The sequence below is a fragment of the Mustelus asterias genome, chromosome 10 (genome assembly GCF_964213995.1).
Source record: "Mustelus asterias chromosome 10, sMusAst1.hap1.1, whole genome shotgun sequence".
In the NCBI taxonomy this organism is placed as follows: Eukaryota; Metazoa; Chordata; class Chondrichthyes; order Carcharhiniformes; family Triakidae; genus Mustelus; species Mustelus asterias.
The window spans coordinates 5160535-5286381 of record NC_135810.1 but is presented as its reverse complement, the minus strand read 5'-3'; the positions used below and the strand labels follow the sequence as shown (position 1 = coordinate 5286381).

The 125847-nt window shown below is 44.9% G+C and overlaps 2 protein-coding genes across 2 annotated transcripts in view; both read left to right on the top strand.

The window, feature by feature from the left end:
- The first annotated feature begins 9556 nt into the window (after positions 1-9556).
- Positions 9557-76010, top strand: kpnb3 (karyopherin (importin) beta 3). Its single transcript, XM_078221510.1, has 26 exons — positions 9557-9714; positions 24510-24590; positions 27764-27956; positions 29349-29451; positions 34796-34892; positions 36694-36798; positions 37906-38028; positions 39256-39376; positions 43362-43449; positions 45457-45563; positions 48160-48284; positions 48994-49083; positions 49382-49555; positions 51934-52152; positions 52239-52322; positions 55957-56089; positions 58298-58419; positions 60892-60988; positions 62353-62525; positions 63603-63714; positions 63914-63969; positions 64148-64270; positions 64369-64588; positions 67353-67581; positions 72348-72489; positions 74420-76010. Exons 1-26 carry the CDS (start codon positions 9637-9639, stop codon positions 74504-74506), a joined length of 3282 nt encoding a protein of 1093 aa, XP_078077636.1. The 5' UTR covers positions 9557-9636; the 3' UTR covers positions 74507-76010.
- An 11027-nt stretch (positions 76011-87037) lies between these two features.
- Positions 87038-125847, top strand: part of LOC144499508 (FERM, ARHGEF and pleckstrin domain-containing protein 1-like) — a 308252-nt gene continuing 269442 nt past the window's right edge. The window contains exons 1-2 of the mRNA XM_078221540.1: positions 87038-87365; positions 120131-120334. Coding sequence (XP_078077666.1) covers positions 120152-120334 — 183 coding nt within the window. The 5' untranslated portion in view covers positions 87038-87365; positions 120131-120151. The remainder of the gene's footprint in view (positions 87366-120130; positions 120335-125847) is intronic.

Below are 125847 nucleotides of genomic sequence, written 5' to 3'. Positions count from 1 at the left end.
AGGCAGCACCTGCAGAGAAAAACCCAGTTAATGTTTCACGTCAGTAACTCCTAGACAGTCTGAAAAGGTTATGTTTGAAGCAAATACACGGAAAGGGACGGGGAGAACAAAAGGGAAGGTCAGTGATGGGTTGCTGGATAGATATGAATGAATGATGAAAGAGATGATGGTACAAGGTAAAACGAAAAGTTAACGGGACAAGTAAACAAAAAAAAGGGTCCAAAGGAGGTGTAAATGGCAACAGCAGTATCCTTACTGGTGTTAGAATGTAACCAATGATAATAGTGGATCTGTTGTAGTGTGACCAATGGTAACAAGTTGTAAGGGTCAGCTGACCCAGTAAACTATGTAACCAGTGACAAAATTATGTGATGATCAGCTGACCAGCGGACTCAGTATTAATAAGAACCTGTTGGGAATTGCTGGAGAGCTTGGAATGGCCCAGGGTGAGGCCTCACGTTTTGGAGTAATGAAGTTTCTTTATTAAACCTTTTTCTTTGATTTATCTGTTGGGGTAAATTTTGTTTCATTTCATTGCCTATAACCGAAGAATACCTTCTGCTGGATGAACAACCGGTGCGTCCTACCTGAAATAATGGGGGCAGAGGTTATGATCTGTAATTGTTGAGCCCAATGTTGAGTCCGGAAGATTGCAAAGTGCCGCATCGAAGATTGAAACGCAGTTCCTGGAGCTTCATTGCAACAGTGCAGGAGGCAAAGTGCAGAGAGATCAGAGTGGGAGTCGGATGGAGAATGTTGACCTGCTAAATCCGTAAATTAGTCAACTGGACAGAGTCCAATGTTATCGACCAAGACACAGAGGAAACATTCAAGCCAGAGACAAGATGCAAAGTTCTATCGGCTCACTCATCCGAGGATTGGTTGGGGAAAGCAGTAAAAGGGTGACTGTAACAGAATTATTAATTGTCACCAATTAGCACAATACATTGAAGGAGGTTGAGGCAGTGGATCAGGATATTGCAAGCTAAAAGTGGTGAAAGGATGACGTGAAACTGAGCCCAGTCAGAACCCCTCCTGGCATATATATCATAATCACCACTTAAACTTAAGTTTTAAAAAAAAATTATTAGTGTCATAAGTAGGCTTACATTAACACTGCAATGAAGTTACTGTGAAAATCCCCTAGTTGCCGCACTCCGGTGCCTGTTCGGGTACATTGAGGGAGAATTAAGCATGGCCAATCCACCTAACCAGCACGTCTTTCAGACTGTGGGAGGAAACTGGAGCACCCGGAGGAAACCCACGCAGACACGGGGAGAACATGCAGACTCCACACAGACAGTGACCCAAGCCAGGAATCGAACCCAGGTCCCTGGGTGCTGTGAGGCAGCAGTGCTAACCACTGTGCCAGCCCCCCCCCCCCCCCCCCCCCCCCCCGGGTAATGAGGGGACAATAGGAAATTCAGTCAAGATTCAGTTAGACATTGGGGTGTCAACATCTTTCCCTTGGGAATGATGTGCTGGAAACTGGGTGCTTTTCCTTGTTTATAGTTATCGGGCGGCACGGTGGCACAGTGGTTCGCACCGCTGCCTCACAGCGCCAGGGACCCCGGTTGGATTGGCAGCTTGGGTCACTGTCAGTGCGGAGTCTGCATGTTCTCCCCGTGTCTGCGTGAGTTTCCTCCGGATGCTCCGGTTTCCTCCCACAGTCTGAAAGATGTGCTGGTTAGGGTGCATTGCCCACGCTAAATTTCCCCTCAGTGTACCCGAACAGTGACCGGAATGTGGCAACTCGGGGATTTTCGCAGTAACTTCATTGCAGTGTTAATGTAAACCTACTTGTGACACTAATAAATAAACTTTTTTGCCATTTGAGTCAGCTACAAAGTCATTCAGTCATTTTGCACCAAACTTGAAATGTGACACAGCTAAAATCTGTGCTGTGCAACAGAATTTGAGAGAATCGTCCATCATTCACTGAGCAACCTCTGGTGTGTCTCCAGGTTCCAGGTCCCTTTCTTCATAGAATCATAAAATCCTACAGTGGAAAAGGAGGCCAATTAATCCATGGAGTCTGCATCGGCCACAATCCCACCCAGGCCCTACACCATAACCCCATGCATTTACCCCAGCTAGACCCCCTGACAGTAAGGGGAAATTTAGCATGGCCAATCAACCTAACCCGCACATCACTCATATGTTTGCCCCATCTCTCAGCATGAGACCAATTTCCATACATAACAAACACCACCCCACCTACAGAAAACGCTGGAAATTCTCCTCAGTCTGACAGTATCTGTGGAGAGAGAACAGAGCTAACGTTTCGAGTCTGGATGACCCTTGGTCAGAGCTAAAGAGAGGGAGGAGTATACAATATGTTACACTATGAACTGGGTCATTTCAACGTTCCCTGGGTGCAAGAACTGCTTTCACTATACTATCAAGGGGGGGGGGGGGCGATGGTCTAGCGATTAGACTAGACTATTAATCCAGAAACTCAGCTAATGTTCTGGGGACTGGGGTTCGAATCCCGCCACGGCAGATGGCGGAATTTGAATTCAATAAAAAGTATCTGAAATTAAGAATCTACTGATGACCATGAAACCATTGTCGAATGTCAGAATAACCCATTTTGGTTCACCAATGTCCTTTAGGGAAGGAAATACGTCCTTACCCGGTCTGGCCTACATGTGACTCCAGAGCCACCGCAATGTGGTTGACTCTCAACTGCCCTCGGGCAACTAGGGATGGGCAACAAATGCTGGCCAGCCAGAGACGACCATGTGCCATGAATGAATGAAACAAAAATCAATGCAAATGTTCAGCATAAACACAGCTGTAGCTGTCGACATTTAAATACATGTTGTAACAGGTTACGACATTCTGACTGCAGGCAACATTGAAGCAAATGGAGCGATTTTCTACTTCAACACTCTCCACATAATCCGAGTGAAAAAGTACAAAATGGAGAATGTCCCCTTATGTTTGTCAGCTTGGCATGCATGAAAATAATTCAAACCAAAACGAGTGAGTGCACTTTCCTCAAGGGTTGGTCAGTCAGAACGTGAGGGTACAATGGATGAACTTGTGTTTTCAGTGTAGAGCTACTTGCAGTGGGAAAACAAATGTGTAAACTCCAGTGTATGGTTTATTCAGAGAGAAGGTAAGGTAAAGAAAGGAAAGCTCTTGTCATTCGCTGATTGTACAGGTTTTAAGGGACACAGATTTAAGAATTTGATCAAGAGATGCAGCGGGACTATGGGGAAGATTTTTTTCAACAGGTTTATTTGGTAGCAAAAGCCACACAAGCTTTCGGAGCTCCAAGCCCCTTCAACACTTGAAGGGGCTTGGAGCTCCGAAAGCTTGTGTGGCTTTTGCTACCTAATAAACCTGTTGGACTTTAACCTGGTGTTGTTTAAACTTCTTACTGTGTTTACCCCAGTCCAACGCCGGCATCTCCACATGAAGATTTTTTTCACATGGCGAATGGTAATGACTTCATAGAATAGAATTATAGAATCCCTACAGAGCAGAAGTAGGTCATTCGGCCCATCGAGCCTGCACCGACAACAATTCCACCCAGGCCCAATCCTCATAACCCTGCATATTTACCTTGCCAATCCCCCTGACATTAAGGGTCAATTTAGCATGGCAAATCCACCTAACCTGCACATTTTTGGAATGGATTTGAAACACACTGGCCAGAATCCTCACCCATGGCTGGGATTCTCCAGTCCCGCTGCTGTAAGCGGAGATTTTGCTGAGCGCCAAATTCTCTGTTCTCAGTGGCAATGGTGGCGGGCAACGCAAGACCGCAGAATTCTGGCCAAGAATCGTGGAAGCAGAGACGATTAATAATTTCAAAAGGTAATTGGACAGGCATTTGAGGGAATTAAAATTTGCAGGGTTATGGGGATAGAACGAGGAAAATGGGAGAGTAGATCACTTGACAAAAACATAGGGCGGGATTTTCCGTCCCGTCCACCACGGGAATCGTAGCGGGCGGGACACGGACCATGCAAAGGTCCATTGACCTTGGGCGAGATTTTCTTGGGGTGAGCGCAGCCAGAAAATCCTGCCCATAGACTGAACCGTCTCCTTCTGCACTCCCTTGGATCTATCTCTCCAAACCTTGCATACTATAATTGCACTTTTTGCAATTCCTCATACATCCTGGTGAATGTGTATCCTCAAAGTGAAGGGTACAAGAGCTGAACAATTTTTGCATTGTTTTGCATGCTTATTGAGTTTGTGTCTTTATATGCCCTGTTTGTGAACACAACTCCCACTCACCTGATGAAGGAGCAGCGCTCCGAAAGCTAGTGGCTTGTGCTGCCAAATAAACCTGTTGGACTTTAACCTGGTGTTGTGAGACTTCTTACTGTGCCCACCCCAGTCCAACGCCAGCATCTCCACACCATGGAGAGTTCCATAAACTGACCCTCTGAAAGAAAAACCTTCTCCTCATCTCCATCCTAAATGGGAAAGCCCTTATTTTTAAACCATGTCCCCCGGTTCTAATCTTTCCAACAAGAGGAAACATTCTTTCAGCATAGAACCATAGAAGTTACGGTGCAGAAAGAGACCATTCAGCCCATCGTGACTGCGCCAGCCAAGAGGAAAAAGAAACTAGCTGCTCATTTCAATTCCCTTTTCCAGCACCTGATCCGTAGCCTCGCAGGTTCCAGCACATCAGATGCAGACCCAGGCACATTCTAAATGAGTTGAGTGTTTCAGCTTCAACCACCAACTTAGATAATGAATTCCAGACACCCACCACCCTGGGTGAAAAGGTTTTTCCTCATGTCCCCTCTAACAATCACCTTAAATCTGTGCCCCCTGGTAAGTGACCCCTCAACAGGTGGAACAGTCTTTCCTGTCTAGCTCCCCATAATTCTGCACACCTCAATTTGAAAGTTCCAATTTCGATCCTCTCTTTATGTACTGGATTCTGTAAACATTCATGGGGAAAAATGATAGAGTGATAACAGGCTGTTGTGAAACAATGCTTTGATTAAGTGGGAGCCAAGATATAGTGGACACAATCCAGGGCACTCCTTTGACCTTTGCACCAATAATTTACTAACCTAATCCTGAACCGGGATTATCTATATATTGTTAAACATCTGCAGTGTCTTTGAACAATAACTCATTAACATACAATAATTCCTGGCTGATCATTTCCTTCAGATGGAGAATACTGCAATGCAGAAGGCTGCTAATGTGTTGCTCAGCATCACAGAGAGTGGAATTTACACGGGACTGATCCTCAAACAAAATGTCAGAGCCAAGGACTAGTCAACTTCAGAATTCCACAATCCTCAAAAAGACAATCCTCTTGCTAACAGATGAGGAAAGGAGCAGACTTTTTAAATGAGCATTGCCTTCTTTAGTTCAAGCCAAACAGGCGTGTGTGTCTGTGTGTGTGTGCATGTACAAGCAGACGTATGCACGCATGTACATATGTACATATTAGCCCAATCCATCACGCAAACCAGCCTCCCAACCATTGACTCTGTCTACATTTCCCGCTGCCTCAGCAAAGCAGCCAGCATAATTAAGGACCCCACGCACCCCGGACATTCTCTCTTCCACCTTCTTCCGTCAGGAAAAAGATACAAAAGTCTGAGGTCACGTACCAACCGACTCAAGAACAGCTTCTTCCCTGCTGCTGTCAGACTTTTGAATGGACCTACCTCATATTAAGTTCATCTTTCTCTACACCCTAGCTATGACTGAAACACTACATTCTGCATTCTCTCCTTTCCTTCTCTTGAACGGTATGCTTTGTCTGTATAGCACGCAAGAAACGATACTTTTCAGTGTATCCCAATACATGTGACAATAATAAATCAAATCAAATCAAATCAAATCTGTGTGCACATGCTAACATGTATGAGTGTGTGTGTACATGGTTGTGTGGCAGGTGCCTGCATATGTGCATGTACACATATTGGCATGTATGTGTATGTTTGTTATCAAGTGTGTAAACACACAAAAGGGTCAGCCCTTAGCCTCCTCTGTTCAAAGGAAAATAACCCTTGCCTATCCAATCTCTTTTCATAGACTTCAATTTTCAAGTCCTGGCAACATTCTTGTAAATTTCCTCTGCTGTCTCTCCAGAACAATTATGTCCTTTCTATAATATGGTGACCTGAATTGTACACAAAACTCCAGCTGTGGCCGAACCAGCATTTTATACAGTTCCATCATTACATCCCTGCTTTTGTATTCAATATCTTGCCCAATAAAGGAAAACATTCCATGTGCTTTTCGGTGAGTGGGTGGTTAGGCCAGGGGTGGAGGGCAGATAGTTGGGTGGTTCGGTTGTGGGTGCATCCAGGTCAAGTCCGGGAGGTCATTGGATTGGGGGTATGAAGTGGGGGGGGGGGGGGGGGTGTGTGTGTGCTCAGGTATGTGGGGTTGGGGGTGAGGTGTCACGAGGGGGTCGGGGGCTGGTGAGTTGGACCAGTTGCAGGGAGTTGGGATTGGTGGAGTGGCATGCGGGTGGGGGAAACTCCATGAGGTTTGAGGGTATGGTGGAGTCCCTGGGGAGGGAGGTTGTGGTCAGTCAGGGTCTTTACAATAGTTACCCAGAAGTTAGAAGAAATTTTTCTGGCTAACTATCGGTATCACCCTGTCAGAACCATCCAAAGTTTGTGATTTAAAAAACATTTTCAGATGGTTACCAAGGGTGATTGCCCCAGAAAAATTGGGGATTTGGGTTGTGGGTGCATCCGGGTCAAGTCAGGTTATGAGTTTTATAGCACAGAAAGAGGCTCTTCAGCCCAACATGTCTGCACCAGCCTTCAAATGCCTAGATATTCCAACCCGATTTTCCAGCACTTGGTCTGTAGCCTTGTATACTGTGACGTTTCAAGTGCTCATCTAATTGCTTCTTAAATGTTGTGAGGGTTCTCACATCTACTACCCTTTCAGGCACTGAGTTCCATATTCCCACCACCCTCTGGGTGAAGAAGTTTTTCTTCAAATGCTCTCTACATCTCCTGCCCCATACCTTCAATCTCTGCCCCCTGGTTATAGTTTGTGTCTTTATATGCCCCTGTTTGTGAACAGAACTCCCACTTACCTGACAAAGGAGCAGCGCTCCGAAAGGTTGTGTGGCTTTTGCTACCAAATAAACCTGTTTGACTTTAACCTGGTGTTGTGAGACTTCTTACCCTGGTTGTTGACCCCTTTACCAACGGGAAAACGTTCTTCCTATTTATATCCTTCATAATTTTGTTTTCCTCAATCAGGTTCCTCCCTCACCCTTTTCTTTGTCAGAGCTTTGACTAAGGGTCATCTGGACTCGAAACATCAGCTCTTTTTTCTCCTTACAGATGCTGCCAAACCTGCTGAGATTTTCCAGCATTTCTCCCCCTCAGCCTTCTCTGCTCTAAGGAAAACAATGCCAGCCTATCCAGCCTCTCTTCAAAGTTGAAACTCTCCATCCCAGGCAACATCCTAGTGAATCTCCTCTGCACCTTCTCCAGTGCAATCACATCCTTCCTACAGTGTGGTGACCAGAAAAGCACACAGTACTCTAGCTGTTGCCTGACGAACATTTCCTACAGCTCCATCATAACTTCTCTGCTCTTATATTCTATGCACTTCTGGGAATTGACATGTAAATGGTTACCTGTAACATTCCGAGAGGGATTCCCCAGTGCATTTCTGGGGTACATCCCCGTTTCCCCACGCCCCCCCCCCCCCAGCCCACCCAGCCAAATCAACCACTGGAGAGCTCACTGGGGAGCTCAGGAGTTATGTCCCAATATTTGAGAGCAAGCATCAAAACGGGGGATAATTTTACAAATACGATGAAAGTTTAAATGTGCAGATTGTGGTCAAATGCACAAAGAATATATCAGTTTAAAAGTTGTTAATTTTTAGTAAGGAAGTTAGGTAATAGTTTATCAGATTGAGATATGCGAGTTTCGTTGATATATAAAGCCACCACGGTGATAAACATTTTCTTTATTCAATGATGTTTGGACATACCATAGAGTCACTACAGTGCAGAAAGAGGCCATTTGGCCCATCGAGTCTGCACCGCCTCGCCGAAAGGGCATTCCACCCATTTCCTCCCCATTTCTCTGTTCCCTTAACCCCATGCATTTACCATGGCTAATCAACACATCTTGGGACACTAAGGGTCAATTTAGCATGGCCAAGCCACCTAACCCACGCGTTTTTTGGACTATTGGAGGAAACCAGAGCACCTGGAGGAAACCCATGCAGACATGGGGAGAACGTGCAAACTCCAGGCAGTCACCCGAGGCCAGGATTGAACCGGGGTCCCTGGAGCTGTGAGGCAGCAGGGCTGACCACTGTGCCATCATTTCAATTCAACATCTAGATTATCTAGATTACAGGAACCCATGAGGTAAAATTAATAAGTGGATAAAGAGAAACTGTTCCCAATAGTGGAAGAGTCAACAACCAGAGGACATTTATTTATGGTGAATGGCAAAAGAAGCAAAGACAACACGATGAAAATCTTTTTCACACAGCGGATGGTTTAAAGTTTATTAGTGTTACAAGTAGACTTACATTAACACTGCAATGAAGTTCCTGAGGGAGGATTTAGCATGGTCAATGCACCTAACCAGCACGTCTTTCAGATTGTGAGAGGAAACCAGAACCCATGGAAACCCATGCAGACACGGGGAGAACGTGCAGACCCCGCACAGACAGTGACCCAAGCCCGGAATCGAACCTGGCTCCCTGGTGCTGTGAGGCAGCAGTGCTAACCACTGGGCCACCCCACAACGTAGCAGAATAATTTTGCAGCTTTTGTTCAAAAATGAATTGCTTTTGATTAAAACCTAGAATTGTGATTCTCAGAAGATTGTAAAACAACTTTTGACTGTATATTTAAACTTGGTTTCAATTTACATTCCACAGCCTGAGGGTAAAGTATTTGGATGTGACTGGCCAAGCATGATGTAGAGATGCCGGCGTTGGACTGGGGTAAACACAGTAAGAATTTTAACCTGGTGTTGTTAAAACTCTTACTGGCCAGGCAGGCAGTCAGCAGCATTAGCTGTGAAGACAAGTTGCCTGCCTGCAGGTGGCAGGCGTGCCATTCATTCACAAGCTGCAATGCCCATTTCCCGCCTTCTGCTGGGCTGCGATGACATCATCGCGCTTCCCCGCGGGCTGTCTGGTTTTTGCTGAATGGCCGGGAGCGTCACGTCTGGCGCGCTGCCGCTCCAGCCAATGGGAGGAGGAGGGTTGGCCCCGCCCACCTCGGTGGAGGCGGGGGGGGGGGGGGGGGGTGTGGTACTCAACAGTGCACATGCTCCACTCTTTTGTTGCGCCGGGCTGCGCTTTACGTCATCGCGCCACCGCATGGGCATGGGGCTGGCATGCGTGATGACGTTGTGCCGTCCCCGCGGTGAGGCCGCCTTGGCGCTCTGCGTCATGGCACCGCCTCCTGGAAGTGTGGCCGGTACGTAATGGCGCTGAGGCTGCGTCGTCCTGGGGCTTGAGCACCGCGTGGAGGACGCCGCTCTCCGCCGCCGGGCACGCATGGTACGTCGGGGCTGGGGGCCACGCCCCTCGGCGGAGAGGCCCCGCCCCCCTCCGCAGGTGTCAAAGGTCAGCTGAGCCGGCCTCCCTCCTCCCCCATCCCTCCTCTCTCTCTCTCTCTCTCACACACTCGGCGCCATGGCGGAGCAGCAGCAATTCTATCTCCTGCTCAGCAACCTCCTGAGCCCTGACAATGCCGTCAGGAAGCAGGCCGAGGTAACTGCAGAGGGAGAGCGGGTTATTTGTGGTTACAAATTCATGGTATAGTTTTACCCTGGTGGTGAGGAGGGGTGGTGGGGAGGGGGCAGGGGCTTCAGTGGAGCCAGGCTTGGAGGGGAGAGTGTGGCCTAGTTAGTCCCCTGGGCGCTGAGGCAGCAGCTCCTTCCTCCCCAGTCCTGGCTTGGGGGCAGAGGCCCACGTGTAGCCTGGCCTTGGCCATCAGATCCTCAGGCCATGTGTCTTCCCTCATCTGAACAACTCCCCCCTCTCCAGCTGCCCCTCTGAAAACTCCAGCTCTGAGCAGAAGCTGAGATTCTTCTCCCTTGGCAGCAGAGAGGATTAGGAGGAGGTTGGACAGAGGACTGACTCCACAATCAGGAGGCAACTCAATCAGGGGATTAGAAAGAGAAAGCGCTGGGGGAAAAAAAACTCAGCAGCTCTGGCAGCATCAGTGGAGAGAGATAAAATAGAAGCAAAATACTTACTGCAGAAACCAGGGATCTGGATCTAAATCTAAAATATAAACAGAAAGCACTGGAAAAACTCAGCAGGTCTGGCAGCATCTGTGGAGAGAGGAATCGAGAGTTGGTGTTTCGAGCCCAACGTGACTTCTTCAGAGTTTGACTCAAAATGTTAACCCTTGTTTCTCTCTCTCCACAGTTTTTCCTTGTGCTTTCTGTTTACATTTTAGATCTAGATCCCCGGCTTCTGCAGTATTTTGCTTTTATTTTGGTAAATAAGGAGAACCTGTTTACATTGAATCACTGGTTTGGTCTCAACCAGAGTATTGTACCCAATTCTGGGCACCGCATTTTAGGAGGGCTGTGAATTGGGGAAGGTATGGAAGGAATAGATTCAGGAGACTCCAGTACAAGAGACTTAAGTTGATGTGGATGAATTGGTGAAGGTGGGGCTTTTTGCCTTGGGGAAGAGAAAGTTGGGAGCATATTTGACAGGCATTCAAAATCATGAGGGGTCTGGACAGAATAAATAGGGAGTAACTGTTCCCATTGGCATGCGGTTCACCAACCAGAGGACACAGATTTAAGGTGATTGACAAAAGAACCTAAGGTATCATGAAGGAAAACCGTTTTGTGCCACAATTGGTTCGGATCTGAGAGGGTGAGGGCAGCAGATTCGATCGTGGCTTTGAAAAGAGTATTGGCTAAACATGAAAAGAAAATAATTTGCAGGGAAACGGATGAAAAGTGGGGAGTGGGACTAGCTAAACTGCTTTGACAAATATCAGTCATGGGCACAATGTGCTAAATGGTCTCCTGTGTTATGACCATTCTAGTGACAGGCGAGACAGTGACCAGACAACATGCGTTTAAAATAAATAAAGAACAAGAGGGAGATGAGCAGATTTTTTTCACTTGTGACTTCTGATTTAGAATGCATTGTCTGAGGGGGCTGTGGCCATAGGTTCAATAATAACTTTCAAATGGGAATTAGATATCAACGTGAAAAGGAAAATAAATTGCAGCACTGTGTGGGGGAAAGGGAAGAGGAGTGGGACTAATTGGATAGTTCATTGAAAGAACTGACATGAGCATGATGTATCAAATGGTCTCTGTTTGCTATAAGGTTCTTTCTGTATGGAAACCTTGTCTGGGAGAGTAGATCATCCATAACTTGACGACTGCAGGATTTAACATGGACTCTTTTTAAATTGCAGACCTGATTGTCAAAAGCGTGACCCTGTAAAAATGTTTTTTTTTGGTTTAATCATTTTTATTGGTGAAGGGATTGAACTAAACATCAAAATACAGGGCCTCACCTAATGCTGCCTTCTTGCACTTCAAGTTTGATCAGAGATGAACATTTCTGTCCATAAAAATGTTTTCCTTCCCATTCATATACCTGTAGATTTGTAATTTTCTTAACTTGTTTTTAGCAATCTATCAGTCAAAGCTGCAGGAGAATCCTTGTTTGTTTATATAAATTGGTTAGTGAGGTTTTTGTGGCGATCTGTAATTTGGCCATTGAATGGATTTGTTTAATTGTAACCACAATGTATGTACTCTTGTATTGCCTTTCATATTGGCAAAGTTATAACTTGTGAATGGAGTGCGATTGGCTTCAGTGCGCCAGGTGTAAGTTAAAGAGCTGTCATTTTGCAGGTTAGCGGTGAGATAGAGGGGAAGGGAAATACTCATTCCTGATCAGTGTGTCTGAGATGGTTAGTGAGGACAGGACTGAGGTGGGATTAGGTATGATGCTCTCTCTGGACACCTGACAAGGTGTGCAGATTAGAAATAGTGACATGATTAAGGTAACGGAAGGAAGGGTGAAAACTGTGGGGACCATACCTCAGTGAGTTACAGATGGCTTTGGGAAGTAATGAGAGAAAAATGCTTTGGTTCTAAATAGGGCAGCAGATTTGAATCATTAGTCTTATTTTCTAAATCTGCTCCATTTGACAAGTCAGTCAGAACATGAAGCAGTGTCTCCATGATGTATCATCTGAGTTGTTCAGGGGGGGACACAGTGGTTGGCACTACTGCCTCACGGTGCCAAGGACCCGGGTTCGATTCGCAGCTTGGGTCACTGCGTAGAGTTTGCATGCTCTCCCCGTGCCTGCGTGGGTTTCCTCCGGGTGCTCCAGTTTCTTCTCACAATCCAAAGATGTGTGGGTTAAGTTGATTGGCCATGGTAAATTGTCACTTAGTGTCACGGGGACTAGTAGGGTAAATATGTGGGATTATGGGGATAAGGCCTAGGGTGGGATTGTGGTCAGTGCAGACTCGATGGGCCGAATGGCCTCCTTCTACACTGTAGGGATTCTATGATCATTTGGGTTAGTGCTGATCTAGTATTCAGGAATAAGGCTGGGATCTACAAAGTAGACTTTGTTTTGCCAGCCATGGCTCACTTGGCAACACTGTTGTCTCTGAGTCAAAAGATTGCTGGTTCAAGTCCCACTCCTAGACACTTGAACGTAAAAATCGAGTCTTATATTTGCAGTGGAGTGCTACACTGTCAGAGGTGCCACCTTTCAGGTTGGATGTTTAAACTGAAGGCCCATCTGCTGGGCGATAAATGAAGAAGATAACAACAATATTTAGAAGAAGAGCACGGGGAGCTCTCCTTACTGTCCTGGTCAATGTTTTTTCCTTGACCAACATCACAAAAACAGGTTATCTGATTAGTATCACATTGCTGCTTGTGGCAGCTTGCTGTGCACACAGGGCATGATGGGTCATATGGCCTGTCTCTGCTATAAGATTCTTTCTGTATGGAAACCTTGTCTGGGAGAGTAGATCATCTCTAATTTGACGACTACAGGATTTAACATGGACCCTTTTTAAATTGCGGACCTGATTGTCAACAGTGTGATCTTGTGAAAATGTTTTTATTTGGTTTAATCATTTTTATTGGGATAGTGAAAGGATTGAAAAATAACAGGGCCTCACCTAATGCTGCCTTCTTCCACTTCAGGTTTTATCAGAGATGAAAATTTCTGTCCATAAAAATGTTATCCTTCCCATTCATATACCTGTAGATTTGTAATTTCCTTAACTTGTTTTTAGCAACCTATTGGTCAGAGCTGCAGGAGAATCCTTGTTTGTTTATATAAGTTGGTTAGTGAGGTTTTTGTGGTGATCCGTAGTCACATTTCCAATATGATAACAGGGCATATTACTTGAGCTGCTCTGAAATTTCCTCCCTGAATCTCTCCCCCTCTTTCTCCTTAAGACTTACCTCTTCGACCAGATTTTTGCAGATCTGCTCCAATATTGCCGTATGTAACTCAAATGTGGCTTCGTAACACTCTATGCTGTCGGACATTTCATTATGATAAAGATGCTATCACTCATCGGCTGTAAGGTAGTTTGGGGAAGCTTGGGGTTACGAGAGGCACTATAAAAATTCAAACCTTTATTTTCTTGAAGACAATTTAAGAATATGAGACATGAAACTTACTTGCTGAGCTAAGTTTTAAGCTGCATAGTGATTTTCAAATTTATTTTATACCTGCTCTTCAGGTGTTGTGAAATTGGTAGTGGTTCCCCACTTGGAATTGTATTTATATTTTGGGTGTGCGTAATGCAATCATAGCAAGTCTGTTTTAAAAAGAAAAAACTACCTGGGGAGTGATGTTTGGCACTTAGCAAAGAGAGTTTACACTTAATGTGCTGTGGGATCTGTGTTTTATATAACTCATTATTCCCTTGAGGATTATTATAGACGGCACTTCCGGGATTTGATTATGAATTAAGCAACTTGGAATATAAATTTGTTGCCTTTAATTTGTCTCTCAAAACTTTTACCATAAAATTTTCAGCAAGCTGATAATTTGGGCTGTAGTATTTATTAAGGCCGTGGGAATGTCATTGTCCTTGATATATTGAGTTCCTGACTTGTGCGAATAGGCTATTACACTGGGAGCCGGAATACCAACTCTTGACCAATTGTGCTTTTCCTTGCTGCCATAAGCTTCAGTGAAATTAGATTGGTGACTGCCGCAGGTCCTGTGATTTTGTTCGCGGTGGTGTGTTTGGTATTGTTCTGCGGCTCAGGAAGGTGTGGCAATCAGCTATTTCCTGGAATTACTTTCACAGAGTGAGTGCATGTGTCAAGTTGGTGTGTGGGATGGTATAAAAGGATGGATAAACTGAAACTCAGCAGATCTGGCAGCGTCTGTGGAGAGAGAAACGGAGTTAACGTTTCAAGTCTGATATCACCACCACACGCACCACCCCCCCGCCCGCCCTCCCTTTCCAGGGCCACCTGACACTTGTTCTTCAGTTTTTTTTCACTGAGCACTGTCCTTTGTTCCCCTATTAACATATTCTGCTATCTCTCCTTCTCTGCACCTTCTTTAGTCCTTAATGCTACCAGTAACGCTCCCTTTGGTTTGTGTCCATGTCATCTTTGTCAGTCTGTCCTTCGTTGTGACCTGTTTTATTTCTATCCCAACTATTCTGCTCAACCTTCTCCACCTCCAACTATCTAATCCATTGCATTTCTTCAGCTGCGAAGTAAAGTCATATTGGATGTGAAAAATTAACTCCGTTTCTCTTACCACAGATGCTGCCAGACATGCTGAGTTTTTCCAGCATTTTCTGTTTTATTTCAGATTTCCAGCATCAGCGGTATTTTGCTTTTGTTTATACCAGAGTTGAAAGGTGGGTTTTAACTTGCTGATCTGGCCAGTTCCCCTTTCTTTGACCGGGACATTGGCAGGATTTAACTGAAGCTGAGAAATAGTTTTTCAGGCGACTTGAGTAGCATTAGGATTTATTTCAATACATACAGTCAGTATAACTTCTGTGTGATGTTACAATTGTACTGTGTACGGTAGATTATTACAAGTTAACAGCCATCTTTCAGTGCGTAACGCTCTCACTTCTGAGTCGCATGTACTCCAGAAAGCTGACTGTGTTGCCCGTACAGGGCTGAGGGAGCAGCGAGTTTCAGGTGGACATTAAACCAAGGCCCCCACAGGTGGATGTAAAGGGTTCCTTGGTTCTATGTCGCAGAAGAGCAGGGAAGTTCTCCTCAGTATCCTAGACAATGAGCATCACAATAAAAAGATTGTTTGCTCATTTATCACATTGCTTTTGTTTTTGGGAGCTTGCTGTGTACAAATTGATTGCCATACTTCCAACATCACAACAGTGACTGCACTTCAAAGATACTTCATTGGCTGTAACATGCATTGCGATGTCCTGAAGTTGTGGGAGGTGCTATAGAAAAGAAAGAACTTCAACTTATTTAAAGAGACCTTCAGGTTGGCTGAATGTACTGCCTGATGTGCTATGCAGGCCATAAAGTTGCCAGATTTGTCATCTGGCCTCTGTCAGTTTAGTGGTCTCAGCAAATCAGCAGCAGTGTCTTGGTGAAAGATGAGAAGTGGAGGCTCCAGGAGTGGGAAAATTGACCAACTGTGATGTGTGACAACATCAACAAGTGGTATTTATATAGCACCTTTAACTTCATAAAATTTCCCAAAATGTTTCACAGAAATGTTATCAAATAATTTGACATTGACCCACGTAAGGAGATATATGGGGAGATGATCCAAAAGCTTGGTTAGAGGTAGATTTTAAGACATATCTTGAAGGAGAGAGAGAGGTAGAAGATGGTGAGGTTTAGGGAGGGAATTTCAGATGAGGGGCTGGGCTACTGATGGCCACCAATAGTGGTGGAATGAAAACTGGGAATGCTGAAGAGGCCAAAATTGGAGGAGCGCAGAGATCTCAATGTTGTAGAGCTGGAGAGGATTACAGAGATATGGAGGGATTTCAAAATCAGGGTGGAAGCATTAAAATCAAGGTGTTGCTTAACCAGAAGTAATGCAGATCAGTGAGCACAAGATGGTAAGTGAATTGGACTTAATGCAAGTTAGGATATGGCCGGCAGTTTCTTTGTGACTTCAGGTTTATGGAGGGTAGAATGTAGGAGACCAGCCAGGAGTAGAAGTCAGGAGGCACAGGTGAGGGTTATAGCAACAGGTAAGTGGAGGTAGGACAGATTCAGGTGGTCTTGCGGATGTGGAAATTGTCAGTCTTTATGGTGTCGTGGAAGTTGTGTACAGTTTTGTTCTTTCTCAGACACTTGCCAGTGAGAGGGATGGCTTGGTGGCTAGAGAACGGAGTTTGTGGCAGGGACCAAAGATAGATAATGGCTTCCGTCTTCCTGCTATTTAGTTGGAGGTGGGCATGGTTTTGGGAGGTGACAACACATTCAAGGTCTTTGGAGAGGAAAGGAAGATTGGACAGTAGTTTCCAAAGACAGTGGTTGCTTTTTATTTTTTAAGAGGGTTGAAGAGTACCTAAAGAGGGAAAGCCATTAAAAATGGTTAAAAAACGTGGAAGGCAGGAAGGAAAGTTGGATGGCCAACAGTTTAATGAGTATTAGGTTGAGGGAGCAGGAGGGGTGGTCTTATCAACATCACGACCTTGGGGGATGAGGAGAGATGTGAGAGGCTCTAGAGAGAGATGCAAGTTAATGATGGGAGAACTATCAAGGAAGTGGGCTAGGAGTGGGGGGAGGAGAGGGGAAATTGGAGAGGCAGCCATTCTTATGGCCCCACGTTTAGTGACAGTTACACTTCATACTGGTTGGTGAATAGAATTGAACTTTACTACAATGCCGTCATGCTGTTGAATAGAAAGCAAGGAAGAACTTGAATTTATACCATGCCAATAATGACCTTGGGGCATCCTGAAGCATTTGACAGCCTTAGGACTATAGTTACTGTTGTAGGAAATGTAGTAGATATTCTACACACAGCATGGTCCCACAAACAGCAATATGATAATGACCAGATAATCTGACATTAAAGGTCAGTTGACAGGTGTGGCCAGGACAATGCGGATAATTCCCCAGCTCTTCGTTGAAATGGTGCCATGGGATCCGGTTACATCCAACAGAGCAGGTTTAATCTGAAAGGTACGTTCCCTGAGTGCGCTGCCCGCCCAATGTCACGGCGTGCCGCCTGCCCAGGATTTTGGTATTGAGGCTAATGGAATAGGACTGGAATCCACAACCTTCCGACTCAGATCCTAGCGCTAGCAGAGCCAGGGCCATGGCTGATTTGGAATTGTTGAGGTTTACTATCTTAAGTTTGTGGAGATATTGCTGGTGAACCATCTTCAGGAGGGGAGAAAATTGAAGATGATTTGTTAGTTCATGAAAAGCTAGGTTTTAATGGACAACACCAGAGTGAAGCACCAACTCGTTTTACTGCTATTATTGAATTCTGCACCAACCCTTTTAACTGCTATTACTGAATTCCACCCCCCCATCAACATTCTTGGAGTTGCCATTGACTAGAAATTGGACCGGCCATTAACATGCTTTATCTGTTTGCCCTCTGAGTTGGATGTGAAAGATCTGTCACTAAGAGCAGGTCAGGGGTTGAACGCTGTAAGGTGAGTGGCTCACTCCCTAACTCCCCTTAGAATTTCTATCATCTACAAGGCATTTGACAGGATTGAGATACTCCATTGCTTGGATGAGTGCAGCTGCAACAGCACTCAACACTTGACACCGACCAGGCCAAAGCATTTCCACGTCACCAACCAGCTTAAACAGCCACACTCTCTGTTGCACAGGGGTGCAGCATCTATCATCTACAGGAGACACCACAGAACTCATTCAACTGAGCCTTACCATCTCGAGGTCAAGGGCAGCAGGTACATGAGAGCATCGTTGTCTGCGAGTTCCCCTCCAGTTCACATACCTTCCTGATGGGAACTATATCGCCATTCCTTCACAATCGCTGGAATAGAATCCTGTAACTTCCTTCCTAAAAACACTGCAGGTATATCTGTATGGACTGCAGCGGTTTAAGAAGGCAGATCATCATTATCTTCTCAAGGGCAATTAGGGATTGGCAGTCAATGCTGGCCTTGCCCATAACACCTGCATCCTAAAAGCGAATCTTCAAACAAAGGTTCTAAGTAATAAAATACCCATATCATAATAATTGCACATATATAGTACGAATGATATCAGGACGTTGCAGAACAATTAGATCTTTGAATGATATCAGGACGTTGCAGAACAATTAGATCTTAGGCGGCACGGTAGCACAGTGGTTAGCACTGCTGCTTCACAGCTCCAGGGTCCCGGGTTCGATTCCCGGCTCGGGTCACTGTCTGTGTGGAGTTTGCACATTCTCCTCGTGTCTGCGTGGGTTTCCTCCGGGTGCTCCGGTTTCCTCCCACAGTCCAAAGATGTGCAGGTTAGGTTGATTGGCCAGGTTAAAAATTGCCCCTTAGAGTCCTGAGATGCGTAGGTTAGCGGGATTAGCGGGTAAATATGTGGGGGTAGGGCCTGGGTGGGATTGTGGTCGGTGCAGACTCGATGGGCCGAATGGCCTCCTTCTGCACTGTAGGGTTTCTATGATTCTATCTTTGAAATAAAGGTTGTTCCGAGACTAACATATTTTGCATCAAATGTGTTCAACAGTCATGAAATGAATGACTGGTTAACGTGCTAGTTAATATGAGCCGAGGGACAAATATTTTACATAGGCCGTTGAGAAATGCCTGCTCCTTTTATCATGGGGCTGTGGTATATTTAATGCTCACTGTAAGCAGCAAATTGGGCATCAGTTTAATTTTGCATCTAAAGTATGTCACCTCCAACAATGCTGCTCTAGAGCATTGGCTGACATTATAGTGTAGGCTTCAAACCATACAGAATACTGTGCTTCATTCCAAGCAGGCTTTTGTATTACATACGAGAGCTCTTTGTGATTCAGTTTGTTCATTCATTCTTAAAAATGCCTGAGTTTCTATTCTTAAGCCCGGTGAGGAATGCCATTATGGATTCAATAAGCTTCATGTGTCTAGTCAGGACTGGGCTGCTGCTGGGTGATGAATGGCCATCAAAGCCTGGCGTTTTTATCAGCTGCAACACTTTTAATAATCAGCACATTCATTCTTAAAAGACAATTGATTAAGATCCTAAAATAGATAAGTTAATGCTTGCTGAATTTTGTAATCCTGGCGGGAGATATTTTTTGTGTGCCTGTTCAGAAATCTTTTATTCAGAGTTATAGTGTGGTGTTAACAGCAGTCATCGCTGGATTGTGCAGCAACTGTGAAAGGAGTTACAAGGCCATTAGTATTCTATGTTAGGTTAGACTAGTCATTGTTAATGGATGCCGCTCTAACTTGAGTGTATTAACCCATTTGAAAAAGGATTTATTTTCCCCTTCTGTCCTGGTATGTTATGTCCTAACTTGTAGTTATTAGCCTGACTCCTCATTTTCTCCTGAGCTTGCTTAGCTCTGCTTTCTGCTTGTGTGTGAAAGAAATTTGGCATGGGTGCAGTTAAAGCTGGGGCTTTGTCATTGTACATCACCACACACTTGCATGCGCAGCCATCAAAAAACCATTTTGTTTCCAGTCAGTACCATTTTCCTCCTCCAACGCCTGTCAATTTGTACACCCTCCATTTGAGGGAGTGTAATGAGACAGCACTTGGTAGCGCAACTGTGTCTTCTCTTCTCTCCCTAGTTGACCCCGCCACCCCCACTACCGCCGCCACCACCTCTAGTAACGCAAGTCAGCTATCCTCTAACGCTGCATAAACCATGGGTCTAAACTGTTGGACCGCTAACGTTTTTCACCCTGTTCTTGACTGGCATTTGTTGAGACATTACAACAAAGGTCATTGCACAGAAGCGATTAGGAGTGGGAATCCACTTGGTTTATTTGATTAATTGACACTTTGTTAATCGAATCTTCGAATAGCAAGGTTTATGTCTGATAATTTGAGTCTTACAGCTTCTACACACACAGGCATTGCTGAAATTTAACCAGTTGCCAATGTTTAATGTAAGATCTTGGGCAATGAGCTTTTGCAAAGTGGCACAAGTCGGGTTAACTATTCCTCCAGGATCTTACACATCAGTCTGACAAATCCCATTGTCGTGTGCTTAGGTACTCTGAATTGTGAAGAACATTTGGGGCATTCTAAACAGCACAAGGTTAACCAGCATTGATGCCTTGCGTACATTTGTCTAAAGGGAGATGACACTTTTGAGAATGATTTCTTCCTTTAAGCAAGTGAGTCTGCTCGAGTCCCTCGATAAAATTGAGGCACTGCGTGCTGTGGTGTAACTCAGTCCCACACTGAACAATGGCATTTCCTCAGTGAACCATTGGGAAACCTAGTGTGACAACATTTCAGACGTGTCAATGTGTCATATCTTCTTTATTTTTTCTTGTCTTGTCTCAGTGCAGATTCCCAATTCCCTTTCCCTGTTCTCTGCTCTGAAGAATGTCTAGATTTGCACTGTCATTTCAGGAACAGGAAGAAGCCATTCTGTTCCTCAAGTCTGTTCTGCCATTCAATTGGATCATGGTTGATCTGTATCTAAGCTCCAACTACCCTCCTTGGTTCTGTAACTCTTAATCTCCAATAAAAATCAATCGGTCACAGTTTTTGAAATTGCAGTTGACCCCTAGACTTGGACAGCTTTTTTGGGGGAGAGCGTTCCAGATTTCCACTCCCCTTTGTGTGAGGAAGTGCTCCCTGACGTCACCCTGAATGGCCTGGCTCCAATTTTAATGTCATGTCCACTTGTTCTGGACTCCCCCATCACAGGAACTAGGAAATGATTAACTCCTTTAATCATCTTGAGCAACTTAATTTGATCACCCCTGAATAAACAAAGAGCAAAGAAAATTACAGCACAGGAACAGGCCCTTCGTCCCTCCAAGCCTGCACAGACCGAGTTGCCTGACTGAACTAAAACCTTCCACTTAAACTTAACTCTTCCACACTCGGCCAGTGTATCCTTTCCAGAGTGCGATGCCCCAAACTGAACACACTCCTTTAAAAGGGCTCTACGCAGCTGTAACACAACTTTTACCCCTTAGTGTTCCAGCCCTCTTGACACAAAGGCCAACATTGCATTGACCTTCCACTGGGGTTAGTGTGTATATTAATAGGGCTGGTTGTGACCTGCCTGTGTTCGGGGGACAGTAGGTTGATCTGAATAGGATTGCCTTTCTGTTTGGTAACCCGAGCTTCGCACAGTTGAGGTAAACAAGCTCGAGTGACTGTCAGACGTGAATCAAACGTGACGTGATTGGATGCCAAACTGGTCAGGAATAACACATTAGTCCCCCAATGGCTTGTAGTTTCCCAGCTTGTGACTAAACTGTCAGTGCCAGAAGTCTCTCATCCCCACACCCACCCCTCTCCTAATTGTTCACTATATAAAAGTTTGAAACTGTCCTTGTGCTGTTTGAACTTTGGTTGTTTTTTATGAATCAGTGTTTTGATGCAGGTTGCAAATCACCTAAACCTTTTCTGTAAATCAGATCAGATGTAATTATCAGAAAGGAAAAGACATTGCTGAAATATTATGTACCTCATTCTTTGGTGCAGATGTTGACCACGGGAAATGGACGAGACGTTAAGTATTTTTGGCTGCTTTTGCTATAGGGTTACTCAAAGTTTCAGTTTTGATTATTTAAATTCATCGAGACACTCAGTTCTTCCATCGGGAAAAAGACACGAAAGTCTGAGATCACGTACCAGCCGACTCATAAACAGCTTCTTCCCTGCTGCCATCAGATTTTTGAATGGACTGACCTCGCATTAAGTTGATCTTTCTCTACACCCTAGCTATGGCTGTAACACTCCATTCTGCGCACTCTCCCTTCCTTCTCTATGTACGGTATGCTTTGTACAGTGCGCAAGAAACAATACTTTTCACTGTATACTAATACATATGGCAATATATCAAATCAAAATCAAAAGTGATGCATAACCAATGCTGTGGAAAAAAATATGAACCCTGGCATTGCTCCAGTCTGTCCTTGGGCCTATGCTGTGCCGGTTAAAGCAAAGACATTCACCAGTGTTGCTCTGACGTAGGTGCTAATGAAATAGATGACAGATCAGGCTTTACCCCTCTCACTGTGGGATGCCATCAACTCCTACTCGCGTGTTGATATGGTTGCCAAATGGACATCCCACCACTCACTGCAGAGTATCTCGTGCTGCTGTCTTAACACACCATGCCGCCCCTCTTCTCCAAACTCCTAACATTGGTTGTGTTGAAATATAATTCTCAAGATCATTTCACCGAGCTGTTCGGTCTTATTCTGTCACCTACCTAGACAACACTGGGATGGATATACCTACACCACATGGACTACAGCGCTTCAAGAAGGTGGCTCACCACCACCTTCTCCAGGGCAATTAGGGATGAGAAACAAATGCTGCCCTTGCCCATGATACTCACATCCTATGAATACATTTTTAAAAACTTGTGTTTATAAGGAGCCTGTGGATTGATTGGTCGTTCCTTTCCAGGCTTTGTTCGTCTTAACCTTGATATTTGAGGTCATTAGTGCCCATTTGATTTTTTATAACTGCAAAAAATTGCATATGACTTAACCAAGTTGGCTCATTCTCAGCTATATTTTTCTACCTTCCCTATGGGAAGTGACCTTAGACTTGCTCTTCAATCTAATATTGGGAATTGCATTTGTGATGAGCTGTTACCCTGCATTGCCACCATCTTGGGCCTCTGTTTTGACATACAAATGTAAGTCAGCACTATCACTTGGCTTGAACAGATGAAGCGGTTTTTTTTAATGAATGTGTTGATGGGTTTTCCATTTTACCACAAAATGTAATAAATCCCATAATCTAGTGGAGTACAGAGTGGTCGTTATTCTACATATACAGGAAAGACAAGCAAATACTCAGACAAATAATTCAAATTATCAATTGTTATAATTGTTGTGGTTGGTGTCTTCTTTCGTACGGATAATGAAAGAACACCAGAAAATGTGGGGGCCTCAGGATAACTGGATAGAGCCATCACCACATGGCCCCATGGTGCACATGAAATCAAGAGTATAATCACAAAGGAACAGAATTAATAATGAACTGCAGGATAATATAACCATCCACATAACTTGCCAGCAACATCCAGGATCCATCCATTGAAGCCTTTGCATCTCCATCATATTGTCATGTCCAGCCATCTCCAGCCCTTCTCAACAAACACTAAGGACAAGACTATGTAAGGCCAGTGGTCAGAGTCTTCTTGAAGACCAGATACGATGTGCTCCATCGAACACGAAATGCCCAACCCTCAGATCGAGATTGTGGCCGCCAGTTCTCAAATTTGGCTGGCAATTCATCCCAAGCTCTCCTCGGGAAATCGGGCGCATGGATACTCCTTCTCCGGCTCCACCTCCCCGAATCAACCAGGATGTTCGACATACCATGCAGCAGGATTTCCAAGGACTGAAGGTGCGCTCCCATGGAGGAATTTGCCCTCTCGACTGACGGGATTCTCTTTAGGATATCTCGCAGTTCATCAATGTGAGTGCCAGCAGTCTGTGCCGGGGAGCTGAGACTATCGTTCACAACTTCATTCATAATGGCGGCCGTCATCTCAATGCCTGCGGTAGACCCGCTTGCCAGTGAAACGGCCACCGTGAACTGGGCCCCACCAAGGTCATCTCCAACCACCTCAATCAAGCGAGGATTTTCTTAATTCCGTTCCCCGTCGCCAAAATTTAGCCAGGATCTCCCAGGAAACGTAGCACAGATTATACAGATCAGGATCATATAATTATCGATTGTGCATCAGGATATTAAAAATGAGTAACTGGAGCTCGCGTAAACACAGCCATTATAGCGCCAACATCATATGACCCCCGAAGAGGACATTTTAAACTTCCCTCAGCCGTGAATACACTGCGGTGTGTACTGCAAAGACAGTTAACCATTTCACAAATGCTTCCTTGTCTCTTTGTACAATATCGTGTTTTGTCTCTATTGAAGTGGAATTGGGGAGGAATTTGTGGAAGGCGAGGGAGAAAAGATGAGGAGCGGTGAATTCTACTTTGCGGTAGTTTTATTCAGTTTTTCTCTTGGCATAATCTTTGCAGAGGAGGTGAGAACTTGTCCTGTGTTAGGAGTGGTGTAAATGAATTGCCTGTAATGTATGTCTATTGTGTTAAGCAACTTTGTGCCATCGTCCATTTTGCTTCTATACCTGTATAAAGAAACCTGTTTCACTGGGATAACTTTCAGCTAAAGTCTGCTTAAACTATCATGTAATGCATCTTGATCTGAGGTATTAGATCCTCTTGGCGAATTTAGTAAGTTGTGATAAACTCAAAACTGAAGCCTCATGCACCACATGCACTTTTCAAAGTTAAGTAGAATTTGAAACGATTAGTTGGTTTTAAAAAGCGTTTCTTAATTGTGACTTTATAAGCCTTTTAAAAAAAATCTAACTGTGTATGAAGAGAGATGTCCATATGGTTTAATGTCTTCCTATTTTTCAGGAAGCCTACGAGAATATCCCTGGCCAATCGAAGGTTACGTTTCTCCTGCAAGCGCTCAGGAATACAGCAGCTGCAGAAGAGGTAATTATCAAAATCTTTGCATTCTCTTTGGTCCAGCATTGAAAAGCTCATGGGGAATGAGTAGCATTAAAGATTAGAGCCAATTTAGTGAAGGATGAGTGGTCAAAACTCGTTTCAGGATTTTCATCTCCAGGCTGCACGAAGGGATTGGATAGGGATTCTGAACGATATCTGAATATGAGCAGAGGTCTCATTCTGTTCCACACAAAAAATGATTATCAGTCCTGAGATGTGTGGGTTAGGTTGATTGGCCATGCTAAATTGCCCCTTTGTGTCAGGGAGATTAGTAGGGTAAATACACGGGGACAGGGCCTGGGTGGAATTGTTGTTGGTGCAGGCTCGATGGGCTGAATGGCCTCCTTCTGCTTCTTTTCCAATTTAGAGACTGCTTTTTAAAGCCTGATTGTGTTATAGTAACGGAATATAGGATAAGTTGCACTTGTATAATCGACATCATAAAACATCCCTGAAGTTAACACTGAGTCTTGTATGGTGATATTAAAGCAGGTGACATAAAGCTTGGTAAAAGAAAGATGTTTAAAGGAGCATCATAAATGAGGAGAGAGCGGAATAATTAAAGAGGTTTAGAGAGGGAATTCCAGGACCTTAGCAACTTGAAGGCTTTCATTCTTTAACATTTGACTATTTCTCTATAGAGTCATAATGGTGAGCAGTTGATTCCTCTACAAATCGTAGTTATCCATATTTAATGGGGGCAGTCGTGTGGCTGAAGGCAAGTCATTGCTCAAGTTGAGATGGCTGCTTTGGAGAGGTGGGAATGCAGCCAACGTGAGGGTTTTCCTGTGATTGAAACAGATTTGTCTTTTGGAGGCTACTGCAGTGTAATATTGAGGAAAAGGTAAGGAGTCAGGCATTAGAGTGGAGTATACCAATTTGTACTTTTGGCCAAGGCAGTTTTGATATTGAGAACAGAAACCAAACTGGAGTGATTTGAACTTTGCAAGTGGGCATGGAATTGAGAGACAGTGACTAATTCTGCAGGTGGAGGGAAGCTGTTATAGGCAAAGGAATCAACGAGGTCCTTGCAGTTCATTATCTTCGGTATTCTTTTGGCAGATTGTGGGATATGATGAGCTTACCTTTGCCTGCATTACAATTCATCATCTGTGAACTGCTGTGGGACATCCTGAAGACCTGAAAGATATTTTTAAAAAGCGCGGTCTTTTTTCTTTTTAGCATAATTCCTGATGCTTTCCTGCCACGTTGCTCTCAGAGCCCTGCCCTTCCGCACTGAATTCCTGACTTCATTGTTTTGCACGGCACATGTGTTTCAGAATGAGAATTGTGAGTGGATTCCGTGGAAAAGAGATGGGAAAGGCATTTGTCCCATCAGAGCAGAAAGTCATCCATGAAGATGACTGTTGTAGGAGAGATGGTGGCATGGTGAGACCACATCCGCGAGTATTGCGTCCAGTTTTGGTCTCATTATTTTGAGGAAGGATGTGGTTGCATTGAATCATAGAATCCCTACAGTACAGAAGGAGGCCATTTGGCCCATCGAGTTTGTACCGACCACAATCCCGTCCAGGCCCTATTTCCGTAACCCCACGCATTTACCCTAGCTAATCCCCCTGGCACTAGGGTCAATTTTAGCATGGCCAATCCACCTAACCCGCACATCTTTGGACTGTGGGAGGAAACCGGAGCACCCGGAGGAAACCCACGCAGACACGGGGAGAATGTGCAAACTCCACACAGACAGTGACCCGAGGCCAGTATTGAACCTGGGACGCTGGCGCTGTGAGGCAGCAGTGCTAACCACTGTGCCACCGTGCCGCCTTTTTTTCTTGCCCAGCTATGTCCTGTACACAAAATTGGTAGCAGTTCAGAGGAGGTTCACCAGATTGATTCCAGAGATGGAAGGGTTGAGTATGAGGAGAGATTAAACAGCTTGGCTTGTACTCGATGGCGTTTGGAAGGATGATAGAGGATCTGATTGAGATGTGTAAAATTTTAAAAGGGATTGATAAAGTAAATGTATACCAAATGTTTCCTCTTATGGGACGACCTAGAACAAGAGGTCACAGGTATAGGTTGAGAGGCAGTAGATTTAAAACTGAGATGAGGAGGAACTACTTCTCGCAGAGGGTGGTGAATTTGTGGAACTCGCTGCCCCATCGCGCGGTGGAGTCTGAATCGTTAAATGGTTTCAAGAGGGAGGTGGACATATTCCTAATAAAAAAAGGGAAAGGGGGATATGGGGAACAGATGGGGAGGTGGATTTGAGACCAGGGAGACATCATCCTCCATTACGACGTAACTGCATGATCTGATTGAATGGCGGAGCAGGCTCAAAGGGTTGAATTTGCTGCCTCCTGCTCCTAATTCCAATGTTCCTATGGTGGTATTCTCACTGAGCTAATAGTCCACAGGGACAGTGGTTGAAATCCTACCATGGCAGCTGGTGGAAAATTCAATTACTTGAAATTAAAAGCTAACCATGGCACTATCGTATGATTCAGTTGTTTTAAAAAATGTATTCTTTCACAGGATGTGGGCGTGCTGGCTTGGCCAGCATTTATTGTCCATCCCTAATTGCCCTGGAGAAGGTGGTGATGCACTGCCTTCTTGAATGCTGCATGTCGTGTAGATACGTCCATTGTGCTTATAGGAAGGGAGTTCCAGGATTTCAACCTTGTGGCAGTGAATGAGAGGCAATATAGTTCCAAGTCAGGATGGTGTGGGACTTGGAGGGGAACTTGCAGCAGATTGGATTCCCATGCATTGTTGCTCTTGTCCTTCTAGGTGGTAAAGGCAATCGGGGAGGCTAACAAATGCTGACCTTGCCAATGATCTCCACACCCCATGCAGGAATGAAAAGGTCACAAAATGACACGCAACCAGACAACTTCTCTTCCGTAAAATGAATTCCTCTAGTTCAGTTTTTCATGTATGGTACACTGAGATTGTTAAAGCATAATTCTGAATGCAGTGCCTCCATGTAACATGACTGTATCCAGTTCCCTGTATATCGGCTTTCAAGGGCTGTGGGGAACTGACAGTGGACTAAGTGGATAACTCTTCAAAAGAGCAGGCAAGGTGGGTCTTTCCATGCTGTGTGAATCTACGATCAACTGAAACTTTAAAAAAAATCCGTATGATCTTTCAACTTAAGAGGGGAGGTATATAATTGCGTTCCTCTTTATTTGCAGGTCAGACAGATGGCTGCTGTTTTAATGCGGCGAATGCTGTCTGCTTCTTTTGACGAGGTGTTCCCAAACCTAACCCCCGAGGTACAAAATGCGGTTAAAGATGAACTGCTTCTGGGTATCCAGATGGAGGGGTCATCAAACATCAGGAAGAAGACCTGTGACATTGCAGCAGAGCTCTCTAGAAATCTGATTGGTTAGTTACTTGTGATATCCTTTATTTTATATTTGGAGTTTGTGTTTCTTAGCAATGAATTTTCACAGCTATAGCCTTTCACAGAAACTTTTATTCATCAGAGAATCATAGAATCCTACAGTGCAGAAGGAGGCCATTCGGCCCATCGAGTCTGCACCAACAGCAATCCCATCCCAGGCCCTATCCCCACAAATTTACCCAGCTGATCCCTCAGTGGAAATAACCCTAATAACCGCTAATATTCAGTGGAAATTCCGGTATATAACTGGAGTGCATTTGATGCGTCTCTATTCCTTCTGTTTTCCCTCATGCCCCCTGCGTGCAGGCTGGAAAGTTAGATTGGGATCTGTGAATAGTATTATCATTTCTAAGGTGCCAAAGCTGCTTGTCTTTGGGCTGTTTGACCTAATGCATTGTTGCCAAACCATCTCTATAAGTGCAACGCTATGAAAAGCAGTGTCACTAAAAATGAAGTGGTGTCGATGTTTGGAGACTTGATTCTTTAAGACTTGGTTACCTGTAAAGACTCGCATTCCAATCATTATTTTGTAAATTGAGTTTGTGTCTTTATATGCCCTGTTTGTGAACAGAACTCCCACTCACCTGACGAAGGGGCAGCGCTCCAAAAGCTAGTGGCTTTTGCTACCAAATAAACCTGTTGGACTTTAACCTGGTGTTGTGAGACTTCTTACTGTATTAAAAATGAATCCAGACATGCACGTGTTGTTTTAGTGGCAGCTGTGGCTCAGTTGGTGGCACACATGCCTCTGAATCACAAGGTTCCGGGTTCAATCCCATTCCTGAGCTTGAGTGCAGAAATCAAAGCTGACGTTCCAGTGCAGTACTGAGTGAGTGCCGCATTGTAGAAGGTGTCTGTCAGGTGGGATATTAAACCGAGGACCCATCTGCCTGTTCAGGTGGATATCAAAGATCTCCCGGCACTATTTTGAAGAAGAGCAGGAGAGTTATCCCTGGTGTCCCGGCCAATATTTATCCTTCAGTCAACATCACAAAAGCACAGGTGATCTGGTCACTATCATGTTGCTGTTTGCAGAGTGCAAATGCTGCGTTTCCTCCATTACAACGTAACTACTTCAAAAAGTACTTCATTAACGAAGATATTTAATGATCATGAAAAGTGCTATATTATTGCAAGTGGTTTTTTCTTTATGCTACCTTATTTAACAATTGTTATCTGTGGTAACATAATTACCACATAAGGCTAACTGTAAATGGACATTTCATAATCAAAAATATGGACACACCAGTGGGCTGTGAAGGTTCAAATGGAAAGGGGCTCATGGGTGTCTAACCAAAGCGAGTGATTGGCTTAATTAAGAACGTTTCTGATGTATTGATCCAGGCTGAAGGTGTTGCTTATTTATATTTTAGATGACGATGGCAACAACCAGTGGCCGGAAATTTTGAAGTTTCTCTTTGAATCCGTCAGCTCCCAGAATGTGGCATTGCGTGAAGCTGCTCTGCACATTTTCTGGTAAGTTTCGTGTATTCCATTCCCCCCCCAACGCACACACACACACACCCCAACCCCCCGCCCCGTGTTAAATTACACGTAGCTGACAGGGTGCGGCTGAAGCAGAACGGGATGGGGAAATATCCCAGAATTGACCCCAGTGAGTGAGTGACTCGCAGTTGCAAAATCTCCAGGTCTGAATGTTTTCTCATATTTCCATGCCATGGCAAAATATCTAACTTAGTTCAGCGGCAGTACTTTCGAATTGTAAAGACATGTAACACTGAGGCCATGCAGCCAGCCTGGGCCAGCTATTCAAAATGAAAAGAGCTTTAGAAATTGTTCCATTCCAATGGCCCTACAGTTTTTCCCCTTCAGCTGTTTATCCAGTTCCCTTTTGAAAGTTGTTATTTAATGATTACTATTTAAAGGGCGACATGATGGCACAGTGGTTAGCACTGCTGCCTCACAGCTCCAGGGACGCGGGTTCGACTCCTTGGGTGGACTGTCTGTGTGGAGTTTTGCACGTTCTCCCTGTGTCTGCGTGGGTTTCCTCCGGGTGCTCCAGTTTCCTCCCCCAGTCCAAAGATATGCGGGTTAGGTTGATTGGCTATGCAAAATTGCCCCTTAGTGTCAGGGAAATTAGCAGGGTAAATACTTGGAGTTACGGGGATTGAGCCTGGGTGGTATTAGCTCGATGGGCTGAATGGCCTCTTTCTGGACTGTAGGGATTCTGAATGTGCTTCCCACTGCCCTTTCAAGTTCCAGGATATAACTATGCAGAAAAAGAAATCCTCCTCGTCTCCCCTCTGGTTCATTTGCCAATGATCTTTAATAACGTCCACTGGTTAGTGACCCACCTACTGTTGGAATTAAGTAGCTCATATTCACCTCTCTCAAAACTCTTCATGACTGTTAAGGGCTTCTGTTAAATCTCCCCTTAACATCCTGTGCCATAAGGAGAACACCCCAGCTTCTCCAAGTGACTGATGTCCCAGTCTGCTCTCCAGTGTAGTCCTGGTCGGGGGGAAACAAGTGCTGCATTGTCTTGATTGAGACATGGGCGGTACGGTGGCACATTGGTTAGCACTGCTGCCTCTCAGCGCCAGGAACCCAGGTTCAATTCTGTGTAGAGACTGTGGAATTTGCACATTCTCCCCGTGGGTTTCCTCCGGGTGCTCCTATTTCCTCCCACAGTCCAAAGATGTGTAGGTTAGGCGGATTAGCCATGGGAAATGTGTGAGGTTACGGGGAAGGGTGGGGGAGAGGGACTGGGTAAGATACTCTGTCAGAGAGTTGGTGCAGACTTGATGGGCGAAATGGCCTCTTCTGCACTGTAGGAATTCTATGGTTCTGAGACATTGACCACACGTCTGCCTGGTCTCTTGGTGGATGTTAAAGATCCAGTGGCGTAATTCAAAGAGGAGCAGGCGAGACCTCCCTGGTGTTCCAACCAAGATTGCTAAAACCGATTATCTGTCAGTAATCTGCTATCCGTGTGACTTGCTGTGCACAACTTGGCTACTTCCCTGCATTCCAACAGTAATTACTCGGCAAAAGTATGTGGCTGGGGAAGCACTTTGTGATGACTTGTGAACGTGAAAGGTTCTATGTAAATGAAAGTTAATTCTTTAATGATTGCACTACTAGGGTTCCTAGATCAGGAGCCGCTGGCTGACCCTTCTCTCTCTGATAATGGCTGGGAAAGACCAATTGATGCAAATAATATCATGGAGCTTTCCTGCTGCATCCCAAGGTTCAGAATGTTGAGTAGGAGGTGCAATTGCAGCAGCCTGTAGCCTGTCTCATGTTGTGGGAGGCTGCTATTTATGTGGAAAAACTGCTGCCTGGTTTTAAAAAAAAAGAGAAGTTATTTGACTATTTTTGCTCTTGACTTTCACAAGTGCTGCTGTATTAGTTGTGGAAATCTGGAACATTTTCCCCAATAAATCAAAACTCTGATTGATGAATGAATGGTTGGTGACCTGAATGATGCCTGAGCTGCTGAATATTTCCAGCATTCAAAAAAAAATGTTAGATTTCCAGCATTTTGCCTCTTATTGGTAAAGGGATATGGATCCAAGGTGGGTGAACGGAGTTAAGATACAGAGCAGCCCAGACCTGATTGAATGAGTGCTGGGGACTGGCTTGAAGGGCTGAATGGCCTCCTCCTGTTTTTATATTCCACCCAATGTGTTTCACATGAGTTATCTAGCAGAACAAGTGCTTGATTAAAGTCCCCTTGCATAACTCTTGAATAAAGCTGACACTTGCTGAATTTTTTTTTCTTTATTCTTTCATGGGATATGGGCGTCGCTGGCAAAGTCAGCGTTTTTATGCCCATCCTAATTGTCCTCGAACCGAGTGGCTAGCAAGGCCATTTCAGAGGGTAGTTAAGAGTCAACCAAAAATATTGTGGACCTAGTGTCACAATGTGGGCCAGACCAGGTAAGGATGGCAGATTTCATACAATGAGTAGGCATCAGTGAATCAGATGGGCTTTTATAGCAGGTGATAGTTTCCTCCTTGCCATTACTAAGACTAACTTTCAATTCCAGATTTTTCATCAGCTTACCGGGCGGCACGGTAGCACAGTGGTTAGCACTGCTGCTTCACAGCTCCAGGGACCTGGGTTCGATTCCCGGCTTGGGTCACTGTGTGGAGTTTGCACATTCTCCTCGTGTCTGCGTGAGTTTCCTCCGGGTGCTCCGGTTTCCTCCCACAGTCCAAAGATGTGCGGGTTAGGTTGATTGGCCATGCTAAAAATTGCCCCTTAGTGTCCTGGGATGCGTAGATTAGAGGGATTAGTGGGTAAAGTATGTAGGGATATGGGGGTAGGGCCTGGGTGGGATTGTGGTTGGTGCAGACTCGATGGGCCGAATGGCCTCTTTCTGTACTGTAGGGTTTCTACGATTTCTATGATTTCTTACTATAAATTCAACCAGTTGCTGTGGTGATATTTGAACCTGTGAACCGTTAGCCTGGGCCTCTGGATTATAAGACCACTGACATTCCCACTATGCCGCCATCTCCTTCTGACCCTCCAATCGTGGCTTTTGATGCACACACACAAAGTCTGAAATACTGCTAGCACCAATGTTTCCTGAGGCTGAAGAACACCATTGCTGGCTTATGCTGGTTCTAAAAAGAGGGGCTGAATGGCCTGTCCTACTCCTGTAATAAAAACCAGAAATGCTGCAGGTCAGGCAGTATCTGTGGAGAGGAAGAGGTTTCAGGTTGCTGACTTAACATTGGAACTATTCCTGTTGCAGTGCACCTTGGCCACATCTCACTGTTTATTTGGCTAAAGTGGTGTCCCATTTACATAGCTTTGGTTTTGGCAATTGCAGTACAGTTTCAGAGAGTTCTTGCAAATGCTTGTTTGACAGCATTCTGCTTTGCATATGTTAAAGAAATAAGGAACCTGAATGCAGGTCACACTTGAAATCTGAACCGATTTTGAAACCTTACGACTGAGGCTTTCCAAGCCAACCTGTGAATATTCGTTTAGAAGCTTACAGGGCAGGAGGAGGCCATTCAGCCCCTTGAACATGTTCTGTTGTTCACTTAGCTGATCACTCGTCTGTATCATAGCTCCATCTACGCACCCTGGTTTTGTAACCCTTGTCTACCAAAAATCTTTATCAGTCTCCCTTTTGAAATGTCCAGTAAATCCCCAGTCTCGGCAACGTTTTGGGCAACAGGGTTCCAGATTTCTACTCCACTTTGTCTGACACAATGCTTCTCGATATTTCCCCAAATGATTTGGCTCTAACTGTAAGGTTGTAACCCAGCACCGCCCCCCCCTCCACCCCCCCGTCACCAGGCCAAAGTGCTTTATCTCCATTTAGCCCATTAAATCCTCCGTTATCATCTTAAGCCCTCAATTTGATGACTCTTGGGGAGTGAGCTGATCCTATCATTCTGAAGAATTTTTTTTTCTACTTTGGGCTTTAGAGGTCTGTCATTGTGAAATGAAGAGCCTGTAAAGTAAAAACGTGTTAATTAGTATTGGGAGTCCTGGGATTAGGAATTGCTATATTCCAGTAGAACATTAGTAGAAAGCTGATATTAACCCATCTCCCTTTTAACACGGTTTAGACAATGTATTGCCCCATGTTTCCACCTTTTATTCCCACCCGCTTTCGAACTAAATAGCACAGATGTCATTTTATAATTTGCCTTGTTAAATGGCATTTGCTTTGTTGCACTGAAACCTAATTTTAATACAAAAGGGATTCCATTTTGACAATTTCAGATATCTGCTTGAATTGAGTTAAGGAACTGAACTCCATAATTATTGTTAAAAATCACTGGTTCAGGGCATTCTAAAAAGTTTGTTTATTAGTCACAAGTAAGGCTTACATTAACACTGCAATGAAGTTACTGTGAAATTCCTCTAGTTGCCACACTTCGGGGCCTGTTCAGGTCAATGCACCTAACCAGCACGTTTTTCAGAATGAGAGAGGAAACCTGGAGGAAACCCACGCAGACACAGGGAGAATGTGCAAACTCCACACAGACAGTGACCCAAGCTGGGAATCGAACCCGGGTCCCTGGCGCTGTGAAGCAGCAGTGCTAACCACTGTGCTACCGTGCCGCCCCCACTTTCAGTTTAGGATATGTACAGTAATCTGTGGTGACAGTTTGAGATTCTGGTTTTAATCTATCTGACTTGTACTGTTCCCAGCATTAACCTACAGATGTGTGATCTTGACTAGTCTCGTACTGCGCACTGCTCCTTCTAAAGCAGACTCCAATATCTGGAACAAATTGAAGATCAGGTGGATTAGCGAGCCTGTTCTGTCTTGTACCAAAAATAGTATTGACATCTTGAAACTACGGGATAGCTCCAAGCTTGCAGGGGTTCTGCAGTTTTCTCTGATGTGATTTCTAATTGGTTGTCATTAGGCCTTTATTCCCTGTGGAGACTTCAGCGTGTTGCGCACATTGGTACATTTGCAATCAAAGCCTTTATGCACACATACATGAAAGATAAATGTGATTGCATCTCTGGCTTTACTTCCCCACCTCTTTCCAGTATTGAATTTGTTCGGCAGCTTCTGTGGAGAGAGAAACCGTTAATATTTCAGGTGGTTGACCTTGCATCAGAACTGGATAAAGTTAGAGACTTATCAGTTTTCAAGCGAATACAGAGATGGGATAAGCTGGGATGAAGTGGATAGAACAAAATGGTCGGATGATTACAAGTCACGGACCAAGGTGGTAATGGGACCAGTATGGTTTGAATTTTTGGAAGGTTAACCACAGCGTATAATGAAGTTCATTGTGCTCTAACTGCTTACAGATCACTTTCAGTTGTCCATATTGAACTGAGTTGACTTTATTACCCACCAATGTTTAGGAATTTCCCAGGAATTTTTGGAAACCAGCAACAACATTACCTTGACGTCATCAAGCGAATGTTGCTTCAGTGCATGCAAGACCAGGAAAACTCAACGGTAAGGATGGTCATTGTGGGTTTGCACTATTTTCTGCTGGTGGACCTGCTTTATAATGGGAATGCATTGGGATTCTTTGGACTGCTGTTTGGATTTCTGGTTAGAAGACTAAGAAGCTGATTAACTAGTGACAGTGTGGGTGTTGATCCCATAAAATGAATAGTATCAATTAAACAGAAGACATTTTTATTGTTGCAAGCGATCTCACTACTCTTTATTTGAAATTAATATGAAAGCAGGATGGATAGTGGAACCGTTTATATTTCTGCTGTTTTTAAGTGCCTATCAAAGTGTATATTTTCTTCCCACTTTAAAAAAAAATAGCTACCATTGATTGACAGTCCAGGTTTTATGTTGCTTCTAAAAGACATTTAATATTCAAGAAGGTTCACATAAAAGGTTAATACAACAGATAAGAGCTTGTGGTGTTGGGAGTTGTGTATTAGCCTGGATAGAGAATTGGCTAAGTAACAGGAAATAGAGTAGGGATAAATGGGTCATTTTTAGGTTAGCAAACTAGAACCAGTGCTGTAGGGTTCAGTACTGGGCCTCTATTGTTTATAATCTATATGAATGACTATATGATAAAAGGACAGAATGTATTGTAGCCAAATTTGCTGACAATACAATGATAAGGGGAATGAAGTAGGAAAGTCTTACTACAGCTGTACAGGGCGTTGGTGACAATACATCATGAGTACTGTGGTCTCCTTACTTGGGGAGGGCTATATTCGCATTGGAAGCAGTTCGGTGAAGGTTTATTGGGCTGATTCTTAGGAGAAAAGGTTGAGCAGGTCAGGCTTGTACTCACTGGAGTTTAGAAGAATGAGAGGTGATCTCATTGAAACATACAAGATTCTGAGGGACTTGACAGGGTGGATTTGAGAGGATGTTCCCACTTGCGGGGGAGTCTACATCTAGGGGGCCACAGTTTTGGAATAAAGTGGAAGGCGGTCTCACATTTAAGACAGTAATGGTGAGAAATCTCTGCTGAGTGTCATTAATTTTTTGGAATTCTCTATCTCAGAGCAGTGGCTGTATCATAGAATATGTTCAAGGCTGAATTAGCCAAATTTTTGATCTGAGGTAGTTGAAGCTTACAGGGGTGGAGGAGGGGGGGATGGAAAGAAAGTGGAGTTGAAGTCATAATAAGTTCAGCCATGTTCTTGTTGAATAGTGGAGTGGGCTTTTCAAATGGCCTTTCTCACTCCTAATAGGGCAGCACGATGGCACAGTGGTTAGCACTGCTGCCTCACAGGACCAGGGACCTGGGTTCGATTCCCGCTCCCCGTCTGTGCGGAGTCTGCACGTTCTCCCCGTGTCTGCATGGGTTTCCTCCCACAGTCTGTAAGACGTGCTGGTTAGGTACATTGGCCAATGCACCTAACCATTGGCCGTGCTAAATTCTTCCTCGGTGTACCCGAACAGGCGCCGGAGTGTGGTAACTAGGGAATTTTCACAATAACTTCATTGCAGTGTTAATGTAAGCCTACTTGTGACACTAAAAAAACGAAGGTTTTTAAAGTTTATGTATAAGTTCACTCATCAGAAATTTGAGTGCTTTTTCAGGTTGAATTTATTTTTAATTAGGATCCTTCAATCCGTTATCATCAGTAAATTCAAAACAAGTAGAAAGTTTGATTGCTGGAAATCCACATGGGAGTAGATTATAAGCAATAGTTTTAAATTCAGGGGAAAATCACATCCGAAAGTTGACATTGAGCAATTTTAATAAAATGGGATGAAAACTTTATGCACGTATACTTAAAAGTTTAAAGATGATATTTGCTGCTTTTGATAGATTCGAATGCTTGCAGCCAGGGCTGCAGCAGCGTTTGTGCTGGCTAATGAGAATAATGCTCCACTTCAAAAGCACTTTGCTGACATGCTGCCTGGAATCCTGCAGGTATGGAATTTCTTTTACTGTTTGTGAGACAGCCTGAAACATTTAAGTTGTGCGTTTCTATTTACGTCCATTGTGGAGTTTACAAACTTAGAATCTAATCTTATACTTAATAAATAGCCAAAGTGTTTGTGGGCGGGCCCTGCGTGCTGTACAACTGGCGCAAGTGATTGTTCAGGGTTTTGTAGGACAGACCTGGAGGAAACATTCTGTGGGAGAATCCAAAAAATGCAAACCATAAATATGCAATAGTTGCTAATAAATTTAGGAGAAACCTCTTTGCCCAGAGAGAGTGGTGTGAGTGTGGAACTCGCTTGGTTGAAATGAATAACGGAGAGCATTTGAGGGGAAGCTAGATAAATACATGAGGGAGAAAGGAACAGATGGAAATGTGGATGGGTTAGATGAAGAGGGATGCGAGGTGGCTTGTGTGGAGAATAAATCCTGACATAGACCTGTTTCACTGAATGGCTGTAAAATTATGTATAATTGGTGCAGTGAAGTTATTTAAAATAGTTTATTGCTTGTGAGTTTTTAATAGAAGTGGAGGTTTTTGAGCAATACTGTGTAAATGATTATTTAACATTGTGGTCAGCAGCATAAGTTACAGACAAAACCTCATGTTTACATTAAATGCTTTTAAAATTGATCTATCACTTCTTCCAACGAGGGCCACCAGACAAAATTTGACACTGGGCCATGTAAGGAAATGCTAGGATAGTTGACCAAAAGTTTGGTCAAAGAGACAGGGTCTAAGAACATCTTCAAAGGGGAGAGAGACAGATGGGTTTAAGGAGGATTTTCAGGGCTTGGAGCCTAAGTAACTGAAGGCATGGCTGTCAGTAATGAAAATCAGGGACACGCAAGAGACCAGAATTGGGGAAACAGAGATCTCGGGGTCTACAATGAAACCATTTAAGTGTCTTTGTGAGGTACTGATATCCAGAACAGCCACAAAATAACTGAGGAATTCCTCTAAATGTTGGATTGTTTTTGGCTTTGAGTTTTTGATTCTTGAGCTTTTCGTGTGCCACAATGTCTTTCAAAATGTTTTAAGTCTTCAGTGGACCTTAAAATTTTTGGCACTATTCTTTTATTCCTCTGATTTAGGCAGTCAATGACTCCTGTTATCAAAATGATGATTCAGTGCTGAAATCATTGGTGGAGCTTGCAGACACAGCACCAAAATATTTACGTCCTCATCTCGAGCCCACCTTAACGTTAAGCCTCAAGGTAAGCGTTGCACAGATTTCTGTTTATTCTCCTATTTAAATATCTATACAAGTTAACTGTACAAATAAAGTTTGGATTTTAAAGTCAGATTTAGGGCTAAAGTTCAGCTAGGCATTGTTCATTTGACTAAGCTTAATAAATACTTAATTTATAAATATTTTCATAGAATCATATAGGACAGAAGGAGGCGATTCAACTCATTTGCCGGAATTTTATCGCCTCGTTCGCCCGAGGCTCATAAGATCTTGCCCGAGGCCAACGGAGAATGCTGTTCTGCAAGTCGTGCCCACCCCGATTCCGGGGCAGGCGTGGCGGTAAAATTCCGGGAGAGCTATCCAATTAATTATATTCTCCTACTCTTCCTCAGTAGCCCAGCCAGTATGTCCTTGCGAGTATCTGCTCTAATTTGAGGCAAACTTTCAGCTTTCCCTTTGTAGAATTGTACCTCCCTGAGTTGAAACAAACCAAATTCCTACGGGTGTTATTTTTCAGAAATAAACATTCAAACCGTGCCAATTTGTGTGTGTATAGTTTAGAATAATACACAATGTAGATTATTTTGTGTTTTATTTGTTCACGGGATGTGGGTGTCACTGGCTAGGCCAGCATTTATTGCCCTTGCCTAATTCCCTTGAGGAGGTGGTGGTGAGCTACTGGTTTTGACCCAGCAACAGTGAAGGAACAGCGATGTATTTCCAAATCCGGATGATGAGCAAGTTGAAGGGCATTTCCAGGTGGTGCTGCCCTCATGCACCTGCTGTTGTTGCCCTTCCAGGTGGTACTGATCATAGGTTTGGAAGGTGCTGTTGAAGAATATGTAAGGGCTTTGCTGTATTTATATCTTGAAATCAGTGCAAGAGGTTCCATTCCCGACATTATTCCAAACTTAAATGCTAAATACGACAGGTGCTGGGAATCCGAAATAAAAACGGAACAAGAACAGTAAAGCTCAGGAACAGGCCCTTCGGCCCACCAAGTCTGTGTCGGTAGAGATGCCTCTCTAATCTAATTGCCTCTGAAAGAGTGGTCATTGCTCAGTAGAGCCAGGGGAGTAAGGAAAGGGCTGTGAGATTGTCAGTGTTTATGGCAGGTTAACTTTATCTGTGTGTGTTACGTGGTTTCTTATTCAATTTTAGTCAGGTGGTTGAATGGTTTTACTTCTCCTTGCTTTATCACTTTGAAAAAGATGTTGAGTTGATGTTAATTTGTCCCTCTTTTAATATGCAGCTCTGTGCAGACACCGGACTGGAAAACATGCAACGTCAACTAGCGCTGGAAGTTATTGTGACTTTGTCTGAGACTGCCTCTGCCATGCTGAGAAAACACAGCAATATTGTATCACAAGCTAGTAAGTAACTGTTAGCAGTGTCACTTGGAATTTCATAACTCCTCTCCATTTAGGTTTCATGTACATACCAGATCCTATACCTAGAGGTTACAATATGGAAACTAACCTTTAGGCTCATCTGATCCATTTATGCTCCACACAAGAAAAAGATCTTTATCATGTTTGTCTACCCTGTTCCCATTTGCTTCACCCGCCTATCCAGGCTGATTATGAATGTTGACGTTGTTTCTGCTTCAACCCCTAATCCTGAAATTGAATTCCGCAGCCTCTCAACGTTTGCCTTCTGCTAAATCTGTTGTGTATAATTTTGTATCTATAGCCCCTTATTCTTAACTCTGTAACACCTTGAAACATTCTGCTTCTCTCTCTCTGATCTCTTCCTCTCCTTTGTGTTCCAAGGGGTCATAGTTTGAGGATAAGGGATAACCCTTTAGAACTGAGGTGAGGAGAACTTTCTTCACCCAGAGGGTGGTGAATATGTGGAATTCACTACCACAGAATGTAGTTGAGGCCAAAAACATTGTCTGATTTTGAGAAAAAGATGGATATAGCTCTTGGGGTTAAAGGGATCAAAGGATATGGGAGGAAGGAGGATCAGAATATTGAATTCAATGATCAGCCATGATCAAAATGAATGGCAGAGCAGGCTCAAAGGGCCAAATGGCCTACTCCTGCTTCTAGTTTCTAATTCTGGCCACTTGTGTTTTCCTGAATTCCTTTGCTGAAACTCCGGAATACCTTTCCTAAAGCTCTGCCTCTGTCTGTAAGGCGCACCCTGAAACCTATTACTGTGAGCAAACTTTGGGTTACCTGCTCATGAAATGCATGTGCTGCATAAATAGAAGTTGTTGTGTTTGTTGGTTCACGTCTCTTTCTCTGTGTAGGGTTTGGCGGTAATATCTTTCGCCAGTACAACCACTGAGTGTTCACGTTGCCCTGTGGCAGGAAGATAAAGTGCAGGTTTGTTAGTGGAGGCTCAGGAAGTTGCCCCAATTACTGCAGGGTGGTGTGAAACAGATGGGTGCCCCATCCCAGTTGCAGTGCAGTTTTAACTATGATGGTGGAAGTCTCTATCGGTTGTGCAGCATAGGGTTGTGAAAAGGAGCGAAGCACCAGAATGTCTAGATTTTATGATGAAAGCTTGCACACAAGCATCAAGTAAGGAAAAATTACTTCAAAAATAGGCTTCAGGCATCTCTGAATATGGGCACCGCAGTGTTGGTCAGTGAGTTGCAGGTGGGGCTGGTTTTGGGTTTTAAATTTGAATCTCTCTCTTTGCGACCAAAGCAACAGCAGATGGTCTCTCGAGCTCAGCCGGCTATTTCTCCAGCAGAGTGCCGTCCGTGGAGGATAGCACTCATTCACACTCTCTCTCTCTCTCTCACACACACACACACACACACACACACACACACACACACACACACTTTCTGCTGTGTCAAATCAATCCCAGTCACTTATTGCAGTGCTGGGGTATGAGTGAGGGGTGCTTTGCCTAAGCTTCCTCACTCTGACCTGGACTTGTTTTGTCACCTTTTAAAAGAATTCTGTTTGTATTTTCACTGGTCAAAAAACTGTCTTTTTGTGCGCAGCCAGTACGAGAACTCCGTTCGCTTAGTGCTTAAAGATTTGCAATATTAATGTTTGTACGCTGTTGACTGGTCAAAGTAGGCAAATTCATTATCTAATGAGTAAGCTATCAATATATACTTAAAGAAATCTGATTGGACTTGAAATAAATCATTGGTACTGTGTCCGGGGTGAGTTGTGGTGTAAGTAAAATGATACACTCATTCTTTTAATGCACAGGTGCTGGCGATAATACTAAACTTGTGCTTTATTTATGAATTTTAACTGCCCATTGGGTGAAGTTTCTCAAGTTTGTACTCCAAATGCTTCACCTGAAAGTTAATGGACTGCATCAAGTACAGCATGAACGAACAAACTTAATTTTTAGCTGGTTTTGTTGATGTCATATACATGGATTTTAGTAAGGCGTTTGATAAGGTCCCCCATGGTCGGCTTATGATGAAAGTGAGGAGGTGTGGGATAGAGGGAAAGTTGGCAGATTGGATAGGTAACTGGCTATCTGATCGAAGACAGAGGGTGGTGGTCGATGGAAAATTTTCGGACTGGAGGCAGGTTGCTAGCGGAGTGCCACAGGGATCAGTGCTTGGTCCTCTGCTCTTTGTGATTTTTATTAATGACTTAGAGGAGGGGGCTGAAGGGTGGATCAGTAAATTTGCTGATGACACCAAGATTGGTGGAGTAGTGGATGAGGTGGAGGGCTGTTGTAGGCTGCAAAGAGACATAGATAGGATGCAAAGCTGGGCTGAAAAATGGCAAATGGAGTTTAACCCTGATAAATGTGAGGTGATTCATTTTGGTAGGACAAATTTAAATGTGGATTACAGGGTCAAAGGTAGGGTTCTGAAGACTCTGGAGGAACCGAGAGATCTTGGGGTCCATATCCACAGATCTCTAAAGGTTGCCACTCAAGTGGATAGAGCTGTGAAGAAGGCCTATAGTGTGTTAGCTTTTGTTAACAGGGGGTTTGAGTTTAAGAGCCGTGGGGTTATGCTGCAACTGTACAGGACCTTGGTGAGACTACATTTGGAATATTGTGTGCAGTTCTGGTCACCTCACTATAAGAAGGATGTGGAAGCGCTGGAAAGAGTGCAAAGGAGATTTACCAGGATGCTGCCTGGTTTGGAGGGTAGGTCTTATGAGGAAAGGTTGAGGGAGCTGGGGCTGTTCTCTCTGGAGCGGAGGAGGTTGAGGGGAGACTTAATAGAAGTTTATAAAATGATGAAGGGGATAGATAGAGTGAACGTTCAAAGACTATTTCCTCGGGTGGATGGAGCTATTACAAGGGGGCATAACTATAGGGTTCGTGGTGGGAGATACAGGAAGGATATCAGAGGTAGGTTCTTTACGCAGAGAGTGGTTGGGGTGTGGAATGGACTGCCTGCAGTGATAGTGGAGTCAGACACTTTAGGAACATTTAAGCGGTTATTGGATAGGCACATGGAGCACACCAGGATGATAGGGAGTGGGATAGCTTGATCTTGGTTTCAGATAAAGCTCGGCACAACATCGTGGGCCGAAGGGCCTGTTCTGTGCTGTACTGTTCTATGTTCTGTTTTAACAACGTATTTCTATACTTGCTGTTTTTAATACCAGATGAAACTCTTCTCCTAGTTGTTGCAGAAATTAAAAAAATAAAAAATTATGTAGTACTTTTCGTGACCACCAGGCATTTCAAAGCACTTTATAACTAATGAAGTACTTTTTGAAGTAAAGTTTATTTATTAGTAACAAGTAAGGCTTCCATTGATATTGCAATGAAGTTACTGTGAAATTCTCCGAGATGCTACACTCCAAAGCCTGTTCGGGTCAATGCACCTAACCAGCATGTCTTTCAGACTGCGGGAGGAAACCAGAGCACCTGTGTAGTCACACAAAGTGTAGTCACTGTTGTAATTCTAGAAACATGGCAACCAATTTGAGACCAGCAAACTCTCACAAACAGCAGTGTGATAATGACCAATCTTTTTTTTTGTGATGTTGATTGAGGGATAAATATTGGCCAGGATAGTGGTGATAATTCCCCTGCTCCTTTTTGAAATAGAATCTATTGGGATCTTTTGCACGCTCCCAGGCAGGCAGATGGAGCCTCGGTTTAACATCTCATCTGAAAAAGAGCCCCTCCAACAGTGCAGCACTCCCTCAATATTGCACTTGATTTCTGTGCTCGGGGACCCTGGAGTGGGACTTGAACCCCGAATCCAGCGATTGAAAGGTGCGAGTGCTACCCACTAAGCTACAGCTGACATGAGGACTGGTATACTGCCATCAACATGGTTTAAACTGACACACGTGCTCCATCCCATTTTTCCTGGTCTACTTCGAAGAGAAATGTTTATTGCTAAAATGAATGTTAAGAGGTAGTGGATTTTTTTTTCATTAAAATATCTTTCCTCAGTTCCACAGATGCTGGCAATGATGGTGGATTTAGAGAATGATGAAAACTGGTCAAATTCGGATGAACTTGAAGATGATGACTTTGACAGGTAATTCGCATTTAATGAAAATGAGCTTATTTTGGAAAGACAGAGGTTTAAATCAGATGAGCACCAAAGTTTAAAGTTTATTTATTAGTGTCAAGGCTTACATTAACACTGCAATGAAGTTACTGTGAAAATCCCCGAGCCGCCACACTCCGGCGCCTGTTCGGATACACTGAGGGAGAATTTAGCACGGCCAATGCACCTAACCAGCACGTCTTTCGGACTGTGGGAGGAAACCGGAGCACCCGGAGGAAACCCACGCAGACAGGGGGAAACATGCAGACTCCGCACAGACAGTGACCCAAGCCAGGAATCGAACCCGGCGCCTGTTCGGGTACACTGAGGGAGAATTTAGCATGGCCAGTGCACCTAACCAGCACATCTTTCAGATAGTGGGAGGAAACTGGAGCACTCGGAGGAAACCCATGCAGACACGGGGAGAATGTGCAGACTCCGCACAAACAGTGACCCAAGCCGGGAATTGAACTCGGGTCCCTGGCGCTGTGAGGCAGCAATGCTAACCACTGGAACCACCAAGGCAGCTGTATTGTAATTTATTCTGTATTTGTTGTCCGAATTATCTTTAACAGCAATACTATAAAAGCTAATTAACTAATGATTTGCACTGGGCAAGTTTAATTACAACTCCAGTACTAAGATTGTTTATTCTCTGTGACTAATTTAATTCTTTCCTGTGGTTAGATAAACAGATTCCATTGCAGCGAATGTCTTTCAGGGTGAGAAAAATTATCCATTCAGAGAGAAGAATAATATCTATTGACGCTCTGTTATGTTTGATGTCAGAGTAGGATAGCTGACCATATTGCAAAATATTGCTATTACCAATTGAGAAGTCACCAATTTCAGTTATTACCATGCTGAAGGGCAATGCTTTCGTTCTTAAAAGAGATGTGTCCTCCTCTGAGGTATACAGCCGCCAACAACACATGCTCAATTCCCAAACCGGCTGAGGTCATTCCTGAAGGCTCCGCCTTCTCAACCTTGCCCTTGCCTGAGGTATGGTGATTCTCAGGTTAAATCACCGCCGGTCAGCTCTTCCCCCTCAAAAGCAGAGAACAGCCTATGGTCATCTGGGACTGTGGTGGTTTTACCTTGTACATCTTGTAGCGATTAAGCAGGATAGGTAGCTGGCTTCCAAGCTGACATCGTTGCTGATTCCTCCTTAACTGGTTACCAGAAACTGCTCAGGAAAGAAACCAAGTGGACTCCAATTCCCACCTCAAAATGTTAAAATTGGTGTCCCAAATCTCTCTCTTTAATTACTTGTATTGTAGATTAGCTCACTTACCTTGGGCAAATCAGTCACAGTGTGCAAGTGTTAGAAGTTAGCAGCGAAACAACATTTTGAAATAAATTTGCACTATAACACTTCTGGCCAATTTCTGCTGCCCATATCCTAGCTCACCAAGTCCTGTTCACCTTCTTGTAGCCACTGGCTTGCATTGGCTTCCAGTGCAGCACTGTCTTAATTTTGAAATTCTCATCCTTGTTTTCACATCCCTTTATGGTCCCTCCCATCCCTCTCTCTGAAAACTCCTCCTGCCCTAAAGCCTCGGAGATCTGCGTAGTTTTCCAATCTGGCCTCTTGCACATCCCCAATTTTAATCACTACACCATTGGCAGCTGTGTCTTCAGTTGCCAAAGGCCCTACACTTTGGAGTTCCCGTACTAAAACCACTTTCTCTCGCTCCCCCTCACCCTGCTTGCTCCCCACTCTCGCTCCCCCCCTCGCTCCCTGTCTCCCCCTTTTGTGATGATCCTTAAAACTCTTCTCATTCGAAAGTACTGATTTGAACCTTAGAAATTTGATTGAAGAGGTTGACTTGCTAATGAGGCTCATGTTGGTTTAGAAAGGTTCAAGACATCATTCATTTGACTTCAGTCAGTTTCGCCATTCAAATTTTTTTTTAAATTAGACGTAAAGTTAATTCTTAACAGCTTTGCTAGGACCTTGCATTGACTTTGTTTTCTGTTTTTGTTCTAATTTAGCAATGCTGTTGCTGGTGAAAGTGCCCTGGACAGGATAGCCTGTGGTCTGGGTGGTAAAGTCGTGCTTCCACTGATAAAAGAACATATCATGCAGATGTTACAAAACCGTGAGTATGATGCATTCGGTCATGTGAATTGCTTTGCAGTAAGTTATCTAGTCTGGTCAAATCCATTTTTAAAAACATGTATTGACCTATTTAGGCTAATCACAGATTTTCTTCAGTTAAATTGGTAATGCTTTTAACAAATTCACAAGACGCTGCCGCACAGGAAAAACGGACATTGCTGAGTAAGGGCCTGTAGTCCACATTCTAGAAAGTTGGTTTCAAAGCCAAATTGAGTGATTGCCTGTTTACCTCTTAGCAAATGTACAGTGGAATGTTTGTTTGACATCCCATCAACCACCATAAACATTCACTCCTCCACCACCAAGACACAGTGGCAGCAGTGTGTACCATATGCAAGATGCATCGAAGCAACTCGCCATCGAAGCTCCTTCAACAGCACCTTCCAAAACCATAACTCTACTACCTAGAAGGACAAGGGCAGCATACGCAAGTTCCTCTCCAAGTCACACACCATCCTGGCTTTGAACTAAATCACCATCCTTTCACCGTTATCAGGTCAAAACCCTTTCCTCATTTCATTGTAGGTGAACCTACACCAGATAGATTGCAGTAGTTCAAGAAGGCAGCTTATTACCATCTTCTCCAGGGCAATTAGGGACGAGCAACAAACGCTGGCCTAGTAGGCAATGCTCATAGTCAGTGAAATAATTTCTTAAAAACTGGGAGGGCAGGAAAGTAACATACTTCAAACACGGATCAAAGAAGCTTCACTGATATTTTGTTGAGATGCCTATAGTCCTTGGTGATCTCAACACACAGCTTGTTTATGCTGGAGTGCCATGAGAAGGATATCCGAGATTCAGGGCAGCCCTCGGCATTCATGTCGGATTGAAATCCGGTATTTTACATTAAAAGATTGAAAGAATTAAGTAGAATATGCTGTGCCAGTTTCTGGCTTGGCAGTATGTTGGCTGTAGTCTGCAGGTTATACCAGATACTCTCATTAATTGGGTAGTGTTAATTGAATATGGTTTATCCCACTTGGGGCTAACTTCCCTGGTGCATTCTCCATTGCAGCACTTCGACCAACTGGAATCAATTTGCCAACCAATCACTCCCTTTTCTCATGCAATATAGATTGTTTTTCCCTTTGGTATTCTTGTGATTCTGTCCTGATGATTGCAGGATGAAAAACTTTGACAGCATGTCTCTTTATAAAAATATCTCACTTAATTAATCTAACCGAATCCTGCCACCTGATATGTCAGTTTTGTTTGGAGGTAGTTAGCAGCTAGTTTTCTAACTGTGTTATTTATGCTTAGCTCCTGTAATCAATGGTAGAAGCACCAAATGATTGCTATGCAACGCAACACTCTTCACCAGAAAGCCAAACCCACGATGAGTGGGTGAAAATCATCATTTTCATTCCATTTCAGATTTTCATGCACGTCTGAAAGCAGAGATGGTTTTGTATTTCAGGTTTATATCAAAAACTGAAAATTCTGGCAGCACCTTGGCAGTACCATGGAAATTAGGTCTGTGCTGTCTCCAGTGCACTGTCACCTCTTTTGGCAGGGGCACTTTATATTTCCAATTGGCAGAACAAAATCAGGGTTCTGACAGTGTGCGTCAGCTGCATGTGTTATACAAGCACTAGCACAGGTATTATTCACTGTATTCAAACAGTCTGTTATATTGGTTCGTGGTTACTACAAATTAATATTTCTCCAGTCCCATGTAATCTCTTGTACTCCGAACTTGCCGTACCTCTGAAAATTTGCTCTTGTTCATCCCAACCCCTTATATAACTAACCTCCCATCCTTCAAATTATTGTCCTGTTGCTTTAGCCTCAGTGGAATCTGACGTTATGGAAGCTGTCAAATTGTCTAGCACTTGGAAATTCAGTCTTACATATGGGACAGTTGTTCTACTGGTGATCCTATTTCCAATGTTGCTCATGTGTGGAACTCAGTCTGTGAGTGAATCATTTATATGTGCCTTAGAATGCTGAATATTGAGCTTGTCAACAAGTTGTCATCTGTTGAGGTTCATGGCTTAACTTGTAGACCATTTTTCTCATGAATCCACTTGGGTCGAGGGGCCATTTAAAGAGCAGCTAGCATCACTAAAAAAGTGATCTGACCAATACTGTTTCTGCACCTTCGGTGTCTGCAATGGCTAATTGTTATAAACAATTGACGACACTTAAAGTACCTTGATGTGGAGACGCCGGTGTTGGACTGGGGTGGGCACAGTAAGAAGTCTCACAACACCAGATTAAAGTCCAACAGGTTTATTTAGAATCACGAGCTTTTGGAGCGCTGCTCCTTCATCAGGTGAGTGGAGAGGTAGGTTGGATTTAACCTGGTGTTGTGAGACTTCTTAAAATACCTCCGCATTGGTGGCTGCGTTTCTGTCTTCATAGCCCCTAAGCTCTGAAATTCCCCCTCTAAACCTCTTCCACTTTTCTCTGCTCCTTTTGAGATGAGCTTTAAATCCTTTTTGGCCAGGGTTTTAGTCACTTGGCCTAATACCTTCTTTGACGCACTCAATTCTTGTTAGACTGCATAGATGTTAGATGGTAAATTTACTGTAATTATGTATTTTAACACAAGTTGTGATGTTTCCTTGCAGCTGACTGGAAGTACAGGCATGCGGGCCTGATGGCCTTGTCTGCTATAGGAGAAGGTTGTCATCAGCAAATGGAGGGGATACTCAATGAGATTGTGAATTTCGTCCTGCTATTTCTTCAAGATCCAGTGAGTGAAATAAACTAAATATGTTATTTCAGTGTGATGACTGTCCTGCCAGTGACCTTCGCCTTGTGTGTGAAGGCTGTCCATTTCACTGAGATATTGATCCAGTGCGAGGCAGCTTCTTCTGGCAAGTAAAGAGACTTGGTTGAAGGAGAATGATATTGGAGCACCTGGTGATCTGAGTTTGGTGAAATGGATAAGTTCGCCACTCTGACGAACAGCGTTTAGTATATCCAATTGATAAATCGGAGGCAGCACAATGGCACAGTGGTTAGCACTACTGCCTCACAGCTCCAGGGACCCGGGTTCGAGTCCTGACCCGGGTTCGATTCCTGGCTTGGGTCACTGTCTGTGCGGAATTTGCACGTTCTCCTTGTGTCTGCGTGGGTTTCCTCCGGGTGCTCCAGTTTCCTCCCACAGTCTGAAAGACCTGCTGGTTAGGTGCATTGGCCATGCTAAATTCTCCCTCAGTGTACCCAAACAGGCACCGGAGTGTGGCTACTAGGGGATTTTCACAATAACCTCATTGCAGTGTTGATGTAAGCCTGCTTGTGACTAATAAATAAGCTTTACTTTTAAATCTGTTATATTCCAAATTATATACTCAGGCAATGGTTTTATACAGTTAATTTTGACTATTCGACAATATGAAACCTTTCTGTTTTTTATGATGGACTGCAGGAAATGTAATGCCCTTCTGATTTCATTTTAGCACCCAAGAGTTAGATATGCAGCTTGTAATGCAATAGGCCAAATGGCCACAGACTTTGCACCAACCTTCCAGAGAAAGTTTCATGACAAAGTAAGCATCTTGTTTTTGGAATATGAACCTCTTTGTAAAGCAATAGCGCGATCTTATACTTTTACATGACATTGTTAATGATGTGTGTTAACGTAAACGCGGCTGACAATATGATACGCCTTTGGCTTGGACCAGTTCTCCATCTTTTTAAATTTTGAGATTACGGCTGAAAATTATAATTGGTTTCTGTTCTCCCTCGCTTTTCTGAGAAATTTGAGGAAGTCCCAGTGTCGTGGGACAGTAGAGGGAACACGATCGGCTTCGGCTAACGGTATTTCTTTCTTTTTGTTTCAAACAGGTCATTTCAGCTCTCCTGCAAACCATGGAAGATCAGGCGAATCCACGGGTTCAAGCTCACGCTGCTGCTGCTCTCATTAACTTTACTGAAGATTGCCCCAAATCGCTGCTACTCCCATACCTTGACAATCTAGTAAATCACCTGCATGTTATCATGGTAGCTAAATTACAGGAGGTAAGCTATTTCGATATCCATTTCTGGTTGATCCTCTTCCTTCTTGATCCACAATACTAGGTTAAACTTTATTGCAAAATGTAACCCTTTTTAAATATTGTCCTGATTTATCAGCAGCCAAAATTCGAGTCAGTCAAGAATAATGAGGTTTGTCATTTGAGGAAGAGATAAAGGGAATATTTCTTGTTTGATGGAATGTGACAAGTGGTGTTCCTTGGGGATCTGGACTGGGGCCTCAGCTTTGCACTAAATATTTATTTATTAATGCCCCCAGAGAGCGTTGGAGGTTAGGTTATGTATTCACAACTTAGGCAGATTTTTGACTGACAAGGCAGTCGAATTAAACGATAGTGGGGGTGGCACAAGCAAGAAAATGGAGTTAAGGCCACAATCACTCAGCATTGATCTTTTTCACTGGAGGAACAGCTCGAGGGGCCGAATGACTTACTTACTCGTGCTCCTATTTCATATTTTCTTATTTATTCATGACTGGCATGAAGGAATGAATAGTTGTATATCCAAGTGGCACCAAGTCAGGAACTGAGCTAAGTTGCACAGGTGGAAGCTGGTAGTTGCAAAGGAATACACACTCAGATTAAGTGAGTGTGGCGGATGGAATTTAATAAAGGGAAATGTGAGATAATCCAGGAAAGACAAATTAGAACGTTTTCTTAATGGCTAAAGAGTGGAAATTGTTTCAGACCAAAGGAATCCTGGTGTTGAGTTACAATCAATAAAAGCTCTCGCACACAGGTACAGATGTAATCAAAAATGAGGATGGAATGTTAGGCTTTGCCTATAGAGGGTTAGAATAGGTTGTTTCTTGGTCAGACCTCATCTGGAGAACTGAGCTCAGTTTTGGGCAAAACATTACAGGAGGAATAAATTATCCTTTGAGAGGGTACAGTGCAGATTCCGCTGACAGAATCAGTCTAAACAATTAGAATCATAGAATCATACAGTGCAGAAAGAGGCCATTCAGCCCATCGAGTTTGCACCAACCAATTCCACTGAGGCCCTATCCCCATAACCCCATGCATTTACCCTAGCTAGCCCCCCTGACACTAAGGGGCAATTTAGCGTGGCCAATTCACCTAACCCACGCATCTTTGGACTGTCGAAGGAAACCAGAGCACCCGGAGGAAACCCAGGCAGACACTGGAGAACGTGCAAATGCCACACAGACAGTGACCCAAGCTGGGAATCGAACCTAGGTCCCTGCGCTGTGAGACAGCAGTGCTAACCACTGTCCTACCGTTGCTGCCACCAGTTACGCTGAGGGTTGCATCAACTTGTATTCCCATGAATTCGGACAGCTGAGGCCCGATGTAGTTGGAAGTGATTAAAATAATAGATGTATTTGGTGGAGTGGATAGAGCAAAATAGTTTCTCCCTAATGGGTGAATCCAGAACAAGAGGAACACAACCTTAAACTTAGAGCTAAGCTGTTGAAAGTGGAATCAGAAAGCCCTGGGTTGGAAGTGGTGATGTGTAATTCATTGTCCCAAAAGACTGGGCTTCAATTGAAACTTTCACAGCTCCAATTGGCAGATTTTTGTTTTGAGTAAGGGTAACGAGATCCGGATCAAAGGTGGGTAATTGGAGTTATTAGCATACAGAGGGATCTAGGCATGCAGATCCACCCTTCCCTGAAGGTGGCAACTCAGGTGGTCAAGAAGGCTTATGGCATGCTGGCCTTCGTTGGTCGGGGTGTTGAGTATAGTAATTGGAAAATCATGCTGCAGCTGGATAAGACTTTGGAGTATTGTGTACAATTCTGGTCACCACGCTACCGGAAGGGTGTTGATGCATTGAAAAGGGTGCAGAAGAGATTTGTTTTCTTGGATTGCTTTCATTGGAGTGTCAGAGGATGAAGGGGGACCTGATAAGAGGTTTACAAGATCATGGCAGGCTTGGATAGAGTGGATAGTCAGAGTCTTTTTCCCAGGGTCGAAGGGTCACTTGCTCGGAGTCATAGGTTGAAAGTGAGAGGGGGAAGTTTAAAAGAGATGTAAGGGGGAGGTGGTGGAAGCAGATTCTATAACAACATCCAGGAGACATCTGGATAGATACGTGAATAGACAGGGAATAGAGGGATATGGACCGCGTGGAGGCAGGAGGTCATTAGTTTAGAAAGGCATCTTGTGTCGGCGCAGGCTTGGTGAGCCAAAGGGCCTGTTCCTGTGCTGAACTGTTCTTTGTCCTTTAAGATACCGTGATCTAATTGAATGGCAGAACAGACTTGATGGACTGAGTAGCCGCCCCCTAATATGCCAGGCAGCCATGAGATGAAAAAGCTTTGCCACTTATTCAACACTGTCCGCATGTATCAAGACTATGGAGAAACTGTGTGCATTGATGTTTTGTCTTCTGTAAAGCTCATACAGAAAGGGACCAAGCTGGTATTGGAGCAGGTTGTGACATCCATTGCATCCGTGGCCGACACCGCAGAGGAGAAATTTGTCCCATACTACGACCTGTTCATGCCATCGTTGAAGCACATTGTGGAAAACGGAGTGCAGAAAGAGCTACGTCTCCTGAGAGGGAAAACCATCGAGTGCATCAGCCTGATAGGCCTAGCTGTCGGTAAAGACAAGGTAACCCCCGGGCCATTCAAAGCTTCAGAGCTGTTCCCGTTTTCAGCCTTATCGTTCATTCCATTAACTCCAGTTGTGTTTTGTAGTTCATGCAAGATGCCTCTGATGTGATGCAGTTGCTTCTAAAAACCCAGACTGATTCCAGTGAATTGGAGGATGACGACCCACAGGTATGTCCTCTTATTTTGCAACTCTCATACGATAAAGATATGGCATTTGAGCACTTTGTATTAATCCGTAAGGAATCACCTTTTCCATTGAATATTGTGTTGCTGCGGGCATGCCCCTTCCGGTGAAATGGCATGGCAGGTTTTCTCGTTTCTATCAACTGACCCAGCTTTCCAAAGATCCTCGCTATCTTCATTCTGTTGTTTATTTTCCAAAAGAGTTAATGTTCTTCCTGCATCTCTCTGCATGCTAATTGCTCTTTTATATTGCCGGCAGTGCCAGTGTGCACGTAAAGCAGAAGGTAAATCCTCACACTGGGGAAGCAGTGGCGTAGTGATATTGTCACTGGATAATACTTTGGGGACCCGGGTTCAAATCCCACCATGGTCGATGGTGAAATTTGAAATCAATAAAAATCTGGCATTAAAAGTCTAATGATGACCGTGAAACCCCATTGTCGATTTATCTTAATCCATCTGTTCAGTAATGCCCTTCAGTGAAGGAAATCTGCTGTCCCTACCTGGTCTGTCCTACCTATGACTCCAGACCCATAGCAATGTGGTTAATTCTCAAAATGCCTTCTGAAATGGGGGGACAGTTAGCGACGGGCAATAAATTCCGGCCCAGCCAGCAGCACCCACCTCCGGCTCTCTTTCTGATTTGGTTTTTGCCCACTCCAAAGATGTGCGGGTTAGGTGGATTGGCCATGCTAAAATTGCCCCTTACTGTCGGGGGGAACCAGCTAGGGTAAATGCATGGGGTTACGGGAATAGGGCCTGGGTGGGATTGTGGTCGGTGCAGACTCGATGCAGAATGGCCTCCTCCTGATGATCATGGCTAGCAGCAGCTGTTGGGGGGGGGAGTAGAGTAGGGGGAAAATCGGACATCTGCCACAAGCTGGGAAAGTGATCGAGTGAGAACGTAGCTGAGGAAGATGTTGCAGCCGATGCAAATTCAAAACAAAATCTTTTAAGCAGTCGCTGCTTGACCAATGGCCAAGAGCATCCATGGATCTGAGTGAGAGGAAATTGGATGAGAACGTTTGCTTCTTTTTAAAACAGCAAAAACATTGGCACTTTCACCGAGGGTGGTAAGTGCCTGGAATGGACTGCCAGACGAGGTGGTAGAAGCAGATACACGAGCAACGTTTAAGAGCATCTTGACAGATACATGAATTGGCAGCGAATAGAGGGATACGGACCACGTAGAGGCAGGAAGACTTCGGTTTAGAAAGGCATCTTGTGTCGGCACAGGCGTGGTGGGCCAAAGGGCTGTATTGCATTGTTCATTATTCTTCCTCTGGGGCAAAATCTGTTTATTGGCCACCACCTGTGCGAGAGTCTTTCGGCTCATCATTTCTCTGCCAGTCCTTGTAAAGGAAATTAAGTTAGTCCCCTTGAATTTCTGCATTCTTTCCTTTTCTGGTAGTAATCCAGGTAGTAATCCTTTTTTGAAGTTACTGTGTTGAGTCTGCTTTGCTATCCCGATCATTGTAACTCAGCCTTTAAGAAGAAAATAAAAACATTCTCCTCGGCTCTCTTTCTGATTTTGCTTTTGCCCATTCCAAAATGTGCAGGTTAGGTGGATTGGCCATGCTAAAATTGCTCCTTAGTGTCAGGGGGACTAGCTAAGTTAAATGCATGGGGTTACCGGGGACAGGGCCTGGGTGGGATTGTGGTCAGTGCAGACTCAGTGGGCCGAATGGCCTCCTTCTGCACTGTAGGGATTTGAGGATTCTATATTGGAATCTGTGCCTTCTGGTTACCAACTCTCCCCTTAGTGGAAAACCTATGAACTGCGCTTATTCGTGTGGAAGGATTCTCTGTTAACTGACCAAAAGAAATGTTCCCTTAGCCGCACAGTGCCAGATCAGATTGACACTATCCACTGTAACCTAATCTCAGTACCTCAAACTGTTTAATATTGATGGTCTTCTCCATAACGAGAATGGAATACGTAAATGTTAATTTGCATCATGATCCCACATGCTATGGGTAAGCGGTATAGTGGTGATACTGGATTATAATCCAGAGAGGTGAGTTCAAATTCCACCTTACAGTTAGGGAAATTAAATTCAGTTGATCAAATAAGGACTTCTACTGGATTGTCATTTAAAAAAAAAAAATCTGGCTCGCTAATGTCTTTTGGGGAAAGATATCTGCCATCTTTTCTGTTGTGTCCTATTTGTGACTCCAGACCCAAAGTGGCTGAGCAAACCAATCAAAACTGTGACACAAAGCTATAATCCACATGGCCTCCGTGGTTCAAAAAGCCCGCTTGAGGCCAATTTGGGTAGTATGAATGCCTGTCTTGCCGGCAAAGCTCACATCCCATGAATTAAATTTTAAAAAGAAAGTTTGAATGTCTTGGATGGAAGAATTTAACCACATTGTTGATACCTACATCAATAATCCACACTTCCACGGAATGTCAATTTCTCCTATGTGATAGAAATTGGAAATCTATTTTCAAACCAAAATAACTTCCAATTCTTTCTCTAATTAACTATTTTCCACATCATTAATAAAACAAATGCACATTTTCTTCAGTATTCTGTAAACAAATCTTGCTTTAGGCCTCTCTCAAGTTAAAGTACCACATATGCCTCTCTGAATATTGTTGTAAAACTGTTCCTATTAAAATTCCAGCCATGTATTTAGTAGGTGAGTCTACGTATATTCAATACTGTGGGCCTGACTATTAATTGTTATGATGTAGAGATGCCGGCGTTGGACTGGGGTAAACACAGTAAGAGTTTTAACAACACCAGGTTAAAGTTCAACAGGTTTATTTGGTAGCAAATGCCATTAGCTTTCGGAGTGCTGCTCCTTCGTCAGATGGAGTGGAAATCTGCTCTCAAACAGGGCACAGAGACACAAAATCAAGTTACAGAATACTGATTAGAATGCGAATCTCTACAGCCAACCAGGTCTTAAAGATGCAGACAATGTGAGTGGAGAGAACATTAAGCACAGGATTTCCACTCCATCTGACGAAGGAGCAGGGCTCCGAAAGCTAATGGCATTTGCTACCAAATAAACCTGTTGGACTTTAACCTGGTGTTGTTAAAACTCTTACTGTATTAATTGTTAGCCCAGGAAGGGAACAGTTAGAGATTTGAAATTCAGGCTATCAATTGAGCTAAAAGAGAAAATGCTGGAAAATCTCAGCGGGTCTGGCAGCATCTGTGAGGAGAGAAAAGAGCTGACGTTTCGAGTCCAGACGACCCTTTGTCAAAGCTAAAAGGCATAGAAAGGGGGAGATATTTATACTGCAGGGGGAGGGAATGAAAGATGAGTCATAGCCACAGAAACAAGGGGAAAGGCTGCTAATGGCAGCCCAGAGAGAGAATAGAAGGTGTGAATAGCCAAACGGCAGAGAAGATGAAATCAGAGGGTAAACTGTGACAGATGAAGATATGGGGGGAGGAAGGGGAGGGAATGGGTAGGAGAGAGGTAAAATTGAGAAAAGGGGGGAAGAAAAGGTAAGAAAGACAACAAAGAAATAAAAGGTAGAGAACAGTTAAAAATTAAATAAAATGAAAACAAAGCGGTTGAGGTGGAGTAGAGCTAATCATCTGAAGTTGTTGAATTTGATGTTAATTGAATCAATTGAACCAATTTTCTACTCATTTAGATATCCTACATGATCTCTGCTTGGGCAAGAATGTGCAAGATCCTTGGTAAGGAGTTCCAGCAGTATCTTCCTGTTGTTATGGGGCCACTGATGAAGACTGCTTCGATTAAACCTGAAGTGGCCCTCTTGGACAGTAAGTACAACAGATGCATATAAACCCATTTCCCAGCCCTCAACATACAGCTCGCAGTATTCCCCTACATGGGAATACTGCGAGCTGTATGTTGAAAGTAGACTGTTTTGTGCTGTTCTATTTGGTAAGCCATCATCCCACTGACTTTTTTTGGAATATTTGTAATGGGGTTTCAGGCAAGCAGATATTTTGTAATACCTCTAGCACAGAAACAGATCCATGTTAGTGTATGCCAATTATATTTAATCACTGTTTACTTGATCTTCATAAGACTATTTATTTATTTCTGAACTTCGCTGATGAATATTATCCCAAGGCTCAGGTTAAAACAAATCGTGGTCCTTTTGAAGCCTGCTGGGTAAGGTCACTTTATAGATTTAGAACTAACCCTGCAAATCGGTGGCACAGTGGTTAGCACTGCTGCCTCACAGCGCCAGGGACCTGGCTTCAATTCCGGCCTCGGGTGACTGTGGAGTTTGCACATTCTCCCTGTGTCTGCGTGGGTTTCCTATGCATGCTCTGTTTCCTCCCGCAGTCCAAAGATGTGCGGGTTAGGTGGATTGGCCATGCTCAATTATCCCTTAGTGTTAGGGGGACTCGCAGGGTAAAAACATGGGGTTACGGGGATAGGGCCTGGGTGGAATTGTGGTTGGTGCAGGCTCGATGGGCTGAATGGCCTCCTGCGCTGCAGGGATTCTATGATTCTAAATCAAACGATCCCAAGCTAACTCTATCTGCCTCTGAGTAAATCAGCTAGACTTATCATTGAAGGAGTGTCAGTTTATTTGTGTTTGCTGCATGAAGGATTGGATTCAATTTAGTTTTAGACTAGAGTTATACGTGTGTCAATTCAGTGGGGTATTGAATGGTTTTGGGCACACATGGACCTGGACCCCATCTACATTGGGCAGTACGGTGGCACAGTGGTTAGCACTGCTGCCTCACAGCGCCAGGGATCCGTGTTCGATTCCGGCCTCGGGTTACTGCCTGTGTGGAGTTTGCACATTCTCCCCGTGTCTGCATGGGTTTCCTCCGGGTGCTCCGGTATCCTCCCACAGTCCAAAGATGTGCAGGTAATAGGATGTTAACTGCGGGGGGTGTTAATTTTCACACACAGGTAGGCAGGTGGAGCAACAGTTGGCGCACAGGCTGCGTGGAATAGAGGATGGTTTCGAGTAGGTTGTGATTACTGTTAAACTTGTACTTTTGTCAAATTGCAGATATTGGTCACAGAGTTTCCTCAGCGTGTGGCTGTAATATTTGGGCATAAGCGATAAGCTTCTGCACAATTGCTGAAAATCAGCCTCTACCTTTTTGGAATGGGAGTCAGACGCCCAGAAGGAACCTTTGTTTCCAAAAGTGGCCAAGTCGCTTTCCTCCCTCCCAGCAAGATTTGTTTATTTGTGTATTCCGTCCACAAATTAGTGTTTTTTTAAAAAGTAGAAACTACATCTGCCCTTTCTGCTAGTTTTCAATATGCCTGTAGGTAGCTGGGAAGCTGTGGCGCACTTTCAATTTGATTTATTATTTGATTTGATTTATTATTGTCACGTGTATTAACATACAGTGAAAAGTATTGTTTCTTGAGCGCCATACAGACAAAGCATACCGTTCATAGAGAAGGAAAGGAGAGAGTACAGAATATAGTGTTACAGTCATAGCTAGGGTGTAGAGAAAGATCAACTTAATGCAAGGTAAGTCCATTCAAAAGTCTGACAGCAGCAGGGAAGAAGCTGCTCTTGAGTCGAATGATAAGAAATACATGTCTTTATAAAATAGTCATTAACTGGATTAGAATAAGTGGAAACGTCATTTGCCTTGGGTTTAATGTCCCACAAATTGAAGTTTTAACAGCACTGTCACATTAGTCATTTTAAAATATACGAGAACAGTTGTGTTTAAGTAGCATCTCTAACCTACTGCTGTCCCCACGTCTCCAATTCTTGCCCTCATATTTTCATCTTTCCACCATTGTCGACGGTGCTTTCAGCTTAGGTTCCGATACCTAGAATTACCCCCCACCAAGTCTGTTGCCTTTAAGACGCTCCTTAAAACCTACCCCTGACTAAGCTTTTGATTGCCGGTTTTAGTATCTCCATATGCGTCTTGGTGTGAAATTTTGTTTGAGAACACTCCTTGGATTGTGTTTACTACCTGCGCAACATGTCGAACACCGTGTATAAAGTGCATTTTATCTTTCTCTATTAGCGCAGGATATGGAGAACATGAGTGAGGATGATGGCTGGGAATTCGTAAACCTTGGTGATCAACAAAGTTTTGGAATCAAAACGGCGGGGTTGGAGGAGAAAGCAACAGCATGTCAAATGTTGGTGAGTGGTAGTTTGGCTTCAATTAATGCAGCCCACATTAAACCTCTTTAAGCAACATGTTTCAGAGTCTTGGTGTGCAATTTCCTGAAAGAGATATAACATTGGATTCAATTGAACAATGCATATGGAATAAAATGCTGTGTCTTCCTTATTGCACAGTAGCAAATTGTTATCTCTCTCTCGCAGTGAATGTTATTTAAAAAAAGCATGCCTTTAAAAGTAAATCCAGGTGTCTTTCATTTTTAGGAGTGTAGTTATTTTAAAAGTACTAAAGCCACAAAGCTGAATTAGAACATTGGAAGAGTCTGCTAACTCTGGCTGAAGTATAGGCCCACTGTAAGGAAAGTAGAAATGCACATACAACACTGTTGGGCATATCCAAATTGACTGCACTGTGTACAAGATCAGAAGATCATTTCCTCGCCCACACCTTATTAAAAATGCTGGAAATACTGAGCAGGTCAGATAGTATCTGTGAAGAGAGAAAATTAACATTTCGGGTCATAAAAAGTTAATTCTGGTTTCTCTCTCCACAGATACTGCCAGACCTGCTGAGTGTTTCCAGGATTTTTTGTTGTTTTAATTCAGATTGCCAGCATCTGCAGTTTTTGCTTTATGTTGTAATGTTACGGGTCAACGACCTTTCATCAGGGCTGCAAAGGGTTGAGAGCTGGAAAGGGCAGCACGGTGGTTAGCACTGTTACCTCACGGTGCCAGGGATCTGGGTTCGATTCCCGGCTTGGGTCACTGTCTGTGTGGAGTTTGCACATTCTCCCCGTGTTTGCGTGGGTTTCCTCCGCGTGCTCCGGTTTCCCCAACACTCCAAAGATGTGCAGATTAGGTTGATTGGCCAAGCTAAATTGCCCCTTAGTGTACCGGGATGTGTAGGTTAGAGGGATTAGCGGGTAAATGTATGGGGTTACGGGGATCGGGCCTGGGAATTGTTGTCCGTGTCGACTCGATTGGCCGAATGGTCTCTTTTTGCACTGTAGGCTTTCTATGATTTAGCAGTTTTTAAGTAAAAGCCACTGCCAGGATTAGAAAGGGAGAAGAACGATGGTGTTGATGGCAGGAGTGATGAGATTACAAAAGGAACGATGGCTCAAGGCAAAAAGGAATAGTTAACAGGATAAATAAAGGATGTTTCGGGAGGAGCTGTCAGTGCTAGCAGCGCAATCATCACCAGCAGTTGCTCTTCCGGGAGAAAAATGGGAGCGGAGGTTAGGATTTAATGTTGTTGAACTTGGTGTTGACACTGTAAGGATGTTGGGTGTCTCATTGTAAGATGAACTGTCTTGAGCTTTGTTGTGATGGTGTAAGAGGCCAAAGGTAGAATGAGAGTGAGGCAGGCAAGGGTCTCCACTGGGCATGGGAAGTGCTCCAGCCAGCCTCTGTCTCGAAAAGAGGGGAAACATCTTGTATGGTTCCCAATTCTGATGACATCCCAGCACCAACTGTTGATGCATATGCTGGTCGGCACTACTGGAAGAGTACCCAAGGATATCAGCAAAGAGAGAGTTAAACCTGGATGCTACAGGCTTTTTAACATCGCAAGAATCGTATGTATTTTACTTGACTTCAGAATACTATTTCAACAGACAAGACTGACGTGTTAGTAATGTCACTGAGCCAATAACCTGGGGACCCAGACTAATGCTCGAGGGACATGGGCTCAATTGAATTTAAATTCAATTGATAAAACAAGGCCTGGCATTGAAAAATATTCTCCGTAATGTTGACCATGAACCAGCACGATTGCTATTGTAAAAAACATCTGGTTCACTGATGTCATTCTTGCCTGTTCTGGCCTAAGTGTGACTCCAGACACCATGTGGTTGACCCTTAGCTGCTCTCTGAACTGGTCTAGCAAGCCATTCAGTTCAAGGGCAATTGAGAATGGGCAACAAACACCTGCCTTGCCAGCGATGCCCACATCCCATGAAAGAATAAAGAAAAGTTTGAGTACTGCAGTCTTGATTGCTATGCTGGGAAATATCCACATGCATGAGTCTCTCGAGGGTTTCAAGGCCATTCGCTGTTTGGAAATTGTCACGTCCAGCTCTCCTCACAAAGGTTCTGAATGGTAATGTGGAAAATCGCGAGTATTACTGAGCGATAACCGACTCTTTCCATCCAGCAAGTTACTATTGGTTTGGAATTTCTGTAGATATGTAACTAATTGCTGGAGTCATGCATCCTATTAAATATTTCGACTAGCGCCAACCAACCTATCGCATCTTTCAGCAATCCTATTGGTGAATCAGAGTTGCTTTCATTGTACTGTCCATCTCTAAATATAACTGAGTCACTTAGTCGAAGTTTCAAGTGAACTTTTGCATTTTTTTAATAAGCTGTTGGCTCTTAAATTGAACCCGGAGAATTAAACAAAATAGTGTCTATGTGCTTTAGTAATGATGCGAGTGCTTTCCATTAGTTTTGACTGTACCAACAAATTGTGATTTCTGTCCCCAGGTCTGTTATGCGAAAGAGCTAAAGGAAGGATTTGCTGAGTACACGGAGCAAGTGGTGAAGCTGATGGTTCCGCTTCTTAAGTTTTATTTTCATGACGATATCCTTTTGTAATTTTTTTTCCGATCACTATTTGGCTGCCGCGTTTCCTACATTTCAACAGTGACTGCATTTCAGAAAGTTGAAGATGTGTGGTAGCCACCGGAAGTGCTATATTAATACAAGTCTGTCTTTTCAGTGTATGAAAGCTGTCAAAAATCTAGGTGTCAGTATTGAAGCAAATAACGAATAAGAATGACAAGCTAGCTTTATAACATGTCCAATTCAAATGGGTTAACGGCCCTCTAATAAACTGAAGGGGGAAGTCGTGGTACTCTATAAATATATGTTATGTTTTGATAATATTTGCCAAGTGTTGTGCTGTACCACAATTGAGTGGTATCTTTTTTAATTTTCTGTGACAGAATGTTGTGTTGGGGCCAACTTAATTATTGTACGCTTTGTGAATTCAATTGAGAAATTGGGGTTTGGTGCCTTTATCTGTTTAAACAAATTTGATTAAAGAAAATTCTCACCGTGAAGTGTAATAATTGATTTAGAACCAGGTGTCAGCTGTGGCTCAGCTGGTAGCACTCATGCCTCTGAGTCAGAGTTTGTGGATTCAACTCCCAGTCCAAAGCTCGATCACAAAGGCTAGCCAGCTCAGTGCTGAGACAGTGCTGCACTGATAGAAGTACTTCATTCAGGTGAGGCATTATGGGTGGCACGGTAGCACAGTGCTTAGCGCTGCTGCCTCACAGCACCAAGGACCCAGGTTCGATTCCGACCTCTGGTGACTGTCTGTGTGGAGTTTGCATGTTCTCCCCGTGTCTGTCTGGGGTTTCCTCCGGGTGCTCTGGTTTCCTCCCACAATCCAAAGATTTGCATGTTAGGTCAATTGGCCATGCTAAATTGCCCCTTTGTGTCAGGGGGATTAGCAGGATAAATATGTGTGGTTAAAGGGATAGGGCCTGGGTGGGATTGTTGTTGGTGCAGGCTCGATGGGCTGAATGGCCGCCTTCTGCACTGTAGGAATTCTATGAAACCGAGATATCCGGTGGATACTTTTTTAAAAATTCCCATGACGCTGTTTTGCAAAAGAGTGGGGAGAGCTTGGCCAATATTTATCTCTCAATCTGCATCATAAAGACAGGTTACCTAGGCTATATCACATTGCTGTTTGTGGGAGCTTGCTGTGCACAAATTAGTTGCTGTATTTGCTACATTACAGCAGTGATTTAAAAATATCTCATTGATTTAAAGCGCTTTGGGATGTCCTTTTGTTCTGAAAAGTACTGATTTAAAATGGAAGTCGATTTGTCTTTTCAGGTTATAAATTTAATATTGAATTCCCTCTTGGCAGTGAATTTAAATTTGTGTTTTTACATTTGTTTAATGCTGTGTATTCTTCCTTGACTGTGAAACGTGTTCGTGTGGCTGCGGCTGAATCAATGCCTTTGCTACTTGAGTGCGCCCGTGTCCAAGGACCTGAGTATGTAACACAGATGTGGCATTTTATGTGTGATTCCCTCATCAAAGGAATTGGTACAGAGCCAGATTCTGATGTTCTTTCTGAAATTATGCATTCTTTTGCAAAGGTAATCTTTTATGTAGACTATTGGAAGTTTGTTTAAGTTTATTTTGCATGAAAAAAAATTGCATTTGATGGTATCCTTAATGTACATGGAGGAATGTGACATGAAAATAAAATTGGGCTAGGAATCCAGGCATGGGCGATTTCACTCTTGGAGCTCGTTCTGCCGTTTGGTGGTATGATGGCTAATCTTCAACCTCAATCCCTGCACTAACCCCATGTCCCTTAATTCTCTTAGTGTCTAAGAACCAAATGCTCTCTGTCTTGAAGATCAAGTAACTGGTTCTGCTGCTACAAAATATCGTAGTCTATATTGTTGATTGCTACTTCAACAGACTTAGCTCTAAATTTCCAACTTGCTCATCACTTTTAGCTCACTGAGAAGGGAAGCAGTTAAAAGCTACTGAACATTGAACCTCAAGGGAGACAGAGAGCATATAAAAGTTTATAGCGTGCGATTATGCCAACATTAAGAATACATGTGCATAAGAGCACTACAATGAGCCCTTAATGTAGGTCCAGGATGGAGTTTCTTCCAGTATAAGACTTGCTTGCTTCCATGCCTACCTTCAAAGACCAGTGGGTCTTGTCTTCTCCTTGGTGTATCAGCTTTCTGAATGCTGCTGGTGAATTTGATTTCCTTTACAATCTGCACCGAAACAAAAATAGCTGTCTTGCATTTTAAAAGCTTCCTACCGTTGCATCCACTGCTCATCCTACGCTGTCCCCCAAAAATAGCCTATGGAAAGGCACTTTTTATATAAAGTTCTGAAAGCCAAGAATCCCTATACATGATCAAATAAATCAGCAAGCATTTAACTGCAGAGTGATTAATACTGCAAATACACCCACAGGCAATCCACCTGTGCAAAAATCGAGAAAATAGACTGGTCACACCTCGAGTAGAGAAGACATATGGAGGAAGTGACTACCTGACAGTAATGCCAGACTGTTTTAAATGCAAGAGCAAAGCTCAGACACTTGGATCATCTGGAGTGAAATTAACTGGATTGAGATGTTTCCCTCTTCTATATAAAATAAGGTTTTATTTATGCAGTTGTTGCGTGCTTCTGTCTTTTAGTGTATAGAGTTGATGGGTGAGGGCTGCTTAAACAAGGAACATCTCGAAGAACTAGGAAACATTATGAAGGGGAAATTGGAGGAACACTTTAAAAATCAGGAATTGAGACAAGGTAAACGTGATGCATTTGTACAGTTAAACTTGTAATAAAATGTCCTGCAGAGTCAGTCATGCTTTGTGAAGTTTTATGCACGGTTCTATCACCTCTCTATCTTCACCTTCTCCCATCACAGTCTCTTTTTGTTCTATTTGTAAGGTTTTTAACTATATATTTATAACATTGCAATTTGATCACTGTTTTCTGCCTTTAGCTAAAAGACAAGATGAAGACTACGATGAACAAGTTGAAGAAAACTTGCAAGATGAAGTAATATTTTTATGTTTTTGTTATAGGTTGTGCTAAATTATCTTAAAATGATCGCTGTAATAATTTCACTGCGATGAAAGAATAGATAGGATCTTTTAATAATATGAATTCTAATTGTTGTGGCTAATTCTGGATGAATTCTGACTGGTTTTAAATGTAGTGTCTTAATTGCTTATAGGATGATAGCGATGTTTACATCTTGACTAAAATTTCGGACATCCTGCACTCGATGTTCAGCTGTTACAAGGACAAAGTGCTGCCGTGGTTTGAGCAAATCCTACCACTAATAGTCAATCTAATCGTAAGTTTAAAGCAAAAAAAAATTCCCCAGACTTTTTTGGCATTGACTCCGGATTCTCCCGATGTTTTCCCGCTGATGAATACTTTTCATTTCTGTAGTGTCCACACAGGCCATGGGCAGACAAGCAGTGGGGTTTGTGCATCTTTGATGACGTAATTGAGCATTGCAGTCCTACGTCCTTTAAATATGCAGAGTACTTCCTGAGGCCCATGTTGCAATACATCTGTGACAACAGTCCTGAGGTCAGACAAGCAGCAGCATATGGCATCGGAGTTATGGCACAGTTTGGTGGAGAGAGTTACAGACCATTCTGTACCGGTAGGTTTAAAGGGTTACAGTTTTCTGTTTATACACTTAAACAACAAAACTAACAGTGTGGGATTAAAGCAGAAACCTAGCATGTGTGGTGTTCAAGCTCTTTAAGCTGTGCAATTTTGCAGTGGGTATTGACGCGATATTCTCTTCCTAATTATGCGATGCTATAGCGATTTTTAGCATTGCTTCATCAAAAGATCACGAGCTGTTAAAAAATCTAATCTAATTGGGCAGCACAGTGAGTTAGCACTGCTGCCTTACAGTGCCAGGGGTCCGGGTTCGATTCCCGGCTAGGGTCACTGTCTGTGCAGAGTCTGCACGTTCTTCCCCGTGTCTGCGTGGGTTCCCTCCGGGTGCTCCGGTTTCCTTCCACTGTCCGAAAGACATGCGGGTTAGGTGGAATGGCCATGCTAAGTTGCCCCTTAGTTTCAGGGGGACTAGCTAGGGTAAATGCACGGGGTTATGGTGATTGTGCCTGGGTGGGATTGTGGTCAGTGCAGACTCGATGGGCCAAATGGCCTCCTGCATTGTAGGATTCTATGAAATGTCTGCAGTTTACCGAAGCTTTCTACCGAATTTCAGCATGTTTACCGTTGGGGATGGGTGGAAACTTGAGATTGTTGAACTGTGGCTGGCTATTTTAAAGTTCAATCTATTGGTGGTGTGCTGGATACAGAGTTGTTTGTACAATAGCGTAACAGCTTTAGCTGGACCGTGGTGTTCCATTTCATTCTGACCTCAAAAGAGAGATTCTGTTCTTTCTTTTAAAAGCCAGAGGTGACCCAGATTGTGCGTATTTATTCTTACAGTTTTCCTGTAACCTTATTCGGTGTGTGACTTTCCTTTTCCCTCTTCAATGTGTGGGGGAAGGAACCTGTTTTTGAAAGTGGCATCGTGTAATTGTAAATCGCAGTGAGAGAAATGCATGTAATGTGGAGTTTTTTTTAATATTAGCTTTGCCGGTATGTTGTTTTAAACGAATGAAGGCAGGTTAATTTAACTTTCAACTTAAACTTTCAAGTTGCAACAAGGTGACTTTGATTTGGGTGTTAGATAGATAATAGTGTTGGACGTTTTTGTCTGCTTTGCAATCTAACTTGATTTGATTTATTCACCCTGCAACCTTACCCTTGCAGGGAATACTTTAGATCAAAATTTTGCTGTCTGACTTTTAGAATAGATGACTGAATATTTTAACTGTGCAGTTATGCAACGGGTAATATTGTTAAAAATTAGGACAATAAATACTTGCTCCCCAGGCAATTATAATGCCAATAACTAAAATCTCCTTTGTATAATATGTATATTATATATGTATATCTCCTCTGGTGGCACAGTGGTTAGCACTGCTACCTCACAGCACTGGGATCCTGGGTTCAATTCTGGCTTTGGGTCACTGTCTGTGTGGAGTTTGCACTTTCTCCCCGTGTCTGCATGGGTTTCCTCCGGGTGCACCAGTTTCCTCCCACAGTCCAAAGATGTGTGGGAGAGGTTGATTGGCCATGCTAAATTGACCCTAGTATCAGGGGGATTAGCAGGGCAAATGTGTGGGGTTACGGGAATAGGGCCTGGGTGGGATTATGGTCGGTACAAACCTGATGGGCCGAACGGCCTCCTTCTGCACTGTAGGGATTCTATGATAATGCATTAATTCTGATGGGCAAAGTCCTGTAGTTGCAAATTTGGATAAATGTGGCATGGAGATGGAATTTCTCACCAGAGCTGTGTTTTATGTGTAACTTAATGGTTATCTAAAGTGTTTATTGTATAGTGTGACGTTTTCTAGTTCAACTATAATTTATCTTAATTTATTTTCTATTGTGTTAATCTTTCTGGGGCACACTGGGATTGAAAGGTTCATTGGTAGCACGTGGAGTTTTGTCGTCACATTTTGTTCAGTCTAATTGCTGCGCAGTGGTCCTGTGCTCCTGCGGTATTGGTTGAATTATGTCCCAATTAGTGGGCAATACTGAACACTGAAAAAGAAGAATCCTTCACTTGGGCATCCTGGGTGATTCTCAGAGTGTTGAGATTGTGTAGGTTGGGTAGGGAGGTGCCACAGTTCCTGATCATTAGTATCTAGCAAGCCTTTGCTGGAGAATGCACACTTTATGGACAAAGGTCAAAATTGGCAATTAAATGACCTTCCAACGTTGTTTTATCAGGAGGTGACTTGTTTCCATGGGGATTGGTGGTGCAGTTGGATAGGGCAACAGGCAGAGAGGAGTGTGTGTCATGGCACAGTGGTTGGCACTGCTGCATCACAGCGCCAAGGACCCGGGTTCGATTCCCAGCTTGGGTCACTGTCTGTGTGGAGTCTGTGCGTTCTCCCTGTGTCTGCGTGGGTTTCCTCTGGGTGCTCCGATTTCCTCCCACCGTCTGAAAGAAGTGTTGGTTAGGTGCATTGACCCGAACGGTGCAGGAGTGTGACGGCTAGGGGAATTTCACAGTAACTTATGTTAAAGATGTGCGGGTTAGGTTGATTGTCCAGGCTAAAATTGCCCCTTAGTGTCCTGAGATGCATAGGTTAGAGGGATTAGCGGGTAAATTTGTAGGGATATGGGAGTACGGCCTGGGTGGGATTGTGGTCGGTGCAGACTCGATGGGCCAAATGGCCTCTTTCTGCACTGTAGGGTTTCTATGATTCTTTGAACTCCTTTGCAGTGTTAATGTAAGCCTTACTTGTGACTAATAAATGAACTGTAACTTTAATCTCTTTCTGGACAGAATAATTATAATGTTTAATATTTTTGTTCTCCCCCAACAGAGGCAATTCCACTCCTGGTAGGTGTTATTCAAATGGAAGGGTCCAAAACCAAAGAAAATATTAATGCAACGGAAAACTGTATATCTGCAGTGGGCAAAGTCATGAAGTGTAGACCAGAATGTGTAAATGTCAATGAGGTTCTGCCTCACTGGCTGTCGTGGCTCCCACTTCATGAAGACAAGGAAGAAGCTGTTCACACTTTCAGTTATTTGTGCGACCTTATTGAAAGGCAAGTTTTATATCTCAACATAATTCTTATCCCAACTAAATATGAATGCTGCTTGTGCTAACTTGTGAGGAAATGATTGCAAGGCCGGGGTGTAAAGAGCAGGACCGTGGGGCTAATTGCAAAGCTCCTTCAAATAGCTGGCTCAGGCATAATGGGATGAATGGCCTCCTGTGTTCTGTGGTTCTACAACATGCTATTCAACATCTCAGCAGGAGAGCCAACGTTTCGCTCTGACGAAGGGTCATCTAGACTCGAAACGTTGGCTCTATTCTCTCTCCCCAGATGCGGTCAGACCTGCTGAGGTTTTCCAGCATTTTTCTGTTGTTTCAGATTTGATTTGATTTGATTTATTATTGTCACATGTATTAACATACAGTGAAAAGTATTGTTTCTTGCGCGCTATACAGACAAATCATATCGTTCATAAAGAAGGAAATGAGAGAGTGCAGAATGTAGTGTTACAGTCATAGCTAGGGTATTGAGAAAGATCAACTTAATGCGAGGTAAGTCCATTCAAAAGTCTGACAGCAGCAGGGAAGATTCCAGCATCCGCAGTATTTCGCGTTTATGTTGTTCAACATGTCGGTTGACTGATTTTTATCCTCTTATGACCAAAGAGGTTTTATTTTCCTCACATAAGCTGTAAGTTGATGAGATCTGTCACTTTTGAACCCTTGAAATACTGCTAATTTTTAAGGGGATTAAAAGAATGATCATTTATTCTAACTATTGTTGGAATTAATTTTGATCGACCTAAGCAGCTTATTGAAATTTGTCCGCCTGCAGTCGAGGGGTTTAGGACTAAAAGTGAAATGCTGGAAATTCCCCAGGTCTGATCGCATCTCTTGGGGTGGGGGAGGAGAAATTGTTAATGTTCCCGCTCAGTGATCTTTCTGCGGAACTGGGAGATGTTTGAGATGTGACGGGGGGGGGGGGGTTGCGGTCCAGCGGAGGTGTAAAGGTGAATAGCAGAATTAACGCCAGCGTCTGCTGACCAAAGAAATGGGGAGAGTTTACAATGTGGAACTGTTCAACCCTTGTGTAAACTCTGTCCCCATTTTTTTGGTCAGCAGACACTGGCATTTATTCTGCTATTCAAATTTGCACCTCCGCTGGACCGCGACCCCTCTCCCTGTCACATCTCGAACATCTCCCAGTTCCGAAGAAAGATCACTGAGCAGAAACATTAATAATTTCTCTTCCCTCCCCCCCAATGCGGTGGGCTGATGAGTGCATTTAGGAGACCTGTCGTTCCTAGAATCTCTCTCAGTGCCGCATTTACGACTTTTGAGTGCTGCCCTTAAAAATGTCATGTGAGGTTTTAACACCAGGCCAACTTCCTGAGCTTTGTTTCTAAAGACTCTCCTTTGGACAAAAGCAATATTTTCATCTGCAAAGTCATGATATTCAAAGAATGTTGTGTTTTTTCCTGGTCTTATTGCTCACCTTGCTTGGCACAGTCAAACAGCCAAATGTTTTTGGTACCAATTGTGTTGCCCTGTAGATGGGGGAAGAATCCAAGTTGGAGATTGATTGTACGTCTCCTCAAGACTGGCTCTAAATGTGTTCATAGAATCACAGAATCCTACAGTGCAGAAGGAGGCCATTCGGCCCATCGAGTCTGTACCGACCACAATCCCACCCAGGCCCTATCCCCATAACGCCACGTATTTACCCTGCAAGTCCCCCCACACTAAGGGACAATTTAGCATGGCCAATCCACCTAACCTGCACATCTTTGGACTGTGGGAGGAAACCGGAGCACCTGGAGGAAACCCGCGCAGACACGGGGAGAACGTGCAGACTCCACACAGACAGTGACCCAAGCTGGGAATCGAACCCGGGTCCCTGGCACTGAGGCAGCAGTGCTAACCGCTGTGACACGCCTGTGCCACCATGCTGCCCCGTGTTGTTGGAGAGCTGGGAAGAGATCAACAACCCGTGTTCTGGGAAGTGTCCCAGTTGTTCTTATCTAACAACACCACTGCTGGTCTAAAAATAATTTATTCCCAGAGATAGCAGATTCTACTTGTCTCCATTTGCAGCTCCTTTACATGAAAAGGATCTTGTTGCAGTGGCCTGATGGACAAAGGGCTTTCAGGACAGGAGTCTTGCCTTTGAAGCAAAAGCCTGCATGCTTTGAAAAATGGAATGTACTTACCATTGAGTTGAATCATAGAATCCCTACAGTGCAGGAGGAGGCCATTTGGCCCTTCGAGTCTGCACCGACCACAATCCCACCCAGACCCTATTTCAATAACCCCACACATTCACCCTGCTAATCCCCCTTACACTCGGGTCACTTTAGCACGGCCAATCAACCTAACCCGCACATCTTTGGAGTGTGGGAGGAATCCGGAGCACCCGGAGGAAACCCACGCAGACACGGGGAGAACGTACAAACTCCACACCGACAGTGACCCGAGGCTGGAATTGAACCCAGGTCCCTGGCGTTGTGAGGCAACCGTGCTAACCACTATGCCACCGTGACACCAGAGTTGAATCTCTGTATTTTTTTTAATTACCAGGATAGGGGGATGCAAAGGTACAGATTTAATCCTGAAGTAAAGCTGAGCAATCCCGGTTTTCCTCTCTGCATGTAAACTGAGCACAAATGACGCCGTCAGTTGCACCTGGGACCCAGCAGAATGAGGGGCAAAATTTAACCTGGCCATCAGGCATTTCCTGGGGGGTGGATAGAGGGAGTTACTCGGAAACAGTTACTGGAACTTTGGTAGATGAGCAACAGAAGGCTAGTTACCGTTCAACAGTTGATCACGAAAAGCAAGGGAATTTTACCCCTGGAATGTTGAGCATTATAAACTATTGTTAATTGTATATTAATTGGGTGGTTTAATTGTATTCAGATGATGGATATTAACTGGGAAATCACTTGTGCATCTTTATATCGGAGTAGACTGAAACTGTGTTTGTCGGTTTTGGAGGTAATGTGTGTCTCTGTAAATAAAAGCTTATAGAGTGCGTAAAGATGTGCTGTGTTGTACTAGAGGAGAGATTGGGTAGACTGGGGTTGTTCTCCTTGGAAAGACGGAGAATGAGAGGAGATCTAATAGAGGTATACAAGATTATGAAGGGTATAGATAGGGTGAACAGTGGGAAGCTTTTTCCCAGGTCGGAGGTGACGATCACGAGGGGTCACGGGCTCAAGCTGAGAGGGGCGAAGTATAACTCAGACATCAGAGGGACGTTTTTTACACAGAGGGTGGTGGGGGCCTGGAATGCACTGCCAAGTAGGGTGGTGGAGGCAGGCACGCTGACATCGTTTAAGACTTACCTGGATAGTCACATGAGCAGCCTGGGAATGGAGGGATACAAACGATTGGTCTAGTTGGACCAAGGAGCGGCACAGGCTTGGAGGGCCGAAGGGCCTGTTTCCTGTGCTGTACTGTTCTTTGTTCTTTGTTAGATGGTAAGAGTTTTAACAACACCAGGTTAAAGTCCAACAGGTTTATTTGGTAGCAAATACCATTATCTGCGTGGGTTTCCTCCAGATGCTCCGGTTTCCTCCCACACTCCAAAGATGTGCAGTTTAGGTGGATTGGCCATGTTAAATTGCCTCTAGTTTTCAGGGGGATTAGCAGGGTAAATATGTGGGGTTACAGGGATAGGGCCTGGGTGGGATTGTTGTCTGTGCTGGCTCGATGGGCCGAATGGCCTCCTTCTGCACTGTAGGGATTCTATGATTAAAGTCCTGAAATTGTTTAGGGAGCGGCTAGGCTGTAATGAGGGTGGTGGAGTGGGAGGTGACCCTTACTCTAACACGCACTGTTGTACACTCCCAAATCATTAGCGTCCTCTCACATTAGTTACCGATGAGTTTATTGGACAGGGTAAAAATTAGTGTAATTTGCTTGGACTTGTGGAGGAAGGATTCGGAGAGCTAATTGTTCAGCAGTTTGAACTGAGTGAGATAGTCGACCTGCTCAGTACAGTTTAAGCAGCCCCTTTGTAAATGCTGCCTGACGTGATGGCAAATGGTCAGTGTCCTTTGCCTGAGTACAGGCGGGGCTCAGGGTGAGTGTAACTGAATGTTAATTGCTGCTGTGTACCCATGTGAGCCTCCAGATGGTGCTATTGCACAGTGTAACCGGCTACTCTGGAACATCAACACACCAGTCCCATTTCCCCAGCTTTAGTAAGGGTGACAAACTGATCTTTAACATGCTGTCCTCCTGAAGGAGCAATGATTCGAATTGATTTAGTCAAAATGTGAATCAGTTGATGTTTGAACAATGTCCAATTGTACAGTGCCCTCAAAGTGGCAAAGGAACATCGACAGCAGATAAATCTTGGGGTCAAAACGCATAAGATTTTATCATAGTTAACCAAAATGGATCAGAGGCAAGTTTTTAGTTTTAAGGGAGGTGTTTTGAACGAGGCGAGTGAAGTGGAGAGGTTTAGGGAGTGAATTCCAGACTTTGGAGCCCAGGCAGCTGAAGGCCTGGCTGCCAATGGTGGAGCGATGGGAACTGGAACATGCAAAGGGCCAGAGTTGGAGGAATGCAGCCATGTCAGAGGGTCTGGGTGAGGTTATGGTGCTGGGGATAGAGTTTCAGCATAAACCCTTTGATACTGCGGTGAATAGTGTTCAGAAAAGCACGCACAACAAGGGGGAAATTGGTTATCTATGTGACAACTGATTGGCTGAGGTTGAGTAGCAAATTTGGTACGGTTTATAATTTCAGAGCTATCTCAATGAGGTAAGCGCTGCAATCTAAGACTTAAATACATTGTTTTCTCCACAGTAACAATCCGATTGTCCTTGGACCTAATAACTCCAGTCTTCCCAGAGTGTTTGCTATCATTGCTGATGGGCTCACTAATGAAGCTATAAAGAATGAAGATGCCTGTAGCAAACGGCTGGCAAATGTAATTCGACAAGTACAGGTTAGTATGTTAGAGCGCAAGTGGAGCTAGTTATCAAATGAAGCACCTCTCACTACACATATATAAACTGACTGGTTTGCTAAGATGTAGTAACTGAATGCAGATGTTGTATTCGGGGGAGATGGTCGGGGTAATGTCGATTTGCCTAGTTACCCAGAAGCCCAGGCAAATGCTGCAGGGACTCGGGTTCAAATCCCACTGCAGCAGCTGATGGAATTTTAAATTCAGTTCATATATCTGGAATATAAAGCTAATCTTTGTAATGGTGACCATGACAACTAACATCAGTTGCTGTAATTATCCATCCTTTAGGGAGGAAAATCTACCATCCCTACCCGATCTGGAGTCCAGACTCTCAGCAATGTGGGTGACTCTGAAATGTCCTCTGAAAGGCCGAACGAGTCACTCAGTAAAAGGGCAATTAGGGATGGGCAGTAAATAAGAACATAAGAAGTAGGAGCAGGAGTAGGCCATCTCGCCCCTCGAGCCTGCCCCGCCATTCAATAAGATCATGGCTGATCTGACGTGGATCAGTACCACTTACCCGCCTGATCCCCATAACCCTTAATTCCCTTACCGATCAGGAATCCATCCATCCGCGCTTTAAACATATTCAGCGAGGTAGCCTCCACCACCTCAGTGGGCAGAGAATTCCAGAGATTCACCACCCTCTGGGAGAAGAAGTTCCTCCTCAACTCTGTCTTAAACCGACCCCCCTTTATTTTGAGGCTGTGTCCTCTAGTTTTAACTTCCTTACTAAGTGGAAAGAATCTCTCCGCCTCCACCCTATCCAGCCCCCGCATTATCTTATAAGTCTCCATAAGATCCCCCCTCATCCTTCTAAACTCCAACGAGTACAAACCCAATCTCCTCAGCCTCTCCTCACAATCCATAATGCTTCCTGATGTTGTGGCATTCTAGCGTCATTGAGAGAGTTCAGGCGTTGTTGGGAGCAGAAGGTATTTATTGATAAAAGGTACTTAGTACAGGAGGTAGGTTGGGTGCATTGGCCATGCTAAATTCTCCCTCGGTGTCACCGCCAGAGTGTGACGACGAGGGGATTTTCACAATAACTTCATTGCAGTGTTAATGTAAGCCTATTTGTGATACTAATAATTAAACTTTAGAAAGGAGGGTTGCAGCTCTGGGCTGCCCTGGACAGAGCACCAGTCCTTGCATGCTTGCTTACATGGCTGCTGGATGATTCTGCCTAAGAGAGGACTCAACCCTGGTGTGATTGCTCACTCTCCGTTTTCATTGGTCCCTCAAGTTAAGTGACTACTGTCTTAAGGAGGCAGGCATCGCATACACAACACTTGCCAATGACACCCACATCCCATTTGGGGGGGGAAAAAATTAAAAACTTCAGCTGCGCTCATTTTAAAAATGTATGTCGTAACTAAAACAGTTTCAAACACAGCAGGTACAGTTTGTATTCTCTGCTTTAACGTGGCACGGTGGTTAGCACTGCTGCTTCACAGCTCCAGGGACCCGAGTTCGATTCCCGGCTTGGGTCACTGTCTGTGTGGAATCTGCACGTTCTCTCCGTGTCTGCGTGGGTTTCCTCCGGGTGCTGCAGTTTCCTCTCTCAGTCCAAAGATGTACGGGTTAGGTGGATTGGCCATGCTAAATTACCCCTTAGCGTCCCGGGATGCATAGCTTAGAGGGATTAGCAGGGTAAATATGTGGGGTTACAGGGATAGGGTCTGGGTGGGATTGTTGTCGGTGCAGGCTCGATGGGCCGAATGGCCACCTCCTGCTCTGGAGGGATTCTATAACTAACAAATAATAAACTTCAGTAATATTACCACACCGTGCTGTTCACCTAAGGGTAGCGCCTGCATGATGCATGACATAACCGCACCAAAGCATTCAATGTGATGATACTGTGTCAAAGTCACTAAAAGGCCGGTTTTCCTTTTGATTTCAGGGATCGGGAGGTCTGTGGACCGAGTGCATGACATCGCTTAATGAAGCCCAGCAGGCGGCCATACAGAATCTGTTGAACACTGCTTGAATGGCCTTAAATATTAACATGCAAAAAAGAAATCATTCATGATTTGTCCTTTTTCTCCCTCTTCTGTGAGAGAACTGTTGTGTGGGTCACTTATGCAGACCGCAGTGAATACCAGGAAGCTCTGTGGTTCAGTACGTTGTGTATTAAGACTGCTGCAAATTACAGAGGAATATCTTCATAATCACTCCCCCACCCCATCTCCCCCCCCTTACAGCACTGATAGTTATTTTTCTACTTGTATCTCCAGAACATGGCACAAATGCAGTCAGTTTAAACAACTTTCATATCAACCATAACTATTTTGAAACAAGTTGCTCCAGTGCTGGTATGCATTAAACTGGTAAGATATTTCTATACATCTAGTATCGTACTTCTAAATAGTGTGGAGATTGTTTTGTTTTTCAAGGTAGGCGATAGATTCTCTTGCCGGTTAAACTGCAGCATGCAAGATCTCTCATTTGTGCTATTGTTTGGATAATTCCCAACCTCTTTCCTTTCTTTCGAGCACTGAATGATGTCTTGCAAATCTTTCTGAAATGTGAATTTCTTTAGCGTGTTCAACAGCACATCCCAGTCCAATAAAAAAAAAACCAATGATAAATTGCAATGGCAAATCGATGTGAAGTGCGCCTTTTATTAACTCCAACGCAGCTTTTCACTTGATGTCCTGCCACCTACCAACAGGCGAATCTGTTAATGAATTTACACGGCGACTTGGTGTTTTAGCTGTCGTGGGGATAGCACCTTCCTACAAGGACGGTCTTCATGCATCGCTCATTTGAGGGAAACAAGATTGGGTATAGCTAAAGACAAATTGGTAACTGTACCTGGCTTTGTTATGCAAAACTCCAAACTTGCAATAATAAAAGTAGCATTATTAAATTGTCTGGTGTCACAGGTTTATGTACATCCAAAAGGTGCGTGGTTTATATTTCAGCCGTTGCTTTAAATGATTTGCGTTCACATTTCAGTACATTGCTGATGCTCCCATCCCAGTGTATGTTTTGTAGGAAACTCGATCAGAAAACTATGAAACAGTGACATCTTCACTCTTTACGACTCGTTTGAAAAAGTTTTGCTGAGATGTGCAAACTTTAGAGCAGGGATTGTGTGTGACATGGTGACGCTAGCAGCCAGAGAACAGCACTACACTTAGTGTAAAGCAGTTTTAATTTTTTAAAAAACATTTTAGGATAAATGGTGGAGAGATGTTTTACAAAAAAAAACTGGCTGACTTAATTTCCCCAACGTTAAATAACTTGAAGGAAGTAGAAGTAAATTTAGCAAAGGAATCCGAGTAATATTTGAAAGGAGCTGGAAGTTTAATGATTAATGGTGGGCCTTTATTCCACTAATAGCTGCCCTGGCAGTGTTAAAAATATTTTATAGTTCATTTTCTTAGACCTTCTCATTTTTTTTCACATTGCTAAATTTTGATTTTACTAACTTCTGTAGAAAGCAACTCAATGTAATTGCAATTTCAGAATAAACAATGCAAACCTGCCCTGTTCTGGTAATGTCTTTTTGTAGTCTACATTTTCTTCACAGGCTTGTCGGTGCGTGCCAAATACATACGCATTTTAGATTTGCTGGTGTTTAAAATCTGGAAATAAATGAAGAGTGCTCCCTTTGCAATATTACACCACATAGCAGCATCCATTTCTCTCTCAAGTAGTGCAGACATCTTTTCCTTGTCCCCCCCCCCCCTCCTTTCATTACCCTCTTTCACATTTCACTCTCCTCTCTGTCTCAGAGGGGTGGTGGAAATCGCTGAGTTCATGGTCATCTCAACAACACCTTCTAACAGCAATTTGAAATGAATTAAACATTCCCAGGCATTTCACAATCTCATTATAAAATTAAGAGTGACACCGAGGCAGCACAGCGGTTCGCACTGCTGCTTCACAGCGCCAGGGACCCAGGTCCAATTCTGGTCTTGGGTGGCTGTCTATGTGGAGCCTGCACGTTCTCCCCGTATCTGCATGGGTTTCCTCCCACACTCCAAAGATTTGATTTATTATTGTCAGATGTATTAACATACAGTGAAAAGTATTGTTTCTCGCGTGCTATACAGACAAAGTATACCGTTCATAGAGAAGGAAACGAGAGTGCAGAATGTAATGTTACGGTCATAGCTAGGGTGTAGAGAAAGATCAACTTAATGCAAGGTGGATCCATTCAAAAGTCTGACAGCAGCTGGGAAGAAGCTGTTCTTGAGTCGGTTGGTACGTGACCTCAGGCTTTTGTATCTTTTTCCTGATGGAAGAAGGTGGAAGAGAGAATGTCCAGGGTGCGTGGGATCCTTAATTATGCTGGCTGCTTTGCTGAGGCAGCGAGAAATATAAACAGAGTCAATGGATGGGAGGCTGGTTTGCGTGATGGATTGGGCTACATTCACAACCTTTCGTAGATGTGCAGGTTAGGTAGATTGGCCATGCCAAATTGCCCTTTGTTCCAGAGTATATAGCTTATTATTAGTGGGTTAAATATGTGGGGTTACGAGGATAGGGCCTGGGTGGGATGCTCTGTTGGAGAGTCAGTGCAGATTTGGGCCAATAGGCCACCTTCTGCACAGTCGTGATTCTATGAATCGCATTTGGAGATATTAGATCAGATGACCAAAAGCTTGGTCAAAAAGGTATGTTTTAAGGAGTGTCTTAAAGGAGGTATGCGAGTTTGAAAGATGTAGGGAGGCAATTCCAGATCTTGGGGAACAGGCAGCTGAAGACTTAGCCACCACTGGTGGAACAATTATAACTGGGGGGTGCACAAGAATAAGAGACCTCCGAGGGATGGGTGGTACAGTGGCACAGTGGTTCGCACTGCTGCCTCATAGCGCCAGCAATCCAGGCTCAATTCTGGCCTTGGGTGACTGTGGAGGTTGCACATTTTCCCTGTGTCTGAGTTTCTTCCCACACTCCAGAGATGTACTGGTAAGGTGGATTGGCCATGCTAAATTGCCCCCCGAGTGTCCCAAGATGTATAGATTAGGTGACTTGGCCATGGTAAATGTGGAATGTTGGCGGGGGGGGGCGGGGGGGGAGAGGAGGCTTTTCGGAGAGTCAGTGCAGACTCAATGGGCTGAATGGTCTTCTGCACTGTGGATACTCTGTGGAGCTGGAAGAGGTTTCCGAGATCGGGAGCAGCAAGGCCATGTAGGTACTTGAGAACAAGAATCGAGAATGTTAAAATCATGATGCATGACCAGGAGCCAGTGTGAGCACAGGGGTGACAGGGGAACGGGCCATGCTGCAGCACTGGCATTGGGGATTTGAATGACCTCGAGTTTACAGAGGGTAGAATGTCGGAGGTCAGCCAGGAGTATGTTGAAATAGGTTTAGAAGTGGCAAAGGCATGAATGAGGGTTTCAGCAGTGGATTCGCCAGGTAGGGAAATATCGAGCAATGCTGGAGGTGAAAATAGGTGGCCATGATGATGCTACAAATGTGAGACTAGAAGCTCACAGTTTCAAACCTAACACCGAGGTTATGAACATACTGACTTAATCTCAGACTGTTGCCAATGAGAGGGATGAAGCCACTAGCTAGGGAATGAGGGAGAGGGACGGAGTCGGTATCTTGGGAATGTGAGGGAAAGGGACGGAGTCGGTATCTCGGGAATGAGAGTTTGGAACAAGGAGCAAAAACGATAAAGGCAAAATACCACAGATCCTGGAATCAGAAACAGAAAATGCTGGAAAATCTCAGCAGATCTGACAGCACCTGTGGAGAATGTTTTGAGTCTGGATGACTCTTTGTCAGAGCTCAACTGCATCAGAAGACAATGACTTCGGGTTTGCGGTATTTAATTGGAGCAAATTTCTGCCCATCCAATGATGGGTGTCTGATAATTTAGCAACACTGTCGGGATTGAGAGATGTGGCAGTGAGGTGGAGGTGGGTATCACCAGTCAACGTGTGGAGACTAACACTGTGCCTTGGGATGATGTAACCAAGGGGCAGCATACATCTCTTCCAGTAATCCTGACGGAAAATAGGTTTGTCCAGTAAGGAGGGAATTCAGGATTGAGTTGGTTACGGTGTACAATAACTGGTGATATTGTCAAAGCGCAAACATTTAGAATAGACACTTTGGCCTTCCTCAGAAAAAGTCGAAAGTGAATCAATACCTTTAAAAGGAGGGGTGAAATGCATATTCCTGCATTTACTGCAAGCAGGAATAGACCATTCGGTCCCTCTCGCCTGTTCTGTCATTTTACACTATGATAGCTGATCTGCTTGTGGTCTCCATGGTGAGTGACCGCATTGAGGAATTTCAACTGTTTCATGAAAGCAGTTTCATTGGTTGCTTCCTTGCCAGTGAGGTCAGTTACTCCTGATGAAACTAACCTCTCAAAGCTATTGATCTGTGCCGATGGTGGAAGTCTGATGAAAACCTTCATTGTGAAGAGCATGGGGTGAGGTTTACATCTTGGACAAAATCGAAAAGTTACCTCAAAACGGGAATGAAGTGGAAATGGTTGAATGTTTCTAGGTGTCCAGATCACCAACAACCTGTCCTGGTCCCCTCCACGCCGACGCTATAGTTAAGAAAGCCCCACCAACGCCTCTGCTTTCTCAGGAGACTAAGGAAATTTGGCATGTCCGCTATGACCCTCACCAATTTTTACAGAAGCATTCTTTCCAGATGTATGGCTTGATATGGCTCCTGCTCTGCCCAACACCACAAGAAACTACAAAAGGTCGTGAATGTAGGCCGTCACGCAAACCAGCCTCCCATCCATTGACTTTGTCTACACTTCCCTCGGAAAAGCAGTCAGCATAATCAAGGACCCCACGCACTCCAGATATAATCTCTTCCACCTTCTTCCATCAGGGAAAAAGATACAAAAGTCTGAAATCACATACCAACCGACTCGAGTACAGCTTCTTTCCTGCTGCCATCAGACTTTTGAATGGACCTACCTTATATTAAGTTGATCTTTCTCTACATCCTAGGTATTATGAAACAATACATTTTAAAGTGAGAGGGGAGAGATACAAAAATGTCCAGAAGTGCAATTTTTTCACAGAGGGTGGTGAGTGTCTGGAACAAGCTGCCAGAGGTAGTAATAGAGGCGGGTACAATTTTGTCTTTTAAAAAAACGTTTAGACAGTTACAAGGGTAAATGGGTTTAGAGGGATATGGGCCAAACGTGGGCAATTGGGACTAGCTTTGGGGTTAAAAAAGGAGCGGCATGGATAAGTTGGGCTGAAGGGCCTATTTCCATGCTGTAAACCTCTATGACTAATACATTCTGCACCCTCTCCTTTCCTTCTCCCCTATATACTCTATGAACAGTATGCTTTGTCTGTATAGCACACAAGAAACAATACTTTTCACTGTATACTAATACATGTGACAATAATAAATATGGTTATGTTACTATTCAAGATTCTGCTAAAAATGTATTTGTGTAATCACAGGTAAAATTTCCCATGAGCTATCGGACAATGGAATAGAACAATCAGTTCTTTTCATTGGAATGCATTCCCTGATTTATTTGTGAGTTTGTAACCTGTTGCAGTTTTATTAATTCATCTAAATCTGGATTTATCACCAAAAATTAACATTTTTAATCAGGGTGTCCTGTGAGTAACCAAATTTAAAATAATTGAAAGTGACTTTTTTGTTTAAAAAAAACCTATGGAACCATTCGGTAATTTCAATGGTGCGCTAGTCAGTTTCTTGGTTTTTTTTCGAGAGCTTCAGGAATGTGTCTGTGAGCCAAGGAAAATGGGAGTCATTAAAGAGCCGTCTGAACCGCTCAACTTTGACCCAGGAGGCAGGCCCAGTTTCGTGAGTGGTACTTGACTGAATAAATTCAAATTTAATCAGCTCGTAAGATTGCTGGAAAACATGAGGGTGAGAGACTTGGGGGTGTAACTCCTAGACGTAGGATTTCTCTCCCTCTAAACCTTTGTAAACTCAGATCCCCAGTGTCAGGACCTTTTTTTTAAGGGAATCAACCTTCACTGAAGCTGGACTTTCCACTAAACTAAACAAACGCGCTTGTTCGAAATACTTTTGGCCCTTGGCACTAACAAATATGCAACAAGCTTTTTGTATGGTTACTAAATTTGGCTCTTGGTCTCCAGTTACAGCTCATTTATCTGATCAAATCCTTTACTCAGCAATCTGACTAAGGATTACGTTGCACCAAAATATTTGCAGAGAGGTTAACGCTTTTGCTGTTTTCAATTGTTCTTTCCCCGGGGCAGATATGTCCAGAATTCCTTTTTGGAATCCAGGCTTGTATCAGGGAAATGTTTGAAGGATTTCCCGCATCTGCTGCAACTAAAAGAGGGAGGTTATTTCACCCGGGAGTTTTTCTTTGCTATTCAAGATGACTCGAAGTAGCAAGTTACTTCTCCATAAACTCCTGTGATTTTGTTACACCAAAAACTGCAACAGCAAGAACTGTCCTTGGCCCTTTCTGTAATTCAGTCTTGCCTTTCTGTTCTCCATTCTATTACAGACCTTCCCATTTGTCTTCCTGTTCCTCTATACTTGGTCAAAATCTTTTACATCTCGACTTTTTTCTCCCAGTGCAGACGAGAGATAAGTTTTAAAGTTTATTTATTAGTTAGCTCACATTAACACCGCAATGAAGTTACTGTGAAAATCCCTTAGTCGCCACACTCTGGCGCTTGTTCGGGTACACTGAGGGAGAATTTAGTACGGCCAGTGCACCTAACCTGCATATCTTACAGACTGTGGGAGGAAACACAAGCAGACACAAGGAAAACGTGCAGATTCTGCGCAGACAGTGACCCAAGCCGGGAATCGAATCCAGGTCCCTGCTGCTGTAAAGCCGTGAGATGATGGCATTGGACTGCTGTGAGGCAGCAGTGCTAACCACTGTGCCACTATGGACTTCAAGTGGGGGAACTGTACCTCTGATCTACAATGACCAGCAGAACATGGGTGTTTTAGTAAAAATGATATTCTAGCCTTTAATTTCCTGCCAGACGGTGAATTTGCCAAATTATTATAATCAGAGAATCTCAGTTGAGGCAGTTCACTAAAAACGTTCGGCAGGCTGAAAACTCTGATTGGGGAAGCCCAGAGAGGCAGAAGTCATTCTATTTCTCATTGAATGGTAAGATTCAATTTAGAATGCAAATACTTTCCTTGATTCATAATCCTGTTCCGGAACTGCCATTCCCATTGGGGGGGGGTCTCGGGACGTCTGTGCACGCGCTGGCCAGGAGATGGCAGCATGTGGCATTGTGGGTCAACCCCACAGCACGTGGACCACAGCAGTTCAAGAAGGCAGCTCACCTCTACCTTCTCAAGGTCAACTAGGAATGGGCAATAAGTTTGAGTTTGAAGCTTATTTATCAGTGTCACAAGTAGGTGTACCTTAACACTGCCATGGAGTTATTGCAAAAATTCCCTAGTCGCCACACTCTGGTGCCCGTTCGGGTACACTGAGGGAGAATTTAGTATGACCAATGCACCTAACCAGCACGTCTTTCAGGCTGTGGGAGGAAACCGGAGCACCCGGAGGAAACCCACGCAGACACAGGGAGAACGTGCAGACTCCGCACAGATAGTGACCCAAGACGGGAATCGAACCTGGGTCCCTGTGAGGTAGCAGTGCTAATCACTGTGCCGCCCTAAGGTCCCAGACAGAGACAAACACAGGGATTGGAGGTGAATCCCACTGATTCCAGGAAAAGGCTCCAAGTTAAAGAAAGCCGTCAGGTGCAGACTGGAAGCAAAGCGGGCTTCAGAAGTTCCGAGAGAGCAGCAGAAGGTTTGTGACGGCATGCTACGGGTTGTAAGGGCAAAGTACCCTTTTGGAGCAGTGACATTCTGCTTGGCATAGCCAAAGGTCTGAAAATGTGCTTGGAAGGTGAAGTGTGAGAGTATTCGGAGGTGGATTCTTGTTGAAGCCCACCGAGCGGGAGAAACCTTCTGAGAGAATTCCAAGGTGAGTTCTTCAGATGTGATGATTGAAAACCCTTGTGAGAAAGACAGATTGGCTCACGGTATGACAAGCATCTGGGTGTGTTATTGAGAAATCCATGGAATGTGCTTTGGTCACATCTGTCATTTGGTTTGGATAATGGTGTGTCTGACCACAGTTTGCCAGTTGGTTGACATGTGCCACATATGTGCCCTGAATATCAGAGTATAAGCTGGGTATGGTAAATAGTTTTCTCTTTCCGAATGTGTATGTTTCTGTGTAGATGTAGCTGGGGGAAGGTAAATTAAATATTAGAATTTTTTGATGTTTGTATTGAAATCTTTTCAACCTTTTTATCTGGTGTAATATATTTCATTCCCCTTGTTTAATAAATGGTTTTATTCGTTATGTTAAAAGTTCAGCAGATTCTTGTGAATTTGCTCAGTAGCTTACCTCCACATTTTCTAAAAATAAAAATCAGTTATCATCTATCGAATGAGGTTTCACTCTGGGCTCTGACCTGTCCAGTATTAACATCAGCTGAGATTGTAACATAAGTCTTTACTTATCAATGAGTATCTGCATTTATAAAGCACCTTTAAAGACATGAAACATCTTGAGGCCTTTTTCAGGAACTTAAAACAGACAAACGTAGGATGAACGAAAGATGGAATTAGACAAATAGAATAAGACAAACATGAGGTTAGTTGGAAAGAGGGTCATGGGAGAGGTGGAGAGGGTTAGGGAGTGAATGACAGCTTAAATAGTTTGTGATCATAAATTTGTATCATCACTCTATTTGCACTTACAATAACCATTCTTAATTTTCCAAAGCTCCACAAGATAATCCTTTTAATTTTTTTCCTCTGCTGTTGTTGATTTGATTTGATTTATTATTGTCACATGTATCGGTATACAGCGAAAAGTATTGTTTCTTGTGTGCTATACCGACAAAGCATACCGTTCATAGAGAAAGAAAGGAGAGAGTGAAGAATGTAGTGTTACAGTCATAGCTATGGTGTAGAGACAATTCAACTTAATATATAATAGATCCATTCAAAAGTCTGATGGCAGCAGGGAAGAAGCTGTTTTTGAGTTGGTTGGTACGTGTTCTCAGACTTTTGTATCTTTTTCCTGACGGAAGAAGGTGGAAGAGAGAATGCCCGGGGTGCGTGGGGTCCTTAATTATGCTGGCTGCTTTGCTGAGGCAGCAGGAAGTGTAGATGGAGTCAATGGAGGCTGGTTTGCGTGATGGATTGGGCTTCGTTCAAGACCCTTTGTAAAGAGAAAGGTTCAAAGAAAATGTAAAGAGAAAGTTTTTTTTTAACGTCCCGAGGGTTTTTTTCCAGAGTTGCACACAGCAGTGTCCTGGAGATTTGATCTTCAATTCCAGGAGACTCCAGGCCGATCCTGGAGGGTTGGCAACCCTCCTGATTCCATACTTCCTGTGTAACCTCCTGGGAGAAGCAAAAACAAATGTCCATCTGCAAAATAACTCACTAGAGTCTTGGAGAGTCGTATAGAAAATTGCAGCACAGAAAGAGGCCCTTTGGCCTATCGTGTGACACAGTGGGTTAGCACTGCTGCCTCACAGCGCCAGGGACCCGGGTTCGATTCCCGGCTCGGGTCACTGTCTATGTGGAGTCTGCACGTTCTCCCCGTGTCTGCGTGGGTTTCCTTCGGGTACTCCGGTTTCCTCCCACAGTCCTAAGATGTGCAGGTTAGGTGGATTAGCCATGCTAAATTGCCCCTTGATGTCCCAAGATGTGTAGGGTAAGTTGATTAGCCATGGTAAATGTGTGGGGGAATGGGGGATGATCGGGGCTAGGTAAAATGCTCCTTCAGAGAATCAGTGCAGACTTAATGGGCTGAATGGCCTCCTTCTGTGCTGTATGGATTTTATGGTTCTCTCTGCACCAGCCATCATCAAACACTATCTATCCTAATCCTATTTCCCAGCACTTGGTCCATAGTCTCATCTGCTCTGGCGTTTCATGTGCTCATCATAAATGCTCCTCAAATGTTATTCATGATGTGGAGATGCCGGCGTTGGACTGGGCTAAACACAGTAAGAAGTCTCACAACACCAGGTTAAAGTCCAACAGGTTTATTTGGTAGCAAACGCCGCTATCTTTCGGAGTGCTGCTCCTTCGTCAGGTGAGTGGGAGATCTGTTCGCAAACAGGGCATATAAAGACACAAACTCAATTTACAAAATAATGATTGGAATGCGAGTCTTTACAGCTTTACGGGCATCCAGCCTCTGATCTTCGGGTAAGCGCTCTCCAAGGCGGCCTTCACGACACTCGACAGCGCAGAGTTGCTGAGCAGAGACTGATAGCCAAGTTCCGCACACATGAGGACGGCCTCAACCGGGATCTTGGGTTCATGTCACATTATCTGTAACCCCCACAACTTGCCTGGCCTTGCAAAATCTCACTAACTGTCCTGTCTGGAGACAATACACATCTCTTTAACCTGTGCTTAACGCTCTCTCCCCTCACATTGTCTGTACCTTTAAGACTTGATTAGCTGTAAAGACTCGCATTCCAATCATTATTCTGTAAATTGAGTTTGTGTCTTTATATGCCCTGCTTGCTGTTTGTGAACAGAACTCCCACTCACCTGACGAAGGAGCAGTGCTCCAAAAGCTAGTGGCGTTTGCTACCAAATAAACCTGTTGGACTTTAACCTGGTGTTGTGAGACCTCAAATGTTATGACAGATCTCACTTCTACCACTTTTTTTTTTAAGTTTAAGTTTATTTATTAGTGTCACAAGCTGGCTTACATTAACACTGCAATGAAGTTACTGTGAAAATCCCCTAGTCACCACACTCCCTGTTCAAATACACTGAGGGAGAATTTAGCACGGCCAATGCCCCTAACCAGCACGTCTTTCAGACTGTGGGAGGAAACCGGAGCACCCGGAGGAAACCCACACAGACACTGGGAGAACGTGCAGACTTCGCACAGACAGTGACCCAAGCCGGGAATTGAACCCGGGTCCCTGGCGCTGTGAGGCAGCAGTGCTAACCACTGTGCTGCCCACATATGGATTCTATGGATAAAAGCAAATTACTGCGGATGCTGGAATCTGAAACCAAGTGAAGTTCAACGCAAACTGGCGGAACAGCATCTTATCTTCCGGCTGGGCACTTTACAGCCTTCCAGTCTTAACATCGAATTCAACAACCTCAGATGATTATCTTCACCCCACCTCGACCCCTATGTTTTCATTTTATTTAATTTTTTACTGTTCTCTACCTTTTATTTCTTTACTGTCTGTCTTTATTTTTCTTCCCCCCCAACACTTTTCCCCTTTTTCTTCCCTCCTTCCTTACCTTTTCTCCCCCTTTGCTTCCTCTTCCCCCCCTTTTCTCTATTTTACCTCTCTCCCACCATCTCCCCCCCCTCCCCCCACATCTTCACCTGTCATAGTTCACCCTCTGATTTCAGCTTCTCTGCCGTTTGGCTATTCACACCTTCTATTCTCTCTATGGGCTGCCATTAGCAGCCTTTCCCCTGGTTTCTGTGGCTATGACTCATCTTTTATTCCCTCCCCCTGCAGTATAAGCATCTCCCACTTTCTCTGCCTTTTAGCTTTGACAAAGGGTCACCTGGACTCGAAAGGTCAGCTCTTTTCTCTCATAAAAAAAATAGAAACCCTACAATACAGAAGGTGGCCATTTGGCCCATCGAGTCTGCACCGACAACAGTACCACCCAGGTTCTATCCCCGCTTTAGTTACCCTGCTAATCCCTCTAACCTATCATATCCTGGGACACTAAGGGTTAATTTAGCACGTCCTGTCAACCTAACCAGCACATCTTTGGGCTGTGGGAGGAAACCGGAGCACCCGGAGGAAACCCACGCAGACACAGGGAGAATGTGCAGACTCCACACAGACAGTGACTCAAGTCGGGAATCGAACCCGTATCCCTGGCGCTGTGAGACAGTAGTGCTAACCGCTGTGCCAGTTTCCAGCATTTTCTCTTTTGGTAGTGGATTCTATGGTTGTATCTGCACCGACCATCAAATACCTATCGATTCTAATCCCATTTCCCAGCCCTAGTTCTGTAGCCTCGCACTGCTGCCTCACAACGCCAGTGACCTGGGTTCGATTCCCAGCTCGGGTCACTGTCTGTGTGGAATTTGCACATTCTCCCCGTGTTTGCGTTTATTTCCCTGGGTGCTCCGGTTTCCTCCCACAACCTGAAAGACGTGCAGGTTAGGTGCATTGACCTGAACAGGTGCCGGACTGTGGCGACTCGGGGAATTTTCACAGTAACTTCATTGCAGTGTAAATGTAAGCCTTTAAACTTTAAAGCCTCGAATGCTATGGCATTAACAGTGCTCATAATGAATGTTTCTCAACTGTAGTGAGGGTTCCCATCTCTATCACGAGTTTATTTTTAATGGTGATTAGGTTTGGTATCTAGCTTTCTTTGGGGGAGTCTAATTCACTCTGCTAACTTTCCCAGCCTGGGTGGATTGTCCATCTCCCTAATTCAGGAACTGACTCCCATTGATGGGTTTGAGTGTTCCTGTGCTGGGTTAAGGTTGGGTTATTATGGGGCTGGGCGGCGCTTCTGCTGTTCCAGGTTTGGTGGGGATGGCGCTGTTTATCAGTAGCTCACACTCACACAATCTGGGAATGTGAGGCTCACATCTCTCAGCAGTTCGGGATATTATGGCGACCCGGAGCCTGTCTTCCTGCACACTCTGAAACACCTGAAGTCTTTCCCCCTCTTCCCTCTCCCGCACCCACTCTCCTTGCTGCCTCTGGGGAGCCCCTCACCCCCTCTTTCTACCCCAACAAGAAGGAGCCAGGAGCGTCTCTTCCAGTCCAATTCTTTTTTTTTGGGGGGGGGGGAAAGAAGAAGGAGGAAAAAGAGAAGGCGCACACACACAAAAAAACCGTGGACAATATCGCAGTGGCTGAGAGGTGAGAATTGGATTCGATTCCAGCAAAACGGAGAGGAGGAATTTGAGCCAACACTCCGGGTTATAAGGGACTTTTGTTGTATGGGGCGGAGGGGGAGGGGGTTTATCTGGGGGTTTATAGAGTTTTTTTGGGGGGGGGTCGATTGTGGCTGGGAGATACCTGGGGCTGGGGGTGACTCAATGTTGCAAGCTCCTCTGTCTCCCTCTCGCACCCAGCATCTGTAACAAACCTTGTAACTATTCTTTTTGTTTCGACCCTGCCTCTCTCTCTGTATCTTTGTGCTTTCCCACATTGGGCAAAAAAATGGGGGTGGGGGAATTGTTTGATCTATCTGCGTTTAAAAATATATATTTATACATGTGTGTGTAATTGTGAGGTCCCAGGAATTGAACACAAAAGTTTTTATGTTTTAAAAAAAAATGTGAATGTAAAGAATCTCCTCCCCCACTTGGTTTTCTAGTTAAACATTTCCTCCTTTTAGGCATCAGATTTCACTGGGAAATGAGGGCTGGAGTGTCTGAACAGGGTTGCAGACTATCTCGGGTTCTGTTGGTCATTCCTCTGACACTTTGATCAGTTTCCCGGTGTCACAGAGAGAAATAGACAAAAGGATCGCCCTGTGTGTGTTTTATTTATTTTTAAAAAATAAACACTCTGTATAATTTTGAAAAGAGGTAGGACTCGCCTTGAACTGAGCTTGAACTGACTCTGGTAGAAGCCGGCTTAGATCTCCCAGGCAGGGTAAGGAGGCGCGGGGGGGGGGGGAGGCCAGCAAGTCCTGAGTCGGTTCTGGGAGGTTAATTAATTATGAGGATCAGTCTATCTAGCCAGACAGCAACAATGGCATTTGTGTAGCGCCGTTCACGACCACTGGACGTCCCCAAGTGCTTTGCAGCCAGGTACTTTTTAGAGGTGTCCTCATGTGGCAGCCAGTTTGTGCACAGCAAGCTCCCACCAGTAGCAATGTGATGATAGAGTCATAGAGGTTTACAGCATGGAAACAGGCCCTTCGGCCCAACTTGTCCATGCGCCCTTTTTTTAAACCCTTAAGCTAGTCCCAATTGCCTGCATTTGGCCCATATCCCTCTATACCCATCTTACCCATGTAACTGTCTAAATGTTTTTTAAAAGACAAAATTGTACCTGCCTCTACTACTACCTCTGGCAGCTTGTTCCAGGCACTCACCACCCTCTGTGTGAAAAAATTGCTCTTCTGGACCCTTTTGTATCTCTCCCCTCTCACCTTAAACCTATGCCCTCTAGTTTTAGACTCCCCTACCTTTTGGAAAAGATATTGACTATCTAGCTGATCTATGCCCCCCATTATTTTATAGACCTCTATAAGATCACCCTTATGAGCCTTCTATGTTCCAGAGAAAAAAGTCCCACTCTATCCAGCTTCTCCTTATAACTCAATCCATCAAGTCCCCGTAGCATCCTAGTAAATCTCTTCTGCACTCTTTCCAGTTTAATAATATCCTCCCTATAGTAGGGTGACCAGAACTGTACACAGATTCCAAGTGTGGCCTTACCCAATGTCTTGTACAACTTCAACAATACGTCCCAACTCTGATGACCCTGACCTGATGTGGTCTTGGTACAGGTATCAATATTAGCCCCCATGGTGGTGGGGAGAGAACTTCCCCACTGCTGCTCTTCAAAGTGGTGACTGTGCAGCCTTTTAGAGCAGGCAGGTCATAGAATCAATTCCGCTCTGTCAAAGGATCATCCAGACTCGAAATGTTGGCTCTATTCTCTCTCCACAGATACTGTCAGACCCGCTGAGATTTTCCAGCATTTTTTGTTTTTGTTTCACATTCCAGCATCCGCAGTATTTTGCCTTCATCATAGAATCATAGCATGTCTGCTATAATCATAGAATCCCTACAGTGCAGAAGGAGGCCATTCGGCCCATCGAGCCTGTACCGACAACAATCCCACCCAGGCCCTATTCCCGCAACCCCCTGTATTTACCCTGCTAATCCCCCTGACACTAAGGGGAAATTTAGCATAGTCAATCAACCCAACCCATACATCTTTGGATACTAAGGAACAATTTAGCATGGCCAATTGACCTAACCTGTGTATTTTTGGATTGTGGGGGGAACCGGGGCAACTGGAGGGAACCCACACAGACACGGCGGCACAGTGATTAGCACTGCTGCCTCACAGTGCCAGTGACCCGGGTTCAATTCCGATCTCGGGTCACTGTCTGTGTGGAGTTTGCCCATTCTTCCCATATCTGTGTGGGTTTGCTCCAAAGGTGTGCAGGTTAGTTTGATTGGCCGTGTTAATTGCCCCTTACTGTCAGGGGGATTAGGACTGTAAATATGTCGGGTTATGGGGATAGGGCCTGGGTGGGATTGTTGTTGGTGCAGGCTCGATGGGCCTGTAGATTCTATGATTCTGTGACACGGGGAGAATGTACAAACTCCGCACAGACGGTGACCTGAGGCTGGAATCGAACCCGGGACCCTGGCACTGTGAGACAGCAGTGTTAACCACCGTATTGTCCTAACATCACATCCAAAAGAGCAGCGTCTCTGACAGTGCAGCACTTCCTCCGTTACCGCAGTGTCAGCCTCAATTTTTCTGCTCAAGTCTCGGGAGTGGGATTTGAATCCTCAACCTCCTGATTTAGACGGGAATGTGGCCCACAGCTGCCCAACTCCTGTCTTTGGACAGACGATGGTTTCCACCTGGGAACTGCCCCTGTGTAATGTTTGCAATTAGAGTCGCCTGTTCTTGCATGTTACACCCAGCGTGGAAAGAAAGCCCATAAAAAAATTCAGGTGCCGATTGTTAAATATATTTAATGTTTCTACCCCAGCTCCCACTGGTACAATGATTATTTGTTCGCTGGGTCTCTGTTGGAGTTCTGATAGACTTTAAATGCAAATAATGTGCCTAATTCTCGATGCTTAAGTACATGTGTTACCTCACTGCAACTTTTAAAATCATGATTTGGAGCCCTGCGTTACTGTATTTGGACATATTATGAAGGTAATTAGAGTTTTATTACATGAGTGAAGTTGGGACTGAGCAAAGTAAGTTTTTCCCAGAGTTCGGGAAGTGTTTTGGAAAGACTGCGGAGAAAAAAAAAACTACAGGCATTTTGAAGTTTTGCAGAATATTTTAAACCCAAGTGGCTGTTTGGAAGCTCCAATATCAGTTCCAGACTTGAAGCTTACCAATTTGTTCTGAATGTTCACAGTACCTCCAACACTTCCCTTCCTTGTTTGCATTTAATTGTTTTACCTTGACAAGAGATCAAGTTTAAAACAATGTATAACATAAATTCATCCACAAACGCACCCCCAAGCCCTCTGTTCACCATTGCCCCTGTGGCTCCTGGCCCAGCAATGCCTCAGTTTTTACAATTCTCCCGTCCTTGTTTTCAAATATTCCTCCCAAGGCCTCACTCCTCCCTTTCTCTGTAACCCTCCGCCAACCCACTTTTAAACACCTGCCCCACCCCCCTCCAAGGCCTCACTCCTCCCTTTCTCTGTAACCCTCCCCCAGCCCTACAATCCATCACGGTCCCTAAGCTTCTCCAATTCTCTTTCACTAGATTGCTTCCAGAGATGAGGGGTTTGTCTTACGAAGAGAGATTGATCAGTTTAGGCCGATACTCCCTGGAGTTTAGAAGAATGAGAGGAGATCTGATTGAGGACAGGCGGATTGGCAAAATAGACGTGGAGATGATGTTTCCTCTTGGACATTCTAGAACAAGAGGTCATAGTTTTAGGATAAGGGGTGGCAGATTTAAAATGGAAATAAGGAGAAATTACTTCTCTCAAAGGTTCTTGAATCTGTGGAATTCACCACCCAGAGTATCGAGGATGCTGGAAATTGAGTAAATGTATTTAAACTTTATTTATTTTAAAGTTTGCTTATTATTGTCACAAGTAAACTTACATTAACTCTGCAATGAAGTTACTGTGAAAATCCCCTAAGGAAGACATAGACAGATTTTTAATTAGTAATCCAGATTTTTAATTCGTAATCATAGAATCCCTACAGTGCAGAAGGAGGCCACTTGGCCCATCGAGTCTGCAACGTCCCACCCAGGCCCTTTCCTGTAACCTCACATATTTACCCCACTAATTACCTTAACTTACACATCTTGGGACACTAAGGGGCAATTTAGCACAGCAAATCCACCTAACCTGCGCATCTTTGGACTGTGGGAGGAAACTGGAGCACCCGGAGAAAACCCATGCAGACACGGGGAGAACGTGCAGACTCCGCACAGACAGTGACCCAAGGGATGAATTGAACCCGGATCCCTGAAGCTGTGAGGCAGCAGTGCTAACCACCGTGCCACCCTTAAAGACGTGATTTAGAATCATAGAATCCCTACAATGCAGAAGAGGCCATTGGGTCTATCGAGTCTGCACCGACTCCCTTACCCAGGCCCTCTCCCCTGCCCTATCTCCGTAACCCTGCACATTTCCCATGGGTTTAAGGGCTATGGAGAGCAGGCAGGAGAGTGGGGATGAGGCTGAGACAAGATCAGCCGTGATCGTGTTAAATGTGGATGTCACGGTGGCAGAGTGGGTTAGCACTGCTGCCTCACAGCACAGAGATCCGGGTTCAGTTCTGGCCTCGGGTGACTGCGCAGAGTTTGCACGTTCTTCCCGTGTCTGTGTGGGTTTGCTCCGGTTTCCTCCCACAGTGCGAAAGACGTGCTGGTTAGGTGCATTGGTTATACTAAATTCTCCCTCTGTGTACCCGAACAGGTGTCGGAGTGTGGCGACGAGGGGATTTTCACAGTAACTTCATTGCAGTGTTAATATAAGCCTAAGTGTGGTAATAATAGATAAACTTAAACTTACTTAACTTAAATGTTGGAGCAGTCTCAAGGAGCTGAATTGCCTTCCCCTGGTTGCAGTTTTTATGTTATGTTCCCGCGCACTCCCGGTTTTAATCACTCCACCATTGGCGGCCGTGCCTTCAGCTGTTTGGAACTGAAGTTCTGGAATTCCCTCCCAAAATCTATCCATCTTTCTCTCCTTCTTTAAAAACCAATATCTTTCATTACTTGTACAAATGTCATTCTGTAGATTGGTGTCAAATTTTGTCTGTATGACTAGCTCCAGTGAAGTGCTTTGGGATATTTTACTATGTTAAAGGCGCTATATGAATGCCAGTTGCTTTGTACTTAATAGCATAAGATGTTGAAGAAATATATGCCAATAACCTCCGACCTCACCTGCGGCTGGAACTCTCCAGTCCCGCTGCAATGGACAGAGTTTTGGCTGAGTGCCACATTCTCCATTCTTGCTGGCAGCAGGGCATGTACGAATGAGATTGGAGAATCCTGCCTGTAATCAGCCTATCAGGTGAGAGCTGTCGACTCCTCAGTACTATTTTGGAATCATAGAATCCCCACAGTGCAGGGGGAGGCCATTTGGCCCATCAAGCCTGCACCAACTCTCTGACAGAGCACCTTACTCAGGCCCACCCCCCTGTCCTATCCCTGTAACCCCATACATTTACCTGGCTAATCCCCCTAACCTGCACATCTTGGGACACTAAGGGGCAGGTTAGCATGGCCAATCCACCTAATCTGCACATCTTTGGACTGTGGGAGGAAACTGGAGCACCCGGAGAAAACCCATGCAGACACGGGAAGAACGTGCAGACTCTGCACGGACAGTGACCCAAGCCGGGAATCGAACCCTAGTCCCTGGCGCTGTGAGGCAGCAGTGCTAACCACTGTGCTTAGATCTAAGCTAAATCTGTGTCCTCTCTGTACTGATGGACCTGCGATATATTTGTATTTTTCTATTGGATTTGTTTGTTCTTAATGACTTGTGTTCTTAGGCTCAGTTGTAATTTCGTTCTGTAATCATTTCTAAAGACAAATAGCATTGGGATTTTGAGCTTAACCCGTGGTGCACCAACCTCACTTGCCTAATAAAGCTCAACTGGCAAAATAATGTAAACATATTACATTAAGAAAAGGTTCTAAATCAACCATGTAATAAAATTTGACGTAATGCATGTACTTAAGAATGAGGCACGTTATTTACATATAAATGACACTTTTTGGAACTGCAGTAGAGATCAGGTTAAAATAAATGCTTGCATTTATATAGCACCTTTCAAAACCTCGGGTTGTTCCGAAGCGCTTTACAGCCAATGAGGTGAAGTGCAGTCAGTGTTGGAAACACGGCAGCCAATTTGAACAAAGCAAAATCCTGGAAAGAGCAGTGTGATAATGACCAGATAAACTGTTGATTGAGGGATAAATACTGGCCAGGACACCAGGGTTAAATCCCCAACTCTTCTTTGAAATAGTGCCCGGTATCCTTTATGTCCAGGCGGGAGGGCAGATGGGATTTGACGTCTCACTGTAAAGACGGTACCTCTGACAGTGCTGCATTCCCTCGATACTGCGATGGACTGTCAGCCTTGGTTTTTGTGCTCAAGTCTCTGGAGTGGGAAATGAACTCACAACATCCTGACTCAGAGGAAAGAACCAAATGTATAGAATCCTACGGTGCAGAAGGAGGCCATTTGGCCCATTGAGTCTGCACCGACCACAGTCCCACCCAGGCCCAATCCCCATAACCCCACTTATCCACCCTGCTAGTCCCCCTGATACCAAGAGGCAATTTAGCATGACCATTCAACCTAAGCTGCACATCTTTGGACTGTGGGAGGAAACGGGAGCACTCGGAGGAAGCCCACGCAGACACGGGGAGAATATGCAAACTCCCCCACGCAGCCACGGGGAGAATATGCAAACTCCACACAGACAGTGACCCAAGGCTGGAATTGGATCCAGATCCCCTGGTGCTGTGAGGCAGCAGTGCTAACCACTGTGCCACCTTGCCACCCAATAATTTTTAACCACTGGAGAAAATAGCATTTTCCACTATGCTAGGAGCATGCAAAAACATGGCATAGGCAATGACCCACTTAGGGGGAGGCAATGGCCTAGTGGTATTATCGCTAGACTATTAACCCAGAAACTCAGCTAATGTTCTGGGGACTCGGTTTCGAATCCCGCCACCGCAGATGGTGGAATTTGAATTCAATAAAAAATATCTGGGATTAAGAATATACTGATGACCATGAAACCATTGTCGATTGTCAGAAAAACCCACCTGGTTCACTAATATCCTTTGGGGAAGGAAATCTGCCGTCCTTACCTGGTCTGGCCTACATGTATCATAGATACCCTACAGTGCAGAAAGAGGTCATCTGGCCCACTGAGTCTCCACCGACCACAATCCCACCCAGGCCCTACCCCCATGTCCCTACACATTTACACGCTAATCCCTCTAACCTACGCATCTCAGGACACTAAGGGGCAATTTTAGCATGGCCAATCAACCTAACCCGTACATCTTTGGACTGTGGGAGGAAACCGGAGCACCCGGAGGAAACCCACGCAGACACAAGGAGAATGTGCAAACGCCACACAGCCAGTGACCCAAGCCGGGAATCGAACCCAGGTCCCTGGAGCTGTGAAGCAGTAGTGCTAACCACTGTGCTACCGTGCCGCCCATGTGACTCCAGAGCCACAGCAATGTGATTGATTCTCAACTGCCCCCTGAAATGGCCAAGCGGGGCAAGTAGGGATGGGCAATAAATGCTGGCCAGCCAGCAACGCCCATGTCCCATGAATGAATTTAAAATAAAGCCCGAGCAGCCCATGTCACGCGGTTGTGAGGCTGAGTGTACCAGATACATTCCACTTCCAGCCAGCTCCTCCCAGAGTCTGGGGGAAATGAAAAAAAAAACCAGATTAATTGTAGGGTGTGGAGGGACCTGGAAAATTCCTCCACACCCCCTTTAGAGGATCAAAGCTAGTCCAGCACGATCATATTAAGTTACTTTACAAACAGATCTTTAATAGGATGTGAGCATCTCTGGCTGGGCCAGCATTTATTGCCCATCCCTACTGCCCTCCAGAAGGTGGTGGTGAGCTGCCTTCTTGAGCCGCTGCAGTCCATGTGGTGTGGGTACCCCCACAGTGCTGTTAGGGAGGGAGTTCCTGGATTTTGACCCAGTGACTGAAGGTGTTTTCAGTGCCTGGGTCAATAGGTGGTCCTTCCAATTTTATTGTTATTTGACTTTTCTGTAGCAGTTTACTGCAACTGTACAGCTTGCCGGGCAGTTTCAGAGACAAACACATTGCTGTGGGTCTGGAGTCACATGTAGGCCAGACCAGGTAAGGATGGCAGATTTCCTCCCACAGAGGAAGTTACTGAACCCGTTGACTTTTTAATGTCAACCTCATAGTTTGTTGAGTATTATTAATGGGACTAGTGGTTTATTCCAGATTTATTGAACTTAAATTCTGTTGCTATCAGGGTGGGACCAAAAGAGAAAATGCTGGAAAATCTCAGCAGGTCTGGCAGCATCTGTAAGGAGAGAAAAGAGCTGACGACCCTTTGTCAAAGGGTCAGGTTTGAAGTCATGTTTACAGATAAAGTAAAGTTTATTTGTTAGTCATGAGTAGGCTTACATTAACTCTGCAATGAAGTTACTGTGAAAATCCCCGAGTTGCCACACTCCGGCGCCTGTTCGGGTACACAGAGAGAATTTAGCACGGCCAATGCACCTAACCAGCACGTCTTTCGAACTGCGGGAGGAAACCGGAGCACCCGGAGGAAACCCATGCAGACATGGGGAGAACGTGCAAACTCCACACAGACAGTGACTCAAGCCGGGAATCAAACCCGTGTCCCTGGCGCTGTGAGGCAGCAGTGCTAACCACTGTGCTACCGTGCATTGATCACTTTGAGTCCAGTACCATTACCAATAGGCTACTGACTCCCTTAGTGGAGAAATGCCTTTGAGGGAAAGTTAAATGAAGAAACGAGGGGGAGTGGAATGGAGAAATATGTTGATGGGATGAAATGGAGAGGGGTGGGAGGAGAGGATCATGTGAAGTATAAACACTGAAGTAGGTTGGCTGGGTCAAATAGCCTGACTCTGGGCAGCAAACTTCAAGCGCAAGACCCCCTCGGGCCGCTAAAGTAGTTTTTTAAGAAAAAAAGTTTATTTATCAGTCACAAGTAAGACTTACATTTACACTGCAATGAAGTTACTGTGAAATTCCCCTAGTCGCCACAGTCCGGCGCCTGTTCGGGACAATACATCTAACCAGCACGTCTTTCAGAATGTGGGAGGAAACCCCAGCACCTATAGGAAACCCACGCAGACACGGGGGAAATGTGCAGACTCCGCACAGACAGTGACCCAAGCCGGGATTTGAACCCGGGTCCCTGGCGCTGTGAAGCAGCAGTGCTAACCACTGTGCCACCGTACCACCCGAGTAAACCTTACCCAGATAAAATAATTGGCGCACATTAACACACTCCTATTTTATAAACCTCGATCAAAATCACTCCCAAATCTACATTTCTCTGAAATATGGTGACCCAGCATCGATGTGGGTAGCTGTTAATATTTGCAGCTGCTATGATGGGTAATTCTTGATTGTGGTGTCACGTACAAATATGTCTCCAGGTATTGTGCAGGAAATCTTAACATCTTATTTTAAATGTCCCAGCACTATTTTCTTACCAAGCAGACTATGCTGCACTAATGATGGTACATTTCTGGATTTATTATTAAAGGTTCATAATAGTGAAATTGCTGACGCTTCCCACCAGGGCAATAAGCCTCCTAATTAGTTAAATCTAGCCAGTTTGCTCTGAGCATTAATCACTTTGAGCAGCAATAAAGGAAGTCTGCCAATTGCAATGGAGAATGGTCCATTCAGAAAGTGACAACTACGCAAGAAATCTTATAAAGGAGTCTCAGGGATCTTGTTAACTGAGAGTGTAATACTATCAAAACCCTCCTTATCTGAGGAAGGATGTCCTTGCTCTAGTGGGAGCGCAGCGAGGGTTTACCAGACTGATTCCTGGGATGGCAGGACTGTCATATGAGGAGAGGTTGACTAGGTTAGGATTGCATTTGCGGGAGTTCAGAAGAATGAGGGGGAATCTCACAGAAACCTATAAAATTCTAACAGGACTAAATGCAAGAAGGGTGTTCCCAATGGTGAAGTCCAGAACAAGGAGTCACATGTCTGAGGATACAGGGTAAACTATTTAAGACTGAGATGAAGAGAAATTTCATAGATTCGTAGAATCATAGAATCCCTACAGTACAGAAGGAGACCAGTTGGCCCATCGAATCTGCACTGACAACAATCCCACCCAGGCCCCATTCCCACAACCCCAAGCATTTACCCTGCGAATCCCTCTGACACTACGGTCAATTTACCACGGCCAATCAACCTAACCCGCACGTCTTTGGACTGTGGGAGGAAACCGGGGCACCCGGAGGAAACCCATGCAGACACGGGGAGAACGTGCAGACTCCGCACAGACAGTTACCTGAGGCTGGAATTGAACCTGGGACCCTGGCGTTGAGAGGCAGCAGTGCTAACCACTGTGCCATCGTGCAGCTCTTCCTCTACGGTTAAATTTCTTCACCCAGAGAGTGGTGGGGCTGTGGAATTTGCTACCACAGAAAGAAATTGAAGTCAAAACATTGTGTTTTCATGAAGGAGTTAGATATAGCTCTTGGGGGAAAGGGATCAAAGGATATGGGGTCAAATCGGGAACAGATTACGGAGTTGGATGATCAGTCGTGATCGTAATGAATGCTGGAGCAGGCTTCAAGGGCCGAATGGCCTACTCCTCCTATTTTCTGTGTTGCATTCATCAAACGGGTTCATGGTAGCTTATGGTATTGAATTGTTTGAACAAGTTGGTGTCTGGTTTGAGTTCTGTTTGTGCTGTATTCGTTCTGCTCTATGGTTAAGAACAGAAGAGTGGGGGTTGGGGGGGGGTGGGGGGGCGGGGGGGAGCAGGGCGGGGGGGGGCAGGGGGTGGTGCAGTGAAGGATTTGAAAACATGGATGAGAATGATAAAATCAGATTGTTGCTGGATTGACGATGGGCTGCCAGTGTTCAGTGAACTCTGAGAATCGGAGTCTTCGAGGGAAGAGGGGAGGGCAGAGGAAGACAGTTGAAAAAATCAACAATTGCGACGTGATCATTCCAAGTTTACCCAGGATCAGCCGCAGTGCATTCCACCCACTCTTGTTCAAATAATTCAATACCATAAGCTACCATGAAGCTATTTGATGAATGAAACGCAGAAAATTGGATGGCAGAAAAGGGCGGCACGGTAGCACAGTGGCTAGCACTGCTGCTTCACAGCTCCAGGGTCCCGGGTTCGATTCCCGGCTCAGGTCACTGTCTGTGTGGAGTTTGCACATTCTCCTCGTGTCTGCGTGGGTTTCCTCCGGGTGCTCCGGTTTCCTCCCACAGTCCAAAGATGTGCGTGTTAGGTTGATTGGCCAGGTTTAAAAAATTGCCCCTTAGAGTCCTGGGATGCGTAGGTTAGAGGGATTAGTGGGTAAAATATGTGGGGGTAGGGTCTGGGTGGGATTGTGGTCGGTGCAGACTCGATGGGCTGAATGGCCTCCTTCTGCACTGTAGGGTTTCTATGATTTCTATGATTTCTATGAAAATAGAAACAGGAGGAGGCCATTCAGCCCTTCGAGCCTGCTCCATTCATTATGGTCGTGGCTGATCATCCAATTCTGTCGCGGTGCCTCTCCAGGACATCCTGCACGCATCCTGTGATATTCCAACCATGGATAACCTCGGCCCATGGTTCAGAGAGCCATTCAACGCTTGCAGCACAGAATGAGGCCACTTGGCCCATCGTGTTTACGCCGGCCAAACGTTGAGCCACCCAACCTAAGACCACTTTCCAGAATTTGGTCCGAGGCTTTGCAGGTTGTGGCAAAATCTTTGAAATGAGCTGAGGGTTTTTGCCTCTGTCACCCTTTCAGGCAGTAAGTTTCAAATCTCCCCTCCGCACCCCGGGGAAGATACATTTTCCTCACCTCCCCCCCTCGAATCTTTTCACAATCACTTTAAATCTGTTTCCCTTTTAATTTTATTATTAATTTCTGGGACATGAGTGTCACTGGCTGGCCAGCATTTATTGCCCATCCCTAGTTGCCTGGGGGCATTTGAGAGTCAACCACATTGCTGTGGCTCTGGAGTCGCATGTAGGCCAGACCGGGTAAGGACAGCAGATTTCCTCACTCTTCCTAGGCAGAGTGAACCAGATGAGTTTTTCCGACAATCGACGATGCTTTCATCGCCATCAGTAGATTCTTAGTTCCTGAAATCTTTTCTTTTTAGTAAATTCAAATTCTACCATCTGCCGTGGCGGGATTCGAACGCGGGTCCTCAGAACATTAGCTGAGTTTCTGGATTTCCTTTAGTCACTGACCTCTTGGCTACAACCAATGGTCCCTTCCCATCCACCCTACCCAGGCCCCTCACAATTTTAAGACTCACAGGGCTGCCATCCAACAATATTTGACACTGAGCCACATCTCTAGAGAGGTCGAGATTGCATCTCTATTTTGTGCACTTAATCTAGTTAAGAGCCTGTGCTTCAGTCACACTGGGTTACATACTTCTGTTGTGTTACTCAGTCCCACACTGGATCAAATACACCTGGTGTGCATTAATCACAATGCAATACCAAACCTGCACTACAAGGACACCAGCAAGCGAGATTTGATTTGATTTATTATTGTCATATGTATTAATGAACAGTGAAAAGTATTGTTTCTTGTACGCTATATGGACAAAGCATACTGTTCATAGAGAAGGAAACGAGAGAGTGCAGAATGACAGTCATAGCTAGGGTGTAGAGAAAGATCAACTTAGTGCAAGGTAGGTTCATTCAAAAGTCTGACAGCAGCAGGGAAGAAGCTGTTCTTGAGTCGGTTGGTACGTGATCTCAGACTTTTGTATCTTTTTTCCGATGGGAGAAAGTGGAAGAGAGAATGTCCGGGGTGCGTGGGGTTCTTAATTATGCTGGCCGCTTTTCCGAGGCAGCAGGAAGTGTAGACAGAGTCAATGAGTGGGAGGCTGGTTTGCGTGATGGACTGGGCTTTGTTCATAACCCTTTGTAGTTTCCTGCGGTCTTGGGCAGAGCAGGAGCCACACCAAGCTGTGATACAACCAGAAAGAATGCTTTCTACGGTGCATCTGTAAAAGTTGGTGAGAGTCGTAGCTGACATGTCAAATTTCCTTAGTCTTCTGAGAAAGTAGAGGCGTTGGTGGGCTTTCTTAACCATAGTGTCAGCATGGGGGGACCAGGACAGGTTGTTTGTGAGCTGGACACTAAAAACTTGAAGCTTTCAACCATTTCTACTTTGTCCCCATTGATGTAGTAAGAAGTCTCACAGCACCAGGTTAAAGTCCAACAGGTTTATTTGGTAGCAAATACCTTTGCTACCAAATTTGCTACCAAATAAACCTGTTGGACTTTAACCTGGTGTTGTGAGACTTCTTACTGTGCCCACCCCAGTCCAACGCCGGCATCTCCACATCATGACTCCCATTGATGTAGACAGGGGCATGTTCTCCATGGTGTTGTGAGAGCAGTGTGTTGAAAAGCTATTTTCCAAAGTGTGAAATATCATCACTGGAAACATTAAGATCTTTTGAGGGAGGCATGTCTGTTATTGAAATCAAATCTTTATTTTCCTTTGCATCTTCTCGTGGCCACAGGAAAGAATTTATAGAAAATCATAATCTCCAAGAGAGAAATCCCTAACCTTTCATTGTTTTATTGAAGAGGGAGGCGATGGCCTAGTGCTTTATCGCTGGACTATTAATCCAGAAACTCCGCTCATGTTCTGGGGATCCGGGTTCGAATCCCGCCATGGCAAATGGTGGAATTTGAATTCAATAAAAAATATCTGGAATTAAGAATCTACTGGTGACCATGAAACCATTGTCGGAAAAACCCTTCTGGTTCACTAATGTCCTTTTGGGAAGGAAATCTGCCTTCCTGACCCAGTCTGGCCTACACGTGACTCCAGAGCCACAGCAATGTGGTTGACTCTCAATTACCCTCCAGGGGCAATGAGAGATGGGCAATAAATGCTGACCAGCCAGCAACGCCCATGTCCCATGAATGAATAAAAAAAAATGTCCAGGTGATAAAGCAGGTGGCTATTTTCCAAACCAAGCCAGGAGCGAAATAGGTCAATTTAGTTTTTTTTTAATCCATTATTTCTCTGGCCCTGCAGCCAGACCAGAATGTTGTGAAAATCCTATACCTCCAATGACACTATCTTGAGCTTTCCATGTTTGGTCATTTTCACTACACTCAAAGCTACATCTGATTGAAGTGATTGGTACAAAAGGGCCACATTTAAGGAGTTGGCAAAAGAACAAAGGGGTAGATGAGGAAATATTTTCTTTATTCAGTGAGTTGTGATCTGGAAGGCACTGCCTGAAAGGGCGGTGGAAGCAGATTCTACAGGAATTTTCAAGCGGGGGGAGAATAAATACTTGAAGGGGACTTTTTAAAATATCCATCCATGGGGTGTGTGCATGGGTGGCAAGTCCATCATTTATTGTTCTTGAGAAGATGGTGGTGAGTCGCCTTCTTGAAGCCCTGCAGTCCATGTAGGTACACCCATAGTGCTGTTAGAATCATAGAATCCTACAGTGCAGAACATAGAACATAGAACATAGAACATTACAGCGCAGAACAGGCCCTTCGGCCCACGATGTTGCACCGACCAGTTAAAAAAAAAAACTGTGACCCTCCAACCTAAACCAATTTCTTTTCGTCCATGAACCTATCTACGGATCTCTTAAACGCCCCCAAACTAGGCGCATTTACTACTGATGCTGGCAGGGCATTCCAATCCCTCACCACCCTCTGGGTAAAGAACCTACCCCTGACATCGGTTCTTTATTCAGAAGGAGGCCCAAAGAGTCTGCACCGACCACAATCCACCCAGGCCCTATCCCCATAACCCCACGCATTTACCCTAGCTAGTCCCCCTGACACTAAGGAGCAATTTAGCATGGCCAATGCACCTAAGCCGCACATCTTTGGAGTGTGGGAGGAAACCGGAGCACCCGGAGGAAACCCACGCAGACACGGGGAGAACGTGCAGACTCCACACACACAGTGGCCCGAGCCGGGAATCGAACCGGGGTCCCTAGCGCTGTGAGGCAGCAGCGCTAACCACTGTGTCACTGTACCGCCCAATAGGGAGGGAGTTCCAGGATTTTGACCCAGAAATAGTGACGGAACGGTGAGATAGTTGCAAGTCAGGGTGCTTTGTGGCCTGGAGGTGAGTTTGCAGGTGGTCTTGCCCTTGTCCTTTTTTTTTATAAAGAGGATAGAGGGTTTGGAAGGTGCTGTCAGAAGTGAGTTGCTGCAGTGCATCATTTAGATGGAACACTGCTGTCTCAGTGCTGCAGGGTTGGAAGCAGGTCTGCATATCAGCAGCGTTATAACTGAAAATGTGTGAAGCTGTGTCAGAATGATTTGTTTAATGACCCAATCATATATTAGGGACATGATTAAATTACATTCATACTTAATAATCTTGGAAGCCTTGGTTAAATGTACACTCAGTCTCTTGTATCGTAATGAATCTAAATAGCAAACTGGATCCAGTCCAACTCAGCCAGGCAGTAACTAGAGGACTAAATACATCACTGAAAATTGGATGATAATAGTTAAATTAACTTCATCTACACTAGAAATCGCAGCATACAGATCAAGGGTGAATTCTGCCAAGCTCGCGCCGCTGGGTTTGATGGTGGGCATGAGGGGAGAATATGGCCAGAGGTCCAGGAATCAGTTTCATGTTGGCGTGAATTTCCTGCCGGATTGTCTGCCAATGTTCGCCATGGCAGCCCAGAAACCCTACTGGGGGCTGGCGTCAAACTAATTTGCATCCTGTTAATGGGATGTAGGTGAAGGCCCAGCCGAAACCTTCCATCCACACCGGATTCTCCATGATGCTGGCGGGAAACGCATCCGGAACAACGTGGTGTGCAAATGTCGGGATTCACCTGAACGATGCCTGGGGCTGCCTCTGGAGTTCAGGATGGAGGCCGCCCGCAATCCTGGACCCCGGAACACCACGGCAGTGGGACGGGGGGCGCATCTATAGGTGGACCTTCCAGATTCGGTGTCCTGGAGGCGGTCCATCTTCCAGCCTCAGAATGTTCCTGCAAATCCATCTTCTTTCTCGAGAAGTCCATCTTCCGGTCTCAGGGTTGCTCCCGGAGATCTCTCTTCATTTTCAGAAGGTCCGCCTTCTTTCCTCAGTAGTGGGTCAGTGATGTTGGCCACCTTTTCAATATGGGGACACAACGTAAGCAACGCGTCATCCAGGCCCCTCCTGCCACTGAATGCGGCGCAAACCATCCGAGTGGGTAATTAATGCGGCTGGGCTGGAAAATACGGCGTGCTTTCCCATCAGCCTCTGTGGCAGGAAACACTCTCTGTTCCTTCTCCATGACGGATGGGAGAATTCAGCCCCAGGTCTACGCTGCTATTTGTATATACCCTGTACACTCTGCTCACTGACCTGCACTGCCTCCCATTCAACAATCCCTCAATTTCTAAAATTCTCATTGTGTTTCCAAAACCCTCCGTGGCCTTGCCCCTCCCTATCCCACTGATCTTCCGCAGCCCTCTGAGATATCTGTACTGCTCCAATTCTGGCCTCTTGCCCACTTCCGAGTATCATTCACTCCACTATTGGCGGCCATGCCTTCAGCTATGGGGGCTCCAAGCTACTCAATTCCCTCCCTCACCCTCTCTGCCTCTACCCTCCTTTAACACTACTCTTAAAACGTACTTCTTTGACTCAACCTTTGGGCACCAGCCCTGACATCTCCTTGCGTGACTCCTGTCAGCTTCTGTGAAGTGTCTTTGTGTGGTGGGTTTGATTTTGTTAAAGATGCTATATAAATGCAAGGTGTTGATGACTGCGCAGGTTATCAATTCCTAGATGGGAAATTGAAGTTCCTCTGCTTGTGTTGCTGCTTCTTCCAGAGCTGTAGATTCCTCCTGGAATCTTCCCCATGTCAGCACTTGGCTGCACGATTCCCTGTTTCTGCGATGGTGGGTGAGGGATATAATTTTAAAGTTTATTTATTAGTGTCACAAGTAGGCTTAGAATCCATGGAATGATAGAATCCTACAGTGCAGAAGGAGGTCATTTGGCCCATCGAGTCTGCACCGACCGCAATCCCACTCTAGCCCTATTCCCATAACCCGATGTATTTACCCTAGCTAATCCCCCTGACACTAAGGAGCAATTTAGCATGGCCAGTGCACCTAACCCACACATCTTTGGACTCTGAGAGGAAACCGGAGCACCCGGAGGAAACCCACACAGAGACGGGGAGAACGTACAGATTCCACACAGACAGTAACCCAAGCCAGGAATCGAACCTGGGTCCTTGGCGCCGTGAGGCAGCAGTGCTAACCACTGTGCCTCCCACAGCAAAGGCAGTTTGATCTTTAACCAATGCAGCATATATTTACAGCCAGGCCCTTCTCGGGAAAACAACCTGGAAGATTTATCTGCTTAATTCGATCCTCATTCATCTTTCTCTAACATGGAGTTGCTGAGGGAAGTGTGGGAGTCTTTTAAGGAACAGTTGATAAGGCTGCAGGACAGGAATGTGCCTGTTAAAAGGAAGGATAGGAAAGGTAGGATTCGAGAGCCGTGGATAACCAGGGAAATTGAGGATCTGATCAAAAAGAAAAGAGAAGCGTACGTTAGGTCCAGGCAACTGAAAACAGATGGAGCTCTGGAGGAATACAGAGAGAGTAGGAAATAACTCAAACTGGGAGTTAGAAGGGCAAAAACAGGTCACAAAATGTTCTTGGCAGACAGGATTAAGGAGAATCCTAAGGCATTTTATTCATATGTTAGGAACAAAAGAGTTGTCAGGGAAAAAGTCGGACCTCTCGGGGACAAAGGAGGGGAATTATGTTTAGAACCCAAGGGAGTAGGGGAGATCCTAAATGAATACTTTGCATCGGTATTCACAAAGGAGAGGGACTTGTTGACTGGGAGTGTCTCAGAGGGAGGTGTTGACCTGTTGGAGAGAATCTCTATTACAAGGGAGGAAGTGTTAGGTTTTTTAGGTAACATTAAAACTGACAAATCCCCAGGGGCTGATAGCATCTATCCTAGACTGCTCAGGGAGACAAGAGATGTAATTGCTGGGCCTCTGATGGAAATCTTTGTCTCTTTATTGGACACAGGTGAGGTCCCTGAGGATTGGAGGATAGCGAATGTAGTACCGTTATTTAAGAAGGGTAGCAGGGATAACCCGGGTAATTATAGGCCAGTGAGCTTGACGTCCGTGGTAGGGAAGTTGTTGGAGAGGATTCTTAGAGACAGGATGTATGCGCATTTAGAACGGAACAATCTCATTAGTGACAGACAGCATGGTTTTGTAAGAGGGAGGTCGTGCCTTACAAATTTGGTGGAGTTTTTTGAGGAAGTGACAAAAACAGTTGACGAAGGAAGGGCCGTGGATGTCGTCTATATGGATTTCAGTAAGGCATTTGACAAAGTCCCTCATGGCAGGTTGGTTAAGAAGGTTAAGGCTCATGGGATACAAGGAGAGGTGGCTAGATGGGTAGAAAACTGGCTTGGCCACAGGAGACAGAGGGTAGCAGTCAAAGGGTCTTTTTCTGGCTGGAGGTCTGTGACCAGTGGTGTTCTCCAGGGCTCTGTACAGGGACCTCTGCTATTTGTGATATATATAAATGATTTGGAAGAAGGTGTAACTGGTGTAATCAGCAAGTTTGCGGATGACATGAAGATGGCTGGACTTGCGGATAGCGATGAACATTGTCGGACAATACAGCAGGATATAGATAGGCTGGAAAATTGGGCGGAGAGGTGGCAGATGGAATTTAATCCAGATAAATGCGAAGTGATGCATTTTGGAAGAACTAATGTAGGGGGGAGTTTTACAATAAATGGCAGAGCCATCAAGAGTATAGAAACACAGAGGGACCTAGGTGTGCAAGTCCACAAATCCTTGAAGGTGGCAGCACAGGTGGAGAAGGTGGTGAAGAAGGCATATGGTATGCTTGCCTTTATAGGACGGGGTATAGAGTATAAAAGCTGGAGTCTGATGTTGCAGCTGCATAGAATGCTGGTTAGGCCACATTTGGAGTACTGCGTCCAGTTCTGGTCGCCGCACTACCAGAAGGACGTGGAGGCTTTAGAGAGAGTGCAGAGGAGGTTTACCAGGATGTTGCCTGGTATGGAGGGTCTTAGGAGAGATTGGGTAACCTGGGCTTGTTCTCCCTGGAAAGACGGAGAATGAGGGGAGACCTAATAGAGGTGTACAAAATTATGAGGGGTATAGATAGGGTGAACAGTGGGAAGCTTTTTCCCAGGTCGGAGGTGACGATCACGAGGGGTCACGGGCTCAAGGTGAGAGGGGCGAGGTATAACTCAGATATCAGAGGGACGTTTTTTTACACAGAGTGGTGGGGGCCTGGAATGCGCTGCCGAGTAGGGTGGTGGAGGCAGACACGCTGGCATAATTTAAGACTTACCTGGATAGTCACATGAGCAGTCTGGGAATGGAGGGATACAAATGAATGGTCTAGTTGGACCAATGAGCGGCACAGGCTTGGAGGGCCGAAGGGCCTGTTTCCTGTGCTGTACTGTTCTTTATTTGTTTGTTTGAAGTTGTGTTGTTCCCAATGCTACGTGGATGTTGTAACTAATTCCAGATAAGGAATTGATACTGGGTTTGTTCAGTAATATTACTGTGTACTGGAAGGGACAGTATGTTCACTTCTCCTATCTGGAGAAAGGGGTTATTAATTAAAACTGTGAGAGCGCCTCATACAACCGCAATTGATTTCATTCTTCGATTGACCTCTCACATTAATGCTTCACTGGTATCGGCTATGGTTCGTATCAACTCTTGTCCACAATTCCAAGTGAGTTCCTGATCATCATAGAATCCCTACAGTGCAGAAGGAGGTCATTTAGCCCACCGAGTCTGTGCCAACCCTCCAACAGAGCATCTTACCCCACACTCTATCCCCGTAACCACACATATTTACTCTGCTAATCCCCCTAACCTACCTATCTTTGGACACTAAGGGTCAATTTATCATGGCCAATCCACCTAATCTACACATCTTTGGAGTGTGGGAGGAAACTGGAGCACCTGGAGGAAACCCACGTAGACATGAGGAGAACATGCAAACGTCACACAGACAGTGACCCAAGCCAGGAATCAAACCCAGGTCACTGATGCTGTGAGGCAGCAGTGCCGCCCCTTAGAAAGTGAGTTGAGGGTTTTGGAAAAATGTGGAATTGTTGACATTTGACGTTATGTTAATAGACTGGTGTAAAAGGTTCATGATTCCTTTGCTGCACTCCTGTTCTGCGATACTGTCCCATGGGTATCTCGGGATGACCCCTCGCGCATCACCCACGCAGCATCTCTTCAGATGTGAGCCCTGATGTGCTGCATGGTCTCTGAGAGAGTGGGTGATGACCACAAATCAACAGGAATTGTTACCCCATTGACTCGGTCTACACTTCCCGCTGCCTCGGAAAAGCAGCCAGCATAATCACGGACCCCACGCACGCTGGACATTCTCTCTTCCACCTTCTTCCATTGGGAAAAAAATACAAAAGTCTGAGGACATGTACCAACCGACTCAAGAACAGCTTCTTCCCTGCTGCTGTCAGACTTTTGAATGGACCTACCTCGCATTAAGTTGATCTTTCTCTACACCCTAGCTATGACTGTAACACTACATTCTGAACTCTCTCCCTTCCTTCTCTATGCACAGTACGCTTTGTCTGTACAGCGAGCAAGAAACAATACTTTTCACTGTACACTAATACATGTGAGAATAATAAATCAAATCATGGTCAGAGTGGATAGTCAGAACCTTTTTCCCAGGGTGGAAGTCAATTACTAGGGGGCATAGGTTTAAGGTGTGAGGGGCAAGGTTTAAAGGAGATGTACGAGGCAAGTGGATGCCTGAAATTCGCTGCCGGGGGAGGTAGTGGAAGCAGATACGATAGTGACTTTTAAGGGGCGTCCTGACAAATACATGAATAGGATGGGAATGGAGGGATACGGTCCCCGGAAGGGTAGGGGGTTTTTAGTTCAGTCAGGCAGCATGGTCGGTGCAGGCTTGGAGGGCCAAAGGGTCTGTTCCTGTGCCGTAATTTTCTTTGTCCTTTGTTCAAATCTCCTCTACCACATCCTTCTGCCAACCACTCCCACCCACCACCCCACCCTGTGGTAACCTGTTTACCTTCCAGCGATATTGAAAGGAGAGGGTAGTGATCAGGGCAAGTGAACTTGTGGTCACCCTGAGTGAACTTGGCTCACTTGGTGCAGAACACGATTGAATTTGGGGATTTCCTAACTGTATCGAGTCACATCATAAGAGACGGTGCATTTCTCACTGAGCAACATTGGGGCCAATGCTTGTTCCTTCATAATCACAAACTATGCTTCCGATGAGCTAATAAAAAGAGGGTCATATTTCAGCATAAAATACTGGAATGTTTGTTATTTACTGCGTTTAGCCGATCGTAAACGCGTTACAAGCTCGAGTTCCCTATTACCGGAAAGATTGAGAAGTTTCATTTTAAATACAGAAGTCCCTGTATATTTTGGTTCTATGATGTGGAGATGCCAGCGTTGGACTGGGGTAAACACAGTAAGAAGTTTAACAACCCCCACAGAGTTTCACTGGCTGTCTTGTCTGGAGACAATACACATCTTTTTAGCCTGTCTTGATGCTCTCTCCACTCACATTGTTTTGTTTCTTAAAGACTTGATTAGTTGTAAGTATTCGCATTCCAACCATTATTCATGTAAATTGAGTTTGTGTCTTTATATGCTCTGTTTGTGAACAGAATTCCCACTCACCTGAAGAAGGGGCTTGCAGCTCCGAAAGCTTGTGTGGCTTTTGCTACCAAATAAACCTGTTGGACTTTAACCTGGTGTTGTTAAACTTCTTACTGTATTTTGGTTCTAAACAGAGATTCTTGCTGACGTGGGGAGGCTGTACTTTAATACAGATCAGAGATGCCTCAGGAACAACAGGAGGTAAACTGGTGTCAGGGAGTGTAAAGGGATGGAGAGGGGGAGGGAGAAAGGAGCGAACCCGTTTTGACCTGTTGGTGTTTGGATTGTGTAAAGGAACGTTGCAGATTACGGGAATTTCAAGTCTCTGGCAACTTGAAATCTGCTTAAGCAAATGTATAAACCTGCAATAACTTAAATAAGCGAACGTACCCCTCCATCTCTTTATTCAGCAAAAGAAAGACTTGCATTTAGACAGTGCCTGTCACGTCCCAAAATGCTCTGCAGCCAGTTAAGTACTTTTGAAGCACGGTCACTAACATTAAGTAGACAAAAGTGACAATTTGTGCACAGCAAGCTCCCACAAACAGCAATAGGGCGGCATGGTAGCACAGTGGTTAGCACTGCTGCTTCATAGTGCCAGGGACCCAGTTCGATTCCTGGCTTGGGTCACTGTCTGTGTGGAGTTTGCACATTCTCCCCGTGTCTGCGTGGATTTCCTCTGGGTGCTCCGGTTTCCTCCCACAATCTGAAAGACATGCTGGTTAGGTGCATTGGCCCGAACAGGCCCGGACTGCGGAGACTAGGGGAATTTCACAGTAACTTCAGAGCACTGTTAATGTAAGCCTTACGTGTGACTAATGAATAAACTTTATATCATAGAATCCCTACAGTGCAGAAAGAGGCCATTTGGCCCATCGGGTTTGCACCGACCACATTCCCACCCAGGCCCTATCCCCACAACCGCATGCATTAACCCTGCTCGTCCCCCTGACATTAAGGGGCAATTTAGCATGGCTGATCCACCTAACCCGCACATCTTTGGACTGTGGGTGGAAACCGGAGCACCCGGAGGAAACCCACGCAGACACGGGGAGAACGTGCAAGCTCGACACAGACAGTGACCCGAGGCTGGAATTGAACATGGGTCCCTGACACTGTGAGGCAGCAGTGCTAACCACTGTGCCACCGTGCTGCCCGTCAATTGTGATTGGACAGGCTGCTTTTGTAATGATGGATGAGGAGATAAATATTGGCTTGCACACTGGGGAGAATTCCCTGTCTTTTCTTTGGAATAGTGTCCTGGGATCTTTCTCAGTGTTAAATGTGTTATTTAAATGCAAGTTGTTGTTATCAATCAGCGGCTAATCTGCTGATGCGTTCACCTAAAAGATGCTGATTTCACATTTAAACCAGTGCGACATCTCACAGCAGCATTTATTTTAATTGGTGTTTGATTTTCTCTCCCTGTGCGCACTGTTTCCATGTCAGCTGAAATAGTCAGTCTCCTCCAATGGATGCAGGCTATGCTGCTTTATAACCGATGCTCGAATGACATCGAGGTTGTGAGGACACTGTTCCCAGACTGCTTCACTGTGACGTTGACTGCGAGGACACTGTTCCCAGACTGCTTCACTGCGATGCTGACTGCGAGGACACTGTTCCCAGACTGCTTCACTGTGACGCTGACTGCGAGGACACTGTTCCCAGACTGCTTCACTGTAACACTGACTGCGAGGACACTGTTCCCAGACTGCTTCACTGCGACGCTGACTGCAAGGACACTATTCCCAGACTGCTTCACTGTGACGCTGACTGCGAGGATACTGTTCCCAGACTGCTTCACTGTGACGCTGACTGCAAGGACACTGTTCCCAGACTGCTTCACTGTGACACTGACTGCGAGGACACTGTTCCCAGACTGCTTCACTGTGACGCTGACTGCAAGGACACTGTTCCCAGACTGCTTCACTGTAATGCTGACTGGAAGGACACTGTTCCCAGACTGCTTCACTGCGACGCTGACTGCAAGGACACTGTTCCCAGACTGCTTCACTGTGACGCTGACTGCGAGGACACCGTTCTATCTCCTTGGCTGCCCCGTCATCTCAGTCACAGAGCAATAGTTATGAAATGTCGTTGGTTGAAGGATCTCTTTTCAAATGGGCTAACGGTCACAAACCCCCATCCAAATTATAACACTTAATGCAAATGGAATCTTGGCATTTATTGCTGTAGGAATAGAGTATAGAAGTAGTGAAGTTTTGCTGCAGCTGTACAAGGCATTAGTGAGGCCGCACCAGGAGTATTGTGCACAGCTTTGATCCCCTTACTTGAGGACGGATGTAGTTACATTGGAGGCGATTCAGAGGAGGTTCACTAGATTGATTCCAGAGATCTCACGAAGAGAGATTGGGCAGTTTAGACCGATACTTGCTGGAGTTTAAAAGAATGAGAAGAGACCTAATGAGGGTACACAAGATGATAAGGGGGATTTTCAAAGTAAACGTGGAGAGGATGTTTCCTCTTTTGGGACATTCTAGACGAGAGGTCAAAGTTTTAGGATAAGGGGCGGCAGATTTAAAACTGAGAAGAGGATAAATTATTTCTCTCAAAGGGTTGTGAATCTGTGGAAGTCACTCCCCCAGAGTGCGGTGGATGCTGGGACATTGAGTAAGTTTAAGGAGGAGATGGACAGGTTTTTAATTAGTAATGAGTTTGAAGGGCTGTGGTGAAGGGGCAGGAAAGTGGAGTGAGGCTGAGGTGAGAGCAGCCATGATCGTATTGAATGGCGGAGCAGGCTCGAGGGGCTGAATGGCCTCCTCCTGCTCCGAGTTCTGATGTTCTTCAGACATCATTTTAAACTCACAGCGACTAACTCCGGATTGGTCCAAAGATGCTGGGCAGCTTCTGTGTTTCGGACCAGATATTTCTGACCATTTCTGATGTTGAAACTAATCATCGCTGCAGGAAACAGTTTATAAAAAATCAAAAATCTCCAGGAGGTAAACCCCTAACTTTTCATTGATTATTTGAAGAAACAACAGGTGGCGATTGGGTGAAGCTCACGAGGGAGATGGTGGTTTAAGAGGTCCAGGTTAATGCTCTCTGATTTGATTTGATTTGATTTGATTTATTATTGTCACATGTATTAACATACAGTGAAAAGTATTGTTTCTTGCACGCTATACAGACAAAACATACCGTTCATAGAGAAGGAAAGGAGAGAGTGCAGAATGTAGTGTTACAGTCATAGCTAGGATGTAGAGAAAGATCAACTTAATGCAAGGTAAGTCCATTTAAAAGTCTTGACAGCAGCAGGGAAGAAGCTGTTCTTGAGTCGGTTGGTACGTGACCTCAGACTTTTCCACCTTCTTCCTTCGGGAAAAAGATACAAGAGAGAATGTCCGGGGTGCGTGGGGTCCTTAATTATGCTGGCTGCTTTGCCGAGGCAACGGGAAGTGTAGACAGAGTCAATGGATGGGAAGCTGGTTCGTGTGATGGATTGGGCTACATTCACAACCTTTTGTAATCCTTAACACTTTGGTTGGAGATCTGCAGACACATTATTGATTTGATTTAATTTATTATTGTCACATATATTAGTATACAGTGAAAAGTATTGTTTCTTGTGCGCTATATGGACAAAGCATACAGTTCATAGAGAAGAAAAGGAGAAAGTGCAGAATGGAGTGTTACAGTCATAGCTAGGGTGTAGAGAAAGATCAACTTAATGCGAGGTAAGTCCATTCAAAAGTCGGTTGGTACATGACCTCAGATTTTTGTATCTTTTTCCCGATGGAAGAAGGTGGAAGAGAGAATGTCCGGGGTCCATGGGGTCCTTGATTATGTTGGCTGCTTTTCCGAGGCAGCAGGAAGTGTAGACAGAGTCAATGGATGGGAGGTTGGTTTGCGTGATGGACTGGGCTTCGTTCACAACCCTTTGTAGTTCCTTGCGGTCTAGGGCAGAGCAGGAGCCATACCAAGCTGTGATACAACCAGAAAGAATGCTTTCTATGGTGCACCTGTAAAAGTTGGTGAGAGTCAAAATGGAAATACCAAATTTCCTTAGTTTCTCTGGGGAACACGGGTTCTCAGAACAACAGCTTCCCTGTTGCCATCAAGGTAGGTCCATTTTGAATGGACCTACCTTGCATTAAGTTGATCTTTCTCTCCACCCTAGCTATGACTGTAACACTACATTCTGCACTCTCTCATTTCTTCTCTGTGAGCGGTATGCTTTGTATAGCGTACAAGAAACAATACTTTTCACTGTTTACCAATACATGTGACAACAATAAATTATATCAAATCAAACCATGGTAGCTGGAGGCAGTTGAATTTGGTGAATAAATCTGGAATTGAAAACCAGTCTCCAAAATGGTGACCATAATTGATTGTTGTAAAGTCCTTTTGGGAAGGAAATCTGCCACCTCAGCCTGGTCTGGTCTCGATGTGACTCCAAACCCGCAGCCAACGTGGTTGACTCTTAACTGTTTCCTGAAATGGTTCAGCAAGCCACTCAGTTTGAGGGTAACTGGAGATGGGTAACAAATGCTGGCTTTGCCAGCGACACCCATACCCCATAAGAGAATTTAAAAAAAACAAATCATTTTTGATCTGATTTACTATTGTCACATGTATTAACACACAGTGAAAAGTATTGTTTCTTGCATGCTATTCAGACAAAGCATACCATTCATAGAGAAGGAAACGCAGCAGTAATTTGAACCATTCTCCGGTGAGTCTGGTGCCAGTGGGCAGTGGAGAGGTGTTGGGGAAGTGATCAGTCTTGGCTCACGATTATAAGCATTAACTCCTAGATGTCCAGAGGTGCTGCTAATGATTGACACAATCTTCAGCCAGTCACCATCGAGAATGAGCAATGGCTGGAGACAATCACTTCCTTATCTAAATCCCCTGGAAAGTCTCTGCAATCCCCCAGTGGTCCACAGACCCCAGTTTGACCCCCACTGTCACGCAGCACGTAGAGTATTTATTGGAGAATGTTACCAAACTGACCTTGGTTCATCACCCTTTCCCGCATCTACACTATTCTTAATCACCACCGCCCTGCAGTGTCAGAATGGAGGCTGATTTGGAGAGAGAGAGAAAGATGAGCGATACAACTTCTGAACTTGTATCCAATTAACTAATCGAACAATTGAGGCCAATCTGCTGACAGTTAAGGAGGTGGCCACCCTACCGTGCCAATACTAGCTCTTGGGAAGAGTTATCCAATTAGTTTCACTCCCGCTGCTCTTTCTCTCCAACAGCCCTGCAAATGTTTCCTCATTGAATATTTATCAGATTGCCTCTTGAAAGTTATTGTTCAATCTGTCTTCATTGCCCTTTCAGGCAGCACATCATAACTCGCTGTGTAAAAACAGAAATAGTCCTCCCCTCCTCTCTGGATTTTAAATGGGTGGCACGGTGACCTCACAGCGCCAAGGACCCAGGTTCGATTCCCGACCTGGGTCACTGTCCTGTGCGGAGTCTGCATGTTCTCCCCAGGCTATTTCCAAGGGCTGAAATGGTTGCTACGAGAGGACACAGGTTTAAGGTGCTGGGGGGTAGGTACAGAGGAGATGTCAGGGGTAAGTTTTTCACTCAGAGGGTGGTGGGTGAGTGGAATCGGCTGACGTCGGTGGTGGTGGAGGCAAACTCGCTGGGGTCTTTTAAGAGACTTCTGGATGAGTACATGGGATTTAATGGGATTGAGGGCTATAGATAGGCCTAGAGGTAGGGATATGATCAGCGCAACTTGTGGGCTGAAGGGCCTGTTTGTGCTGTGGCTTTCTATGTTCTATGTCTGCGTGGATTTCCTCCGGGTGCTCCGGTTTCCTTCCACGGTCCGGAAGACGTGCTAGTTAGGTGCATTGGCCATGCTAAATTCTCCCTCAGTGTACCCGAACACACGTCGGAGTGTGGCGACTAGGCGATTTTCACAGTAACTTCATTGCAGTGTTAATGTCAGCCTACTTGTGACTAATACTTAAACTTAATCGTGGCTTATTAACAGTACTGAAGTCCTTCATCCCTGATACCATTCAAGTAAAGTGCCCTCTCCAAGATTTTGACAACTGGCATCCACAATTGAGGACACAGCAGCACCTGAAAGCTGGCTCCTCGGACAGTACAGCAGCCCCCTCGCTGGGAGTATCAGCCTGGGATTTTGTGCTCTCAAGTCTCTAGGGTGGGACTTCTAAACCATGGCATTCTGACCCAGAGGTGTGAGTGCTACGTTCTGAACTCTGTCATAATCAGCAAATCCATTGACTCTGTCGACACTTCCCGCTGCCTCGGCAAAGCAGCCAGCATAATCAAGGACCCCACGCACCCCGGACATTTTCTCTTCCACCTTCTTCCGTTGGGAAAAAGATACAAAAGTCTGCGGTCACGTACCAACCGACTCAAGAACAGCTTCTTCCCTGCTGCCGTCAGACTTTAGAATGTACCTACCTCGCACCATGTTGATCTTTCTCTACACCCTCGCTATGACTATAACATTACATTCTGCACTCTACTTTCCTTCTCTATGAATGGTATGCTTTGTCTGTAGAGCGCGCAAGAAACAATACTTTCCACTGTGTTAATACATGTGACAATAATAAATCAAATCAAATCAAAATCAAATGAGTTTGATCATATGTGCAATAGTTGGGACAGCTGGGTTATGTACCGGGGAGTACATGATGGAGAGGCATTGGCTTAAGGCTATTGTCACTGGACTAGTAATTCATAGACCTAGCGTAATGTTCTGGGGACCTGGGTTCGAATCCCGCCACTACAGGTATTGAATTTGAATTCAATTTTAAAAAATCTGGAATTAAAAGTCTAATGATGACCATGAAACCATTGTCAATTGTCGTTTAAAAAAACAACCCATCTGGTTCACAAATTTAGGGAAGGAAACCTGCCGTCCTTACCTGGTCTGGGCCTACGTGTGACTCCAGAGCCACAGCAATGTGGGCGACTCTCAACTGCCCTCTGAAATGGAGGGCAGTTAGGGATGGGCAATAAATGCTGGTCCAGACAGCAATGCCCACATCCCATAAACAAAGCAAAACAAGTTCAGGTGATCACATTGAGGGCAAAGAATCCATGGGCCACCCAGCAAGATGTGAACACACTTTGCCAACTCACAAAGTGCCCACGGCGTTGTACTCAATTTTGGGAAGGCTGTTTATTCAGAAAGCTGTCACTTTGTAAACAGAGTGGTGAAGGTGGGGCTGTGAGAGAGGTTCGGAAAGATATTGAATTACTTGTCTCTTGCATTCTGCAACTCTTAGAAGGTGTTTATCTTACCCTCCTGTTCCAGATCTCCCATTTCTCAATAGCAGTGGAGATAAGCAGCACAAGGCGGGTAAAGTAAAAGTAAAGTTTATTTATTAGTCACAAGTAAGGCTTACATTAACACTGCATTGAAGTTACTGTGAAAATCCCCTAGTCGCCACAGTCCGGCGCCTGTTCGGGTCAATGCACCTAAACCAGCACATCTTTCAGACTGTGGGAGGAAACCGGAGCACCTGGAGGAAACCCACGCAGACACGGGGAGAAGGTGCCAACTCCACACAGACAGTGACCCGAGCCGGGAATCGAACCCGGGTCCCTGGCACTGTGAGGCAGCAGTGCTAACCACTGTGCCACCCCGGGTGATGGGAAGAAATAGTTTGCTCCACACTGAGAAATAACAACTGATGCAAAACCCGAAACGTGGGTTTGATTGCGGGACAGGAGGGAATATCATCAGTGTTGACATTCCAGAACTCCGATTGTAACACGCCGACAGATTAGTAAAGAAAATGGATGAGTGAACTGAGACCAAACACAGAGCGTGACTTGGGCAGGATCATGTTTCGGAAGGACTGTTGTTTTAGTGTTTGAGAGAGGTGGGCGATGCTTGTCGGTATCAGAAGGGCTAAGACTGGAAAGCTATGTGGGAGGTTTACAGTTTCAGACCTGTACGGTTCTAGCCTTTTTGTCTTTGGTATTTTCTGAATCAACGATGGGACATGAAGCGCGTGCACCCCCAAATTCCTTATTCCTTCCTTCCAGGTTGATCAGTTTTATGCCGTGTGTGCAGTGGAGGTGCAAAGTTGCGGTTTCTCAAAACTACCGTATATTGCAGTGTATACGCCGAGCTGCTAAGACGACCCCATTTTTTTCAGCCCCAGAAATCACATATTTGCATATACTCGGTGTGTAAGTCGACCTCCCATTTTCAGCCGTGACATGCTATACTCACACTAGTAGGCAGCCTCAATTTTTCTTCCCACCGATATATGTTTTACCGTAGGAGCTGTAAGAAATCTCACAACACCATGTTTATTTGGAATCACGAGGCTTTGGAGCGTTGCTTCTTCATCAGGTGAGTGAAGGAGCTGAGGAAGGAGCAGTGCTCCGAAAGCTCGTGATTCCAAATAAACCTGTTGGACTTTAACCTGGTGTTGTGACACTTCTTACTGTGCCTACCCCAGTCCAATGGCGACATCTCCACATCACCTTAGAACTGGGTGCAGTTTGGGCCATGTTGCGTGAGAGGTTTAAAACACGTCCACTCTTTGCAATCGATTATGATGATATTTCAAAATGGCGTCAAACCCCACCCATAGAACATACAACAGTACAGCACAGGAACAGGCCCTTCAGCCCATGATATTGTACTGAACATGACACCAAATTAAACTAATCCCTCCTGTCTGTCCTTTGCCCACATCTCCTTATTCCTTGCATATTCATATGCTTATCTAAAAGCCCCTTAAACGCCCCCATTATGGAATCATAGAATCCTACAGTGCGGAAGGAGGCTGTTTAGCCCATCGAATCTGCACCGACTACAATCCCATCCAGGTCCATCCCCATTACCCCATGCATCAACCCTACTTAGTCCCCCTGACACCAAGGGGCAATTTAACATGGCCAATCCCTTACCCCGCGCATCTTCGGATTGTGGGGGGGAAACTGGAGCACCCGGAAGAAACCCATGCAGACATGGGGAGAATGTGTAGATTCCGCACAGATAGCGACCCAAGCCGGGAATCGAACCCAGGTCCCTGGCGCTGTGAGGCAGCAGTGCTAACCACTGTGCTACCGTGCTATCGTATCTGCCTGCACCACCACCATCCCTGGCAGGGTGTTCCAGACACCTACCACTCTGTGTTTAAAAAAAAAACTTGCCTCTCACATCTCCTTTGAACTTTTCCCCCCCTCACGTGCGTGCCCCCTAGTATTAGACATCTTAACTCTGCGGGGAAAAGATTCTGACTGTCAACCCTATCTACCCATGCCAGGATTTCACGTTTATGCTCTGCTATAAGTCAACCCCTGTTTTGGAGGGATTCTGTGAGGCTACAGAGGCTGACTGGTGTTACCAACCCTCCAGGATTGGCCTGGAGTCTCCAGGAATTGAAGATCAAATCTCCAGGACACTGCTGTGCACCACCCTGGAGAAAAATCACTGGGACATTACAAAAAATTGTTTTTTTGGGGGGTTAATAACTCTGTCAGCTGGTACAAAGATTAAATGCTCAGTTATTTTGCATCACACTACGAGCTAACCAATCCTTACAGCAGAAACTACTCTTCAAAAAATGCTTTATTGAGTGTAAAGAATTTTGGAACATCTCGGGTGGTGCTATATAAATGCAAGCTCTTTCATTTTTTTCTAATTAATTTGTGGGATATGGGCGTCGCTGGCTGGGCCAGCGTTTATTGCCCATCCCTAGTTGCCCTGAAGGCAGTTGAGAGTCAACCACACTGCTGTGGTTCTGGAGTCACGTGTCGGCCAGACCCGGTAAGGACGGCAGGTTTCCTTCCCTAAAGGACATTAGTGAACCAGATGGGTTTTTCCGACAATCGACAATGGTTTCATGGTCATTAGTAGATTTTTAATTCCAGATGTTTTTTATTGAATTCAAATTTCACCATCTGCCGTGGCGGGATTCGAACCCGGGTCCCCAGAACATTCGCTGAGTTTCTGGATTAATAGTCTAGTGATAATACCACTAGGCCATCACCTGTTCTCATTTTAAAGGGTTGAGGCAGAGCTGGAGTGCTGTTGCTTAGTTACTGGAAGGGCTGGTTTGGAGAGTGAATTTATCCGCAGAGGAATCACGGTTGAATCTAGTACTTCACCGGATCATTTGTACATAGTCTCACTGTGATTATGTATCTCTTACCGTCGTCACAGTTTTTCATGAAAGAATTACTCCTTTACTGTGTTGATGCTCCTGTATTGCGATAATCCCCCGATTACCCACCCTCCTGTCACCCATATGTTGGTTTTCTGCAAAGAGACTAAACTACAAGTTGACCTGATGTGAGGGAAGCCTGGAAATATACGACCGAAAGGTGTCCTGATCGAGGTCTTTAAAATAAATGAAGGGGTTTTAGAAGTTGGACCTGGAGAAAATGTCTCCACGTTTTGGGCAAGACCAGAACCAGGGCCAGTCAATATGATAGTCACTAATAAATCCAAAGATGTGCAGGTTCGGTGAATTGGTCATGGTAAGTTGTCGCTTAGTGTCCAATGATGTGTTGGTTAGGTGGATTAGCCATGGTAATTATGCAGAGATAGGGTGGGTCTGGGTAAGATGCTCTTTCGAGCCTCGATGGGCCAAATGGGCCAACTGTAGGAATTGTAAAATTCTATGGTACAATCAGGGAATGCAGGAGAAACCTGAGACTGTGGAACTCACTCCCACAGGGAGTGGATGAGGTGATTAGTAAAGATGCAGTTAAGGGGAAGCTGGATAAACACATGAGGGAGAAAGGAATAGAAGGATGGGTCGATAGGAGGAGATAGAGGGATAGAGGAGGCTCGTTTGCTGCATAAACACCAGCCTCTGCCAGATGGGCCGAAAGGCCTGACGCACAAACCTATTTGAAAACATACTTGAATATAAAGTGTTGCTGATTATATCCATCTTGTATGTGGACGGTCTCCCCCCCCCCGCATTGTGCCAACTCTCGGCCACAACAACTGTCAATAGGAAACTGCACTGTATTAAATTTTACTTCAATTATTCCATGTTTCTAGCCGGCAGCTGTTACTGCAAACATGGCGGATGTGGAACTGACGCAACATTCACCTCAGACTCCTGGAGCCAGACTGGGATCCCAGGAGAACTCTGGAATTAGCACCCTGGAGCCTGGTCAAAAACCACCTCACTCGCCCTCTGGCAAACTTGTCCCCATCAAGGTCCTTCTGTTGGATGACACCCAGGAGGTGTACGAGGTTCCGGTAAGATTCCCTTCTTTTTAAATAAACCTAACAGATTCTGATGCATTGAAGTTCTCTTACCTCCCCTCTCCCCCCCCCCCCCTCCCCCACACTCCTTTACCAAAGAGAGACTGACTGCTGCTTCTTGCTGTACGTACTTCACTTTGCAGTAATTGGTAATGTTTATGGAAAGGCTTGATCCTGCAGTTTATCACCGGTGACCTTCGAATTGATCATTTATTTCCAGGTCTGGGTGAATTGAACAGACTCCAGACTCTCTACTTCCTGCTCATTAGCCGAGTGCTTCTGTTGTTAACGATGATGTGTCATCGAAAACGTGTTGCTAAACTTTTGACAGGTTGGAAGACGAGAAAATGAATTGTTGCCCCGCTGCTTTTATCGTTATTTTCCCATTTATGTTGACTGCAGGAAGTAAAGAATCAGGTTATAACTGGCTGCGTTTTAGAGTATTGGCGACAGGGAGTGAGATCGCTCTCCTGTGTTTGTCCTGCTTTCTGAATTATGGTGCTTTCTACGTGTTCATAGAATCCTACAGTGCAGAAGGAGACCATTTGGCCCATCGAATCTTCACTGACCACTATCCCACCCAGGCCCTAGCTGCATAACCGAATGCATTTACCCTGGCTAGTCCCCCTGACACTAAGGGGCAATTTAGCATGGCCAATCCACCCAACCCGCACATCTTCGGACTGAGGGAAGAAACCAGAGCACCCGGAGGAAATCCACGCAGACACGGGGAGTACATGCGAACTCCACACAGACAGTGACCCAAGCTGGGAATTGAACCCAGGTCCCTGGCGCTGTGAGGCAATGGTGTTAAGCACTGTGCCAGCATGCCGCACCTTATCCTTCTGAAAACAAGTTTCATTTTTGGGATAAAATCAAAATACTGCAGATGCTGGAATCTGAAACAAAAACAGAAAATGCTGGAAAATCTCAGCCGGTCTGACAGCATCTGTGGGAAGAGAATAGAGCCAACGTTTCGAGTCTACGTGATCCTTCGTTCATTCTTGGGATGTGAATGTTGCTGGCACGGCTCGTATTTATGACGTATCCTTGGTTGCCCTTGAGAAGGTAGTGGTGAACTGGCTTCTTGAACAGCTGCAGTGGCACGGTGGCACAGTGTTTGGCACTGCTGCCTGGGACCTGGGTTCAATTCTGGCCTCGGGTCACTGTCTGTGTGGAGTTTGCACATTCTCCCCGTGTCTACGTGGGTTTCCTCCGGGTGCTCCGGTTTCCTCCCACAATCCAAAGATATGCAGGTTAGGTGGATTGGCCAGGCTAAATTGCCCCTTGGTGACAGGGGAATTAGCAGGGCAAATATGTGTCATTATGGGAATAGGGCCTGGGTGAGATTGTGGTCGGTACAGACTCAATGGGCCGAATGGCCTTCTGCAGGAAGGACAGGAATCGCTGATCAAACAATGGCGATTTTTAAACAGGAAAAGAGGGAACTGATGAGGCAGATAGGAAATGTTTCTATCGCTGGGAGGTGGAGAACCAGGGAACTGAAATGGAGTCAGCCATTTCAGAATGAAATTAGGAGATAAATGTACGTGTAGAGAGAGGGGTGGAAGTTTGGAGCACTCTTCTGAAGACGGATTGATGTTCCATTCATCATTTCGATCTGAGACTGATAGGTTCTCGTTATCCAAGTGTACAAAGGATATGGGACAAAGCTCGGTCTATGGAGTTGGGTCACAGCTCAGCCCTGATCCTATTGAATGAAGGAACCGCTCGGAGGCCTGATTGGCCTCTTGTTCCCATGTGTATCTATGAAGCATTTTGCAACAATAAAGCCCCTGTGTTATGCAGAAAGGATCCGTGCGAATGGCTGGAGGGATGAAGAACTTCAGTTGTGCAGATAGATTGGAGAGGTTGGGGCTGTTTTCATTGGAGAAAAGTTGAGAAGAGATTTGATCACGGTGTTCCAAACCATGAGGGATCTGGATAGGATAGATGGGGAGAAACTGTTCCCATTGGTGGAAGGATTGACAATGAGAGGGCACAAATTTAAGGCAATTGTCAAAAGAAGCGATGGAGACATGTGGAGAAACTTTACTATGCAGCGAGCGGTTAGGGTCGGGAAGGCGCTGCCTGAGAGCGGGTTCAGTTGAAGCTTTCAAAAGGAAATTGGATTGTTACAATCGTAGAATCCTACAGTGCAGAAGGAGGCCGCTCGGCCTATCGAGTCTGCACCGATCCCAATCCCACCCAGCCCCTATCCTTGCAACCCCATACATTTACCCTAGCTAGTCCCCTGACACTAAGGGGCTATTTAGCATGGCCAATCCGCCTCACCTGCACATCTTTGCGGGTTCTCTAAGAAGGAAGAATGTGCAGTATATATTATGGGGAAAAGGTGGGAGAGTACTATGAGGTGAATTGCTCTGAGCCAATGGAGACAGGATGGGCTGAATGGCCACAGTTTATGCTGTTACAATTCTGCGATTCGGTGATGTGAATGTAACTTGAAGTTGCCAGTATATAGAGCCGTAGAGGTTTACAGCATGGAAACAGGCCCTTCGGCCCAACTTGTTCATGCGGCCCTTTTTTTTAAACCCCTAAACTAATCCCAATTGCCCGCATTTGGCTCTTTTCCCTGTATACCCATCTTACCCATGTAACTGTCTAAATGCTTTTTAAAAGACAAAATTGTACCCGCCTCTACTACTACCTCTGGCAGTGCGTTTGAGCCAGTGCAGTATTCGTCACAAGCGAGAAGCGCTCTGCGGTGATAGGTGTACAAACATCAAGTATGACCCGACTGAAACTGCTTCTGCCGGCTGCAGCCATACTCTGAAAGGACCACGTCTCCAGTTGGGCGGCTGGAGGTATACAGTTCGAGTGGAAAGCTACAAAAATCACCCAGGCTCATCGATCGGTTGACTGATTTTTCTGGTGTCTAAGATTGTAATTGTGGAGTTGCGGTTAATTTTCCAAGTACACAAAATACCTTCAACGCATCTGGGTTTGGGAAGAAGGAGTCAGCAGATTGAGAGTTTTAGCTATCGGGAGGGCGGCACAGTGGCACAGTGGCTAGCACTGCTGCCTCACAGCGCCAGGGATCCGGGTTCAATTCCGGTCTTGGGTCATTGTTTGCGTGGAGTTTGCACATTCTCCCCGTGTCTATGTGGGTTTCCTCCAGGTGCTCCAGTTTCCTCCCACAGTCTGAAAGACGTGCTGGTTAGGGTGCATTGACCTGAACAGGCGCCGGACTGTGGCGACTAGGGGAATTTCACAATAACTTCATTGCAGTGTTAATGTAAGCCTTACTTGTGACTAGTAAATAAACGTTTAAAAAGTATAGGTTAGGAAGGGAAGGATTGAGTTGGTAATTAATCATAGAATCATATCGTAGAATCCCGACAGTGCAGCAGAGGCCATTTGGCCCATTGAGTCTGCACCGACATTCTGATAGAGCATCTTACCCAGGCCCTGTCCCCCATCCTATCCCCGTAACCCCACATGTTACCCACGGCTAATAACCTACCCACCTTTACACACTAAGAAATAACTTAGCATGGCCAATTCACCTAACCTGCACGTCTTTCGGACTGTGGGAGGAAACCAGAACACCCAGAGGAAACCCACGCAGACACGGGGAGAACTGCAAACTCCACACAGACAGTGACACAAACTGGGAATCGAATCCAGGTCCCTGGCGCTGTGAGGCAGCAGTGCTAACCGTTGTGCCACCGTATTATATGTATCGTATCTTAAAAAGGGACAAAAATTTTTTACCAGGCCTGGTCTCACATCACCATGACCCCAGAATATAGAGTAAAGTATTTATTTCAAATCTTAGCTATTAATGTAAGCATTGGATACAGAGTGTCTGTCATTACTTCTGTTTAATGGATACAAAATTCATTCTGTAGCCCTTGCAGTTGTTACGACACAGAGGTTAATCCCCTTTACCCCGCATCGTAATCTGGTAAAACTATTTGGGAAGGTGTTATCTGTTCTTAATTAATGTTTAGATCCACTGATATAAAGGCCTGACACTTACTTTAAATGAATAATTAACAAGGTATTTTGTTTAAGTAACCAGGAACTTTAACTAAACAAGTAACATATTAAATAAGGTATGGTTCGACTGCAATGCTGTTCAAATAATACAAGGAACAAACATTACCAAAACAGTAATAACAGAATTTTAGTCACTCTCATAGAAATTTCACAACCAGGCTTGATGGAATTTGGAAGCTTTTGGAGTTCTTTGGTAGCTGTCCGCTGTCTGTAAGGTCTTTCTGACTCAGTATCCCTCTGTTAGAGAGCTGGATAATTCTCTGAAGAGCTATTTAAACTGGCAGGGATGGCGAGCTGCTCTAGAAATGAATGCTGGCTTTTAGACTGGCTGCCCCTGGCCTCTGGAGATGTTCTCCCAGAAAAGGCTGTTGCTTTGGCCTTTCTACCTGCGATGACCTCATAATTTTCTGACCCCAGGATTGGTTTGATGCTGCCAACACTATCAAATTCAAATCTGATAGGCTCTTAATAGTTTGATGGTTCTTTTTAAACTGATGGGCTGGCAGAATGTCAAAGCCTGCTACCAAAGCAACCCTGATGCTTGGTCCCTTTTGAAACAAATGTTGCAACCTGGAGTCTCTGTGTACTCTGCATTTTAGCGCAGAACTCAAAAACAGCTTTTCAAGGGACCTCGCACTGTTCTCTTTCCCTCTGGCATTTTTTAACAATTCTTTTATATGTTTACAAACTCCACTTCCCAACACAGTGGTTAGTAAATAGACTGCTGAGAATGATTTGCTGTTTGACAACAGATTCCTGGCCTGTGTGCATGTCTCTGATTTAAAATCCTCTTCCTGGTTTTTCAAGTTCCTCCGTGGCCTCACACCTCCCCATCTCCATGATCTCCTCCAGCCCCCATAACCTTTTGAGACCTCTATGTTCCTCCAAATGGGGTGGCACGGTGGCACAGTGGTTAGCACTGCTGCCTCACAGCGCCAGGGAGCTGGGTTCGATTCCCAGCTTGGGTCACTGTCTGTGTGGAGTCTGCATGTTCTCCCCGTGTCTGCGTGGGTTTCCTCCGGGTGCTCCGGTTTCCTCCCACAGTCCGAAAGGCGTGCTGGTTAGTGCATTGGCCGTGCTAAATTCTGCCTCAGTGTGCCCGAACAGGGGCCGGAGTGTGGAGACTAGAAGATTTTCACAGTAACTTCATTGCAGTGTTAATGTAAGCTGACTTGTGACACTAATAAATAAATAAATAAAATTGGGCCTCTGAGAATCTCTGATTTATAATCGCTCCTCTGTTAGCGGCTGTGCCTTTAGCTTCTTAGGCCCTAAAGCTCTGGAACCCCTAAACTACTCCAGGTGCCCCTCCCACCCACTCCTTTGGAATCCTCTTTAAATCAGCTCCAGTGCAAGCCTTTAACTCCCTTTGTCAGGTTTTGTTTGTTAACGCCCTGGCGAAGCACCTTGGAATGCTTCCCTCCTTAAAGAAAAAGGTGCTGGATAAATGCCAGGTTATTGATGTGTGGGATCAGGTTTGA

Coding starts and splice junctions, on each gene's coding strand:
- kpnb3 (XM_078221510.1), top strand. CDS start 9,637: ATGGCGGAGCAGCAGCAATTCTATCTCCTGCTCAGCAACCTCCTGAGC. Junction 52,323..55,956: donor TGGAGGATGACGACCCACAG/GTATGTCCTCTT, acceptor CTACTCATTTAG/ATATCCTACATGATCTCTGC. Junction 56,090..58,297: donor TGAAGTGGCCCTCTTGGACA/GTAAGTACAACA, acceptor TTTCTCTATTAG/CGCAGGATATGGAGAACATG.